General features: G+C 33.4%; 13 protein-coding genes, 1 long non-coding RNA gene and 1 other non-coding gene across 23 annotated transcripts; 5 read left to right on the top strand and 10 right to left on the bottom strand.

Moving 5' to 3' along the window:
* Positions 1 to 12997: 12997 nt before the first annotated feature.
* Positions 12998 to 14266, bottom strand: LOC133673018 (uncharacterized). Its single transcript, XM_062093611.1, has one exon. The coding sequence runs from the start codon at positions 13561 to 13563 to the stop codon at positions 13240 to 13242; it is 324 nt and encodes a 107-aa protein (XP_061949595.1). The 5' UTR covers positions 13564 to 14266; the 3' UTR covers positions 12998 to 13239.
* A 767-nt stretch (positions 14267 to 15033) lies between these two features.
* LOC133672950 (pentatricopeptide repeat-containing protein At5g66500, mitochondrial) lies at positions 15034 to 18116 on the bottom strand. The gene has a single exon (XM_062093523.1). It carries the CDS (start codon positions 17719 to 17721, stop codon positions 16099 to 16101), a length of 1623 nt encoding a protein of 540 aa, XP_061949507.1. The 5' UTR covers positions 17722 to 18116; the 3' UTR covers positions 15034 to 16098.
* Positions 18117 to 19398: 1282 nt separating this feature from the next.
* TRNAL-CAA (transfer RNA leucine (anticodon CAA)) lies at positions 19399 to 19482 on the top strand. The gene has a single exon. It is a non-coding gene; the product is annotated as a tRNA-Leu (tRNA).
* A 1048-nt stretch (positions 19483 to 20530) lies between these two features.
* Positions 20531 to 27183, bottom strand: LOC133673474 (auxilin-like protein 1). Of its 2 annotated transcripts, XM_062094312.1 has the most exons (8): positions 26644 to 27183; positions 24826 to 25867; positions 22284 to 24762; positions 22078 to 22175; positions 21928 to 21993; positions 21752 to 21841; positions 21223 to 21399; positions 20531 to 20769 (listed from the first exon to the last, which is right to left on the bottom strand). In XM_062094312.1, the coding sequence occupies exons 1-8, from the start codon at positions 27027 to 27029 to the stop codon at positions 20734 to 20736; spliced, it is 4374 nt and encodes a 1457-aa protein (XP_061950296.1). In that variant the 5' UTR covers positions 27030 to 27183; the 3' UTR covers positions 20531 to 20733. The 2 variants fall into 2 exon arrangements, with proteins under 2 accessions (XP_061950296.1, XP_061950295.1); XM_062094311.1 differs by having other exon boundaries at positions 22284 to 25867; positions 26644 to 27182.
* Positions 27184 to 33865: 6682 nt separating this feature from the next.
* On the bottom strand, positions 33866 to 37613 carry LOC133673436 (soluble inorganic pyrophosphatase PPA1-like). Its single transcript, XM_062094235.1, has 9 exons — positions 37452 to 37613; positions 36449 to 36588; positions 36280 to 36308; positions 35880 to 35945; positions 35212 to 35319; positions 35042 to 35107; positions 34510 to 34630; positions 34243 to 34324; positions 33866 to 34122 (listed from the first exon to the last, which is right to left on the bottom strand). Exons 2-9 carry the CDS (start codon positions 36573 to 36575, stop codon positions 34080 to 34082), a joined length of 642 nt encoding a protein of 213 aa, XP_061950219.1. The 5' UTR covers positions 36576 to 36588; positions 37452 to 37613; the 3' UTR covers positions 33866 to 34079.
* Positions 37614 to 44161: 6548 nt separating this feature from the next.
* Positions 44162 to 48941, bottom strand: LOC133672568 (uncharacterized). The gene is made up of 12 exons (XM_062093015.1): positions 48617 to 48941; positions 47943 to 48226; positions 46899 to 47651; positions 46604 to 46714; positions 46101 to 46281; positions 45828 to 46009; positions 45440 to 45576; positions 45232 to 45327; positions 45066 to 45135; positions 44870 to 44944; positions 44674 to 44719; positions 44162 to 44495 (listed from the first exon to the last, which is right to left on the bottom strand). The coding sequence occupies exons 1-12, from the start codon at positions 48939 to 48941 to the stop codon at positions 44434 to 44436; spliced, it is 2322 nt and encodes a 773-aa protein (XP_061948999.1). The 3' UTR covers positions 44162 to 44433.
* Positions 48942 to 52657: 3716 nt separating this feature from the next.
* On the top strand, positions 52658 to 55476 carry LOC133673530 (uncharacterized). Of its 2 annotated transcripts, none has more exons than XM_062094388.1 (4): positions 52658 to 53181; positions 53490 to 53592; positions 54612 to 54817; positions 54960 to 55476. In XM_062094388.1, the coding sequence occupies exons 1-4, from the start codon at positions 52742 to 52744 to the stop codon at positions 55222 to 55224; spliced, it is 1014 nt and encodes a 337-aa protein (XP_061950372.1). In that variant the 5' UTR covers positions 52658 to 52741; the 3' UTR covers positions 55225 to 55476. The 2 variants fall into 2 exon arrangements, with proteins under 2 accessions (XP_061950372.1, XP_061950371.1); XM_062094387.1 differs by having other exon boundaries at positions 52658 to 53391.
* A 3180-nt stretch (positions 55477 to 58656) lies between these two features.
* LOC133672254 (syntaxin-112-like) lies at positions 58657 to 60823 on the top strand. 2 transcript variants are annotated; one of them, XM_062092618.1, is made up of 3 exons: positions 58658 to 58941; positions 59458 to 59532; positions 59623 to 60823. In XM_062092618.1, exon 3 carries the CDS (start codon positions 59649 to 59651, stop codon positions 60543 to 60545), a length of 897 nt encoding a protein of 298 aa, XP_061948602.1. In that variant the 5' UTR covers positions 58658 to 58941; positions 59458 to 59532; positions 59623 to 59648; the 3' UTR covers positions 60546 to 60823. The 2 variants fall into 2 exon arrangements, with proteins under 2 accessions (XP_061948603.1, XP_061948602.1); XM_062092619.1 differs by lacking the exon at positions 59458 to 59532 and having other exon boundaries at positions 58657 to 58941.
* Positions 60824 to 62140: 1317 nt separating this feature from the next.
* On the bottom strand, positions 62141 to 65069 carry LOC133672690 (putative glucose-6-phosphate 1-epimerase). The gene is made up of 10 exons (XM_062093180.1): positions 64818 to 65069; positions 64508 to 64624; positions 64297 to 64410; positions 64154 to 64205; positions 63914 to 64051; positions 63599 to 63697; positions 63180 to 63277; positions 62891 to 62998; positions 62700 to 62781; positions 62141 to 62461 (listed from the first exon to the last, which is right to left on the bottom strand). The coding sequence occupies exons 1-10, from the start codon at positions 64874 to 64876 to the stop codon at positions 62396 to 62398; spliced, it is 933 nt and encodes a 310-aa protein (XP_061949164.1). The 5' UTR covers positions 64877 to 65069; the 3' UTR covers positions 62141 to 62395.
* Positions 65070 to 67493: 2424 nt separating this feature from the next.
* Positions 67494 to 70061, bottom strand: LOC133672796 (laccase-11-like). Its single transcript, XM_062093327.1, has 6 exons — positions 69847 to 70061; positions 69598 to 69749; positions 69252 to 69496; positions 69012 to 69140; positions 67949 to 68872; positions 67494 to 67838 (listed from the first exon to the last, which is right to left on the bottom strand). Exons 1-6 carry the CDS (start codon positions 69952 to 69954, stop codon positions 67708 to 67710), a joined length of 1689 nt encoding a protein of 562 aa, XP_061949311.1. The 5' UTR covers positions 69955 to 70061; the 3' UTR covers positions 67494 to 67707.
* Positions 70062 to 75708: 5647 nt separating this feature from the next.
* On the top strand, positions 75709 to 79395 carry LOC133673029 (uncharacterized). The gene is made up of 2 exons (XR_009834941.1): positions 75709 to 76304; positions 77084 to 79395. It is a non-coding gene; the product is annotated as an uncharacterized LOC133673029 (long non-coding RNA).
* Positions 79396 to 81606: 2211 nt separating this feature from the next.
* Positions 81607 to 84662, top strand: LOC133673138 (tubby-like F-box protein 5). 2 transcript variants are annotated; one of them, XM_062093801.1, is made up of 5 exons: positions 81607 to 81832; positions 82428 to 82825; positions 82919 to 83006; positions 83411 to 83540; positions 83632 to 84662. In XM_062093801.1, exons 2-5 carry the CDS (start codon positions 82472 to 82474, stop codon positions 84308 to 84310), a joined length of 1251 nt encoding a protein of 416 aa, XP_061949785.1. In that variant the 5' UTR covers positions 81607 to 81832; positions 82428 to 82471; the 3' UTR covers positions 84311 to 84662. The 2 variants fall into 2 exon arrangements, with proteins under 2 accessions (XP_061949785.1, XP_061949786.1); XM_062093802.1 differs by having other exon boundaries at positions 81607 to 81946.
* An 853-nt stretch (positions 84663 to 85515) lies between these two features.
* LOC133672597 (anaphase-promoting complex subunit 10-like) lies at positions 85516 to 88266 on the bottom strand. 4 transcript variants are annotated; one of them, XM_062093049.1, is made up of 6 exons: positions 87911 to 88266; positions 87703 to 87763; positions 87522 to 87614; positions 87356 to 87426; positions 86103 to 86207; positions 85516 to 85981 (listed from the first exon to the last, which is right to left on the bottom strand). In XM_062093049.1, exons 1-6 carry the CDS (start codon positions 88087 to 88089, stop codon positions 85912 to 85914), a joined length of 579 nt encoding a protein of 192 aa, XP_061949033.1. In that variant the 5' UTR covers positions 88090 to 88266; the 3' UTR covers positions 85516 to 85911. The 4 variants fall into 4 exon arrangements, with proteins under 4 accessions (XP_061949033.1, XP_061949034.1, XP_061949036.1 ...); XM_062093050.1 differs by having other exon boundaries at positions 87522 to 87587; XM_062093052.1 differs by having other exon boundaries at positions 87703 to 87758.
* A 1359-nt stretch (positions 88267 to 89625) lies between these two features.
* On the bottom strand, positions 89626 to 92842 carry LOC133673370 (transcription factor HBI1-like). 2 transcript variants are annotated; one of them, XM_062094118.1, is made up of 7 exons: positions 91857 to 92836; positions 91202 to 91399; positions 90954 to 91088; positions 90811 to 90876; positions 90506 to 90709; positions 90308 to 90405; positions 89626 to 90220 (listed from the first exon to the last, which is right to left on the bottom strand). In XM_062094118.1, the coding sequence occupies exons 1-6, from the start codon at positions 92358 to 92360 to the stop codon at positions 90346 to 90348; spliced, it is 1167 nt and encodes a 388-aa protein (XP_061950102.1). In that variant the 5' UTR covers positions 92361 to 92836; the 3' UTR covers positions 89626 to 90220; positions 90308 to 90345. The 2 variants fall into 2 exon arrangements, 1 of the variants encoding a protein (XP_061950102.1); XR_009834970.1 differs by lacking the exon at positions 89626 to 90220 and having other exon boundaries at positions 90371 to 90405; positions 90506 to 90678; positions 91857 to 92842.
* A 4163-nt stretch (positions 92843 to 97005) lies between these two features.
* LOC133673141 (U-box domain-containing protein 5-like) lies at positions 97006 to 103079 on the bottom strand. The gene is made up of 6 exons (XM_062093809.1): positions 102411 to 103079; positions 101576 to 101652; positions 100909 to 101094; positions 100406 to 100513; positions 98577 to 99724; positions 97006 to 98157 (listed from the first exon to the last, which is right to left on the bottom strand). Exons 2-6 carry the CDS (start codon positions 101630 to 101632, stop codon positions 97338 to 97340), a joined length of 2319 nt encoding a protein of 772 aa, XP_061949793.1. The 5' UTR covers positions 101633 to 101652; positions 102411 to 103079; the 3' UTR covers positions 97006 to 97337.
* Between the last annotated feature and the right edge of the window lie 4948 nt (positions 103080 to 108027).

Here is a 108027-nt window from a genome sequence, read left to right as displayed (position 1 = left end):
TTTTTTTTCAAATATCCAATGCTTAAAAAATATTATAATTTTAGATTTAATGATATGTATGTATATATATCAAAATAGTATTATTATTTAATTTAACTAGTAAAATAAGAAGTTAAGTGATTATTAATTAAGGGTTTAAAAAACTTCCATGACAAAATTGGGTTTACTGCATAAATTATAAAATCATAAAGCGAATCATCATCTTAATTAAACCATAATTAATTTTAATGGGGTCTTTTTATTTAAATTTTCACTAATATTTAGTGAAAAAATCCTGGCTTCTTATGAAATTGCGTTGTCTTTTAAGCATAATAAACCCATTGCAGATATGGATGGAAGAATCAACCGATAAGTTTATGAACTCTTAGGGATTTAATTGGGATTAAAAATAATCTGAAGGCTCAATTGGAATTTATCATATAGTAGGAGGACTAATTTGGAGAGAGCTTTTTGTTGCGTTGTTGACTTGTTATTGATAGAATAAAAATTCAAAGTCCTTTTTTTTTGGGTACTGACTGCTGGTAGAAACGGTCAAATTTAGAGTGTTTGACTTGACAACGGAGACAATGTTTGGTGTCTGAGATAAATGTTCGACCAGCTGGTCCCTGACTCCTGAGTATTTGGAGATGTCGTATTAGGGTTATGATTCGAGAAGTTGATGTCGTTTTTGGATCATGGATTGCTTAAATTTCGCTTTGTTCGTTTTACTACGGATTCCCACCACGCAGAAGTTCCTTTTGTTTTGTTAAAATTAATTTGAGGGGACTGGAAAGGACAAGGGGCATGTAACAAAGTTATAACACTAGACTTGTAATTATAGGATCAAATATAGTTTGTGGATTAGGTGAGTTAATCTCAATGAAATTAAATTTTAATTTTTTTTTAAAATCATAAAATAATATTTTTTTAAAAAAATAAAACATATATTTTTATTTATAAACTGTAAGATCAACAGGTCATTTAATTTACTAACTAAGTTGAATTTTATAACAGAAAGTATACACTTAACTTTAAAAAAAATTAGTTTATTTTTTAAAATTTATTTTTCATATTAACATATTAAAACGATTTAAAAATACAAAATTAGTAGCGTTCTCAAACACTTTTTAAAAATTTAATTTTTAAGCTAGAGCTAGAGTGATAAAAATAAAACTGTTCTAACTCTTTTAATATGAATCTTGAAGATAAAATTCATCTACATACACGAAATCTAATCAAAAAAAATGTTAACAAAAAAAAATATTCAATCATCACTACTTACCCGCTTTTTGTCTCTTTTTAATTTAATAAAAAATATGCAAATGAGACTTTAATTGATGTGGGATAAATAAAATTTTTAACATGCTTGAGTTTTGCTTAAAATATAATAACTCATGAGTCATGAATATCAATGTTCGTAAAAAAAATTAATAATAACATATTGCACTTAAAATACTAAATATTATTTTTAAAAAATAATCTAAAAAATTGACAAGCCAAGCATTTTTTCACAAATTAAATTGCAAAGAATCTCATTCCAAGAGAAACACAAGCCAACTTCCAAATTGGTGAAATATTTGTGTGCAACTATGAATGTAAATATTTTAGTCATGCATGGATGTATATTTTACTTGAGTGAAGCCTTAATTTTTCATTAAAAAATAATAATTATATATCGTATTGACTATGTTTAATTTTGGATTTTCTTGTTAAATACAATGTCTTCTTATCTCTTCTCGACAATCTTTCTATTTTATATATCTTTTTATTTCTTAAAACAAAATAAAAAAAATTGAAAATGTAAACATCGGCAATTTGTATGGATGGTGATAACTTGGGAGCTCTCTCATCCAGTTGCCTTTGCTTTTGGGCCACAGCTATATCAATCACGTATTGTTTCTCCATGTCAGCATGTCCGAACACCGAAGGAATGGCTATGAAAGATTACTGGTCCACATCATGGGAACAAAGCCAACTACGAAGATTCCGAATCTAAGGAAAGGAAATTGCCATGCCTCATAAACACTATATAATTTTAAATTTCCAGAAGCACACGTTTTGGATTGGGGTTTCACGCCCTCTGTCCTTTCCTTTCTGGTGAATTTTCCTTTTCTCTATGTTCATAAAGATTAGTGGTTGATACCCACCAGTCTTGATTCTTGTCGTCGTCGTTGTTCTTTATGGTTAGACGAAGTTTCCATCAGCTGGAGATGACAACAATGTTATCGGTGGTGTTGTAATTAAAACTTTGATATGTCTTCAATGTATTTTAGATAAAAAAAAATAAAAAATCACATAATAAAAAACAATATAAGATTATATAAAAAAAATAGAAAGATTGTTATCATGACACATATAAAAACAATATAAGAGAAACAATAAGCACACAATTCGTTTTTTGTTTTAATTAATATGAGCGTCGGGGCTAGCTTGCTTGCACCTCGATTAATCTCATAAGTCCTGAAATTAATGATTATGTAAATTTCTAGTGACCCTAAAGTTTGTGGGACTCGAACTAGTAATTTTCAAGGAATAAATTTAGAACTGAATAGTTGAGCTATATCTTTTATGATTGAATTTAGTCAAATTTAAATGAGAATCAAGTGGGTTAATTACAATAAATTTTTTGTAAATAAAACAAAATAATTAACCCAGTAAATGTAACCCGTTAAAACTTAGGTCGGTTGTAATACAATTTATATATAGGTTTAATTTGTTACTTTCTAGCAATTACATGATTTCAGTTCTAATTTCGAAGATGAGAAATTGTGTAAAATGTTTATAACTTAAGTCTTTTTGTTAATTTCTCATGTCAATTTAATTCAAGTTCTTTGAATATCCTTCATTTTTAGCCTATTTTTTTCAACATTACGTACTAAAGGAAATAAAAAAAATGCATTTAAAAGAGAAATTAAAAAAAAATAACAGTCAATTCCTAACATATGATCCTCGTGACAGGCCCTCCAATACCATATAAAACGCAGGGGCTAAAATTATCCAAAAAAATAATTCCACTAGCAATATTGCTTTACCCAAGACACATATTACTATTTATTATAATACTATAATTATTACTTTACTCCTCGGTCATTTTATCTTTATTTTTTATTTTGAAGCTAAGGTGGTCTTTCACCATCACATAAATATATTTTAAGGACTGTGAAGGGTTATTCAGGTAAATATATTTTATAATGCACAATAAAATTACTATTATAATGTTTTAATAAAATAATGTAATGTCTATTACACAAGGATATTTTTGTATTTTTATGTTTTATAGAACAATTGAATTACTACATTACTCTTATCATTTAAATTTTTTAACCTTGACTTTAAATGTCTAGTTGTAATTTCACTTATAGTTTGTTTGTTAGTATTATTTAGTCCTAAAGATATTTTTCAATTTTTACATGAAAAAATGAAAAAGCTGTTGGTGTATGCCTCGCATGCATCAACTATAATCTGACAGCTCGTGCAACTCACTTTGATTATTGTAGTTGTGATTCTGTTGTATCATTTGATTCGTTTTGGTGTCCTCTTCATTTTCAAGTAGCGCGTGTATGGTGATCCAACATGGTTTGACCTAAAATGACTTTTCTTTCTTTCTTTTTTTTCCTTCTCTTTCTTTCCTGGATTGCGTTAAAAATTCATATCAATCCTTCAATTTATTTTTTCTTTTAATTTCATCCCTCTTCCCTTATCTGCAATTGTTTTATTTACATTGTTTGTTTCTAATTAGATTTTATTTTTATTTTCATCCCTAGTCATTTGATTTTTTAAATTTGTTTTCAAATTTTATCCTCATTTTCTTGATTGATTTGTATTTTTTTTTCAATTCCACTCCTAGGCCTTTATTTTAATTGCTATTTTTTAATCATTTTCTTAACGGATTTGTTTCTTACAATTCCATCCCTAAACATTTAATTTCACTTGATTTTTTCCAAAACATTTAATTTCATTTAATTTTTATGTTGAATTTAGTCCTAATTCTATTAATTTTTTTTCATTTAATTTTTAATTTCATCCTTGATTTTTTTTTTATGTTTGACTCTATTTTTTCCAGTTTTTCTTTAGGTTAACATTTGTTTGATAATTCAAATAGGCTTGGGTGTGGTTTTTCTTCTTCTTTTTTTGTTGTGTTTTTATCAATTTATTTACTGTTATTAGTGTTTTCTGTAAATATTTAAATTGTCAATTTAACCAATAACTTGAGACTTAAATCTTTTTAACATATCACTTTTTTTACATTAAAAAAATTATTTGACCGCAGTAACACACAAATAACATATCTTATTTATTATAAAAAATTTCAGTTTTTATTTTGGAAGTGATTTGCGAAACCAAACTCATTGGTCATTTGAAACATATAGTATCATGAAAGTGAAAGCACTGTGAAAAACTTATTCACCCAAAATCTTTGAATGGAGACTAGTTAACTTAATTGTCTCATTAAGCCAACACAGTGGATGTATTTAAACATTGATTATTTTCCTGTTTAAGTGTGTTTTAAAAATATATTTGGCTTGAAAAATATTAAATTAATATTTTTTAATGTTTTTCAAGGATCTTAATGCACTGATGTAAAATATAAAATAAATATAAAAAATATTTAATATATTTTTAAGTAAAAAATATCTTTACTTAGTCTAGGCATTATCTTGCCAATTATTATTATAAAATTAATTTAATTTAAAAGTTTAAACCGTTATGTAAAGTATTTTATAAAATAATTTATATTATTGATTTATCTCAGCTATATAGACAGAAATTAACGGTTACAAAGTTGACATTCATACAAGTTAATTTTTAATTATATTGCTGGCTCCTATCAATAATCATATGAGCATCCAATCCCTTTCAATTGAAGTCGACATACAAAGATTCTGCTATGCATCCATGTTATGCTCTGCTCATATCTCGTCAAATTTTTTCCACCACCCTTTAAAAGTTCTATAACATTAATTAATCTGCTAATTCTTGCCCTTTATTGATCATTAATCATCACCATCAATTTAGTAATCAAGACTTTTAATCTTCAAGAAATTAATCTTAAGATGATAAGAGAATTAGGGAAGAACTGGAAATCTGATTCCATTGAATAAACTTGGTCGACATTTGTCCTGGGTTTGTTTTTGTACCAAACAGAGCCTTTAAAAGAATTAAAAGCCTAAAACAAGAGTAAGAAAACTGAAGAAGTAATCCCTCTAGTTTTGAGAAATGAATTAATCGGTCCCCTTATTTCAAAAACTAGTTATTTTACCGTTTAATTTAATACTACTTTATTCTAAAAATTATCTTCTTTTCTCATCAATCTTTCAATAATATCTATTTATTTTTTCCTTTTTGTATGTTTTAAAAGCAAAAAAATGGAATAGGATGAACCGGAAATGAACATAAACTGAACAAGAAGATTAAGTAATTAGTTTTAAAATAAAAGGACTAATTAATTTCTTTATTAAAAACTAAAGGGACTAGTTTATAAGGGACTAGTTTATAAGTCACTTAAAACTAAAAGGGACACAATTAACAATTATACAAGCAGGTAAAGTAAGTGCAACATCTCCAAAAAATCCATTGAAATATGAAAAATATACTCCATAATACATTTTTATTTTGCATTAATTTGTAACATACCATATATATAGGGATATATGATTTATACCCATACCCCTCCTTCCTTCACATACTGTAAGTACCTAGCAAATTCTGGCCTCGCCGTAGGTTTCTTCTTTCTTCCTGCACCGTCAGAGAGACTGAACAATGGGTGGCTCTTACTATCCTTTCTTCTGCTGGGCTTCACCGAAGAAACATTCTGAGGGGCCAACTGATCTGGTCCTAGCGTGCTTAACTTCGGTGAACCAAAAACTTCTTGAGACGGCAAGCTTTCAGATGTCTCCAACTCTCCGGCCAACAGACTTGTGGTATCAGGCTCCTTGTCTAGCCTTCCATACCTGTTTGGATTTCTTTGTTTATTTAATGCCCTAAGCATGGCTTGAGGATGATGGTGGAAGTAATCTGACCTGCAGGATTTCTAGGAGATGTATATGGAAAACATGGCCACTTGTTATTACGTACCCAAGCTTGTCGGTTTTTTCAATCTTTTCTTTGTTTATTGTCGCAAAGACCTCGTCACTCGCCTCTCTTTATTGGACACGGCAAGTTTTAATTTTTTAATTAGTTGTTACTTGTAAGTATTTCTTACAAATCAAGCCGTCCTTTATCGGTTATTTATTTATATATACCATCATGGTTCTTTTTTAATTGGATTTAGGGCATATTTAAGATTATAGTTGCGGTTTAAAATGTTTTTAATTTAGAAATATATCAAGATAATTTTTAAAAAAAAAACATTTTTGATATTATCACATCAAAACGATTTAAAAACACTAAAAATAATTAATTTTAAAAAAAAATTAAATTTTTTAAAAACATGGGTTTGCTACATTTCCAAACAGGGCATTATTTGATTTCTCTAAATAAATTATGGGTTTTACTTGGGAATATTTTCAAGAAACTTAAAATATAACGGGAGAAGTAAACTTACTTATTCTTTTCATAAGATTTTAATTGAAAATATAACGTGAGAAGTAAACTTACTTATTTTCTTGAAACTATGCTTAAAATATTGCAAGGTCCAATATTTGACCAAGACAGTGGGATATATATTGCAGTGTTTGGCTTTTTGGATAGAGGAAGTGTTTTTTTTTCTTCTTTTTGGTAATAATAATATAGGAAGTGAAGTGTCTTAATCATATGTTGGCGTGGCTCCGTAGTGTTTCTCAAGAACAAAGGAGAGAGTGGAATGGGTCTTTCGATGGGTAGTTGAATTTTGATGTTAATGACGCTAGGTGACGTGATGTGATGAGAAAAAGTTAGAGCCTGTCAATCAGCAACTTTGCAAAAACTGGATTTAAAAATTAATTAATTAATAATGTTACTATTAAATTTAATTTGTTAGTTGAAATTTGAGCTGAACGTGTTATTAAGCTCTTTTTTTTCCAGAGTTGCTTAGATCATCACATTAAGAAATTTAGTTCTTGATTTAATTCGATTTTTTCTCTCTTACCCAGTTTACAATAAAATATAATGATAATTTTATTAAATTAGCAACAGTGATTTCTTTTTCGCATGCACTAAAAAGAAGATTGACCATGGATTCCTGTTTTTTAAGGACATCTAGCACCATGATTCACTGTCGGTAAGGATAGTGGCATAATTATAAGATTTAGTTTAAGATTTGGATTTTGAATTAGCTAGATCCAATTATTTTTTATTTATTAAAATGTTATTGTTTTGTTTTTTTAGTGAATATTATCAGTTTTGTTTTTTAAAATAAAAATAATATTTTTTTAATAAAAAACAATATATAGTTTAAAATAAAACTTGATTTTATTCAAGCTTTGAATTAATGAATTACTGAGTTGGCTCATCAAGTTGGATATTTATTGTAATTGATCGGAGATTTTATGCAAAGGATTCTTCGATTTATTTTGAAAGAGAAAAGGAGAATCAAGAACGAATAACAAGTGTTTTACTTATATATAGGCTTAAGAAACTCTTTTATATATATATAAAAAAAAAAACAAGTTAAACATTAGCCTTATTATATTAAAAAACATTAGAAAACTTTAAAAGAAGATCAGCAAAAAAAAAAAAAAAACAGCAACAAAAGAAGTGAATACAACATCATTTATTGAACATTCCAAACTTTTTTTCTTAATTATACTTGTAAACATAAATATATATATATAAAAAAACACCTTAAACAGACAACAAGAGCCTACTTTTAAATAGAAAAAATATATAAAATAACTATTTTTTTTTTATTTGGAAAGTTTTACCTCTTTCTAATTTACTGTCATTTCAAAACTTGAGAAATCTATGTGTTATACCCTTGAACTTTTACACTTAGGTTTATTATTAATATTTTTTTTTCCTCCCATCTCTTTTTTTTTTATTCTGATTTTTTTTTTAACGTGGGACTCTAAAAATAGATAATAATATATAGGGGAAGGGACTTCATTCCTAGTAGTTGAAAAAAATAAAAAAGAGAGAAAATAAATAGAAAATCCACACTCTCTCTCCATTTAAATTTAAGTTTTGTTGTTATAAAAAGAGATTTTGAGTAGGTTTTCTAGTTCACAGGCCTTACTTTACAGTGTTGTTGGGAAAATATGTTTAAAATATAGTTAGTTATAAGTATATTTAAGGTTAAATTGAATGTGGAATTCACTTATTTTTTGAGGTAAAATGACATTAAAATTTTATCTTTATTATAAACCTTTTAACATAAAATATTAACATGATTGAAATAAATTATGAATGAGAAATTAATCTTAAAAAATCTACATGTTTTAATTCTTATAATTATTCAGAATATATATGTATATTATATGACTAGGATGCATGTGCAGACCTTAATTTTTATATCAACTATAAGTTTAATATGTTTAGTATGCATGTTATATCTATAAATATATATAGTCTTAATTTTGACATGATAACAAACCGTGATCTAATTAATTGCATGATTATAACCTAAACAGTGGATGACTCTTGGAGCCTTTCTGCTGCTAGGCTTCGCAGGAGAAATATTTTGAAGGGCCAATTCTGGTCACAACTTTCATGACTTTGATGAACCAAAAACACTAGCTGGCAAGCCTTTAGCCCTCTTCAACCTCCCATCCAATATATAGACTTATGTTAACAGGCTCATCAAGTAACCTTCCATAATCGCTATGGTTTCTGCATCTGCTCAATGCTCTCAGCATGGCTTGATATGCTGATAGAAGTAATATGCTCAATGCCCAGAAAGATAACATGAACTTGGAGTACTGTACATATAGATGGAAGAAGGATGAAAATGAACCAGTCAGAAGCAATCAGCTACTAATTAAAGGTGTTTGGCAACGTGTTTAATTTGTTGCTTGATTAGCGACAAATGCTATGAACAATTGCTGATAAAGTTGATGTGGGTACGTAGATCATGTCCGTCCATATGGTGAGGTTTACATGAAATTAATGGATAAGATTTGCTAATGCATGCACGAGCGACTGTGCATGGCATTTTTAGTAAACTAGGTGGTCTTTTGTAAGTTCCGTGTATGGAAGGTTATAGATTGCAGATCGATCTGGCTTGTGAAGAAACGGCTCTCTGTCTTTCTAGGATTTTTTTAAGTGCAGGTCGTCTTCTTTCTAACCACCACCACGAAGAAAACTTCAAAGTTCATAGTTGAGATGGTGACCTCGTGCATGCAAAATAATCAATTGTTCTTTATAAGCAAAAGATTGTGTGGTTGGAGGTTTTGGAAATGTTGTTTTTTTAGAGAGATAGTACAGGTTCAAAAAGGAATACTGTCTTGTTTTTTTATATTTAAAATAAAATTATAAATTAGATAGTTGAATTTTTAACGGATTCTAGACTGCTCCACTAGGTCAAACATTGATACAATAATAAATAACGTGTTTGAGAGGGTATTAAATATTATTTATTTAAAAATAATATTTTTTTTATTTTTAATATTAATACATTAAAATAATTTAAAACTAAAAAAATTTCATAAAAACACAGCATGAATAAACACTAAGTACCTAAGTAAAAGGACATATAAGCAACAAGTCTGGATGGGCGAGTGGTCTGAGGCGCCGGGCTCGAGTTCTGGTCTTCGAGAGAGGGCGTGGATTTAAATCCCATTCTGACATTTTTGTATTACTCACATGACTACAAGCAGCTTTTCAGTGGTGAGAAATCGTATGAGCTCGGATGATTATAAAGCCAACTGCACCCACACTCACGCACAAGCTGTTTATCTAACCCCATTTTTTGTTGCCCATGGCGAGCAGTTCCCTGTAAAAGCTCTGCCCTTGTCTCGAGGGTAACTTCTGGACATCAAAAGATGCAACATATCAAGAATGATGGTGGGAGAAAGCAGAATTGATGTTAGCGTTATGGTACGTTTTTACCAATTCATCAATCATTACATGGAAGCAAACCTTCATCACTACTACACCCTTGCTGATCACTGAAATAGTTTTCCTCGAGATCCTCTTTTGCCATGCATGCCCCTGCTATCATTATGTTTCCCATCAAACTTGACATGGACACTCTCTTTTCAGTCATCGAACTATATGCTCTTATGTTCTTTTCTCAACTTTTATCCAATAATTAAGGTGGTTGCAGGAAATTAAACTCATTGAGAGTGATTGGGATGAACATCTTGAAGCCTTTTTTCCTAAACATTTAATTTTAATCAGTGAAGATTTTAAGAGATTGTAATTAGGTTCCGAACAGCTACCTGGTCTGGCCTGAAAACAACAATGATAAACCTCTCCCTCTGCTAATTTGTTCACCTCTGTGACTGTGGACATGTTACTATTAAATGGGGCCAAGCCTTCAAGGCTGTCTCCCTCGTATGCAATTAATCTTGTTACATCAACTGTGAATAAGTAATGGCACAGATATGATAAGCTCAGGCTACCGCTCTTCTGAGTTGGAACTTGTTCCAAGCCTCCTGAAAATAAACCAGAAATAAAATGATAAGAATACAGATATTAGCAAGAATCTCCATGGTCAAAGACTTTGCTGCCTCGGCCTGATGGCAGAACAAAACTATGGTTTGAATGGAATGCATACTGTATCTTTGACTCGTGAAAAAAGCTATCGACAGGTTTTTCAGCACTACAGGCTACAGAACACTGATGACCATTTAGTGAGTGTTGAAAGCAGCCTCAGCAGATGGGGATGAGTGAAGCAGAGTAATTCTAACCTAACGAGGAGTAAGTAAGAGTCTAGGCATAGAAAGCCTACACAGGGGTTCACATGAGAGATCTTTCTAGAAAAAGTAAAAAGTCAAAAGCTGCTTATCATATAATGATAATCAAATTCATTTTCTCTTGGGTCTTTATATACTAGTCAGTCAATTTCCGGAGAATTGTTATTTTAACATCGTATTTATATATTAAATTAATTAATCATTATTTGTTCTTTGTATCTTGTTAGATTTATTAATTCTGCAAATTCAATAAAATATTAAGAATTTGATTCTTATTAATCTTGAATTAATTATGTTATTTTGAATCTTCTGAGATTCATCGTTTTTGCAATTCAGATGGAGGGACTTCATTCTCAACAGTAGGGAAAAAAAAGAAATAGAAAATCCTTGCTCTCTCTACCTCTTTCTTATTTGCTCTTATGCTCTCCTTCTTCTAGCTTTAGGTTTCATTATGAGAAAATTTGGGCAATCCAATTCGTTGTCTTTATTCCAATCATACATGCATGGATCACAGGAGAGGAAATGGTATGGCAGTGAGTTTGATCCCTTCTCATTCATAATTTTCTTGAAGAAATTGCCTATTGTTGGCCAGTGGTTGTTGCTATAATTCCTTGTATTTGTTGTTCTGAGGTATTAGTCAAGTTTTTATCAGCAGGAGATTACATTATAAAACTACACCGCCCTCAGGTTTAATTTAACCTATTTGAAAAACGAGCTTCACCTGCCAAGAAGTTAAAGAAAGACTTTCGTGACTGTTTCTTGGGCACAATCGGTTGATTTTTTCCTTTCAGGTGATCCCAATTCCTCGATTAAAAGTTGAATATACATTTCGTTTTTTTTATTTCGAATTGATTTGCCAAACCCTCGAGCTGTTTTTCTTAGTGTGATGGATTCGAGCCTGTGGAGCTGCAGAAAAGAAATTTGTTGTGACTGTTCAATTCCTGGTGTGAGTAGCATGCATTCCTAAGACCTGGCAAGAAGTACTTGGTGAGTCTCGATGTAAAAAAGCATTTAGTGGTTTGCCGGCTGAAAGGAACTGACCATCAGAAAAAGCTACCTCTAATCACCGTACAAGGCTGATTTGTCCATTGTTTAATGGAATTGTTCCGCCTTGAGGCTGCAGCATCTTCCTTTTCTCACGACTTCTTTTAGAGGATGGAAAAGGCCTTAATGCAAATGGAAAACAAAGCACAAGAAGACTTTAAAGAAAGACAAAATGTTGCCGAAAAGAGTTATATTACCTCTAATTCGTATTTTATTTTTGAATATGTTTATCTAATCATATCTTATCTTATTTTCTCTTGTCTTTTTTTCAAGAAGCTTAAAACTCTTTAAATAAATAAAAATCAACCTTTATGGGATAGAAAAATAACACCAAGTCAAATAGAAAAGATTATATAAAATCCAAAATTAAACCAAAAATTTAAAACTAAAAAGAAAAAATAATGAAATTGAACCAGACTATATCTTTCAAAACTAATTCAAGGGCCTTCCAGACCTCGGTTGATTATAGTCAACGGATTCTTTTATAGAAAACTATGTCTATAAAATCATCCAGTAAAATCAAGTTTAATTCCATGGTTAGATCTCAAGTTATGGGGGCTCTTCTTATCAGATTATTTGTGTTGGAGCATGCCTTCTTTTGAGTCCAACTATGTCCCATCAGTTTATAAACGAGTATATTAAGCTTTTTGCATGATTTGTTAGTGAGAAATCTACAATTGACTTTTCCACATGATCTGCCGGCGGCGGATTCATAACTGATTGTTCAGAACTATCAATTCTTCCAACCCGCATACTACAAGCCTCCCATCTATTCTTGATTCCATGATTAGAATTTATCTCCCTCACTTGTTATGCATGGCTTGTCAGTTGTCACAAGACCGATGATCCCGAGCTGTTTTGATGGTTACATTTACAGTACTGTACATACACAAATTATGCACAGCACTGCAGCTAGCTTTTTTCAATATCTCCAGATTAACGGATAAGACAACTGAGCATCAAATCCTCATTCCATTGAAATCGTAGCTCCATAGATTCTTCTTTGATTTGAAGTTTGTTAGTCTAGATGTCCTGTTTATCGTGAAGGAATAAGAAGAACAAAAATACAAGGCCCTAGCACAATAACATAATTCATATAGCAGGTTGTAGTCGATAGTTTGAAGCTATACTCATAATTGATTCTCAACTCGCTTGCCAGAGACGAGAACGATTGGACCGCTAAAACAATATAGTAGATTCAATGAACACAAAGCAAGAACTTTCAATATTTCAATTCTAATTCTGTGAAATTAAATGGATCGTACAAAAAGTGAAAAGATTTGTCATATTTGGCATTGCCAAATTTCAGTTTGTCAAAAGCATTGTTTGCTTAGAATAATACACACTTCTTTGAGCTAAATAAAAGAAAGCTGATCGAACAGCACTGCCTTTTCTTGCTTCAATGTTGATGAATCTATGGCCATGCATATATATATTTGACAGATCAGAGCCATATCCCTCCTTCCTTCACATACTGCAAGTACCTAGCAAATTCTGGCCTAGCCGTAGGTTTCTTCTTTCTACGATTATTGAAGAGACTAAACAGTGGATGACTCTTGCTAACCTTTCTGCTGCTAGGCTTCGCCGGAAAAATATTTTGAAGGGCCAGTTCTGGTCCCAACTTTCGTGACTTTGATGAGCCAAAAACACTAGCTGGTACGCTTTTAGCCCTCTTCAACTTCCCATCCAATAGACTTCTGTTAACAGGCTCGTCAACTAACCTTTCATAACCCCCATGGTTCCTGCATGTGCTCAATGCTCTCAACATGGCTTGATGCTAATAAAAGTAATATGCTCAATGCTCTGGAAGATAACATGAACTTGGACTGTGTGTGTATATATGGAAGAATCGGTGTGGTTGGTGAGCACTTCTTTGTAGACGAAAATGAACAAGTCAAAAGCAATGACCTACTGATTAATTTAAGATATTTGGCCACGTGTTTGTTGCTTGATTAGTGAGAAATGCTATGAACAGTTGCTGATAAAGTTGTGGGAGGATCCTGTCCGTCCATATGGTGAGGTTTACACGAAATGAATAGACAGGATTTGCTGATGCATGCATGAGCGACCGTGCGTAGCATTTTTTAAACCAGTTGGTCTTTGTTTGGTGAGCTCTTTGTTCTTTTGTATGTTTTTGGTGTGTGAAAGGTTATCTCGCAGCTCTGACCAGTCAAGAAACGGCTGCTTGGCTCTGTCTTTCTGGACTTTTTCAAGTGCAACTCTCCATTCCAACCACAAGCAAGAAGAAAATTTCAAAGCTCACAGGTGAGATAGTGACCTCGTGCATCAAAAAATTCAACTCTTCTTTATGAGCAATAGATTATGTGGGTGGCGCATTTGGAAACGTTGTCAGTGATATTGGTGTTTTTAGCTCCAACATGCATGTAAGATGTGCGGTGTTCCAGGAAGGTTCGTAGAAAGCTCTCTAACAAGGAGGCGTCGAGGCCAATTGCAAGAAAAACCTTGTAAAAGAGCGTCGATGGACAAAGCAACCCAGACAGGGACAATGCAGAGTTTAAAAGGACAGCGGCAAGTTGCGGAAACTGGAAACAAAAGACAGTAATGATGAGCTAAACTAATTAAACAGATCCCAAAACTGGCGAAACAGTAGCATACTCAGAATCTTCTGAAGCATCTTTGAACCCTTGCGTCTTCTCTGCAAATCCTGAATGAAATTCTTCAAAAGAGAATCCATTTCTCCTCCTGCGGAGTTGCAGGCATTTTTCAGTGACACAAAACAATTTTCCTTTTTTCTTGTTAGTTTTCGTTTCTTTTTCTGGTTTTTCATCTCCGATAGAAAATATTAGAAAACATGTTCATTTCTTCAAATCTCAGGAAATCTTTCTAACACAATGTATTCATGTCATATTGTTTTCCATTTGGAGAAAAATGGCGAAATAGAAATCGTGTTTAAATTCAACATTTTTTCTATGATATTCTTTACATTTTGATATTTTTTTTCATTATTTTTAGAGGAGAGATATAAGATAAATATAATAAATGAAATTTTTTTCAGATTTTATTTTTATTTTTAACATTAACACATTAAAATCATAAAAATATACTATAAAAATCAATTCACTACTTTTTCAAGTCAAACACTTTTAAAATGCAATTTTAAACATAAAAACAGTCTCCAGGGTGAAATTTTTTGGAAAACAGATGTTTTCCAACTTCAGGCATTATAGTGGAAAAACCGAAATGTTTTTTCCTTTTTCTAACTTGTAAAAATAAATCATTTGAACACAAATTTCTTTTTCCATTTTTCGTTATCTATTTTTCTTGAAAATATGGAGTATTACTCCATTACTGAACACACCGATAAATTCTGTCATTCACGGCTTTCTGAACTAAGTACACAAATGAGTACCAAGCAATACACATAACCCTGGATTTATTTTTTTTCCCAGCAGAAACTCTTTACCCAATAGAACTTATCACCTTAGCTACCACCTTGCTTGTTAATGCCACGCAGCTTTATTGCAGAACATGTAAAGAATAGATCACCTCTGACCTCATTTTAGATTTCACATCATACAAGAAGTCTTAAACACCCTGCCCATCTTAACTTGCTTGCATTATTCTCCTTATTTCATATCCAAATTATAATTATTTCTTACATCATTTCGAACCAGACACCAAGACAATTAGGATTTTGAAATATTTGACGGAAAAGTCAAGTATTTCCTCTCAAGGCCAAATTTTTATCATTTTGCCGACCACTTATTAACAAACTTGGTACCCGGTCTCGTTAAAAGTTGTTAACACCTTCTCCTTTCATATAGTCAAATTAGAACAGTGTCAGTAGGAGCAAAAACAACCAACCTCGTTGCTAGGAATCTCTGTTTATGGAAAATGGATGACGAATGAGATCTGTGATATATTTGCCTTCAGAATGGTTCACAAGAAGCAAGAATTTGATAGGCCCCAATAAACTGTAATTAGCCCTGAGAGGAATTCGGCTCTACTTTGTGGATTCTAGTTAGCCAGGTGCTGAATAAGTCTGGAGACTACTTGTTTCAAAAATACTGTTTTGGAAATGAGAAACTAATTTTCCGAACCTGCACCGTTATCTCAAAACTCCAAAAACGAGACCAGTCAAGTAATTAACCAGATGCATCTGATCACTTCTATGAATTGCTTTAATGGAAATCTTCCACGTGGAAATAGAATAATGGAAAGGCCAGACCTGAGAGTGGTGCACTTTCTGAGTCTTCTTGATGAATAACAGTCTGCTCTTTGATCAAAATCAAGAAGTTCAAACCACCCCTTTTCTGCTCTAATTTGTAGTTAAGTGGCAATTTCATGCAACATCTAACCAGCTACTACCTAATACTTTAGTCAGTCCTCTCTTCCTCATATTGTTTCTCAAGCTCTCCACAACATCCCACCTATCAATGGATGCATAGAACTTTGAAACCAGCACGTGAATGCCATCATTATTTGGTTCTAATTCCAAGAGATGCTTTGCAGCAAACTCACCCCTGGATACATCCAGGTTAAGACAACAAGCATTCACTAGTGCTGCCCACACTGCAGCTGTAGGCCCTATACCATTTTTAACCATATCATGAAAAAGGCACCATGCATCTTCTATTTGGCCAGCACGGCCTAAGATATCTATGACGCAGGAATAATGCTCCTGACTTGGATCCAGACCATATTTCTCCCTTGCAGAATTAAAAAGTTCTTGGCCTTCTTTGACTAGTCCTGAATGCCCACAAGCTGATAGAACAGCAAGAAGTGTCAAAGAATTTGGCAAGACTCTACTTCCTTCTTGCCCCATCTCTTTAAACAGCTTGAGTGCTTCATCCCCATGACCATGCCTTCCATATGCATCTATCATGCTAGTCCAAGAAACAACAGTTTTATGACAGATCCCGTCAAATATTGATCTGGATTTCAAAATTCTCCCACATTTTGCATACATATCTAATAACACATTGCACACTTGAGTATTTGCAATAAATCCAAATCGCAGTGCCACGCAATGAATCTGCATCCCAATCCACAAATCTGAATTATCAGAGCAAGCAGCAAGAGCAGTAGTAAGTGCAACCGCATTTGGTCTCATAGTACTCATCACTAAAAACGCCTCCTCGTATCTCCTATGCTTGACACACCCAGCAATCAAAGAATTGCGCAAAACCTCATCTTTCCTGCAACTCAAACAAGAAAAAACTTTCATAGCTTCGCTAATATACCCCACATTAGAGTAAAAATCAATAAGAGCAGTGCCTAAAACCACCAAATCTCGACCCATCACAATGACCAAGCCATGAACTTGCTTACCTTGTCGAAAAGCCTTAATAAAGGCACAAGCCTTAAGCACAGAACACAGTGTAAACTCAGTTATCTCCACACTCTCCCTCCTCATTGCTCTAAAAACACCAAGCGCTTCCTTAGCAAGACCATGCCTTAAAAAACTCGAAACCAAAGCATTCCAAGTCACAACGTCCCGGAATTCCATTTCTTCAAAGACCTTAACTGACTCACCCAAGCACCCATATTTTGAATACATATCCATTACTGCAGTTTTTGCTATAGTTCCCAAATCCGTGCCTGTCTTAATCATTAAAGCATGGACTTGTCTGCCACACTTCGTGTCAGGCAAAGCCGAGCATGCACGGAGAACCGGCGTAAAGGTGTAAGCATCAAGGTCAGGAAATGCAGAATGAATGCGAGAGAAGAGATCCCATGTGGCAAGAAAGTTTCCATCGCGAGAATAGGAGGCGAGTTGAGAGTTGAGGGAGTAGAGGTCTCTGTGAGGCAATTCATCGAACAGGTTGCCGGTATGAACATAACGGTTCTGAAGGTAGATGGTTGCGGTTGCTTTCGAATAACCGTGAATGGATGTTCTGGCGGAGAAGTCAGGGTAACAAAAGAAACGGTAACAAATGGACAGCGAATGGGGTTTAGGAGTCATCAAATATGAAGAGGGAGTGATTATTTCTTTATTAACAAATGAGGGGAAGAAATGGCTTATGAAAGTGGACGGCGCCTATTAAATCAAAATTGTTTTGGAAAAAAAAAGAAAAAAAAGGGGTTAATTGGGTAAAATTCGATCAATTTCACACTAATTTAAGCTAAATTTAATAACTATAATCATGGTTGATAAGATTAAACAACTCCAAAACTAAAATTCACATAAACCAGCACTAAAATCTAAAATTGTGAGGATGAATGGATGATAAGGATTTGAACATGGGATGCCTCCATGTTAATAAGTTGAATAATAAATAATAGTTATGGAATAAATATCCATGTAGATAACTGAAAAATGATGAATAAAATATGAATATATAATTTTTTAAATTAATAGGGGTAATAGATAAGATAAGATAAGATATATATATATATATATATATATATATATATAACTGAGAATATCCCTGAATTAAGTTTTAATTTGACAGGGAAGGGCTGGAGGCTAATTATCAAAGTGAAAATACTCGGTAATGTTGTTAAAATCATGAATGAACTTGTAAAATCTAATAGTTTTATGAGTTAATATAAATTTATCGTATAAAATCGATTTAAAAAATAAAAAACGGAGACAAAATCCGACTAAAATCATCTTGACGTCCTCTCCACCAGCCACCGTGAGATCCAAACAACTTCAGCCCTCTACTGTAGATATGGGTACTAATTAACTGTTCTAGATAGAAGCTAGGAGGATTTCCCCCCTCTGTTTTGGGGTCATTGGGGAGTTTGAGGAAGGAACAAGGATGTCAATATAAGCACCTGCACCTGCACCTGGCCTTCCTTGGATCCATAAGCAGCTACTGAGACCGAGAAAGTTCTATTCTCATCCCTGTCAAAGATAGAGTCTGTTTGCTTGCTTAAAGGGGGTGGCTGGTTCTTGTTAGGTGGAAATCAATCGTCAAGTTTTACTATTTCTTATTGTATTCTGCAAATTAGCTCCCTTTTGATTCTTCCTCAATTCAAGAACAAGACTTGAAGTGCCACAGATATTGCATTGACAAAAAGAAAATGTGCTTGTTCTTGTCTCTCTCTCACACACTTTCTTTATTGGGTGTGGGGAGGAAAAATGAGGGAATTTACTTGTGCCATCTTTTATTTGCACTGTTATGCCATACATCCATGAATTTAACTCCCAGTTTATTGCTAATTGCTTTGGTTCAGCTGATGCCTTTTACTTTAATTCCTTTATTCCAGGACATGATTCTTAATGGCTTGAATTGGCAGCAGTCATTTGCTGCTGCAAGATTTTATTGATCAAGATTAATTTTGCTTCTGTTTTGTCAGTAAAGTACCGTTGAATATCAACACAAGGCCAGCTCAAATTCTCCATTTTTGTTCTGCAGATGCTTGTAACATCAAGTAATTTAGAGCAGACAATGATTCAATAAAGAATTCTCAAAAAGCAATTATGTAATCTAAGGTACTTGAACCATATATAAGAAAACATTTCTTATAATTTTACGATCTGTTTTTACTCTCCAGGTTTACATTACCATTTCTGCGTTTTTGACAACTTCACAGTTCACTCCCAGGTTCTTAACGCGGGATATGCAGGTTCCATGATGAAAATAAAGTCTAATTAATACAAGGATTAAATAGAACCACAGAGAAGCATCACGTCAGGATGGCCGAGTGGTCTAAGGCGCCAGACTCAAGTTCTGGTCTTCGAGAGAGGGCGTGGGTTCAAATCCCACTTCTGACATTTTTCTACTTTCATATTATTATTCAGTAGTGAGAAATTGTATGAGCTCAGCTCAGTGATCAGTTCCGTGGAAAAATAGTGTTTTTAAACTTTTTCAACGTAACTCACCGATCTAGGATTTATCCTTTGCTGAGTTTATGTCAACTGACTAAAAATTTATCGAATTAATCAAATACTCGGTAAAAACTAACTAAGACTTGTTTTTTTTTTACAAAATAAAACATAATTTTAATTTTTTTAAAAAAAAATCTTAAAATATTATGAATTAATCTGAGTTTATCTATCTAATTTATTTATTTATTTATAATTTGGTGATGAGGTTGGATCTATACTTAAAAAGAAAGTCACTAACTTCTTGACCCTCGTATTAGTATGTGTTTAGTTTAAAGATATAGTTGGTTTTTTTAAAAAATATTGATAATATAAACCACACCTCAAAAAAATAAAAAATATTTTTTTTTTATATGAATTCTTCAAAAATAAATCATCACATCTCCAAGCCCAACATAGAAAAAGCAGAAATGCAGTTAGTGTTATGATGCGATTTTACCAACTCTTGTTAAAGGCCCGATTCATTAATAATTACATGGAAGCAACCTTGATCACTACTGCACGTTTGCTGATCACTGAAATTGTTTTCCTCAAGATCCTCAGTTGCCATGCATGCCACTATCATCATGTTTTCCATCAAACATAACATGCTTGCTCTCTTTTTAGTCATCGACGCCTGATCTTATGCTCCTTTTCTCAACTTTTATCCAATTACTATTAAAGTGGTTGCAGGAAATGAAATTCATTTAGAGTGATCGAGATGAGCATCTTGAAGCCTTTTTTTCGTAAACATTTTAATCAGAGAAGAATATAAGAGATTGTAATTAGGATCCGACCAACTACCTGGTCTGGCCCGAAAATAACAACGATAAACCTCTCCCTCTGCTAATTTGTTCACTTCTGTGACTGGACATGTTAATATTAAATAGGGCCAAGCCTTCAAGGCTGTCTCCTTCGTATGCAATCTTGTTGCATGGAAACTTGATTGGATTGCAGGTTTGAAATACAAATTGGCCACTTTGCATTGAATTATATTTGTTTCTTACCTATTTCCCTTTGAGCATAAATTACATTCTCAAACTGCAAATAGATAATGAAGTGTCTGATGGACTCAACGATATTTACCTACAAGACGAATGTATTTACAGAATGAGCTGTCAATTGCGAACAAGTAAATGGCACAGATATGATAAGCTCAGGCTACCGCTCTTCTGAGTTGAACTTGTTCCAAGCCTCCTGAAAATAAACCAGCAATAAAATGATAAGAATACAGATATTAGCGAGAATCTCCATGGTCAGACTTTGCTGCCTCGGCCTGATGGCAGAACAAAACTATGGTTTGGATGGAATACATACTGTAACTTTGACTCGTGAAAAATAGAAAAGCTATCGAGAGGTTTTTAAGCACTACAGAAAACTGAACACTGATGACCATTTAGTGAGAGAGCTGAATGCAGCCCCAACAGATGGGGATGAGTGAAGCACAGTAATTCTAACCTAATGAGAAGAGTCTAGGCATAGAACTAGAGATCTTTCCGTGAAGGTTTTTCCATATGTGTACCAAAGGCTATTTTCCAACAATAAAAATACAAGAGATGTTGTCTGAAAAATGATTTTGTGATCTTGTCAAGCATATTTTCTAGTTTCAATAATCACTGAAGTTGTTGGAAGTAACGTGCAAAACAGTACCTTCAGAAGATCAAAGACCTTCTCACATATGTACTTCTGCTGAATACTTGCACCCCGTTGTTGTAATTTGTCAGGATGAACACAAAGCGTGGCTTTCCTGTAAGCTTTCTTTACAGCTGCTGAAGTTATTACTTCAGTCAATGGAATTGGCTGCCAGCCGCTGTCAGACCCAAGGATCTGCCACAAAAAAATATTTCAAGTAACATTGTACAGGCCAGATTGAATGAAAACTGAAGAAAGGAGGCCAGAAATCTAAACATCAAGAAAACCTAAAAAAGGAAATGAAGTGAACTAGCTGGTGGAGAGTTTTAAACAAGAGAAACTCCACCCAGACACCTTAACAACACAAAAGAGATGCACCTTCTCGTAGTAATTTGGCTATATAAAATATTCATTCAAGTTTTATCTTTATATATTATCCAAAAAAGGGTGTAGCAGCAAAAACTTAAATTAATTACAGTTTATAAGCATTAAAGGAAACCAGAAGACTTCATCATTCCTAAAATGATGCAAACAGAATACAACATACGTATTGTAAAGTTGACAGCAATGCACGCAAGTTTCCTTCTTTCCCGCTGGACCACCTCTTGACATCAGCATCCAGAGTTTCTGCTAATCTCTGCAAGAAAAATTAGATTGGAATTATATGTGAGATATGCAGAGCAAGTTCGAAAGTTCAAAACATTCTTCGTGAAAAATCATTACATTTCTCTCTGCTTGTTCTCTCTGAGCAAGAAGATCCCGCATATTTTTCTCCGCTAGAGCTTTTGCCTGCCATAAAGCCAAAACATTACAGACGAACTCCTTTGATGTAAGCAATTGATTGCTATATACTCTGTAGGAAGAAATTCATACCGCACGTTCAGCTGTTCGCCTATGCCTTTCTAACCTTGCTTTACACCTTTGAGGTGACTCACCTTCCACCCCTTCAGATCTCTCCATATAGTAGGAACCTTTTTGTACAGGGATACATGGTTCAGAAGCAATAAAGGATAAAACAAATGTGTGCAAAGGTGTGTAAGAAGTTTTGTATAAAATTCCAGTTTAAACAGTGTACATACCATTATATACTGAGGGTGAAGAACTAGGTCCCATTCCACCATTCCTGGAAGAAGCAGAGAATTTATCTGAGACAGATCTTTCTACTCGTTCTCTTGCCTCAAAAGCAGTCCTTTCAGACATTACTTTTCCAAAAGCACGCTCGCGTGCCTCTGCAGCAGCTCTCTCTACTGCAGCACGTTCCCTGAGCCTGGCCTCTAAAGATCTGTTATCGGTTAATGACTTCTCCCTAGCCTCTGCACAGGCCTTCTCTAGCCTTTCACGGGCCTCAGTTATTGCTCTTTCCACAGCAGCCCGTTCTGCCCTATCACGAGCTTCGAAATGTACCCTTTCACGAGCATCAAGCGCTGCTCTGTCAACAGCCATTCTGTCCTTTTCTCTTTCTTTTTCCCTCTCCCTCTCTTCTTCTAGCTTTCTAAGACGTTCCATTTCCAGCTCCTTTTCTCTTCTCATCCTCTCAACTTCTTTTTCCTCTGATGATAGGGTCTTATTGAGATTCTTCACTTTTCTTTCACTTGTATTAAGCTGCTGAGTTGATCCCGGGGTACTTCCTTTTGCTTCTAAATTAGCTGGCTGAGCAGCTTCTATTTTCCTTCCAGTCTCAACTGATTTTTTCACTGCTCCAGTTGACATGAAATTTTCCTTTCTGTCTTCATGATTCATAGCAACTGCCTGGGAGATATTCTTTCTTCTGTCGGTCCTGTCCTGACCAAATTCCTTCCCTTGATTTGCGATATCAGATTCTACTTGCGAGGCTTTCTTAGTTTTCTCTATGCTCTTTCGTCCAGTGCCATTTCCAGCTTCCCCTGCTTTCCTCGTCCTTTCATCACCATAAACTGACACAGCATCATCTTCCACTACATTATTTTCATGTTCTAAGTTGCCTTGAGCCAAACCAGACACTTTTGTTTTTCCACCAGCCTGTGTGCTCACGGTTTCAACTGCTTCTTCCTTGTCACTGATTTTCAGCTCTGGAGGTACCTTGCCAATTTCTTCATGAGCAATCTCCTCAGTCACTTCTTGTTTTCCATTCTTCCCCTCATGTTTGCCAGCTAATCTAGTTGATCCAAGGTTCCTATTGACTTCCGTCTTACATGCCTGCTTCACTACCCTGCAGTTCTCACCCATCTCATTTAGTATCCCTGGTTTATCATTCTCAGAGCCATCCTTCAGCTTCACCTCAGTGTTTTCCAAGTTGCAGGTCTCTTTGGATGCATCCCCCATTTCTTCTGATGTGCATGTTCCTAGTTCACTTACTTCTCCCTCTGGAGTCTCTCTTAACTTGCCACTTTCATCTTGCTCATTTGTCTCTTCTAGTTGCTTTTCAGTTGTTTCCTGTTCTAGAGTGTCTCCAATCCCTTCATTTTCAAAAACCTCTTTACATTTCTTCTCATTTCCTTCTTTTTCATTAGCCTCTCTCTGTTTTTTCTTATTTTCATGCTCAATAGCTTCTTTTAATCTTTTCTCATTCTCTTCTCTTTGACGAGCTTCTTTTAATCTTTTCTCTTTCTCTTCTCTTTGATGAGCTTCTCTCAGCCTCCCCTCATTCTCTCGTATTCTCCTCTCATTCTCTTCCTTCTCAAGAGCTTTGTTTAATCTCTTCTCATTTTCTTCTCTTTCACGAATCCTTCTTTGTCTCCTCTCATTCTCCTCTCTATCAGCAGCCTCTCTTAGTCTCCTCTCATACTCTTCCTTCTCATGAATCTCTTTCAGTCTCCTCTCATTCTCCTCCTTCACCAAAGCCTCTTTCAATCTCCTCTCATTTTCTTCCTGCTCAAGAGCTGCTCTTAATCTCTTCTCCTCTTCTTGTGTTTCATAAGCCTCTCTCTGCTTCTTCTCAGTTTCTTCCCTCACACGAGCCTCCTTTATCCTCTTCTCCTTTTCTTTCTGCTCCAATTCCTTCTTCAGCCTTCTCTCATTTTCCAATTGTTCAAGAGCTGCTTTAAGCTTCTTTTCATTTTCTTCCTTCTCAAAAGTGCTCCTTTGTCTCCTTTCACCACCTTCCTTTTTACGAATGAATATTTTCTCATTCTCCACACTTCTAACAGCCTCTTTCAGCCAAGGCTCTTTCTCCTTGTCCTCTGCAGTCTGCTTAGCTTCATGTTTACTTTGTGCTCGTGGAACCTCTCCCATGAGCTCATGTTTTTGTGACCCGTCAGCTCTAGTTCGTCTCTTATCAGTTTCCAAAGACTGCTTGTCCATTCTAAGTTTCTCCTCATCCTCCACTCTAAGAAACTCTTGAGCTACTTGTACCTTCTTCTCAAGCCCTTTCTCTCTGTGTGCCACTTTAGCAGCTTCTGATCTCCCATTGCTCCCCCCCAGGTCACGAGCTGGTTTTGATACTTTAGTGTTCTTGGCATATTCCTCCAGTTCATGATCTGCTGTAACTGCTTGTACTTTCTTGCCATTTTCTAGCTGCTGCTGCGATGCTTCCATGGCCACCTTTTTCACCTTCTGCCTTTGTTCATGGATATTTGTGTTCTGCAGAAAAATGTTATCATTATTTGACAAGTCAATGACTTTTCTGGGTACATTTGTTCTCACCAGTTCAAAAAATTGAGTAGCTTCTTTCCATTCACTAGCTTCATCAATTTTATCGGATCCTTGAGATGACAAGGATTCCCTTCCAAGCTTCTCATCAGAAGACATTTTTGCTGCGTTTTGATGCCTTTTCCCTTCTAAAGAATCTGGAATTTTAACCTTTTGCCTGTCATCCATTCCGTTCTCTTCACTTTCACAAGTGCCTTGCACCCCTTCATATTTTGTACTACCAGACACATCAACAATCTTAACCACCCTACCTTCTCTATCCTTTCTGTCATTTTTTGAACCCAATTTTGTATGGTTTTGAAAACCACCCCTCTTCCTGTCCATCAAATCTTTTGCACTTTTCAGCTTGACTTGAGCTTTCTCCATAGCTTCTTTTATAGCAGCAGCAGAGGCAGCAGCAGAGGAACTTGCATCTACCTCTACATCAAAGTAAGGTGGAGAACTGTCACCAGCACTCCCTGAGGAAGCAGCGCTTTGACAGTTTGAAGTTGATTTACAAGAATCTCTCTTTTTGACATCTAATGCAGGCGGTGGTCTAGAAGGTGGTGGCAATTGAGAGGGGTGAGTTTTAAGGCTGACATGAGAAATAGTTACAAACGTCTCATTAGGAAGAGAGCCATTGCGGACATATTCCTTATGAGGTCTAACTTCATTTCCAAAAACTAGATCATCAGCGCTACCATTAGCCGGATGTGACATGGTCTTCCTAAGCTTCTTTGCCCCCAACATTTCCCCAGTGAAATCAATATTGAGATGGCCATCATCACTCACCTGCAGAGGTGGGTGCTCGTCATCTGACTTTGGCAAAGACATGGTTTTATCAACCATAAAAGCATATCCAGGAACATCAAGTGGCTGAGTCACATATGTAATTCCATTTGGCATATCTTTGTTGCTGCTTTGAGTAGCTTTATGATATGATATGTTAAATTCCATGATCCCATCAATGGACTCGTGAGAGTCACCATTCGACAAGCATTGGTTCTTTGTATAATTATCTGAGTCTTCTGATAGATATTCAGGGTCTTCTGGTGTCCTATGAATGAGTAAAAAGAAAAACCAAATTCTACTATCAGATTTTATCTTGCTGGGGGATATACCAAATAAGATGCCATCACTTTTTACTCGATGGAAACAAACATACAGAACCCACAAAACAATTCAAGAAATCAAATAAAATAAACAGCCAGCAACCACATCAGCTTGCAACCAAAGCATCAAGATTTTCATGACTAACTAATCATTTTCAAAATAAACACAACTCCTAATTTTCAAAGGGCACAATCTCCTTGAAGAAGCTTCTAGCTATGCTTGCATACACTAAAAGTAATGCTCAATTCCATGGGAAAAAAAAACCTCGTATTTTTCAGAAAATAACACAAATTTCTCCTCAGAGCATCTGATCATCCAGCCTTGAACTTCACAAAGCACCAACATATGCATGATCACACCACGATCCATGATCACTGAAGCTAAAATTTCAAAATTAAACCTCATATAGTTTACCTCATGCTAACTTCCCATATACCGTAATCTCCAATATTACATTTTAAATCGGCACAGGCACGCGCACGCGCACGCGCGCGCACAATATATATATATATATATATATATATATATATATATATATATATATATATATATATATCAACTTAGCTTTGAAAAGGCTGAAAAATACTAAAAAAAAACAGAATTTACACTAGGAATAAGACACCTAAAAACAAAGAAAAACAATGACATTATTTTTACATGAAAACAAAAACCCCAGAAAAACTTTAAAAAGCTAACTTTAAGAGCACAAAATAACCATACCAAGCTTCATCAGAGGAAAAGTCGCGGCCGTCAGATTGCTTCATCATCAACTCCTCGAAGGAAGCAGCAAAGTCAGAGCCATTAAACCCACCAAAAACCTCATTATAATCAAACCCAGAACAGCTTCTAACATCAAAGAAAACATCTTCGGCTGCTTCATTATCCACCAATGGGAGATCAAGCACTGGAATCGAAGAGGAAGCTCCACGTGGCGCGTGAAAGCCACCGAATATCTCGCTGTAGTCTTCCACTCGAGGAGACAGGGTAGGGGCTCCTCCAAAACGAGTAGGGCCGCCAAATACGTCGTCGTAGACAGTTTTGCTGGGGTTCGTGAAGAGTTTCTTCGAGAGCATGTTTGGGTGCTGAGAATGTGGGAGGTTTTCCATGAAAGTGAAGGGAGGAGAGAGATTGTTTTAGGGTTTTTGAAGAGTGTTTATGGGGTTTGCTTTTTATTGTTTTTTTTTTTTTTTTGTTCTGTTGCAGTTTCTTGCTCTTTTCTGTGCATAGCATACTGTCAGAGCAGCAAAGCTGACAGAGGAAAGTGAAATCAAAATGAAAAATAACATCGAGAATAGAAAAGCTAGTTTTGAAATTACCAAATTGGACACCGGACATTATTCTGTAATAAAGTTAAGGAAGGATAGGGTACTAGTATCTTCTTCCTCCTATCGTTATCACGCCTAGTTTAAGGCCTGACCTGTGATTCTTTCTATGATACGTGTCATGAGTTTATTAGATAAAATCCTAAATTATTAACTTTGACCTAATAAGATTTTAAATTTTTAGAAAATATCATTCTAATTTAATTACCAAAATGTTCTCAAGACTAGGTACGCATGAATATCAGCTATTGAAATCATTAAACCTGGTAAGGTAAAGTTTTGGGTTATATGGATTTAAATTAATCCAAGTCCATAAAAATAAGTTTTATTAATTAAAAAATAACTAAAACAATGTTATTTTATATTTTAAAATAAATTAAATCAGATTTTAATTAATCATAACTAAATTGCTAGTTGACACTTTATATAATTCAAGTTTAACCATATTAATTCTTATATAATATTTTTAAAACCCAACTCGAGACGGCTGAGTTAAAATCTAGCTAACCAATCCAAGTTTAAAAACACGGTGAAATACTACTATATTGTTTATATATATGACAAATAGATTGTTGGTGGTAACATGTGAATCAATAAAAATTTATTTAAGAAAAATATATATATTTAGTTTGTTTTATGTTTTAAAAGTATATTTTTTTTAAAAATATTTTTATATTTTTTTATCATTTTGATGTGCTGATATAAAAAATAATTAAAAATATATATTATTCAAATGTATTTTAAAATAAAAAATATTTTGAAAATCAATCATTACAACACTTTTAAAAACCTTACGGTAATGCATTGGTATCAGGAAAATCCGGATGCATTCTAATCAATTTTCTGGGCTTGGCTTGATCAATGGTTTTGGAGAAATTGTTTTTCATAAATGTTTGACATATAATTCAAAGATTAATTTAATTACACTGTATAAAATGATGGGGGAGTATGCTAAGTAATAAGACAAAAAGGAAAAGAAAAAAGAAAAAAGAAAAAGAAAAGGAGTAGTGTATTTTCTCGTCACTACAAGGCAAGCAATGTCGAATCCGTGCCATATCCTGCAGAATCTGGTGTGTGTTCACTTGACATGGATTGCTACGACCAATTCGCATGTTATATCCGTGTCCGATGGGATCACAGTATCGTTTGTACAGGTGAGTGAGTTTCACTTGCTTGTAACTGCGGTAATTTTAGCTTTTTGTTACGTGTGAAATTTGATTGGACCATGCATACATACGTGTATATATAAATACATACATGCATGCATGCATGCATGCATGCATGTATATACGTGAGATTGGATGGTCTTAATCATTAAAGCGATGGGGAGGCAATAGAATCAAGAGGATGAGTGGTTGTTGAATCAAAATGCATGATTTTTCTTTGCAGGCAATTATTAAATTAGCCCTCCCTACCTTGAGAAAAAAGTCTTATAATTAGTTTTAAAGTATTGAATCGCAATCCACAAGCATGTGATAGATGGTGTATTTTTCTGACATCGAGGGCCATCTTGGAATATTTTTTTGTCTTGTTGATTCATAATTGAGATGATAAATTCATAAATACCTTTTTATTTTCTTTTTCACATTTACTTTAATTAAAATCCGATATGAAAAGGACAGGGAGAAAAAAAATCCCATCTAGCACGTCACCAGCATTTTCAAGTGATGTATAAATAGCAGTTGTGGTGTTTTCACTGGATATTATCTTCACTGTTCATCCCTTTTATTTTATGGTGGATGGGGTGTGTAAAATTTTGTATTTTTCAATTTAGTCCTCATATGATTTTTTAAGCGATTTAATCTTAATTAAAAAATATTTGATTTTAAATTTTTACGAAAGGATAAGGTTAGAAGAGGGGGGATTAAAATGAAAAATACGGTACACATGAGTGGCAAGATATAAGTTTTGAAAAAGATACATTTTAGTCCTCCAACTTAAACAATCACGCAAATTATTCAATTTCAATCCCTTAACATTTTTCCAATTTTATTTTGATATAAAAGTTTGTTTTGTTATTTTTTTATTTCCTGATTGAGAGAGGAGAGAGAGATCGCTGAATTCCATGAACTATATTTTTGAAAATAAAAAAAATTATTTTCAGAAGATATTTATAATAAATATAGGCTTGCATGTCATTCTTGTTTTCCTTTTATTTTATTCAATCAATTTAATATATTTGTCTATTTCTATTATCGTTTAATTAAATAAAAAAATATTTTAACGAACAAAAATTTGCAACACATAATCGGGTAAATGTTCTATCTTACGATATTAAATATCTTGATCTACATCTATCTATTTCTTAGTTTTTCAAGTTTTATTTTTATATGTCATTAATGATCTTTTATTTATTTATTATCACACATAGTTCTTTGTTTTATTTGATTACATGTGTGTATAAATTTTTTAATTTGCACTTAAATTTTTTGAATTACAAAAATACATTAAAAAAAACCTATATATATAATTTTTTTTATAAAAAATAAAAATATTTAACCCGCCGTCTACCACAGGTAACATGACAAGGATTAAACAAAATGATGTCTCTATCCCTCCATCTCTATCTTGATGTTTGAAGGGTTTGATTATTTTGCTCAACAAACACACTATGAGGTTGTTAGGAGGAGCAAGAAAGATTAGGTGATTGCATTAAAAATTCAAGAAACTATAATAATGGGCTAGACAGTCCATGTTCACAACGTGCACTGGCTCTCAATACCATGCATGCCATGCCTTCTCTGTGCATTTCCTGAGAAGGTTTTGATGGCGACACTTGATTATACCGTCCTGGAAATCCCTAACTGTCCCCAGTGGTGGCGAACTACGGTGGCCACAGCCGCCCACCATCTTATTACCACACATAGTGCTATGATTTGGACAAAAATTAATACACGCCATGGCCATGGCCATGGCCCTGCCCTGAATAAAAACAATATTTTGAGTTCAGGTTCTGGTCGACCCGCTATAATGGCGAACAAAAAAGATATACCCGAAACCTTGTTCTCGCATGTGCTTATGTTTTTCAGACAATAACTGTGGCACAAGTGCAAGGAGGATATATGCCATGGAGTTATCAATGTCATGCAAGCTGTTCATGATGTTACTTATGATCAAAATCTGGTTCCTAAACAACCAACTTTTTATGAAGACAATAATGGTTGTTTTTTAATTACTTATAAATATATTGAATGTCTGTTTGGATGTGTGGTTGTGGTTGTTTTTAAAATGTTTTTTGTGCTGAAATGCATCAAAATGATATTTTTTTTATTTTAAAAAAATTATTTTTAAAATCAGCGCATCAAAACAATTTAAAATATAAAAAAATTAAATTTTAATAAAAAAAATTAAAATTTTTATGAAACATGGTCCAAACAGTATCCACTATACGTGGAGATGTGACGCGACATGCTTTATCAGGGATCGATTCACAGATTATTCTAAATTCCTGATAAAGAAACGTCCTAGTATGAACTCTTGATAAAGAATGTCAAGGTGAAATAATGATAATCTCTTTATTTTTTATTCTCGATAAATAAAGTGTTCTTTTGTTTTAAAATATATTAAAGTAATTTTGTTTTATTAATCAATATTTTAAACCGCGTTCCCTACAAGCTAATTAATTGCTACACTGCTGCTATCGTTAATCATCACTGATTAAGCATTTAAGGTCCAAAAGGTACAGTTCCAGTTTTAATTAAAAAAACGCGACCATAATGGCGAAGAACGACAACGTCTAGCTGGCCTCCGTCTTTTTGCAAGCACCAGACCTCGAAGACAACTAGAACAGCACACAGAGTGCATTTATTCAAGCTTGACCTGCGCTTTCCGAGAGATCAAAGTAAGATAAAGGATTATATAATATGATTGAATATTAAAAAACTTGTCTGCAAAACAGATCCATGAATCAGGAAATCATGCTTGCCTTGTTTTGGAAGGTTTACTGCGAATAATCTTGTCCTTCTTGGATACCCTTTTCCCTCTCACGCACAGACAAGATAATAAAAAGGATAAAATCAAGTTCCTGGAATCAGAATGTAATTTTGGCCTAACAATGTCAGCATCTTCTCTTTAGTTTATTACTCCGGCAGCTGTCCCCAATCTAGCCCACAGCGGGCGTTTCTTTTTGGAGTAGAGAACCTCAGAGCCATGTTCTGGCCAGAGAAACTACGTAATGATAAACAAATTAGTAAAAGCTACCTTAAATTCCAGTGTGAACTCGTATATAAACACAAGGAAATCCTTAAAAGTAAAGAGAGATTCAAGATGCGTTCTCTTTTCAGGTGGTCCAGCTTTTTTAGTCTCTTGGTTCTGGTGGTATCCGGTGACCAATCACAGGCCACAACACCATAGCCTTGCTAGCTGCTGCATGTACATCATGGTAATATTTGATTACTATCTCACTACAGTACCGTATCAGACAGAGTATAGTAACTTTTGTTTCCAGATATTTTTAAAAAATATATTTATTTTAAAAAGATATAATATTAGTGTTTTTATTATTTTTATTTATTGATATTAAAAATAAAAAATAATTATTATTTTAAAATATTTTTAAACAAAAAATACTTTTAAAAAATATTATATACCACAAGGGGGGCGGGGAATTTTGAGTGTTAAATGGAGAAAAGCAAAGAAAAGAAGAAAAAATAAAAGTGAATAATTGAAATCATAGATGGGGCCCATTCTAATAAGAGCCTGAAACCAATTACCAATGCCAGAAGAAGAGCAGAGAGGGGAGCCATTCTGGGCCCCAAGTGTTCGCCACTTTATCAAAAAAGTCATCATTCCTGGACATAATTTTTCATAATCAATATGTTTGTTGAATAATTAAATACATTTTCTCTGGGTATGATAATGAATGCATACCCTTACTGTATTAGTAAAGCTAGCTAGGTCTTCAAGGTTTGAAAATCTTCATAAAATGGGTTACTAAAGGACGTGATTCACACTTCTGCAGGATTTTGATCTTATATTATAGTATTAATATGATATAATATGATGATTCTTGCTCTGTACAATGTGCTAATGGTCAGCATGCTTAGTGGGGGGCACAACACAGCATGTACTTGGACATTGAGGCTGATTTAATCATAAAAAACACCAGACTTGTATTATATTAGCACCACAGTGTCGTGGAATTTAGTAAAGAATTGGGTGGCCATGAACAAGTGGGTGTACGTTCATGTACAACTGGGCCTGCAATTTTGTGAGCGGGAGAGCATATTCAGGCTGGATGTTTCAAACCTGTGGGCACCGAGTTTCTAGTGTGTTTGAAAACGTGGTTTGTATTGTGTTTTTAAAAATTTTAATTTTTTTTATTTAAAATTAAATTTATTTTATATTTTAAAATTATTTTAATGTGTTGATATTAAAAATTATTTTTAAAAAATAAAAAAACTTTATTTTTATGAATTTCTAAGCGAAAAAACACTTTGAACCGCCACTACTACCACAATCCCAAACATGCTCGTGTTTGAAACCAAACCCCGACAACAACCATGGTTATAAAACCGGCTCGGCCCGTCACTCAATTTAAGGCTCGAGTCATATGTTGGATGAGTTAAATCGAGTTAACCAAAATTAATTTTAAAAGGATGTTGTTTCAATATCTATAAAAAAAAATTAAAACAATACCGTTTTTTTTTAAAATATTTTTTTAAATTAAACCGGGTTTTAACTGAATCAATCAGGCCGCGTGACTTACCATATCAATCAGGTTTGATTGGTTCAACAAAACTTAGTTCGAGTTGGGTGGATTTGCAGGCTGTGCCGGTTTTAATAACAATATTCCAATTTGCAGGGGTAACTATTGACTTGCTTTTAGTTTTTTCATTTTTTGAACTGGCTAAGGTGAGCCAATCGTGATCCAATATCTAAGACACTAGCCCAACTGCGTTTGTGAGCTGAACCTGGGGTGACCCAACAGATAGAAACACCCACCCTTAGGCTGTCATGCCACTGTCAACCTGGGAAATCATAGTCTGACTTGTACATTGATGATAAATTATTCTCACTTGAATTTTAATAAATTATCTATCATCTAGACTCCAACAAAATACATTAATGATCTATTTTTTTTTCTCCCTGGCCCCTTTCTTTGGTTCCAGCTCTGAGCACAACCAAAATATTGTACTAATCAAGCTAGGTAGAAGTTAGAACACAGGCGATTTGAACTGGTGAAGGGCTTCACTACTTTGGTGCTAGGACATTACTTTTTTAGCAGGGGAGAACAAAATAATGGGAATGAATCCACATGCAAACGCAATATTGTAAAGAAGTAGAAAACAAGTTCGTCCCACCATCTGCAGGTGTTGTTTTATGACCACCACTACACGTTTGCTTGCTCGTTTCAGTACCGTATGAATTAATCAAAGAATTACGGCAATCGTTCGATTAGCTAGCACTTGTGTTCATATACTGCAACAGAAACTATAATTCTTTCCATTCTAGTAGGAAAATCTCTTTGATTTGCCCCTGCAAACTGTTTAATTCCACAGCACATTCATCTCCGTTGTCAGTCACTACAAATACGAATGCTTGGTTGAATCATTAGCTATATAAAGTATTCCTAAAATAGAAAATGAGAAAAAAATCACTCTACGAACCAAGACCCTCTATTGAAATGATATATATTTTGTTCCAGAAGCTGCAACGAGCATCTGGTATTTCTATTGATTAGATATAAGCATAATATCAAACACAAGCATGGGTGAACCATGAACTCGAATATTAGAAGCATTGCAAACAGGCATTTATCAAGAAGTCTAGCCTTTGCATGATTGACACTAAAGGGTGCCTCAGCTATCAGCCATTCACCTAACTAATCTTCAGTCACTGCCTCAGACCTTCAACAATGTAAGATGCATACAGATCCCTGGAAAAGAATACAAATATCACAAGTAAGAATACTCTATTATACAAACCAGAAATCCATCATAGACTTTAAGTCTGACAAAAAACACACCACAAATTTTTACAGAAGGAAAGAACTCACATGGAATACTTGATGGCATCAATTGCAGAGGCAGCTGGCAAGAAGTCTTCAACATCAACTTTCTTGTTCTCATTCTTCTTATCTATTATTCATCATAAGTAAAGGATATACAGTATTGCAGTGGAGATGTTGTAAATGGATAATTCGTGTACATGCTATATAGTGGATTCAATAAGTTTTGCCCGCTTATTCAATGGAGGAAAAATTACTCTTTCTAACTTATGACTACAAGTAAACCAAATTAAGAACTTGTATGAATATGGATACAGTCCTCGAAAAAGCGGCGAATTTCAGCCAGGCGATGCGGAGGAAGTTCCTTGATGTCCTTGTAATGGACGAACTCAGGGTCATCAGCACACACTGCAATGATTTTGTCATCCTTTTCACCCTGCAATGCAATTCTAGTTAGTGATTGCTAATCCCTATCCAGCGCTTGAACCAGGTACAGATGAGGAGAAAAAATATGCAGTAAATTTCATGTAATCAAATTTCTTGTAGAATATCAGGGAGTAGCGAACAAAATTCCTTTGTTTTTTACATAACCAACTGCCAATGCACCACTTAAAAATATGGCTGCATATCTATACAGTGATGCCAGGATGATGCATAATATGAATATAGTTTTGTATACCAGTTTCTGTTCAGACTCAATAGAGATAGCCAGAATATTCAATAATCTAATGCAATATGAGAAAAAGGTGGAATCATTAGACAGCCCTTTCTTTTGTATCCCCAATGGCCCCAAAATCTGTTATAGTAAGAAGACAGGAGCAATTATGGGAAAAATTAAAAGTTGCACCTGATCAATCATGGGCATTAAACCAATTGCACGAGCACGAAGGAAAGAACCGGGTAGCACAGGCTCCTATGGCAAGGAATAATCAAACAACTTGTTAAAGTAGTTGAGCTTTGAAATTTAAGTCAATATTTTTTAATGGACAAAATTTTTTAAGGCCAAAAGGACACTACCTGCATCAGTACCAGAACATCCATAGGATCACTGTCCTCACAGAGAGTTCGTGGGATGAAACCATAGTTGTGTGGGTAAACAACTGATGAGTAGAGAACACGATCAACCTGTTCTTAAGATGAGGAATAAGTTTTTTCTTCATGTAACATAACAGGGAGTAAAACCATACTTATGGCAAAGTAGTAGCGCATGTTCGTCTTAATAAAGGACATAAAACAAAGGAAAACATGACACAAGCAGAAGTTGACTTTGCAGTATTAATTGCACTTAAAGAATTCACCATAATGCAACCTAAGAGGTGAATCCCAGAATTTTAGACCCTTGCGGAAGACCTATAGTTTACAGGTTCATCTTTCTCTCTGTGTTTTCTTTGTCTAACAGGACAACATATTCAATGTACATGACATTATTCAGTTGGATTTCTAGTCTATTCCCCATTAGGCATGACAACATGCAGAATGGAAGGATGAAAGAGTAAAACCACATGGTTCTTGTTTTTCACTACCAATGTATTAACAATCCTACTTTCTATCATGAACAACAAGGTTAAAAAAAACATCAGAAAGAATACATTTAAAGTTACATTTCCTGTTAAAGAAAAAAACATAGATTAATTATCTAAAAGGGTAAAAAAATAATAACAGAAAAAATGAGAACAAGATCATACCTTTATAAGGCCACTTGCCTTGTCGAGCTCATACTTAACCTTGCTGCCCTTGCTGATCTCAATCACCTGTCATGCAAATCCACTATAAGATCTAATTCAAAGTATCTTAATGTAACAAGAGCAATAAACTATAAGTCCGGACTTCATGGTCAAGAATCCTGTTTCGATTAGCATCGGGGGATAACAATCCATAAATGCAACTATGTACCAATTTTCTGCATCATCTCATGAGGTATATATTTCTTGAATGTCCTTCCTTATCCAATGCACCCATTGCCAAACATAGAGTCTCAAACCTCACTAAATCTCTTGAATGAAGATGAGAGTTACCCATGAAGATAAGAGATAAAGGCGTGCATTCTCCATGACCATGCAACAAAATGAGAGAAAAAGAACTTACACAATTGAAAACACTTGGAGCACCAGGTCCTGCATAAATTGAAACATATAGCATGATCAATGGAAAATGTAAGAAATGCAATAACACAATGGGACCATGCCAAGAGAGAAGTGTCTGTATAAACATACTCTACTAATACAACTGTGGCATGTTAAGCAACGAGAGTTACCAATCTCCAAGTCATGCCAGGGATGCGCAGCAATAGATCTCCGGGACATTGAAGAAAGGATCCTTTCATTGAGAACAGGAGGCCATCCTGCACGTTTCCCGGTCACTTCCCCATCGTTGTTAGCCATGTTTTCAGTGTTGCTGCGTAAAACAAAACACAACCATAATCATAACACAACCGTAATCATCCGCCATAAAACACAGTCATTTTGATTAGGAGGAGCTAGGGAAGACAAACAAAGGCATAAATACAATTACTCAATTAAGAAAAATAAATTTTTCATAATGAATGAAATGAATAAATAAACAGGTCAAATAAGATTCAGCAAGATGTTGACTAGGACAAATTGTACACACACATACATAACAAAGTTCAAAATGATACGAATTCAAACACCAAATATTAAAGCAAACCCAGAAATCACAGAAGAGAGACGGAGCATTTTCTTTTTCAGAGGAAAAGAAAACCTAGTACAAAAAAACTTTTTTTTTTTGCTCTATTTTTCAGCTACATAACTCTGAATCATGCAAAAAATCACAACAAATAAAGAAGCCACAAAACAAATTAGTTTATAATCACCAGATGATTAAAGCAAATCACTCGACAAAAAAAAAATTCAAAATCAGTAAAAACGAACAAAAACACAAAACAAAACCTCAGTCTACATGCGCAAAAATCAAACAAAGAACCAAGAAAAACACAAAATATAGTTCTTGCAAACTCAAAAAGAAAACAAAAGAGAAAGAGACAACACACACGCAAGACTAGAATGATCAAACAAAACCCTGAAACCACATGCAGCGGACACTAAAATATAAATGCTAAAAAAAACCCATTTGAAAATCTAACAAATACCCTTTATTTTTTAGCACAAAAAAATCCAGATTCCATTAAAAAAAGCATCAACAAAATAAAACCAGCTATTCAAACCAAACTTGAAATAAAAGAAAAAAAAACGGAATGTTTAAAACCATTAAAAGAAGAGAAAAAGATAGAGGCTTACAGAGAGATAGAAGAACTGACGTTACACTCTGAAAAGCTTGAAATCAAGAGAGCATATAATACCGCGTACGTTAATGCGTGTGTGTATATAAATGCAGAGAGAGAGAGAGAGAGAGAGCTTGGCTTTATTGAAGGAAGGTGAAAGAAGACGCTACTATGACTGTCACTACCCTTTTTTCAACAGCCAGTCTACGGTGAATCTGGACCGTTCGATATTGCATCAATATAATCTTACGCTTATGGATCATGGGAGGCGTCAGTGCTTGATTTTCTACTTCTCTGATTAATCTCCCTTGACATTAGCATTCTCACGAGAAAGGGAAGTGTGAAGGTAATAATAAATGAGTAATTGAGCAGTTAATTAAATTAAATCACGGATTATAGGGTTAAACTCCCAATATTAATGCCACACGTAGTTAGATAACATGATTGTCTTAAATGTAAAGATGTTTAGTATTATTAATTATAGTTTGGACGGTGTGATGTTAGAAAATCTTCCATGATCAAAACGCATCCCACGTGTCTCGAGATCGTTGGATGAGTTGATTTGATTGAGCTTAATTTTAAGTTTTAAATTTAAATAAAAAAATAAAACGATTTAATTTTGATAAAACAAGAAATATTACATTCTTTTACTAACTTTATCTTGAATTGACAGTTCACTGTATCGAATATTATTATAGCATTATATAACATTGTCCGAGTTTAGATTTGAATTCTTGTTGTCTTTTCTGAGAAAATGATTAGTGGTGTTTTGATTTTCTTGAAATTTGATGATTTAAATTCGGGAAAAGAAATAAAATAATAAATATAAAATTATTTTTATTTTTATTTTTATCTCGCACTGAATTATTTCATTTAAATTCAATAGCTTATATTATATTCAGTAAATATAAGATTTTAATCCATTATATGCTGTTAGTTTTTTTATATATATAACATGGGATGTTTGGGCAGTTTATATATATTATAATTAATTTTTAGATTTTCTGAATATTTTATAGGTTCAATAATTAAATAAAATATTGTGAAGATAATAAACATGGATACTAAAATTCAAACCTAGAATATAGAGGTAATAAATTTCCTAGCAGGATCGGTAGGCCACGGTTGGTTTTTGTATGTACAAGTCGTAATTTATAATAATAATAATAAAGAAAATAAAATCATACGTGGTGTATTACGTAGTTGAGCTTGCCACGTTATCCGAGGACTCTCCTTTATGTGTAATTTACTGAAGGGATATGCTCTCAGCTTGTGCTAGATTCTTTTTTCTTCTTTCGATAAAAAGAAAACTGTTCTCAACCTTTATTTCAAGCCTTTATTTCAAGATTCTTCCCAAATTTTCTTCTTAGATATATCCTTCTGGGTTCTATTTGTATGATTTGTAAATTTCATATTTATAATCTTCCATGAGAAATTCTACTGAAATCAGTATTGATCATCTCATGTGCATATGTCGCATGGAAATTGTAAGGCTATTGGCATGTTTTGGAACGCTGTCCAACCCGTGATTCTATTTTTTAAAAAAAATTAATATTTTTTAAATATTTTTAAATAGTTTTGATATGTTTTTATCAAAATAAATTTAAAAAAATATTATTTTGATGTATTTCTAAGCGAAATAATTTTAAACTATAATCGCTATTATAACTTGGCTTTCTATTGCTATCTCTAGCTTTTTATGTGGTAGTGTATTTGCATCTTTAATGTCATTAACGTGAAAAATAATGCCTGCTCTATATAGAAAAAATTATCATAGCTTCTTGAAATTAAAAAAAAAATATACATTAAAGGACATGCCAAAGCAGGATTGAATGGACCGAGATAAATGTCGAGCTGAAATTCTAGCTGAGTGGGTCTGGACAAATGGCTGGTGGTTGAATTTTTGTTTCTGAAATATGTGTATTATTACAGTGAGAAAAGTATTGCATAAATTTCATCTCACTTATTTGTTAATATCTATATCACCATATATAAATATAATTATGAAGAATATATATTAATTATATCTATATCGCCACAAATATAATTATGAAGAATATTAATTATATCGTATATATGATTAAGAGTTGAGATTATTTTTTAATTTTATGGTATCTAAAAAGTGAGAGTTGAAATAGCTTAATTATAAGCTAAAATTATAATTATTCTTTCAGAAAATATATTTCTGGGTTCGACACCTCGGAGTTTAAATATAGGGTAGTTCGAGACAAAATTTTGGAAATGTGAAATTGATGAGTTAAGAACCAACCTGCATACATTATTTGATATAAGGGCCGTACGTTTGCGTAAATATTATAATTTTTTTTTAATTATTAATATTAGTGTTAATACGTGAATCTCAATTAATTTTATAAATTTTAAAATTAATGATTATATAAGTATACAATAACTCTAAAAAAACTTGAACTTGTAATCATTAAAAAAACAAATTTAAAATCTAATAAGTTAAGTTAATCTTCAAAGTTTAATATTGTAGTTTTTGTTATAGCTGTAGCCGTAACTATGACTACTGTTATAATTATAAAAAAAAAAATTAGCTTGTGAAATTAATTATATATATATAGTTTCCATTTGCATGTAGAAAGTGATTGCATCAGTCAATTTTATCTTTCGTTTTTAGGGTTTTTTAACGTAAGATATTCTCACACTAGTTCAATCAAGACTGGACGACTGTTTTTGGTCGAAAATGTGGTAGATTGGTGCTCCGGCGCATAAAAAAACAAGAAAAGGGGCAATTTGCCAAAGTCAGTATCGATTCAGCCCCGAAAGTATCGAACTTCCATTGATGGAAATAGCCAATCCTCGTCAACCCTCTACCCACACCAATGTGAATGTGTTCCTCGTCCTCCTCCACCTTCATATTGAGTGGCCACCACAACTCCATGAAAGGAAATGCATCCTGTGGAATTACACCAGTATTAATGTTTTGCACTTGGAAACCAAGCTGGCAGATTCTACATGGAGCAAAACACTTTGGCTGGCTTATTTTGGTTCTGCTACAATCCATTTGGCCATTATGACTTGAAGATCACATTTGAGCGGTCATCGATCCCTTGTGAACAATGACCTGTGGATGGAATTCATTTACACAGAAACATCGCCATCTTGCACTTGTCGAAAGGCCCATATAAGCTTCGCCACTGTGCGTTGACTGGTGGTTTGTGCATGCATTGGCTAGCTAGTTAGAGTGCAAGGACGCTGTCCTTGGAAGGCATCTGTATGAACAATTACTTCTTATAGCTTAGTTACTTACAACAGGGTCCAGAAATTGGGTGCCTGTCAATGTCACTGTCTGCGAAGCATCTAATTTGGTTCAATGAATTTAAGACTCTATCAAATATGGGAGCACTACTGTTGCAAAAGAGAAGGATGGGAGTCTCGGATCGATTCTCCATTCTAGAGGAAAGGGAATCGCATTCTCTTGAAAAATGATTGAGAATGTTCAGATTCATGACGATCTGGCATTTCCTTAGAAATTAAGTTGGAATTTGAGACCCAAATTTTCCATGGTAATTAATCTTAAGTTTTCTATAACAAATACCTCCTGATTTTGCAATCGAGTTTTGCTTAGTGACTGCTTGGCTAAGCCCTCGAAACTGTGTTTCCACCAATGAAAAATATTGAATGAATGCTTGCTTTTCATGCAGTTGAAACGGACATGGCCAAACAAAGCTTACTCTCTAATGGTTTAAGAGTACGTAACGTGAGTGGCAGGAATTATTGGAGAATAAAATAATGTGGAAAGTTATTCTTTTTCTCTGCCTTTTCTTGGAAAAGACAAGCAAATAAAGAAGTATTGGTTTATATTAGATTGACGGTGACGCTATTCCGTGGCCAGATTAATTATTTTCAATTTAAACAAAAAATATTTAAATAATGCAATTATATTTTTAAAAAACATAAAAAAAATTAAGATTCAGTCCATTAATTCGGGTCTGATAAGTTCAACTAATTCAATAATATAAATATAAATATAACAATAATAAATAAATGAAAGGAAAGACAATGATCAATTAAAAACAATAAAATATAAGCATGCATGTTACATGAGTGGGAAAAATTATTGGAGAATAAAATAACATGAAAAGTAGAAGAATTTTAATTTTTTGGCTTTTTCTTGGAAGAGACACATAAATAAAGAAATCTTGGTATATACTAGATTGGTGGCCACCTAAGATGTGAGTCAAATTAAATTCTTTCCAATATTAAAAAGATATCTAGATATTATAATCATTTTGAAAGAAGCAAAAATGATTGGGTCTTGAGTCATTAACTCGATCGAGTTCAATAAATTTAATTAATTTAATAATATAAATAAAAAATACAACAGTAATAAATAAACAAAACAAAAAAAATAATGGAGATAAATTAAAAAAATAAACATATGCTAATACCATAGAAAATTATCCTTCAAATATTTTTAAAAGATCTCAATGACTGTATTTAATAATGAAGCAAAAATTAAATGAGAACATAACTCTGTAGAAAACAAAATGAAAAAAAACCTCAAAGTTCAATTCCTGAAAAATAAAATGTTTAAAGATAAAATTTAAAAAAATAACATAATTAAGTAAAGGTAAAAAAGCTCTACTTGAGCCTACTTGAGCTAGGATGTTATATTCGCGACTTGGTCATTAAACTAGGATAATCATGTAGAAAACAAATCGAATAAAATTATCAAGCTTGATTATCAACCAACTTAATGTTGAAGCCGAAACTTAAAAAAATCAATTTAAAAAAAGTAACGAGAAAAAGACTCGGGTTAACTCAGGTTAACATATTAAACTTGTGCCCCGGGATATGAGATTGAGATAATTCCATAAAAAAAGTGAAAAAAGCATGAAGAATGATCCCTAACTAACTTTATGTAAATGATAAAATTGAGAAAAAAAATCAATTTAAAAAGAGAATCTAAAAAAAGACCGACAACAACTCGGGTTTAACTTCAAATTATTCTTCATGAGGATCATCATCTAGATTACCCAACAAGCTTTTTACTTGTTTTTTTAGTCATAATCAACATGACGTTAAGTATTCGAACACATTCCTTTCTTTTTCATTGTCATACCCATCCATTTTTTTTTATCAATTAGTATTGATAACTATCTATTTAGCTATTGTTATTACAATATACTAAGAATCAAAACATCTTTTGAGTCTGTCAATATTATCGACCAATATTGATGATCATTTTTTTAGCTATATCATCATGACATACTATGTATCGAGCATCCTTCTAGTCCATCAACATTATTGACCAACATTGATAATTATTTTTTTAGCTACCGTTGCCATGGCATATTAAGCATCGGACATCCTTCAAGTCCATCAACATTATCAACCAACATTGATAATCATTTTCTTAGCTACCGTTGTCATGGCATACTAAGCATCAAACATCCTTTGAGTCCATCAACATTATTGATTAACATTAATAATCATTTTCTTAGTTATTATCATCACGACATACTAAGTATCAGATATCATTTGAGTCCGTCAACATTGATAATTATTTCCTTAGCTACCGTCATCACGGCATACTAAATATCAAACATCCTTTGAGTATGTTAATATTTTAAATAAGATCATACAATATTCCTCGAGTTGATTCATGACATTTTTATTTTCAAAGCTATTTTCACTATTGTACATTAAGGAAAATAAGATAAAACTAGTGACAATTCTGAAATTTTAAATGGGATAAGGTGAATGGTACCCACCTCATCTTCTAATAGTTCTCGCTCTTTTTGCTGATTGACCTACTTTTAATGTTGCTCTTGATTTCAACAAGGCGATTGAACATTTATTAAAAATACAAAAACACCCGAAGTTAAGTTGAAATTAAATACAAGGAGATCAAAAGGTCTCAAAACCCCATTGCGTAAGGGGTTTTAAGATCTTTCAAATGACATCGTGGAAGGTGGTGTTTGGTGATCGAATAGCCTCTTACTCGCCGCTAACCTTCTGGCTCGTGCCATAAGGTTTTTTTTTAATATTTAACAATTATTAAAAATATAAAAATACCCTATATTAAGTTGAAATAAATTAAAAAAAAACCTATGGTGAAAAGAAAAGAAAAACCCTAGATAATAGTTTTGTTAATTTTGAAACTAGGGGCAATTAAAATAATTTAACTTTAACAAAAAAAAATTAAAAAGATATAATAGCCCCTTTATGTAAAACATCTTTTCTTTGTTTTCAGGGCATTTAAATAATTTAACTGTTCTAAAAGATGAAAAAAACTAATCAACCATCAAACAATTTAAAAATGACATTGTAACATGGTCAGAAAACCATTCCCCCCCTAACTCCTACTTCAATTGTTATATGCCCCAGGGACAAATTCATCGTAATGCTACTCTAATCACTAGTGTTACTTGTCCTGGGGTAAAGTAACTTCCCTTCCTTCCTTATTATTATTATTATTTTGTTAATGTTAATAATTAATGCTCATTGATCCAAGATATGCCTGGCTCACCCTTTCAAGATATGGCTGGATGACATCGGTCATATAACCGGAGGAATCGCCGTCCTTCCACGGGACCCTTTTCACCGCAATAGGATAAATGGAATGGAAAGAAGAAGAAGAGGAGATTTTGGCAGAAAACATTCTACTTTTGTTGTGGGTTTTTATATTAGATTTAATGTGTGTGTACATGTTTTAACACTTGAAAAATTATTGAACATGAAAAATATATCTCCAACTATGACATGAAAAATGCAGAAGAATATATGTTTCTTTTAAGGTTAATAAGTCTAGGGATGATTGCTGCATGATTATCAAGCAGTTCTTCTGGATCATCTTTCGTCAAACCAACACACACAACAGCACATTATGTACAGAATTTTGCCTTCTTTCATGTTATAATCAAGCAAAACAAATCTGAAGTACTTCGAGTAGCTTTAGCATCCATAGAAGCAACACCTTAGTGTGGACATACAAGTATGTGGCTAAGGGCTTATAAAGACCAGCTCCACTATACATACTGACGAGTGCCAGAACTCTTCCTGTACATGCTCATGAATTTGGCCACAAATTCTGCAGAATAAGTGCATGATTTAGGCTATGAACTGTCCAAGTGCTTAAAACAAAAATTTCCATTTGGATATTGAGTTATATATATGATGCTAAACATTGTTGCTTCAATGAATTGCAGAATCTTTATGTGTGTGTAAACTATAAATGATTATCCTGTTAGAGTGTTTATCCATTTTACCTTCTAATTTGAGTAGAGCAGTTGTTCCTGTTGGGAGCCTCTTATCCTGTAAACAAAAACCTCGTTTATTTTCAGTTTGTTGACAAGTCGGCATTACAACTTGGATTTGGTCTTGCAGCACCGAAGCTAGCCTGAAGACACCTCTTGGCCGGAAAACCAAAAGAAAAGGACCAACAAAATGGTAAAGAGAACTTACATAATAAGCATGCCAATAATAAAGCTCCCTTCTTGAATTAGCCTCTACTCCCTTCAGGAATTGCTCCACCAATTTCTGTTGGAGATGCAGCTCTATCAGAAATGTATATTTCTAGTAGTTACATAAAAAAAAAAGAAAACTATTGGTAGTGATAGTGAATTGAATTATTTCAGGCTAGAGATATCAAATGCATCACCAGGAGAATCAGTTTGGGGTTAACAAAATCCACAAGAAGCCTTTTCAACTTTTCCCGTGCAGAAAACAATCTGCGAAATCCATAGAAGCAGAAAAGGATAGTTAGCATTCATCAGGAAAACCGAGTATGGTAAATTCTGATTGCTACCCAGTTGGATAAATTATACTTATTAGGTGATGGATCAATCAGGATTTCTGTTGCAAGTTCTACCAAAACCTCTTCCCATCCAAATGGAATTGGCTGATCATCGGAAAAAGGATAGCTGCAGAAGAAGATTGCCACAAACATTATTTATTGGTGTTACTAATTATCATTGCCCTTTTTTTATACAGATTTATTGGAAGTTGATTATGTTCATTAGTTCAAGTCCTTACTTGTGTGCTTTGCAGGCTTCAAGAGCCATGATTGCTTTTCTCAGGTTCTGCTTCGATTTGGCAGCGATCTTAGCTGCAAAGTTCATCGGTAGATCAAACTCTTCTTTCCTTGCTATCTGAATGAGAACCTCCATGATCTGGGAATGAGGTTGAATCAAGAAATGAGAGTTAAGACAGATTTTTTTTTGCAAGGTCTAATTTGAGCAAGACTAATTCAGTAGGACAAAGGTATTCAAGTATTGATGAGGGTCATGATTAAGGGGCTTGGAAATCTTAATTTTGGACTTTGTACTGAACAACTGGATAAAGTAGACCAGAAAAACTGTCATTATATATCATCAGTTCATTCAAGCAGTGACTACACTGATTTTAATTGGAACATTCTTACCTCATGGGTCACAGGAGCATCAACTTTTAAAACTTTGCACCGATTTTTTACGGTTTCCAGAATGTCTGAATCATCTTCACAGCAGAGAATGAGTTTACAAGCATCTGTGTAACAGTCCATGATCCATTTTATCAAGGGCTGGATGTTCTCTGGTGCTTTGTCAACCTCATAAAGAACTAATACTGAAATAAAGAAGACAAAAGAGTTAGCTTCAAGTGGACGAATGAAACTGTTGAGCAGGAAGGCAATCTTGCTCATGTTTAAAGAGTTCACCTTTATAATCTGGCTTAAAATTGACGTTGCTAACATCAGGGGTAATAGCATAAGTGTTACTTATTTCCTTCACTAAACCCATTAATGCAGTTTTAGCATTTGGCTCCGAATTTACATTGATCTCTGCATGATGAGCACTGGATGTTATTGGAACCACTACCTGTGCTGCTCCCCTTTGTTCCTGTCCACAAGAAAGTATAAAACACTGAAACCCTAAGTTCTCCAGAAGATTAAAAACGAGTTAAATGTAATTGATGAATCTTCAACTTTCCACCAACTTCATTTTAAAATATAAATAATAAAGAGATATCGAGCTTTTAAAAACTTCAGTTCTGTTGATACAAGATGACAAATCTATAAGAGTGCTCATATAACCGAACCTGGAAATATCTTAAATCATGTGTTTTCTGCAAGAAAAACAGTGAATTAAGTTAAGCATCCGAAAATACTGTTTAAGAGAGAAAGATCTTTAATGTTATTGTGTCTGATAACCAAGGACATACATGCCAAAATGCATCACCAAATATATCGCCTATCAGAGCCATTGCTAGCGCTTTTTTGCCAGAACCGGATGGTCCCTTCAGCAAAATGTGAGGAATGCTGTCATGTGATACCTATGGTAATACATAAAATGAGTTAACAAAGCCTGCTGGTAAAACAGACTAGCAACGGTGAACGACATGACTTAGTTAATAAAGCAGTTTGCAGAAGCCTGAATGCAAGTGATCCTCAAAACATATTCATCTTGTGCTAAGCAGATAAAAGGAAAAACAATAATTCAATCCTGAAATAACTTACAAGTTGACCGAGAATTTGAGCTTCATGTTTGTGGCATGTAAATCCATTCAATGAACCGGGTTGATGCTTATCAGCCCAAAACTGTCTCAAGCTTTCAACCACAAATGCCTTCTCGATGAATGATGTTTCATCAGAACCTTTTTTTCCAGGTGATTTTGAGGTCTTGCAAGGTCCCTTCTTCAAACAAGAAAACCAAGCTTCTGTTTGTTTTTTCTTCCGGTTTTCGGTGAACTTCTTCAAGCTCCCACTTGTTCTACCACTTGCATCACTTATCTTGCTACTGTCACTGCCAAGTTTGCTACTGCTCTGCCTACTTGCAGCAGAGGCTGACGTCATGGTCATTCGTGAACCAGAACTTGTTGTCGAAGTTCTTTGAGAGTTATGATCGATATTACCATTTACTTTATTACGCTGAAGAAGAACAGAATCCATATGAGGAAACGATGCGGGTTTCAGGTACAAATTGGTTACATTGTTGTCCTTTAATATGCCATTCTTCTGCATCCCCAAAGCTGTCTGGTCAACAGAAAAGAAGATATCACCAGGAGAAATAGATTCCGTGCTTTCAAAATTTGGAACATCAAGCATAGAATCTTTAGAAAGCTTAATGTTAGCAACAGTCTCATTCAGTTCACCAACAGAAGCTGCTTTTGCATGAGAAACTTCTCTTTCCCTTTGTCTACGGCTCATGCTCCTTGACAAAGGTGATGGGCTTCTTCCCCCCTTTTGCTCTTTATGATCATGACTGTTTACCTGTTCCTTGTCCCAGGCCCTTTGTTTTGGCGCCGCTGCCATTCTACGACTAGCATTCTGTCTCTCACTCAATCTACTGTCTTCGTCAAATTGTAATTGAGTGCTCCTTTCTTCTCTAGTAGGCATAGAATCTTTAGAAAGCTTAATGTTAGCAACAGTCTCATTCAGTTCACCAACAGAAGCTGCTTTTGCATGAGAAACTTCTCTTTCCCTTTGTCTACGGCTCATGCTCCTTGACAAAGGTGATGGGCTTCTTCCCCCCTTTTGCTCTTTATGATCATGACTGTTTACCTGTTCCTTGTCCCAGGCCCTTTGTTTTGGCGCCGCTGCCATTCTACGACTAGCATTCTGTCTCTCACTCAATCTACTGTCTTCGTCAAATTGTAATTGAGTGCTCCTTTCTTCTCTAGTAGGCATCCTTTGATTTTTCCTTCTGTTGGAGCTTACAATCTCACCCTCTTCATGCATACCATGCTCCTTTCTCCCAGATTTAAAAGGAGAAATTTGTCTTCCCTTGTCTGGCTTTGACAAGGGACTAACGTTTCTCTGCCTGGGTTTAGGTGAAACAGCACCACCTCCTCTTTGTGCCTTGTAAGGAGAAACTTGTCTTCTCTGGTCTGGTTTTGACAAGGGACTTACATTTCTCTGGCTCGATTCAGGTGAAACAGCACCACCTTCTTCTCTTTGTGCCTTGTAGGGAGAAACTTGTCTTCTCTGGTCTGGTTTTGACAAGGAACTTACATTTGCCTGGCTTGATTCAGGTGAAACAGCACAACCTTCTTCTCTTTGTGCCTTGTAAGGAGAAAGTTGTCTTCCTGACTCGGATTTTAACAAGTTATCAAGATTTCTCCGACTTGATGTAGGTGAAACAGAACCACCTTCATCTCTCTGTGCCTTATATGGGGAAATTTGTCTTCTTAACAAGGGATCGACATTTCTCTGATTTGGGATAGGTTCAGCACTACGATTATCTCTTTGTGGCTTGTAGGGCGACTTGCTGCTGTGCCTCCTTCGAGGAGGACTGGAAACAGAGTCCTTCTTTGGAGAGTAATCATCAAATCTTGAAGAAAATCTCCTGCTGTTTTTCAAAGGGCTGACATTTCTTGGTAAATCTAACTGAATTGGACTCTCGGGACCAAAAGCTCCATTTTTCTGATCACGCCTAGGACTATCTTGCCAATCAGTTTCTGTATCTGATGGCTCATACCCACTTCGCCTTTGCTTCAGGACATTAACAAGGTGAGGATGAGGACCTCTATATCTAGTCGAACCATTCTCCTTTGTGCTCATTGTTTGCGAGCAAGAATTCAGGAACTTTCAGTTTGAAAAAAAAATGTCTCTCTTCCAAATAGCCTTGGAAAGTGTAGGAATCAAGAAAGAACAACGCGAGAGTCCTAAGAACACGAAGGATTTCGATGCTGAGACAGATAAAAAAGTATGGAATCTAAGGAGGAGACTGACACTAAGGAATGCAGAAAGGTGCTTAAATTTAAGATTCGATGATTACAAAGCTGGAACATCGGTAAGGACAATGCTTAGAGGCGTTCTGTTTCAGGTTTTAGACAGCAAATTTACAACCTAGGATTTTTTTTGTTTCCTGTAAAATCTAAGCTTTACAACCAGAATATTTTGCCCTTTTGTCCTCTCATCATTTGTCTTTTCCTCTCTGGCTGGCTGCTGGACGAAAAGAATTTTGGATATCTGGAAGGAGTGTTGGCTTTAGTTGCTGAAATAGCAAAAATTTCCATGTTTAGGACAGGAAACAAAATTCAAATCCATTTCAATCCTGTAATCTCACCATTTGCTTTGTAGCATTAACTACCATTGGATTTCATCTCTATCATATTCTTTGAGGATTTCCTTTAGATTGTAACATCATATTCTTTGTCAAGCATATTCTGTGATTTCTACTGAATTTCCATTATGTTAATTTTGCTTAGATTATTTGATGAATGCGATGGCGCAGCTATGCCAAAAAAATAAAAGGTGAGACTATCTTTGGTTTTATCTGCACAAACTTAACCTATTATTATCACATCAATTTGGATCATTCACCTAATGCATGAACTGCCTGTCAAAGTTCTGGCACAGGGAAACTGTACAAGGCACTTCACTATCCGATGCAGTAACCCAAACGTGTTTTTATTATATATCTTCACTCGAGAAACCAGGTAACAAAAAAGTGTAATTCTGCTTCATCCCTCAAATTGCCAGAGCATACACTGTTGTAGCTGGTGAGAAATGGAAACCCAATGTTTCTGGCTTTTGCTACAACATAATTCCTGTGTGATGTTTGAGCATAATTTGAATTCTCAAAGATTTTTAGTAGGCCTTCGAAGGACCTACCCATGGATCCAAGTCACCCCCAGAGTAACCAAGAACTACACGCTGTAAAACTTCTTCAGAGGCTTCAGTACAACTTCCTGCAAGATTGATTCTTCAGACTCATTCGTTTTTTCATTTGGATTTCCAGACTGACAAGCAGAATTTAGCAGTGCAAGTCCAACAACTTGCTCAGGAAAACCCACTGCCGCAGACAAAGCAGTAAGGCTTCCGAGGCTGAAAAATTACCATGATTCATATAACTCCATAAGCAAAGAGAAATCATAAATATTCTTCAAACAATGATCGCCTTATTATCGATATTCAAACGCCATGTTTAAAACCTTGCAATGATTCCTCATTCTTTACCCCTTCTCATGAAACATTGCCTGTCATTCCTCTTCGCCGCTCACCAGAGCATCCAAAACAGTCGTCGCCTACCTTTGTTAGTGCTCTTATTCAATGCCATCTCTTGCTGAATCAACACATTTCATCATTGAATCATCAAACGAACTTGCATCGGTGCTGTTTATTTGCAATGAATCATTTCTACATCATGTTTTTAAAAAGCCATCATTTCTACACCAGAGTTAATATTATTGATATGTTTTCTAGCATTATAAAATTTATGCAATTGAAGAATAGAAAAATGATGTCTGCGTTTAAGATAATAAATTGAAAAAATATATAAAATGATAAATCTTAAAAACAATTATGAATATTAATTAAAGACTAAAATAGGAAATTAATCTTTATAATAAAAAATAAAAGGTAGATGTACATACAGATATTTTACCTTGATTGTTCTTTTTATTTTATATATATTTTATTTAGGTTGGAGGTTTATTGTGGTTGTTAAATACATATGATTGTTGTTCTTATAAATACATCATACAAATATAACTCATCCATTTAAAACTTAAGAGAAAGAAACTTTAAACATAAATTATAATAATCTCTTTGATATGTTATAAAATTTTTAAAACCATAAATAAAAATAATTGCTCTTAAAAAAATATCAAGCCGAACAGTTTAAGAATGAAAAATGATATTAATTAAAATTATAAAAAAAACAGGTGTTGCTGAGCTTAGAAGAACAAGCTTGCATGCCTAACCTAAAATGAAAAAGTTCATGTACGTCCTCGCTTGGAAGCCTACGTCTACATGCTTGGGTTTTTTTAAAATAAATATATATAAAAAATAGCGAATGACATATCTTTTACTAAATATTTTTTTCAAAATAAAAACAACATATTATCCGATGTGACGTCCTCTAATTTATTTTCAACTTATTTCAAGATAAAACAACCCAAAACATCCTATGAATTCCATAGACTCATTTTCTACATCAAAATACCCTAAAGTCATTTTAAAAAATAAAAATCAAATCAATAAAAAATAACTTTACAAGCTCCAAACTCTTTCTTTTTGCTTGATTAAAAAATAAAATTATCTCAATTAAACTCTTTTATTTAAGACGAACCAATTGATATCAAGATTTGATTTTTTATCATTAATAAAACACCGTCTCTTTCACATTCATTTTTCGATAACAATCTCTCCCCTCTCTCAACATGTAAGGATTAAAATGATATAAAATGAAATTTAGAATTATAATGTAAAAACCTAAAACAATAAGGATCAAATATAAAAAAACTAAAAATTAAAGAACTAAACCAACCTTTTTTGTTCCCTTTGATCAATAAAAATGAAAACAATTATATTTTTGTTGTGTCAATCTTATTCCTTATTGTTTTATTTTTTTAACTATGTCTAGAAATTCTATAATAGAACATACAGATTGAAACATCCCAAAACATACAAAAATAAAAATATGATTTTGAAGAATGAAATTAAAAAAAATTAAAATAATCAAAGTGCAAAACATAGAAATTTTATGGTTTTTAAGGAAAAAATTGACTATAAACAGTGGCATGAACAATGAATTCAGTACAAATAAATAATGTAGCTGCACTAGAACACCCATGTGTTTTGGATTATTTTGTAATTAAATTGTAATTGTAATTGTAATTATAATTATAATTATAATGAATAATTAAAAGCTCGTTTGGGTCCATGTGTTCCGTCAGGTTAAAAGCTTGACTAATTCAACTACTTGACTGGAATTGTGTATCAAATTCTATTTTTTTCAAATCAATCCACAAAGCACGGGGTTTAATAGGTAGTTTGTTTATTTTAAAAATATATTAATTTGATGTTATTTTTAGTATTTTTTAATTATTTTAATGTTTTGATATTAAAAATAAAAAATTTTAATTTTTTTTAAAACATTATCAAATAAAAAATATTTTTCATAATAATATCAATCAAATACCAGTAATTTAGATGTTGTTGGGAACACAATCAAATAATGTTTTATAAAAATTTAAATATTTTTTTAAATTATGTTTTATGTATTTAAATTATTTTAATATACTAATATTAATAATAAATTTTTTAAAAATAAAAAAATATTATTTTATTATTCAAAATAAAAAAAATATTTTAAAATCAGAATTTAAATATGTAGAGGAGATTTAAGAGTATAATTATAGTTATTTTTTTATTTAAAAATACATTAAAATATATAAAAATATTAATTTAAAATAAAAAAAATAACAAATTTTTTCAGCAACGATTTAAGAGACATCTAAAATGTTCCGTACAAATAAATGTCTTTAACAGTTTGACAAATAAACGGGAAAACAAAGACAAAGCCCCCATTCTTTTTCAAAAATCCACCCCTCACCCGCACCAGATTTTCCGCCATGGAAGCTCCTGTAAGGGTCATCAATCGCAGTCTCTTCACTAAACCAACATCAACGACTTCAAATTTTCTAAAACCCATTTCAATAATCCATCGATCGATACCCTCACAACGACAAAATCTCCAGACCCACATCGTATCAACACCCAAATTGTCTCATTCTCGCATTCACTCTTCATTTTCACCGTTCTCTCACTCACCCGTTACTCCTAATCCAAACCCCATTAAATTCCTCCTCTCGCTTTCCTCTTCTCATCTCTCAAACCCCACCAAGAACTCTGATTTTAACTTCAAATCTCATCAAAATGAGAGGCCTTTTACGTGGAACAAAGCACCAGAGAGTGTTGTTAGCGGTAAAGGTAGTGTCTTTAGTGATAAAAACCCAGTTGCGACTGTGGTTCTGCTTGGCTGGCTTGGAGCTAGAGAGAAACATCTCAGAAAGTACGTGGAATGGTATAATTCAAGAGGGATTCATGCTGTTACGTTTGTCGTTGATATGAGAGAGTTGCTTTGTTTTGATTTTGGGAAGAGAGTGGAGAAGAGGATCACTGAATTGGCTAATGAGCTTGTTTCGTGGGTTTCTGAGAGAGAAGATGATGGTAGAGAGAGATGTTTGTTTTTTCACACCTTTAGTAACACTGGTTGGCTTGTGTAGGTTGATTGATTGCAATTTTTTTTTGTGTAATTTGTTGTGCCTTTTTGGGTTTGTAACTGGATTGGTAATTGTTGTGGTGTGTTGTTGTTTACAGGTATGGTTATATCCTTGGGGTTATGCAAGAGAGGGAGGGACTAATTGAGAAGATTAAAGGGTGTGTTTCTGATTCTGGAGGTGGCAATCAGTTAAATCCTAAGGTTTGTTGAGTTATGGTCTTTTTGAAGTCATTGATTGTTGTGATAAATTTGTGCACATTTTTTTTATTTGGTGTGGAAGTTTATGAATGTTGCTGAATGAATTAGTGAATGCGTAGTGGTGCAAATTCTTGTTTTCCCATAATGAATGTCTTAGTTGATGATAAATTGTTTTTCTTAGCTTTGGTCTTTCAGGAGAAATTAAATGTTAGCTTTTGACATCTATGGATCATGATTGGCTATGTCTCGAATGGAACCATTTTCATGCTTTAATTGAGTTGCAGTCTTCCTAGTTGTTCTACTCTGCCAGACTTCCCTATCTTCTTATTTCATGTTAAAGCTGATTCAACTGGGTCAGATACTCCAAGGTTGATAACATGGATCATACATGAGCTAGATGTTGTGTGAAGAGCTCAGTGTGAACCTAGGCTTTGCAGAATAATATACAATTTGAATTAACATAGTAACCTCATTGTGTAGTTGCATTAAAACTGCAATTTATGTTACATTTTGTTTAATTTATTATGGCCTCATTGCTTCTCAGACAACCATTATAGTCACTAGAAGCAATGAAAACAAAGTTAAATTTCGGAAGGATGCTTAGCTTTATGAACCTAACCATGAATGGACTTGAACTGGTTGTGGAATAAGTTTCTCAGTTTCAAAACAGAAATAAGGAAGTGCTTATCTGTGGCGTGGTATGAACAGGGTGACTGATGGAAAGTTTTGAGCATGTTGCTATTAAACTTTTCTTAATTATTTGCTCATTTATGGTGGAATTCTGCAGTAGTGTAGAACAGTGATTCTTGTAAGGTTTCAAATAGGCATATAATCATGGTTTGGAGTGCTAATGTCATCTTGAATTGAAGATTCTGCTCTAATTGGCATCTGGCTGTTATTGATGTTTGTTGTCAATTTTTAGATATTTTTTTGTATATATATCTAGTGGTGCTTGTGTATCTGTTTGAAATGCTGCTCGTTCTGAAGGGGTGCTAATGGCTGATTTTCTTCCATTTTGGCAGGTCTGGGCTGGTGGGTTCTCCGCTGCCTTGCTGAAGAAACGCAGCTCTTCTGTGCAAGTTATTGAGACTAAAGAAATAAATGGATTAGAAAATCCAGCCAGTGAATCAAAAGAGCAAGAAAATGAACCTTCAATGATCGAAGCCATGGTGCTATATGTATTTGAGATGCTATTCTCTGTAGTTCTAAAGTTGCCAGAAGTGGATCAGTAAGTGCTCTTTTTGTGTCTTGCTCTGTCGAATGTTATATTACACCTTGGTGGGAACTAATTTTCTGTTCTAAATAATGGTCAGCACATGTATCAGCTGTAAAAAATTTATCCATGATAGTGCTTCTTGCTATGTTTGCAGGAAGTTAACGGAAATTGTGTCCACACTCTCAAAAAAGCAGCCTTCCTGTCCCCACCTTTTTCTATATAGCACAGCAGATAAACTTGTTCCATTTCAATTAATAGAGTTGGAGATCCAGGATCAGAGGAGAATGGGGAGAAGGGTAATGTCCTATAATTTTGAGTCATCCCCCCATGTGGACCACTTCAGAACTTTCCCCGATATGTATTCGTTACTGCTTCATAATATCTTGAAGGAGTGTTTTCCAGTAGCTAAACAGATTTGAATTCTGAAAATGCATGTTATTTCCATCAAAAAGTCACGTGTTCCTTAGCCACCATTGATGTTGTTGTACTGGAAGCTTATTGATTGATAAATAAAAATCATAAGGGAGGGTGTCTCTCTAATAGACAACAAAAATGCATGTTATTTCTTTCAAACAGTCGTGTGCTCCTTAGCCACCATTGATGTTGTTGTACTGGAAGCTTATTGATAAATAAAAATCATAAGAGAGGGTGTCTCCTCATTAGACAACAAACTTCAATTTTGTGATTTTTCTTCAAGGTTCAGAATTCCAAGTATGTTTTCTTTGATGAAAAGAGATGACTAGTGCATATATTCTGAAGCTCAATATATTTATTCTTTTCTTGCCGAACCTGTTTGGTGAAGGAATGCTGTTGAGGGCCCTTATTTTTTTCGAGCAACAGGAATTTTTCGGTATTTGATGATGCTTGGATATGTATCCTTGTTTGTATTAGCATGAAGTAGTTTTGACAGGAAGGCAGGATTTTGCTTGTGATGGAATCCTTTGAAATTGGTTCACGTATTTTTTTTATTGTTCCAAAGTTATAAATTAGCTTTACAAGGAATGGACTGCTGAATGCTGATGCTGTTAATGTTCTTAATTGTTAGGCCAACCCATGAGACTGGTTGTTAGGTATTTTAAATATAGAAAACAACTACTCAGTAGCTCAGTAGGTCAAGGATTCCCTCTGGTTTGGTGAGTAGGCATTTAAAAGAATTTATATTTTTAAATGTTTCTTTAAAAAATTTAATTTTCGATACTTGAGATTAGTTCTCTATTGAATCAATGGAATCAAAAGTAGTGGATATTTTTGTATTGATTGCCTATTATACTGGGATTATTTAATGTGATTAGTTAAACTAGACTAGGTAACTGTGCCTAACTGTGGGGCTGAATTTATATATATATATATTAAAAAACTGATGTTCAAATACTAGAATTATTTAAAAAAAAAATTATATGCAATTCGAGTTATAAATTTAATTGGGTTGAATAAGTTGAAAGTTGATTTTAATTCAATTAAATAAAAAAAATAGATCAAATTTAAAAAGAAATGTGATTTAGAATAATTTAATGAAATTTTTTTTTTCAAGGGAACAAATGGAGTATTTTAATTTACAGCGAAAGAATAAAATGAGGTATAAAAATTTGTCATTATTAATTCAAGTTAGCATGACAAGTTTGTGATATTAGAAATCAGAGATAAGTTAACTTGAAATATCTTGCTAAACCTGTAGTCTAAATCATGATATTAGAATAACTTGATAAAAAAATAAAAAAAATTATAAAGTGTTAAAAAAAACATGTTAATTTTTTAAATTCATGACTTTGGTTATTAGACCTGGAGCATTATATTTGAAAAATCATGAAGTTTAATTTTTAATCAATGAAATATTGAATGATAAAACTAAAAAAAAAGTTTAATTATACAAAAGATTTAAAAAAAACAATTAAAAAATAAGGATCAAAATTTAATTATCAAAAAAAATTTATATTTGATTGAATGAAGAAATTAAAAAGAAAAATTAATTTAGTAAAATGATAAAAAAATCAAAAGAATAAGAATAAAAACAGTCATGAAAAATAAAAACAAATTTATGATTGAAGGGTGAAATTGAAAAGAATAATAATTTTTCCAAAAAGATTTAAAAAAAAAAATCAGAAATGAAAACAATTAGGATCAAATTAGAAAACATAATACCATTAATTTGAATTGAATGATAAAATTAAAAACAAATAAAACTTTTATAAAACATTTAAGGAAAAAGAATTAGAAATCAAGAGAATGAGAACCAAACTAAAAAATATAATATTTGTAAATTGAGATGAAATGATAAAATTGAAAACAAATAAATCTTCTACAAAAGAGTTAAGAACAAGAATTAAAAATCAACATAATAAGAATTGAGGTTGAAATACCAACAATAAAAGGAGTCAAGCTGTGATTTTTAGGGAAAGTGGGGGAAAAGAAAAGAAAAGAAAAATCTCTTGGCGAACAAACTGGATCGCCAATGCCAACATGTGCCACTTCAAATGAAAAAGGACACGATGATACTTCCAATAACATGATAGAAAGACATTTTTAGAAGGCTTCGCATATGCAGCTTGAAGTGCGAGGCCGCCTCTCACGCTCCTCCCAGTGTCGTAGACTCACACCTACCTTTTTTATATTATTTAGCCAAATGCAAAATTACCCATGAACTGACTTAATAATAAAGGAAAAATCATTTTGAAAAGATAAAAATACTCATTGACTCCGGTTTTAATTTTTTTTATTAAAAGTATTTTGGTCATTTCACTGTGTATTTTAACAGTTTATATTTTATATTTGAGCAAATATCAAATTGTTTTTTAGCTGATATTATAGTAACAAAAAAAATCATTGTGAAAATATAAAAATATCCCTTAATGATAGGTCTAGATTTTTTTATTTTAATGATATTTTGGTTATTTCACTCTATAATTAATATAAAAAAATTATTTTTTAGTTTTTAATTTGACAATGAGAAACAAATCATGTGTAAAATCTTCAATAACCTTAATAATTAATGATAATTTTTTTCTGATTGAATAAATAAAATTAAAATTACAGTAAATAATATTTTTAAATGCGAGAGTAGGGTGATTTTTCCAAGGAGTCATAGCTTCTTAATTGGTTTGCGGTGGTAGTTACCATCGATGTAGTTGACATGGAGGATAACATGGATTGATTGGGGAAAATTATTATGTAATTAGATTGTCAATAGTACAATCGAAGTCTTGTTTCAAGATCCTACAAAATAAAAAAAAAACAATTTAAACTTTTTTAAAAAATCAAGATAATCTTTTAAAAAATAAATAAAAAATTATAAAATCTAATTTATAAGTCAATTCAAGTTAATTATTTTTATTTGACTGATATTATTTTATATAAAAAAAATTACAAAACTCAACTTCTAATTAATCCAAAACAAAGGATTAAAGTTTTCTGAAAAGAAACTTAACTGGATTGTCATCATCAGTCTAAGTGGTCGAGTAGCAAAGCTATGGACCGTGAGCAATGCAAATCTAAATAAAGTCATGGTTCCTGATCTTGTGGGACGTCCTGAAATTAATGGCTTTGAGCTGTGACTCTGGGAGGCTCAAGAAACAACAGGTTTCATGGAAGACTGTTTGGAAGATACAGGATAAAAGACAGAGACTGGCTGTAAAAATGATGTGATTTGATCGATACTGTTTGTCTCCAAAATGTTCATAAAATTGATGTCTTACACAGACGCTAAAACAATCTAAATGATAATAGACACACGATCATTTTGCCGTTGCACCATGGCAAGATGTTTGCCTGAACGTGTTTCCACAGATTTAGCCTTTTGAATGTAGTCGGTTTGATTATTCAACTGCCATTTCATGACCTTAGGAAGGAATTGCACCGTCTCAGCAATATTAACGGCTACTATTTCCATTCAACTAATTTTTGAAAATTTTGTAACCGTGTAAAGAGGAGTTATAAAATTGAAAGATCACAATCCCCCCTCTTCTCTATCTCCCTCATTATCTTTACAAAACAAAAAAAAAAACTATTTCAAGTGTTTCTTGATCTTCACTTCACAACTCTAAGAAACACGTATCAGAAGTGAAAGAGCGATAGAAGGAGATAGAGAAAGGATGCATTGGTCTCTTTTGTAGAAAGCAGAGAGAGCCATACATTTCTCCAAGGTTTTAACCAGACCCCACTTTTGTTTTCTTTCTATTCTTCTTGATTCTCGTGGTTTCTTTTAGTTTTAGTAGAACTTTTGGGGGATTCTTGAATTGCCTTGACTTCCCAAACCATTTCTTTAGGTTAGTTTTTTGTTTTCTTTTCAAAAACGCTTTTTGTTAAAATCGGAGAATTTTCACTGCTTTGTAGAATTTGATAACCGTTGTTTAACTTTTATGTGCTGTTCATGATGGGTTTGACATGAACTGTTGAGGGTTTCTTTGCCATGATTTCTCAAAATTGTTTCTTTAATGGTTTCTTCAAGATTATTTCTTTTCTCCTTTCCAGAAAACCCTTTTCTGAAGTCAGTGAATTTTCTTAGTTTTGTAGAATGTCATACCCATGAATATCTTGTGTACTGTTCTTGATGGGTTTACTTTTTGCGCGCGTCTGTCACTGTCATTATCTATATCTTTAGATTTCTTGGAGAACAGGATAAATTTATCTAAAAATAGTTAATTTTCTGTGTCATTTAGATCTCTTGGAGGAAGAATTCTTCAGAATCTCAAGATTTTTTAAGTGCTTAATCGAATATTGAATCCATTTAGGAGGTATACAGCGTTTTCTTTTGCCATTCTTGATCAGTAGATATTCAGATTCCCGCATTACTTATATTTGTCTAAAAAATAAGTTTATTGCAGGTGGTTTTTGCAAAATTCTTGCAAATATGAATGATCTAATGACAAGATCGTTCTTAAGTTATGTGGAACTGAAGAAACAATCCCAAAAAGACCTTAAAGCCGAACTCGACATCGAATCAGGCCAGCTAAACCCCACAGATGAACCAAACCTCTCTCAGTTCTTCCGTGAAGTCAATGAAATCAAGATCGAAATGGAAGAGATTACCAATCTCTTGTTTGATCTTCAAACCCTTAATGAAGAGTCAAAGTCTACTCACAGTGCCAAAGTTCTTCGTGGCGTAAGAGACAGAATGGAATCAGACATAGTTGCAGTTCTTAGAAAGGCCAAGATTGTGAAGGCAAGACTAGAATCACTAGACAGTTCCAATATATCGAATTGCAAAGTCTCAGAATTGTATAGAGAAGGGAGTCCTGTTGATAGGACAAGGATATCAGTCACCAATGGCTTGAGAGTTAAACTTAGGGCGATTATGAATGAGTTTCAGATCCTGAGAGAGAAAATTTTTTCAGATTACAAAGATGATCTGAAAAGAAGATACTACACTGCAGCTGGAGAGGAACCAAGTGCAGAGGTGATCGAAAAGATTATTTCAGGAGGAGGGGGAGTTCAGATGTTTGAAGGGAAAGGAGTGATGGACTTGAAGAGTACAGAGAAACATGAGGCTGTAATGGATATACAGAGAAGCTTGAAAAGGCTGCATCAGGTGTTTCTTGATATGGCTGTTCTTATTGAAACTCAGGGAGAGAAGATGGACGATATTGAAGAGAATGTCGCCAAAGCAAGTAATTTTGTAAGTGGTGGAACAAACAGTCTTTACTATGCCAATCAGATGAAGAAGAAAAGGAAGACATGGTGTTTATGGGTTTTGGCTGTGGTGGTGATCATAATTTTGGTTTGCATTATATCTACGTTGGCTACTTGAGAGAGCAGGGAGGGGAACTATTTGAGTACTGTCAAGTGATAGTTGTTTTTGTTTCTAGTTGCTTGCCTGTAAATTCATGTCTAGTAGATTTTTTAATAGTTCAGAAGGGATCTCTGACTACTTTACAGCTTTAGATGGCTTTTTGAGTAGTTGAATCGTGAATGTGGTTGTCATTTAGCTAGATAGATTTTGAGGTTCCGTTAATTTGTCACCAATGTTTCATAAGCAAAATTTAGGAGAAACATTTTATGAATGGCGTGTCTACTTATTCCTGTGTTGTTCTTCCCTTGATTGTTGATTTAGGCATTTCTGTATCAAATTCCTCATTCTAATCTACCTTAGAGTGCTTTGAGCGATGAGCAATGGATTCTGAACTTATTTCTTGAGAAATGCTGAATTTAGCATCTCATGAATGGAACAGATCAATGCTTCTGATGCTTTTTAGCCTTCTAAATCAAATTCTTTCGGCAGGCTGTGATACTAATCCAGACGGATCACATTTACTTTTTAGCCTTTTGAATCAATCTCTTCCTGTGTGTTACAGTTTGGCAAAGATTTTCTGCAGAGATTCAAATTGTTACACGGATGGTACGTTGGACTGACGGTTGTTTTCACCGTTATTCCGGGCCTTTTAAACTTAAGAGTTCCTTGAACTCCAACTTTGATCTCATAACCTCAGTTGTTTAGTCATTTTATGCCTCTAGACGAGTCTGGACTCTTTTAAATGGTAAAAACTAAGGTTAACAGCAAGCAATGAATGGAGAGCAAACCTGAAGAATATTATACCAGTACCTACCATATGTAACGATCAAGAACAAAATTATTAGCCATATGTTACTGTTGAGCAGCGAGATCTTCATCTGAAAATTATGCTTGGTTGTATTTATAGTAAAAGCCATAAAAGTTGCTAGTTAAATGCATGTTTGACAACAACAGCTCCTGAACGGGCTGAAAACTTGATTTTGATGAAATAGCTAGGTAAAATTGATAATCAAAGTGGCAACCAGCCAAAAGTATGACATCCAATGGAGGCACATAAACAAATCTTTCCATCTTGCGTTTACAACCTTGTCAAGATTGTTAGAAGACAATCTAGAGCTAAGCAATACAAGAAATATCATCGCTGGAAAGTTCATCAGCTTTCTATAACTAGGAAAGCAATTCAATGGCTTCTTGCTTGCTTTAGCATACCAATTCATTCAGAGTCAAATGTGGCAAAAACTATCTCTGCAGAGTACATGTTCAAGCATGGAATAAATTAAGTAAATCCAAGCCTAAATGTCAAGCATGCCTCGTGCTAGATACCATCCCAGAGATCAGGCTCCTAGCTTCCTCTTGCTCTCCAAATTATAGCAACATAACTAAATGCCTCTGTGGTTCTGACAAAATAAGCTGACTGCACAAGAACATTATCACAGGATATGCTAATGGAAGTGATCAATGGAATTCCCACATCATGTACCAGGCATTTAGTTATGTTGCAATAATTTGGAGAGCAAGAGGAAGCCAGGAGCATTATCACAGGATATGCTAATGGAAGTGAACAATGGAATGCCCACATCGTGTGCCATTGCATTAGGATGTGCTGCTATTCATTTCAACAAAATGCTAACGCCCTTCATTGATGTATGTATTACTCATAAGGAAAGAGTGAGGGACAATGACTACAACAGCCGCTGCGTTTAGGCCTTTCATTTACATAACCTTATAAATGACATTGCGGAGAAAATTAAACACCGTTATTGCTTTATAATGGAAAGTTTGGCAAAACTGGAAACAGGAATCAAATGAAAAAAAAGTAGGACGATGGTATTATTCTACAAAAGCTGAAAACAAAAGGCAGCTATCCTTCAGTCAATGCTAAGATGCTGCTTAGCTGTCCAGGACTGCTGAGGCTCTAGCTGGACATTTCCAATCTGCAGTTTACAATTGAAAAACACAATCCCCTTTTTAGAAAATTCACCACACCACACAAGTATTCATCAGGAAAGGCAACTAGAAGTTGTTTGGTATATCGCATTGCTAGATAGAGGAATTTAGTACGCAATCATAGCTGCCAAGAACTAGGAATCAGAAAGATAAAACTCAACTTTCATGATGCTTGGCAATTATGGAAGTTGGCAATTATATTACAAGAAGGTAATATTTCAATACCTGTGCATTTTCAACACAAACAAAATCTTTGTAGCATGCTTCCATCTGCAGATGCGGGTTCCACAAAACAGTATCTGACCAACTGCAGGGGTCAAAAGGACAGCAATGTAAAATATATGAGTACGCAAGTGAAACAAGAGAAATCATGGGGATAGCAAAACAAGAAAATCAAATGAACTTCCAATTCATACTTTGTATTCTTGATAGTTATTACATCGCCCAAGCCATTATCTAGCTGCAACTCACTTGGAGCATCAAGATAAACTCGGTCTACAAATCCAGGGAAAATCACCACATCCCTGCATTATTTACAGGACAATTAGAAAGTGCAGATATATCTCCTTATATTGAACAAATCACAGAAGAGGAGCCACTCACCTCCAACAGCCCAAAGACAACCATACGTTATTTTCAAAGAGAAACCAAAATCAATTTGATATAGGTTTTCTGTATGAAAGGTGTGCATAGAATGTTACTGACCTTTCTTCCTTGCCCTCCACTGGATTGGTAGGATCCAGCTCTTTGTCCAGGGTTTTGCAACCTTTCAAACCTTTCACAGATGCTCCTGTTACAGATGCCTGCATGATATCATCTTATCATTTACAATAAAGTCCTGTATAGTTCACCAGGCCATCGGCTTTTGCATAATTTTCGGTTTACAAGCATCTTTCTCTCATTGAACAACCAATAATCTCCTTCCGACAACACATAAAACTAACAATACTTAATCATAGAATGCCTGCTCCATTCCTCCAAATTCAAGGAGTTTTCCAAATCATTCCCTCGTATCAATAACTCCTATTCAGAGTCCCACATTTTCATTATGAGAAATGAAATTTACTAATTTGGTCAGACCAGCAGAATAGCAGTTTGCTAAGCATGGAAAAAAGGACACTTACACTGAAGTATGTGTGCAAAGCACTAGTGAATGAAAATGGCTTGTTATCGGTATTTGTGATTGTCAGTTCTGTGGAAATGCTCTTTGAATTTAGAATGACCTGAAAAAAATTAAATGAAAAGTAGATGTTCAGTTGCAAATACATAAACCATAATTATTTTACATGACGCTGTCCAAAAGCTTATTAGAATAGCTGGACAACACCAAATGCCTGCTAGCACTGCATATACTTGAATATATCTGTTATATTTGAGGTACATGAATCAGGAACAATTTATGTATTTGCTGTAGCCAAGCTTATTAATGTTTACACTACCTTGTATAGAGCTTGAAAACCGAAGTCCCACATGGAACGACTATAAGGACCATCCTTGAGCAAAAGGGTTACCACCGGATTGCCATCGGCATTATCAGAATCAACAACTGACCAATCCAAATTCCTAGCAAATCCATGCTATTAAGCACAGGCAACACATCCCCAAAGTTCAACAATATAGTTAAAGAACATAAACATAAAGTTAGACACATGAATTTCAGAAAACAAAGGGCATCGTACCTGCTGAATAGCACCGGGGCCAAACTGTGGGAAACAATGTGGCACACCTCCACTGACCCAATTGCAAAGTAACAGTCAATACATATTGAATGTAAAGCCAACTGGGTCCTTTAAATGCTTAAAAAGAATACAGAATTATGAACCTGATTGGTTTTTTCTTGTTAAACACAGCATCCGGCCTAACAAAAAGGAGGTCTTTTCCATTGGGAACTTTCCAAGATGTAAGGCAACCTCCAAATAGATATATCTCTGCCTCACTAAAATAACCCAATAAACAAAAACAATAAATTCACAAACTTTATAACACAAATTCACAATATGTATTGAGAATGGTGTGTAGCTATATGTACTTACCTACCATGAGGAGAAGTGAGGACAACCTTGGGCAAGTTACCTTCACCTTCTGTGACTCTCACACCCACAGTTGTACTAGTTTCTTTATTTACACTTGCAAGTGCCATTCCAGAGTATCTGTGTCACATGAATTTAACAAAAAACCCATCAGAACTTGATTAATAAATCAAACAAATAAACACAAAAATCAAGAAAATTAAGCTACCCTTCAAGTATAAAGCCAAAGTGGATTAATTAATTTTGCAAGAAGTGAAAAGAGTGATGAGAGATTTAAGGAGAAGAGGGAGGAATGGAGGGAGGAATTTCTCACCGGTTGACTCGGCGTAGGTTAAGGTTAGGAAGAGAAAATGACATAGAGACCATCGCCATTGTTTCTTTTTTCTTAACCAGTTAAAACTGTGATGCAATGCAGTGCTACCACTTGAAACTTTTAGCCACACAGATAGGAAACAGAACAGTGTCAGTTACTGGCTGTCTCTTCAACTGTCGAAGGAGTTATGTTTGGCTCAGCAATTATCAGCATGCGTCATGTGATCGTTTATGCCGTCATCCGTGCTCTTCTTCTACATTCGGATATTCCCTTTTCATTTTCATTTTCATTTTCATTTTTACATTCGGATATTCCCTTTTCATTTTCATTTTCATTTTCATTTTTACATTCGGATATTCCTTTTATCATAATATTGGTGGTATTTAATTATTTTATTTTATTTTGCCAATTTCTAGCGATACGTTGATATTTTAGGCTAATTCGTACAAATATCCACTTGAATCAGAAGCGATTTTGATTGACCCCCAGAAATTATTGTTGTTTTTTTATTTTTTAAATATAAAGTTTTTTGATTGATACCTATTCTTTTATATTTCATTAATTTTCTTTTTTTAATAATTTAGGAGTTACTCCTGCCTTTTCTTATAAAATATCAGAAAATTAAAAAATGATATTTGAAAAACCAACCTACATCAGTTATAAAATAATAAAAAGGTCAAATTACTATTGATATGAATTGTAAACCATCTCAAATTTTTATTTTTATTCACATATTTTTTTTTATTAGTTTTTTTATTCGTATTAATTTTTTTTATTGAGTCATTTTGCTTTATATTTAATAATTATAGTTTAATTTTGTAAAATTTACGCTAAAAGTTTGGATTATAAACAGTAAATCATTTTAATTATTTTTTTTACATTCTTTTTTTTATTAGGGTATTATTTTCTTTCACATTTTTTTTATTAAGACCTTTTATTTTTCATTTAACAATTATAGTTTGATTTTACAAATTGTTGTTTAGTAAACCATGAAATAGTGTTTGAAATCATGAAAATAAAAAGTAATGCAAGATGAAAGAAATATTAAAAAAATAATGAAAATGCAACACAAGATAATGACACAATTCATTGTGGGTTGGGTTGGGTTGAAATAATTACTCACAATATTTTTTTTATCTTTTTATAAATTTTTATCACTTGACTTTTTTTATTTTCAATTTAATCATTTCATATTAAAAGCTCGTTTGTTTTTTGCGTTTTAAAAGTGTTTTTGAAAAAAATTATTTATTATTTATCTTTTCTTTGCTTCAAATTATTGTTTTTTAGTTTTTTCATATCGTTTTAATTTGTTAATATAAAAAATAATTTTTTAAAAATAAAATACATTATTTTGATATATTTTCAAGTGAAAAGTACTTTGAAAAACAACCGTTACCACGATACCAAATTTGCTCTCAGTTGATTTAGGATTAAGTTTGATGTTTTGTTTTTGTTGATTTTATATCGGGCTCTGGTGGTGTTAAAAATAAATTTTATCATTAAGTTAATGCTTGATTTGACCAAATAAAACTCAATTTTACTAATTCAAATTAATAAATTCAAATTAATTTATTAATTAATTTTATTAATTTAATTAAAACTCAATTTCAAGGTCAAGCATGTATTCAATGTTTTTTTTCTAAAAAATAACATCTTTATCTTTATTTTCTAACTCAATATTTAATTGGAATCAATACATTTATTATTATTTCTTAGTACATATAATTTTTAATTTATTTTATTAAATATATATATATATATATATATATATATTTTAATTTATAATAAAAAAAATCATTAACAACATCATACTATTTTTTTCTTTGAAAAAAAAGCCTTCATTCTAGAATCAAAATAGTACTGTGGTAAAAACTTTATTTGTGATAAGACGAAGCAATTGTATAAAAAATTTAACCCTTAATAGTTGTGATTTTTTAATGATATTTTAGTAGTTTTTTTTTTAAAGAAAAACATGTGAGACTTGCATTTGAATCGATCAAAATGGCGTATAATTTAATGGTGTTGTTTGTACGTTTTAGTCGATATTTTATATATATAAAAATTGTACTACTCACATATTATTTAACAGAAAATTAGATAAAATATAATAAAAGAATGTTTAAAAATAAAAATAATAAAAAAAAATCACAAGGAGTAAATGAAAATGATTTATATCTTAGAAGGCGAGTACAAATTGGGCATTGAATTCATGACTTCCATTAAAGGTGCATGAAGTTCAATGGCTTGATTTTAGAAGGTTCTCTGACTGAGTAGATGGGAGTATACAGTAATTATTTAGAAGTATGGTTGTGATTATTTTTTAAAATATTTTATATATTAAAATATATTAAAATAATATTTTTATGTTTTAAAAATTATTTCTGAGATTAATATATTAAAATAATCAAAAAATAAAATAAAAATTAATTTTTTAAAAAATATAAATTGGCCCGTATTTCTGAACATTAGTGTAGTCCTTCCATGAAGAGGTCTCTAATGTAAATTTAATTTTCACTTTGATAAATTAATTCTATCAACTTCCCCCAAGAACATGACGAGCTAGACAAAAGAAAGGCACAGATGGTTTCTTCAACTTTGAAGTGAAATTAAGAACATTACAAATAGCATATAGAACATTTACTATTAATAATGAGACAAGAGAGCGTGCAAGATTGATAAGAGTTTAAAGAATATTGGGATTTCCCAGATATCATACATTTGTGGAATTTCTTACAATTACATAAATTTGAGTCTCAAATAGATCAGATCTTACATTTATTAGTCAATCTTTGTCCTCAAGAAACATCCTGCAGCTTTTGCAGGAAGCAGCATAAGGGGATTAATTACATCTTCAACTGGCTTGTCAGATTTTACTGTAGCTTCAAAATGTCTAGCAAGGTGGAAGATCCTTAGGAGGAGGCAGAATAGATTGATCAGATCCAGGCCCTTCTTCTACCACAAATGCTGTTTTTAATCCCCACCCAGTATGCAGCTCCAAATGACAATGCATAAACCAAACACCTACGTACACACAATCAAACATTAAAAAAGAAGAAGAAGAAGCATCAGTTAACGCTATAATGTAAACTATATTCTACTTTATGCATTTTGCTTAAGATGTTAGATCATACCTGGATTATCTGCTCTAAACCGAATAGCAGTCCAGCCCCCAGTAGGGACGCCAACTGTATTTCTCTCCACGGGATCAACCAGATTATATTTAGCTGGATCTTTAGCAGGATCGAAGTTTCCGATTCCTGTGCCAACAACAAAGAAGTTATAGCCGTGAAGATGGAATGGATGCGACTCAACTGTTAGCAAGTTGGTGTCTTGAAGAACAAGTTCCACAGTAGAATTAAATGCAATCTTGCTAAGCCTTGTCCCATGGACTGTTCCAAGACTTGCTGTAAGTGGTGCGCCAGTGTAGTTGAAAGGGGTGGGAGGCTTGTCGGGAAAATTGGTCTTAAATACTCCACTAATGTTGAAGTAATGAGCTTGAAGAAGTCCAATTTGAGGCATAACAAAAGAGATATTGTTCAAGGAAGCTAGGAGTCGTGTTCCGTTTACGCATGTGGGGCATGAATCTTTTCCGAAACCAACCGTGTAGAAGAGATTTCTGTCAACTTTAAGGGGTACATTTGCTGGAAACTGTGGAGTGTTCAAGCTTCTAAGCTTTCGGTTGTAGCCTAACGCGAATTCTGTATCATTAGATGCAGGCAATTGAGGGAAGGACGGGAGGACAGTGTTCGGGATTCCTTGGTATTGCATAATTGCCGTGGCTGTTTTATTGTCTACAGGGAGTGGAACATCCAAGAAAGCCCTAGTAGCCATGAAATATCTGCCTGGAACTTGGTTGGCTAGGACCAGAACATTTGTGGTCTGGCCAGGTGCGATTAGTATAGTTTGAGTGGTGAATGGCTTCGTATAAACTGCATCAACCTCCACTACTGTCATGTTGTGACCAGCTATGCCAAAGAAAAGCTCGTCGTTGAGGGCAGCATTGATGATTCTCAGGAGGTATGTCTTCCCTGATTCAATCTCCATTGCAAAAGTATCTAAAACAAGCATCAAATGAAATGAATGTCTTTTAATTAGCACTTCATGAATAGAAACCAACTTTGGCTTTAAGCATTCCCTAGTCATACTGTCATATTATACTATGGCTTTAAGCATTCTTTAGCTTATTTTGCTTACGTTTCTCAGAACACGGAAAGAGAGGTCCTGGCTTCCCGTTAATTGTGTGTGCATCTGACATATTTGGTGGCAAACCCATTTCAGCCCCTTGCTTTTCAACCTCTTCCACATCAGTGTTCCACCATTCCCCTAGAGCACACACCAGCAAAAACATTTGTAATCAAACGATGCGACTATACATTAATGGGAAGCATAAGGAAAATAATTTTGATACGAAATAAAGTGCACGTAGACTCCTACCTAAGAGAATAGGGACTTCCATATTTGGTTGTGGGAAAGGATATGGAGTTCCTTGTTTAGGCATAATGACAATTGCACCATAAACTGTAGCCCTTAACCAAAGAATATGTGCATGCCACCATAAGGTTCCTCTTTGTCCTGTTACATTGAAGTCATAAGTGTAGCTGCTTCTAGTTTGGATTGGACATTGTGTTATATAAGCTGGTCCATCTGCCCAGCCATTGCGATATTGCTTCAGTCCATGCCTACAATGACAACCAATCATAGTTATTCAACTGGGATTAATCCATAGAAATTTTCTCGTTAGTTCTGTACAGTTAACAGTATGGATATCAGCATGTCCTACCAGTGAATAGACATGTTATATTGTGCGTAATTAGTAACATTGACCATAACTCTATCTCCTTCTCTAACATAAATAGTTGGCCCTGGAAACCTCCCATTTACAGTTACAATAGGTTTTGCATGGCACAATCTGCTCACATTCTTCACTTGAATCTGAGGGGGAAAAAACATCAAATTGTATAAAAGTCGAATTTAGTTATCATCCAAAGAAGTGTATATATGTGCATGTGCATAATCTAATTTAACTCACATCAAACTGATATTTCTTTATAGCAGCTTCTGCTGGAAAAGGAATGAATCCTAGAATTCCAATGAAAAGAAAGATTAACCATGACAGGAAACCTCGACTGCTAGCCATTTTTTCCAGGATTTTTCTTGTATTCTTTCAAGGATGAGGCACACATAGAAGTGACAATATGAAGAGTTTATATCGACTCATGAAGGCAAGGAAATGGATTCGGTCTGTTAAAGAACAGGCTGTAGATCGATGAGTAGGTAGAAACTAAGAAGAGGTTGGACCCCAAAGCTTGTAAGCAAAATACTGAAAAAGACTTCAAGAGCCATTGACTGACGTAGAGGCTGGGATTCTTAACCCGTGTAGGAGATTATAGCAGAAGCATCAAATCAATGAGATTATTAATGCCTATATATTTTTCTTTTTAGTTTTTCTCTTTTCTTCTTAGTTCGTATAGCAATGGAGCTTGAGAGGTACATAAGGCCAACCGAATCCCAAAATGCGCTTATGCTTTAGAGTTAAGGGAAAGGAATAGCTTTCGTGGTGATGAGTTTGCCAGGAATTCCTTTTAGCATTCAACGATTTATTTACAAGGTGATTTTCTCCTATGGAAATACTCCATTATTATACTTCTTTTATGGAAGCAGGTCAGATATCATTCTCTACAGCCCCTAAGGTGCAGATATGATGTAGGTGGTTTTGCTCAGTCATATGCACGTGGATAGCTACCATAGCAACAATATTTATGGACCGATTTAAATCTGGGTTATGTAGAGTATTTAAACTATAGAAAAAGTCCATAACATTAAGTTCAATGATTGTATTGTGCTCAAATCTTGTATGGGGGCTTTACTGGTTCAATTTTAAAGGTGTTTTTTGGGATAGTTTTGTTGTTTTTTTTAATTATTTTCAGATTTTCTATTTTGTTTAGTATTTTTATTACCTTTTTTTTATTTTTAGATTTTCCATTTTATTTAGGTTAATTTAAAGAGTTCATAATAATTTTGAGATGCAAAGTACATGAAGAAAAAATATTTAATAATAAAATTTTAAATTAAAATTTTTGTATAGTGATTCTATTATGGAGAATTGTGTGCTTATAACCCTGAGGAATATAGTTCAACTGGTTAGACCTAAGATTTGCTCCCTACAGGTCACCAGTTCGAGTCTCACAAACATCAGGGCCACTAGAGGCTTACATGGTCGTTAACTTCAGGGCTCGTGGGATTAGTCGAGGTGTGCGCAAGCTGACCCGAACACCCACGTTAATAAAAAAAATAAAATTGTGTGCTTATTGTTTCTCTTATATTGTTTTTATATGTGTCATGATAACAATCTTTCTACTTTTTTGTATAATCTTATATTGTTCTCTATTATGTGATTTTCTACTTTTTTGTTTCTATCTGGAATACATTAAAGACACGTCAAAGCTCCGACTATGATATCACCAGTAACATTAGAAATATCTTAATAAAACGAATCCAACGACATTAAAAAATGCCACCAATAGTAACATAAGTGTGTTAGACTTACCACCCAAAAGTGGTGGGTGACTCACTAAATGTGACCAGCTTCATTTATTGTTGGTAACCTTTCTTGGTATCATTGTATTCATCTCGTCGAAATCTTTTCAATGGTATTGGTTGTGTCGCAATCATAGCTTTGATGTGCCTCTAGTGTTTTCTTTCTTTCTTTTTCTGTCTCCTCTCTCTTTATAAATAACTTAACCCTAATCGTAATTCAAACCTCAAACTCTAACCATGCCCCATCCTTAAGGTGCAAGTTACATAACCATTAAAAACTAACACTAATCCAAACACTAAATACTAACTCTAATCCAAACCGCAAACTCTAACCCTAACTAATCTCTAACCCCAAACCTTTAACCACAAAACTAACCATAATCCAAAACCCATAACCAAAGAAATAACCCTAACTAATCATAACTATAATCCAAACATCAAACATTAAACATTAACCTAAAATACAAACTCCAAATCCCTAACCCTAAAAATTAAACTAACATTAAATCCAAACTCCAAACCCTTAAGCCTAAAATATCAAATCTATTTGTCGATGTGAAATTAAGGATTGCTAACCCTGTTTAGGACAGCAGTTCAAGCACCTATCATCAAAATTTCTTTTTGATTTAGGGTGAAATACATAACAATTATAATCTATTTTATTTTTCTTTCTAATTTAGAATGAATTGCATAAAAACAACATTTCTTGCAATGTTTCTTTCTTATAATATATGTGGTTCTCAAGTAGCTTATAATCGAAATTTCTTTTGGATTTTTGATGAATTGTATAATAACTATAATTTTTGTTCCATTTTTATTTCCTATAATTATTTTTTTATCAAACATATTATAATCAAAGTTTCTTTTAAATTTAGAATTAGTTGCATAACAGCAACAATTTTTTGCCCTTTTTAATCTTCTTGCAATTTCTTTAGTTTATAACACCTGATTAAAAGTTATTGATTTAATAATACAACTAATCAATTCTCACTTCATTCACAGTAAATGCATATACTCAATAATATTCAAATTAAGACTAAACTCAATAAACAATCATTTTATCTTAATTTGTTCACGTTGTAATTTGTAAGATTTTGATTTTAAATTCTAGTACTTCAAATTAAGATTTGAAAAAAATATATATACAAGAACCTCAACTTAACCAACCCGAAAAAATACAAAAAAACAATATCACAAGTATACTAAAACACTTGTAAAATAAACTGCAAGCTCATAATTAATATAATAACACAACACAAAGTTCATCAATGTACAATTTCACCAAACATGAGAAGAGAGATGTCTTCAAAGCTTATGTGGTCACAATATCCAGGCTGGTTTTTTGCTTAATTCGGGACTGCCAAGACTAGATGCTTAGTAAAGAAACTTCATTTTGCTTCAAAGACAACCCCACCAATATTCATTTGGATAAAATAACGGCAGAGTATTTCAATCTTAAAGTAAAGAAATAAAGGGAGACCGAGGCATAAAGCTTAGTCTATGACCTTTGGTCCCTAACGTTTCTTATTTTCCAAATATTGGTTACACTGTTATAGAAACCCTCCCATATCTTAGCCTTCTCTCTCTCTCTCTCTCTCTCTCTCTCTCTCTCTCTCTCTCTCTCTACCAATAGTGAAAACAAAACAAACATAGAGGGTTGTAGTTCAATTGATCAGGTTTTATGTTTGCTCTCTAGAAGTCACCAGTTCGAGTCTCACAAATCTCAGAGCCACTGGAGACTTACATGTATAGTCGTTAACTTTAGAACTCGTAGGATTAGTCGAGGTGTGCACAAACTGGTCCAGATATTCATGTTAATAATAATTAAAAAAAACAAAACATAAGAAAATATAGCAAGCAAAAACGTTAGAATTGTTAGTGGAAAAGGAATATCACCTGCATAACAACCCTAATACGTATTTTATTTCTGAATATTTTTTTTTGTTTGATCGATAGGTTTATCGTTCTTTGCATGGTTGTCGGTTAACATCGTTGTTCTTCATTTGATTTTCATGCCTTAATTAAAGAGATTGAGAGGCTATGGAAGCAGCTGAGGCCCTCGCCATAGCAGAGGTGTAAATTAAAAACTTGAAGGGCCCTGGCCAATTGAGATCTGGCCCGGTAGTATCTGATCTTTTTTTTTTTTTTACGCCAGAAGAATAAGGAGCCTAGAAAAGATGCTTCCGAAAACAGAACTTTTTTCTTTAGGATAGTTTAATTTATTTGATAGATTCTTGATATTTTTTTACTCTTAAGAGATATTGATTATTTTTTCCTCGTAAGAGATAAGAATGTAAGGGGTGTTTAGCCTGCATTTCAATTGGAATTACACTACAATTTTAATTTTTTTTTACTTTAAAATAATTTTTTAATATTTTTAAATTATTTTGATGTGCTGATATTAAAATTAATTTTTTAAAAAATAAAATAAAAATATTATTTTAATATATTTTCAAATAATTTTTTATAAAAAAAACAATCTTTACCCATAAATACCTAAAATCTAAAACTCAAAGACATTTTTGGTCAATGCCCTCACTGTTGTGGGGGGAGATGATGGATCTATAATCTATCATGTCAGAATTTGTCCAAGAAGTTGAAGAAAAAAAACATTGCAATAGTATTAATGGTTCAATAAATTGATTGACGCAATAAATTATGTCATCATATATAATTTGTTTATTACATTAATCAATATTTTGATGTAATTTCTTTTTGTCATAGATAGAACTTCATTGTAGTGAGAATTTTAATAGAGTTATATAATAATTTCTAGAGTTCAATAAAAAATATTTGTCACTAAAGACAATGGCATATGAGTTTTTGTTTTGATTATTACTGAAAATATTAAACACATAGTTATAAAATTCAACTAAGCATGGTAACTCGTTAAATTAGAATATGATTTGTATCAAATTTTATTTTAAATCAATCCTTTATTATTTACTAAAATAATATTTTTTTTTAATATAGAATGTAGTATTTTCTATGGATTTATAGATGATTTCTTGGAATAAATCAACTTTGAAGATGTGTATTATAACTATTTTGTATTGCAACCTGCCAAAATCAATGATAACTTTTGATGAATAATGTCAACGAACTATCTCAATTCAATAGCTTAAACTGTTTAGTGAGATTTCAAGACATGACTTATATTATTCTCCAACACACCCCCTCAAGTAAAAGCCCTTTAAGCTTAAAATTTATATAGACCCACATTATCTTGTGCTTAATTTTTATCAAATAAATAGGGATGGTGAGATTCGAACTCGTGACTGTTTGGTCATCAAGGCTCTGATACCATGTCAAAGAACCATCTCAACCCAATAGCTTAAGCTGTTAGGTGAGGTTTTAAGATATGATTTATATTATTCTCTATCAAATGAGTCTGAGTAGCAAACGAATGAAAACAATGCACCAATGTCACGGTGCAAACCATGTTCCCTAAAAATTCAAAACAATGTTAAAAAATAATTTATTTTTTGTGTTTTGGATCGTTTTGATGCGCTGATCTCAAAAATGATTTTTAAAAATAAAAAAATATCATTTTAATGTATTTCAACATGAAAAATATTTTAAAAAATAACCATAATCATATTTTCAGAGAGGCTCGAAAGAAAATATAAAACCAATACTACGAATAAACCAAGAAAATGCGAACAAAAACTAAATTAGTTCAAAACAAAAATGTTTTACTTTTTTTCAATCACTCAGTCACTATTTATTCTTCGGCAGTAAAGTATTTTTATAAAAAAATAAAATTTTCAATCACTCAGGCCATAGCTAGTCTTGTACAAACAAACAAAAAAAAAATGCACACAAATAAGACGGCTATTGCCTGTTTTTCAAATGTGGCGACTCCATTGTCTATAAATTATTGAGAAATATAATAATATGAATTCCTTCGTTTTTCTTTAGAGAGACGAGTCTTTATTATTAAATAAATCCGTTACTAGCTAGATGATTAAGTTTTTAGCGTCAATGGCTTGAAAAAGGTAATTTTCTAATATGTTTTAAATGTCTAATATAGTCTACTTAATTTAGCATTGAATATATATTTTTAACAGGATTTTCAGAGAAGAAAACTATCGAAATTAGTTATATGATTACTTTTTTTATTTATAGAATTACCATGCAAGCTAGACAAATAAGAGGGTTTTACGTGCAAGTCATGTGATTAATCTTGATGGTTTAATTTAAAATCTTGCTAGAAAGGTAGATTAGAAACTTAACGTGCATTCAAAGACAAGATTTGCTCAATTAAAAATATAAATATATTATATCAACGCTAAGATTTGCTCAAAATAAATCTTGATGTATCCTTCTCAAGCCTGCACTAAGCGGCCAAAAAGATTTACACTTGAGAAGAGAGAGTGATGCTATAATAATGTCCTATCAGAACAGATAACAGGAGAGAAAAGGACCCGTGGGATGGGATTTTTCACAGAATCATGACTGCATAAAATGCACACAAGGGGTTTGGCAATGGTCACTCGAGGGGCCTCATGCCATCACTAGTCAGGGAAGCATATTGAGAGAAGGGCTAGCCCAATCTTATCAACAATGGCAGCCAAGTGTTTCATTTGCACACACAGAGAAAACTGAGAAGCCTTGAGTTGTCTCCATCCTCCAACTCAGACAAGTCTAAAAGGACTTGAACAAAATAAGAACACAAAATGTAGTGATGGGTTCCACAGCCAACCAGGCAAGTAGGCAAATAAGCGTGGCAGCTAATGATTCCTTAACATGCAACTAACCAGATTCAAGTGAATGGCATGGCATTTTGACAACCTTTTTCTTTTTTTTTTTCTTCTGTCCCTTCATCGCCTAAACTAAGCAAACGGAGGAAAGATCAGCATTATTGCCTTAGCTTCGCATGCACTTTAAATTATTAGTGTGCTCCAACGAGTGAGAGACGTCACCTAACATCAACAGCCCTGGGGGGAGGTAACCTAAAATTCTGCTTTTCATTATTAGTTGCTCTTTTTTATATCGCAACTCTCAGGCCGTGGAGCCTTGTGTGTTATCATATCCACCATCGGACCAAGTTGTGGATTACACTGTTTCAACAATTCAACCTTCCCCTCCGGTGAGATTTGAAGGGCTTGGTCGAGAGAACAGATTTTTCTGTTAATCCCAGGATTTTGATCCTCTGGCAGCGTTATTCTCACATCTGCATTTATTATTTCCACTTTATTGACTTTTTTAGCGGTTAATTAAGGTCTGTTTAGTCCTGCTGATTAATCGTTTGGGAACACGATGCAAACTGTGTTTTTAAAAAAATTATTTATTTTTATTAAAATTTAATATAGTTTATATATTTTGAATTATTTTAATATGCTAACTTATATCAAAAATAATTTTTAAAAATAAAAAAATATTATTAGTATATATTTTGACAAAAAAAATTATTTAAAAAGTAACCGCTATCACACTGTGAAACATAAAAAATGAAGTTCATTTTCGGGTCCAGCTTTTCTAAATTATCCCCTTGTATTTTTATAAACTTGGAGTAGTTGTGACTCAATTATACAACCTAAAAGAACAACGAAAGTATATGTACCTAATAGTAAATATGCTTTTTTTATCACATACCTAATAGCAAACTGAAAGGACAATAATTATTATATATATTGAGGAAATCATTAATTAGATTTGAGTTTTTTACAATTACGTCTTGAACTCAAGTATTTAGGCTTGAATGTGAGCTTTATTTATGTTTTCAGGCTTGATATTTTCTACCAGACAAGTTTTCTATCATAGGTAAGGATCTTCTTATGCTAAAATTGGTGAAGTAAAAAAGGGAAATAGTATATAGGAAAGAGAAGGAGAGTGAAGTACATATAGTTTTTCTATGAATTTATTTTTTTCTATATTTTATGAGGTATTTTTACATCTCCATTAGGTGAAATTACCTTGTGAAAAGTGAAATAATAAGAGAATAATTGATTTTCCTTTAAGATAACCTAAAAAGATGAGTGTTTGATTGTTGTGTTTTCCTATATCATTTGGAAGAAAGGTTGGTGCTCGCGAGTGATTAGCAAAAAATATTAGGATCCATTGAGAAGACAAGTTGGTGACAGATAATTATTGACGAGAAAGGTATGCACGCACTGAAGATTCATGCGTTAGCATTAGAGAGAGTAGCGTTGTGGGGGTATATAACTTTTTATAAAGTTTCTGATCCTCAAAGAACAAAATTAAAAGTAGAAGTTTTAAGAGTGTTTTTGTTGGTTATGCATAAAATTCAAAAGCTTATATGCTTGTGGATTTAAAAACTGATGTGATAGTTGAATTTGTATATATTGAATTTTAGATCCTATTTTAATAGTATTTAGTATATTCTATTACATAAAAAGAGGATGAGTGCATGCTCTTAATAGAATTTAAAATTCGTGTTTAATATAATAAAAACATGTATAATTTCACCTATATAAATATAGAAGTGATGTCATTTTCTTACAAGAGTTAGAGTCTACTCTTGTAAATATTCATGAAAATGAGATTTTAGCATATGATCATAATAAATATTAAACATTTGTAAATCTCTCTTAGGAGTTTGAAAAGTATTTTGTGTATAGCATCATCTTTGATTCTGCAACAAAAATTTTGATTGAATTCACAAACATCAATAATTTTAGTAGAATTCAAGTTCTAACACTAATTAGAGGTTTAAATTATAAATTTTTTTTTTGTAAGCATAATTATATCAAGTGAGAAAATAATAATTACAAACCAGTGAAGAATTATTGGTGTAGTTTATAAATAAATAAAGTATATAAAAGATATTTTATCCCACGTGGTAAAGAAATACTCTCTCCTAGGGAAATTTTATCCGTTGAGAACTCGGTTGAAATCCTGCAAGTATGATACTTATGACAGAAAAAATAATAGCAGCAAATCCTCTTATGAGATTTGAGGACTGAATATACACACGGAGGAGAGATAAAACTCCGTGCCCATATGCGGTCCACCTGGAACAAAATGTGGATAATGGCAGTATCCAGGTGGCCTGCATGTCATCCAGAAACCCTTGCAATCCACGTGCAGCTGTGATCCATGTCGCATGCTGGCACTAACATTACGTACAATCCCTATTTATTTTTATATTTTAAAAATATTTTTTATTTTTTTATTTTAAATTAATTTATTTTTTTAAAAGAAAAAGATTGTGGGTTAGTGTAATCACATGGGTGGCTAGTATTGCATGGTCCCTCGTGCTCGCCGTGTCTGTATGGAGAAGTAGACAGGACTGGTCCTTCATTGGTTTTTGTATTTAGCAGATGCACATGGAATATCATCTACGGGAAAGTAAGAGTGTATTGTGACCTGTGGTTTCCTTTGTTAATTTTGCTCCTTTTATGAGCTGAATTGTTATTTCACATCCTCCAACTCTTTATTTCTTTTCGATTGCATCCTAATCTTCTATTTCAAACAACACTCGACTGTGATGATTCTCAATGCTTCAACAAACACTTCTTGTAAATAACTTTATATACTTTTTTAAAAAAAATATTATATGTTTTTATTAATTTCATCTCTTTTATTTTGAGATCTATTTAAGTACCTTTACACACACACACACACTAATTAAGGGATGAGTTTACTCATTACATTATTATTTGGAATTCAAATTGAAAGGAAAACATAAAAATGGAATCTATGCAGAACCTGACAAGAAAAGAATTGAATTTGAATATGCTACAAAACCGATTCAATTTCCAAAAAAACCTGAAGTTTATTGTACGGAAGTCGAGCTCACGATCTGGGAGTCGTTCCTTCCTCTGTATTTGTAGGCTCCATCTCTAGTCAAAACAGAGATGACGAACATCGCTGATGGAAAGACAGGCAGCTAGTGGGAACTATGTTTGAGCCCACCAGCTCATCAGATTCATCAAAACTTCTTCCATTTTTTCAACTCCGTGGTGCTCTGCCTCGGAGCTCGTCGCTGCAAGCCAATTAGAAACGATTGTGTCATTCGGCTGTCACGAGAGCATATACATGAGAGAAATTTATTAATCTATGTTTTTTATTATTATTTTTATTTGCTTTCTTTTACCTTCCTAGTTTTTTACTTTCCTGTTATTTTATTTTTTTCACCTCTTCTTGTTTTGTTTGGCAGTAAATGAGAGAAATTTATCCTTTTAAAAAAAAATTAAATCTTAAGACACCAGTACTCTTTCTGGTTTTGTAAGGATGCTATATGTCTCTATTTTAGATTAAGTTTATAAGTGTAGTGTCTCCTTCAATTGAAAGGGGAAAAGAATATCGAACAAATAGGATAATTGGTTTTTAATTTAATTTAATTAATTCCTTAAACATAAGGATGATATGTTCAATTTATGTTATTTTTTCTTGCTTAAATATGATTTTATTTTGGATTTGTTTTAATTGTTTTTTCTTTTTATTTTTAACCTTTAATATTTGATTGATTAGAATTGGACTCGGGGTGAGCAAAAAAATCGAGAAACCGATTAAACCGAGAAAATAAAAAAAATAATCGAAAAACCGAACCGTAAAAAAAATCGATTAAAATATTGAAAAAATCGACCGGTTCGGTTTTAGTTTTATAAACCTGAAACTAAAAAAACCAAACCAAACCGAATCCAAGCCAAAAAAACCGAGTCAAACTGGAAAAAAAACTGAGATAAACCAAGACAAACCAAAAAACTAAATCAAACCGGTTTGAACTGGTTTTTGTTCTAAAAAAATTTCAATTTAGTTATTTTTTTTTATAAAAAACAAACCGAACAAAAAATGATCACCCATAATTGAACTCCTTATTTTGTTTCGATATGGGTTCATGGGGTATCACAATATCATACTCTAAATTATGGGTTTTGCAACCTAACCATGGTTAGCTTGGGTCGAGTCAATGGGTCGTTATCTAAATATTTTTTTAAAACTTTTTTAAAAAAGTATATCGTCCAATATGTCATCATTTTAATATTTTAAAATGACTTAAAATAAGCTATATTTAAGCAAATCAAAATATCATAAAGTGAGCAAAACATGCTTATATTTAAACAATTGATTTAATTTAATTCAAAACCAAAATTTATTTTAAAAAAGCTAAATTTGAAAAGGAGCAACAAAAAAAAGACCCTGGATAATCAAGGTTATTTTTAAAATTAGTGAAAAATCCTATAAAAAGCAAATAACAGTGAGCTCAAACTCCAATCAAATCAAATATTAAAAAAAAAGTTTGAAAAATGAAAAAAAAAACAAATGAATCCAAACGAATCTCTTAAACCTGTGTTAATATTCAAAATTCACAACACGTTAAATCATAAACCCTGGCTCAATCAAAAACTCAATTTGATGTTGAAAAATGAAATTATAAAAAAATTTAAAAGTTTTATCAAAGTAAAAAATAGCAATAAAAATAAAGGAGGTTAAAATTGTAAAAAAAATCATTTTTAAAAATAATCTCAAATAAAATAAATAGCAATAAAAAGAATTGTGATCAAATATAACATATTAGAAAATTAAAGAAGGATAAAATTGAAAATAAACCTTAAATCTATAAAATAATTCATATAAAATAATTAAATTTTAAAAAAAATAAATTAAAAGGTTGTTGTGAAGTTTTAAAAGGGAAGATTAAGAAGAGAAAAAAAAACATATTAGCACTAAATTAGAAGAAATTACATCACACATGCTGCCCGGTGAGTTTGGTCTCATTGTGATGAATGAAAAAACATCAAAGAAGATTATTATTAACCATTATAAATCACTGTTTAAATATTATAGTTTAAATATTATAGGATGGACGGTTTACTTACTAGCACGTTCTATATATAAACCAACAACTTTTTTTTTATGTATTAAACTATTAAATTGCCTCTCTTTAAAAAGGCCAAGATAAAATTACAAAAGAGCCCCGAGTGTCCAGTTAAAAAATTTTCACTTTTAAGAAAAAAATTATCGCTAATTATTTTTATAATAATAAATAAACCATGCAAAAAGACAGTTTTACTCCAAAGCAAATAAATTTTCCTGAGAAGGACAATCTAGTCAAACATGTTGTTTTAATGAATAGTGTTTTTTCCTGTGCTGTGCTGTGCTGTACTGTGCTGTGATATTTTTGCCACATAAATTAGTTTTTGTTAATATTGCTGTTAAATAAAAAAAAAATACTTGCTGAAAAGTTCTATCATCCATGACACGTGTGCAAAGTTTAAAGCATGGGCAGTTTATGAGTAAGCAGACAGTATATAATCCATATAATACTTTTATATTCCTTGTTTTTTTAACGGATTATTAATTATATCTTTTTTTTCTTTCTTTATTATTAAACCAAGCAAAAATGTGAAAACAAAAGGATGAGCTAGCTAGCTGGATCCGTGTTAAGGGAGCAAATTTCGGTGCTCTATTTTTAAACTTTGCTCTAAACCACCAAGCCGCTCTACCTGGTGGTGGTTGTGCCGGTGGCTCCCTCCTTCGACGGTGGCGGTGTTACTGCAAATGGCAAAGTAATCAAAACATGGTCTTTGTTGCTCATCTTGGATTTTGAAAGCTCAAAGTTTTGATTTTTATGAAATTTGAGCTTGGTTCATTTGAACCCATTTCTGGATTACCTGTTTAAGGTTTGTTGGTTGTCTTTTGGTATAGAAAATGTGGTTTTGATGAAATTTTGATGTCTTTTTGGATCTGAAAGTTGCCATTTTGCCTTCATTTGTTGTTGGATTCTCTTACTAGACGTTGTGATGTGGGTGTTTTGGTGAAAAAGTGAGGTCTTGGATGAATGCTTGATGCAAATCAAGAAAGTTATGATTTTTCTGTGTAATTGGGTCCTTTTGTGTTGCCATAACTTGTTATATCTTCCTTGATTTGGAGTTTCAGATGGCTTTGTGTATATTTGATTAGGACTCCTGTTAAGCATTATGGTTTTTAGGCCTGGGATAAAAGATTCCACTAATAACAGGCAAAAATTGGAACTGCAGTCTCAAATTTGCATACCCATTAAACAAGTTGGGTTATTTTGTTTTGTTTCGTCTTTGTTTATTTGAAGTGAAGGAATTATGTTTTGATTTTATTGATTTTTCCTTTGTTTTTATGTTGTTGTAGTTGAATATTGAATGAACGGATTGATGAACTTTTTGTAAGTTAAGATGTCCATCAAAAGCATCGTGCGTGAGTTGAAAGAGATGAAAGATGGGATTGGAAACATATCAAGGCGAGGACTTGAAGGGAAACATTGGCGTGGCAGGGCAAGGTCACATATTGCACCAGATGAAACACCAGCTGAAACTGATCAGATTGAGCAGGGTCAGTGGGCGAATCTACCGCCAGAATTGCTTTTGGATATCATTAGGAGGGTAGAAGAGAGTGAAACCTCATGGCCTGCTCGGGCAGTTGTTGTTCATTGTGCTTCAGTCTGTAGGTCATGGAGAGAAATTACTAAGGAGATTGTAAAAACTCCTGAGCAATGTGGGAGGCTGACATTTCCCATATCATTGAAGCAGGTACTGGTATTTTCCTTCTTTCTTCAAGTGCCTTTTGGTTTAGTTTTTATCCTGGATGCCTCTTCTTTACTGGTCTTTCTTGCCTGAAAATAGCCGGGTCATCGCGAGTCGCCCATACAGTGCTTTATTAAGAGGGATACTGCAACTTCTACATTTCTGTTGTACTATGGTCTGGTGCCTTGTAAGTCGTTTTCTTCTCTTGCTCTTACCTTGCTCTTAAAAAAGAAGACGTATTTACCTCTGTGGCTTGGGATGAAATGCTTAAGGAAATCTTCAGTAATTATTTCTCATTGCATCTGGACTAAGTCAGAAACCCCCGACCCCTCTTCATTGATCATAGTAAGAACGACATTGCAATGGTTGGAAATTTGGGAGCATAATGTAGCATTGCTTTTAATAGGAAGTAAAGTACTGAACTTTCCAATGATATAATTTTAAGCAACAAGCTGATTGAATTATACTGCTCCCAAATCTTTCTGGCCTGTAGAAATCTCAGCTTAGAGAGCTCCATGGAGGGCTTATTGACTTGAAATGTTGTTAGTTACTACATTTGTTTTTTTAATTTACATTACTATCAATTGACAGCTGAGGGTGAGAATGATAAGTTGCTTTTAGCGGCCAGAAAGATCAGAAGGGCAACATGCTCAGATTTCATAGTATCTTTGGTTTCAGATGATTTTTCTCGGGCCAGCAACACATATGTTGGTAAATTGAGGCAAGTCTTGGATGTGAGAAGTCTTTATTTAATTTTGCCTAAATTGTTTTCTGTTCTTGTTCCTAACAACTCATTGAACAATTTATGCCAGGTCCAACTTTTTGGGAACCAAGTTCACTATGTATGATTGTGAACCTACATTTGAAGTGCCAACGCAAACACAACATGCTAACCGGATAAGTCGCAGATTCCATTCTAGGCAGGTGTCTCCAAGATTACCTGCATGTAACTATAGCATAGGCACTATCACCTATGAGCTCAATGTTCTTCGCTCAAGAGGACCGAGGAGAATGCATTGCATGATGCACTCTATTCCAATGTCTTCCATTGAGGAGGGGGGCACTGTCCCAACACTAACTTCATTAACAGAGACATTTGGTGGCCAGTTTCCTCACCTGTCAACTTCAAAAGGGAAGGAATCAGTCTCAGATATTAGTTCCCCAAGCCCCTCTCAATCACCAGTACCAACCCAAGGTTCAGAAGAGCCCCTGGTTCTTAAAAACAAGGCCCCTAGATGGCATGAGCAGCTACAGTGCTGGTGCTTAAATTTCAGGGGTCGTGTCACTGTTGCTTCTGTTAAGAACTTCCAACTTGTCGCAGCTGTTGAATCGTTTCACAATGTGTCTTCTGCAGATCAAGAAAGGGTAATTTTACAATTTGGGAAAATTGGAAAAGACATCTTCACCATGGATTATCGCTATCCACTTTCAGCCTTCCAAGCTTTTGCAATCTGCCTGAGCAGCTTTGATACCAAACCAGCTTGTGAATGACAACTATGGCGCTTGGAGATAGTTACTGTGTAATCTAAAATGTTTCCCCAAATTTGGAAGCGTATCTTCACTACATACCGAGCTCATCATGCAAGGCCATCACAGCTGATCTTCTTGGTGCAATCAGTGCCGTTTTGTGATCATGGAATTTGACTCGTTTCTTGTTATATCATCCCAACACCATGGAAGTATGAGAAGTTCAGTGCATTGTATCTAAACAGCTCTGTAGTAATCCCTTGAACAATTGTGTAATTGGCGAGAGCCTGCTTTTTAATTCTAACTGTTAGAACCACTTGTTTAGCTGTTAAAATTGCCATCTAGTGTGATCTTTAGGCTTATATGCCTGATATCATTATCTGGTCCAGCAAGTTCCATGGTTGCACTGCAGTTTGCCTTCGGGATTTTACTTGTTTGGGTCATCTCTGCTACATAATAGGTTCCCCACCTGCCATAATATATACGATGTCTTACGGTCTTCCCTGGATTACATTTGCCGGATAACAAGATTACCTTTTGTCTATGCATGTCTTGAACTAGTATTCCTTCACTTGAAATTTGAAACTGATTCTCTCATAGCTTGCCTAAGGTCTTTTTACCTGTTCTTACAAGTTTGATGTTCCTAGTTTCGGCTGCCACGAGGTGGGTCGTCGCGCTTCTTGTTACCCTTTTACCTTTTTCCTTGTTGGTTGAGCAAGAAATCCTCGAAATTGGCTGTTTCTTTGGGAGTATAGATTGCTGCATTTAGGCTTGTGCTTGCTTAAGGTGAAGAAGATTGTCGCCCTAACCAGCAATGGGACCACCAAAAAGGGTACAAGGATACAGTAAATTGTGAGCGTAGAAGATACGGTTACTTTATAGTATAAACTACTCTTGATATCTGAAATTATTCTCAAGAGATTTCAGGTCCAAGAATCTAATTTAATATACAAGATACAGCATCAACTAAAAGATTTGGATGTTTATTTGCAAGAAAGAAATATGCTAGGCACGCACTTCAGGCGGCATAAAGTGCTTTTAGAAAAGCAATGTGATTCCAGCCCATTTTTTAGGTGTGGCATCTTATATCAATAATTTTTGTCCAAGTCAGGTTCCATTAGGGTTACCAACTTTGGGGAATAAACTGAATTTTAGTTGCCAAATATTTGCAAACTCTAGCTCTGTTTCCACCTGCTCTTCTATTCCTGAAAAATGATTGAAATCCAACATTTCCAAGGATGAGGTCGCCTGGATTTTTAAGGAAAGCAGAGTAACTACATTTTGTAACCATGAGATCCTCAAAATGTCAAAATCCTCATTAGGCTTACAGAACATCATCTAAGATATGACCCCCTATTTCTAGCTGCCTTGGATCAATACTCGCAAGACAATATGAGACCGGATACTTCTGATCACTAGAAAACCAATTAGTGACATGATCTTAATACCTATGTATCTACTTTCTTCAACAACTGTTGATATATGAACACCATAGTTAACAGGCAATGGTTACGAGGATAAAAACTCTTCATCGTTTTTTGATGATCTGGCTACTTCCAGCTACATGCTTCACCGCTCTGCTTGAGATAGTTTCGAAATTCCTCTTTTTTTGGTGGTCATGTTTCTCATCTCACAGAAGAGTATGTAATGAATTCCCTTGAAGTAAATTGAAAAGGCTGATGTGGAAAAGGGTTCCTGAATTGATCATTTACAGGGAAGGCAAAAAGAAAAGAAAAGAAAAGCTTCAATCAGAATACTTGTAATTGGAGACTGGTGAACAAAAGATAATGCAAAAGGGTTGAAGTAGAAGACGCACAGCTGAGGTCCATAAACTTTGATCTGGCGTACATGAGTATCCCTTCCATTAAGGTGATTTGATAGCACTGCAATTTGCAACATAAATGTATTGACAAATGTTTCCCTGCAAAAGATAACGGTTCCAAAATTAGGAAATCAAATGTTGTTCAAAAAATATTTGGAAATCAAACTGGTAGTTTCATACAATATCAGACAAGACCAACACATTAATTCAGTCTCCTCCAGCTGGAACAAATCAATTCAGTCTCCTCTAGCTGAATATTACATCAATGTTTAGTAAACATGAGAACAAAACAATCTCAAGGCTCAATCACATGAAAAAAATTATCTTACAACTTTATATCAACAAATTCCAACAGAAGTATCCATACAAAGAATCAAAATACCAAACATGTTCATGCTTCTCTTTTGTCCAGCACACTTGAACCAAGCCCCAAGTTCAGAAATGAATACAGAACTTAGTCCTATAAGATTGAGGACTATCTGCTATTTCCAAATTAGACATAGGATCATTCAATCATGGCTGTGCCACCAGAGGTTCTGAATTCTAAGTAAAAATAGGAGAGCACTATAAATTTTGGCAGCAGGTTGAATAGATGTAGTTGGACTTAAAACTCAGACCCTTAACTTACTTTAGAACAATTAACATCATGTCCAGCTACTAGAAAAAACAATAATGCGATATAACTGACACATTTTCATGTTGCATAAGGTTCTCAACATAGTATGATAGGAAGACAATTCCAATGACCCAATACTATCAATCAAGGTTTACCCTCTATTTGAATTGAACCCATAATCTCAGTTGGACAAAACTGGAAAACCTTTCCAACTCAGTTGCACTTCAAAATTCCTCAAAACACTTGATGCCTTGACATCAAGAAGATAAACCAGTAAATAAAAGTTGAAAGAAAATAGTAGTAAAATAAATATTTTATCCTCTGCCTTTCATATCCCATAAGGAAAAGAAGAGACTCCATCTTTGATTCTTGATTTCTAGTGCTAATAATTACTAACATATATCGATGATCATGGTCAACACATCAGGTACAACAGGCTACGAGCTATGAATTTCACGATGATAGTACCTCAATTGTGGAGTAACAATCTAAGTTTCATCTTCACAAGTATTAGATCTGAACAGGAGCGCAATGAAATGATGATGGATTCAGATAATGCCTATTATGCACAATTAAGCAAAGAGAATGAGCACAATCATCACATAGGCAGAAATATAATAGCAGTGCTTACCTGGGATCATTTCCAGATAAGGAAAGATAAACCCACCCAGTTGGCTTCACAAGTTCCATAGTCTTAATCTCCTAAAACACAATTTTGACCAAACAAAAATGAGTCACCATGAAAAGGATTGTCAATTACAAAAACAAAACAAAGTAAACAGAATTCAACAAAATACCTTCAAATTATGAAACCCATCACCAGCACGAATCGAAATCTTACTAGGTGTATAACTCTCATCAAGCTTAAAATCCACATAAAGAACAACTAACTTCAAAAACACAAAAGTACCACAAATTAATCCTAATACACAGAAACAATTAAATAAAAAATAAAAAATTTCAACAGAAGTTACATACTTGCAGCTTCACTTTCTTCTGAAATTGAATATTAACCAAATGGGGCTGTGCTCCATCTGATCTACGACAACAAACAAATGAAAGTGATTCACACTTCATATTCCAATCAATGAAAAGATTAAAATTCAAACTTTCATTCTTTTTTCAAAAAAAGATTCAAACTTTAACAGATAAACAGAGAGATGGAGGAAAGGGTATGTTTGCTAACTGCCAATAAGTGTCAAGATTGTCATCTCTAAGAGAAGAGACCCCGTTTCCAGGTTTGCAAGAACTAACACTCCAAGCAGCTTTTTTTCCCATTTCTCTAAGATCATCTTCTATAACCAAGAGCTTGTTTCCTCCTGTGATCTTCCCTTCTTCTTCTCCTTCTGATGATTCTGTCGCCATTTTTTGTTTACAAGTATACTACACCACCCAAATGTAGCTTAAAGGTCAGTAACTTGGTTCAATTTTGACCAAACAAAAACCCTAATTTTGAGTGAATAACTATCATGCTGTAGGAAAAGTAAGCTTTATGTCAAACCAGAATTTGAAAACTTGGTTTTGGTGAAAATTGAAAAGTTTTTGAACTTGTTAACAACGTGTCGTTTATTTTATAGACGACATTCGCTGTCAAGTATCTTGACATTGCTAAACTACTTGCAGTTGACATTTGTAGATGACTTGTCGTTTCCGACATGTGATTGTATCAACTTGTGTATGGGTTTCTTTTTGGTGCTATGATACATTTAGAAAAAAATAATAAATTATTTTATATAATTATATTGGTTACTGCTTAGATAAGAAAAGTAATGAAAATCGATAAATGACAAGTTTAAATTTAAAAAATCAAGAAAATGAATAAAGTTTTTTTTAGCCATGGAACAATTCATTAAACTTTTTAAACAATTCTCTAATCTTAATGCATGCAAAGTCATGAATACAAATAAAATGAATTAAAAAAAACCACTCAAATAAGCTTATAAAACTCTCATGGGCTCGAGCACATACTCTGAGCCTAACTTTTGCCAAGAAATTTTTTAAAACTCCATGTGAGTCCTTTAATGTTTTATATTAATAAAATATGTATTATTTTGAGTAGAATACAACTCGAAATATAACAAAGGTGAAATTACACTTTAATCATTTTTCTCCATAAAAGAACAAAATTCATGAGTTATAAATATATTATGAATCCTTCAAGACAAAAGTTCATAATTTTTTCATTTTTAACATTTTCAGCATATATATTTTCAGAGTTTATCTCTCTAAAATATCATTGCACTTTCTCTCTCTATAAAGTTAATGACTTTACCATCGAAGAGTCCTCACGTCCATCAAATGGGATCTTTTGTAGGTGCTAGTTACCAGTCCATTGGCTTATTAGGCACCACCTGCTACTGCCACAGCTACCGATCACCTGACTTACCAGCACCATTTGCTACTATCAAAGTTATTGTCGCCTTGATTTACCAGACACTATCTGTTAATACCACAACTACCGATTACCTTGGCTAACCAAGTATAATCTGCTACCAATTACCAACTCTTTGAGTTTTTCATATCAACTCACTAAATATCTTAACTAAAAAAAATAAATCAGATTATTTAAACTAAAAAATAGATCAATTATCTAATAAATTAACCTTATTCCTTATCATCTTGAATTTTAAAACTCATCTAAATAATCCAAAACTTGGCATCTCCTAGAAATATAGCTTTTTAAAAGATTACACCCATTTACTTGGATTAATCATGTCTTGCTATTGATCTCAAGTGATAAACAAGTTTAACTAGATCAAGGGTGAAACATGTATTAATGGCCTCAACCCATAAAAAAAAAAAAGATTTCCAGATTTTTTATGTGGAAATCATTCAGGACCATTACTGTAATGTGATAGTACCAGCAGTATAAACAAAAGAATCTAACGTACGATAGTGATGTTTTGCCACAAAAGAAGACTTTATTATAACAGCATCTACCAAATGGTCATCAAGAATCTCAGCTACGTACAGAGTACAGACACATTCTCAAGCCAGTGGTTTGTGGTCCTATAATCAAATGGCTTCCTTTTGCTTTCTTCTGCTAAGCAGGCTAGCTCATCCAACCCAACAACAAGCTCCTTCCGTTTTCTTTCACCTTTCCTTGCCCCTACTTTGCTTCAATTATCCAACCATGGGGTCCTTCTCTGTCATTTTCAATTCCTATCAGCCTTTCTTTTAGTACCAATCATGGGGTCCTCTTTTTCTCTCGACATACAAAGGCACAAAAAGCATATCTGCAGACATCACCAAGTGCATAGGTACAGACATAAAGGATATCTTTAGTCTTGCAATGCAAGAAATTTGATTGTTTGATTGGTAAGAATTAATGATGGTTTTTGCAACATCCATCTATACATGTGGAAGCAAATATTTACAGTGCTCGAAATTATTAGAATTGCTGAATTATTGAAAGTGGATTCTTGGGATGGTGATTAGTTCCCTAAATTATATCTCTGATCTGATACTGGTAGATTCCTCGGAGGATACTAATTGCCTGCAAAAACCATGAATGAAATATGTGAAAGTAGTATAATTGGGAAATGGTAATTAAGTAAATATAGGGAGAAGCATATTGATCTACCTTCAGTTATCGATGAAGAAAAGAAAAGTTGATCAGCTTTAATGGAATCCCAAATTTTGAAGGTTTTGTGAGTCAGCATCCCAAAAAGGTTGGACTTGCTGCAATTCATTTATTATATGTTAGGATCAATGCAATGGCATGATATAATTGCCAAGAAAGCAGTAAATTGTAGAAACCACCGAGTATAGAAGCAATTACAGCTAGTGAATGATGAAGGCATAGGTCATTGATCAATGCTGAGGAGCTTGTAGCTTTTTCAGGCACAAGTTGAAAAGTATCTGTCAAAGCTTTCGGTCTACTGCTTGTTGCCTGTTGTTGCACTAGATTCAGTTGAAGGTGGGGCAAATTGGCAATTGTTGATGACATAGTGGCTGCTGGAAAACTTGCGATGTAAGCAGGTGACTTCATCGCATAATTATTTAAAAGAACAAGTCAGTTCTAGAAAGAAATCTAACAATCTGAATTCCGATTTATAACATTACAAAAATTTGCTGAAACCTTACCTCTTTACCGGAAACGTTGTCGGTATCTGGTCTTCGATTTACAGCAGCAAGTTTCATGGATATGAACTGTAAGTAAATTAAAACTTGATTATTTGAATGTTACAAATAAAAATCTGATATAACAGATTAACTAGGATGGTTACCTCTACTTGTCTTTGAAGAGATTGGACATAATTGATGATTTCGTCAAGCATTCCGGCCCTGCCTGTTATCTTGTTGCATCCAGGGACTAGATCTTGCAGGTATTTCATTTTCTTACTAATCTTTTCCCTCCTGGCCTAATATATATCAAGGACATATAACAAAACTCAGTGGAGGTTACAATATTAATTTTGATGTATAACTAAATATAACTTGTATGAATTATATGATGAAATATTCTCCTGCTTACTCTTTCTGCTAAGCTGTGACTGTCAGTAGCCTGGCCGCGACGTGCCCGCACATGAATGTAGTCTGTCTTAGGCAAGGCTGAAGTCTTCTGATTTTCCTTCGAAGAATCTGCTGAAATTTCTGGACTGCCTTTCTCTTTAACCTTGGGCTCATCTTCTTCTAATTTAATCTTATCGTCCCTCTCTTCTGCTGCAATAAACTGAACATACATACAAGAAAAATGCAGAGAAGTTGAAATTTGTCAATGATCATGACTTAGCTGACCAAGTTCATCAACCTGATGAAGTAAAGATTATGTTTAAAAGATAAACCACTCTGATTACTCAAAGGCCTTCAAGTACAGGATTGACATTTTTTTCCCAGAAGCACGAAGGAAAGCTTATTCTCTCTTGAATTACAATAACTGAAGATCCATTTTGTACTCCTATTCTTATACTAATAAGCTCAGATACTATTCCTGAGAAGATTTGATTTCTTATTGAGGTCATAATCATAAAATATTCCTGAGAAAACCCCACTTCCCTATAATACTAGCCAATTCGACTTTACTTCTTTTTTGTTGCAGTGCTTAATTTTTTTGTATGGAATGTGTGAAGTCATGCATCAAATTTGAGAATTGAATTGAATGGACTTGGAGTGAAGGTAAACAAACATACCTCTGCTTTCCTCTTATTTGAATTGTCTCTCCTACCATGGTTGGATTGCTTATTCTCCATCAAGGTCACATCTTCACCTGCCACATTTACTGCTACCACCTCCTCTATTTTTGCAGCCTCCACGACCCCAATTTGGCAACTAGAAGTCCTTGAAAGACAATGATCAATCTCGAGAGACCGTGCCGTTACCTCTGCTTCTCCAAAATCCATCTTATTATTAGCTACGAACTCTGTGCCATTCAATGAAAAACCACCATATTTTGGCAAATCATTGTTCCCCAGATAGATTTCGGGCTGCTCCTTCCAATCAATCCTATCTCCATTCATTGACTCATGATCAAAGAAGCCATGAAACAGATCAGGAGGCATTGAACAGGATTCAATGGAATTGTATTGGTTTACGTAGTTGTTCTCCTGCTGCAGTAGCAGCAGCCACTTGAACCTCGCTTGCTGTCTTTCTAACACACTCATATCCATGCAAAAGATGTGTTTTTCAGACAGCATAAGTTTAAGGTGATGCTATCAAATGATTTCCCAACTCCTACAAGCTAAAAAACCTTGGCACAAAAAATCTCAACTACTCCCCCATGTTACTAGCCTTAAAGAATAGATGCTAGCAATGCAATGGTGGGTATATTTTGGTATTTGTGATAGAATTGGCTAATCAGCTTAAAAGGGAGATGAAATGTTATGTCTCAATCAAAAATAAATGTGGAGACATAGAAGAGGATATATATAGGGAATGGAAAGATAAGAGAAATGAAGCCGAGAAAGAAGAGAGATAGCTCTCAAAGGAATGGACACCATAAACAAGAGCAGTGGGCTACGGTCCCCTAGTGACATACAACCACCATGTGGGGATGTCTGCTGAACAGGAAACGGGGGTGGCTTGAACGGGGTTTTTGTTGAGATTTTGGCCTTTCAATCCTTGGTGAGGGGATCTTTGTGAGGTATTGCAGTTGATAAACAAAGAAAATTGTCAGGCCTTCCAATTCTCAAGTATATGCCTTAGCTTCTAGCGAAGGACCACAATCTTTAATCAATGGAGATTCACTCATTGTATGCTAGTTTGATACGAGGAGCATTTTTAGGATATCTTTGGAATAGATTTCATGCATCGAGATTAAATTCGTCTCCTGTGGATCTTAGGTAGATCATTCACACCAAAATTAATATATTCATGAGATGCTTTTTACTCAAATACAAAATGATAAACATGATGAGTAAATCCATTTACTATCCCCAAAAGAGCCTACGTTTTAAGGATTATAAATCGAAAAATATATTTAAAAATTTCTGTTCTTAAAAAACATGACTTATATGTCGTCATGTAAATTTTAAATTAAGTAACATTAAAGCTCAGAAATCATTGGAATCCAGTAGGGGGTCAAATACATCTATGATATTCACAGCTTTGCTATTGACCACAAACATAAACTGATTTGATGAATGCTCATTACTAATGTTGTAAATTTAAGTTTCTTTCGCTAATTGTCAGCTAAGTTCACTGAAAGACATAAATTATGTGGAGACAGGAGAATCAATCAAGCCCTTTAAAAAACACATAGTTTAATATCATTGCCATGCATTATATAGAAAAACCCTCCTCTGCTATTGGAAACGACAAAAGGCCATTTCAATAATTAGTTGTTTAATGTGTATTAATGGTAATGAGACACTAAGAGAAACAATTAGGAAGAGAGAAAAAATTGCTCCTTAGGGAGGAACAGTCCATTATACTTAACTAGGGAAATGAAGATCTCCCATGAATTTCATTAAAAACAAATCCAGACCAACCCAACAAATTGAACTGGGTTCGGCTCAGGCCAGGCTTTATAATTAATAGAAAAAGTTGATTGATGTAATCCAATCCATTCAGTCAAGAACTTGTTAGTTTTTTTTTTAAGTAATAATAATTCAAAAACATCATCATTTTAACTTGGAAGAAATTGGTTTAACCTGTTGATTGGTGACCCGAGCCTTGTCTCCTGTGGAGGTGTAATAATTATGTTAACAACCCATCATTTGAAAATGCATCTTGATCATCAAAACAGAACATTGGCCTAGAACATCGTGGAGGATAAGGACTAAGGAGAGACATGAATCACAAAGGATATTTGTTTTCCATAATAAAGATACGTGCATGGATAAGATTATGAGAAAATTATAGGTTGACCCACCGACAACATGTGCCAAACTAGGCCAGCACAAAACAAACCAGCAACTCAAGTCACCCTGTCCAGAGATGACAGCATGGCTTGGAGAAAATGTTACTACCAAGTATCAGCACAAAAAGCTTACAAATTTCTTGCAGATTGTTCCATGTCAAACATATAGGAGCAGGTGATAGTCACGTATAGGTGATAGTCACAAGGAGAGCACCATGCTAGAATATGCAGGCAGGTGCGATCAGTTTAGTTATTCAAACCATTTGACATCGTATGAAAAGACTTGGAGCTAAATCCAACTCACATCTGTATAACAGGAGGTTAAAGAAAGGTAATCTTGAGGGTTGGCCTAGTTGGCAGGAGTTTCTTCCTGGTTCCTGTTATGTAGAATTCAAAATGTTAGGAAAAAATATAGTGGACGATGACAAAAGAAGACCGCATTAGTTGCATGTGGAAGATGAAAGTTAGCCATTGTCATACAGCTTTCCTGTTGGCCTAGAGGAAATTGTTTAAACCAAGTTGGTGATAAGCGAAGTCATTAAAATATATCTCACAAGACAAGATCACATTATCTTGATGGAGAAACATATGCAATGAGATCTACGGCCCCAGTATGCAATTCATATTATTGTGATAAATATAACTTGAGGCATCTTTAAAATGGTGGGTATCGAGATAAGTGATAGGGGGTTGGGAGACCAAGGGCTGGCAAAGCGTTGCTCTCTTTGAGGAGCCCCACCCAACTTCATATGCTTGTGTCTCCAATGGCTTTGGCTATCAAAGCTGCTCATATTCCAAATGTTCAAATCAAATTCAAGCCTGAGCTCGAATCCCAGGTTCAAATTTAAGATTTAGCACAGTACTCCAAATTATTATAGATTTCCCTTTCCTGGCTTAGCTTTAGGATTTAACCATATCAGTTTGGCCGGAAAAATAAAAACAAGTCCATCACTGATGCACTACCATCAGCTAGACACCACGGCAAACTCATTAATCTTACCAATGCAGGACGCAAATGGAAAATAATGTTTGCAATTCAGATCCCAAATTTCAACTGACTTCAGCTTTTTGTCACTCCTAATAATTCCATCATAGGTCGATCGCCTTCAAAAAAGACAGCAACAGACCTACCAATTAACTCTATTTAGTATTTAGATTCATACCTGTTTATTTGCTAGAAATTTTTTAAAAAAAAATGAATTCCGGAGAAGTGAATTCCGAGAAAGTAAATTACTTTCTGATATTTGGTAGTGTAATGAAAAATAAATTGAAAAACAGTTTTCAGTATTTGGTTATGTCATGGAAAATGAGCTAGAAAATAAGTTATTAATATTTTATTTTTCTCAAGTTTATTAAAATAATAAAGAACAAATATTACAAATTAAATAGTTGAATGAAAATAAAATTGAAAAAAAATATAATTTCATAAATTATCTCAAATAAAATAAATAATAATTAAAATAATAGAGATCAAATCTAAAAATTAAAAAAAAATGAAAAATAAAGAAATTAAAATAATAATAATCAACATTTTATAAATTATTTTAAATGAAATAAGTAACAATCAAAATAATAGAGATCAAATTTGATAGATATATAAAAAATTTCAATAAAAAAAGGATAAGGAAAAGCAAATAGCAATTATAAAAATAAGGATCAAAGTTAATATAAAAATTAAATTTTAAGAGATGAAATTGAAAAATAAATATTCAAAACAAAATATATATAGCAATCAAAAGTTTAAGGATCAAATTTGATATAATCAGCAAATAATGACATTTCTAAATTTTTCATAACTTCCGGAAAGTGTTTTCCATCCAAATTTTTCAGGAAAACACTTTCTTGAAAACTAAGCTAAATTTTCCTTTGACTGGAAAGTGTTTTTCGTTGACCAACTTTTCTAACGGAAAACAAACATAGAAAAGTTTGGAAAGTGATTTCCCGGAAACACAGCCAAAAAGAAAAACACTTTTCTGAAAACCAAGTCAAATTTTTTTTTGACTGAAAAGTGTTTTCCGTTGATCGAAAAGTGTTTTCCGTTGACCAACTTTTCTAATGGCAAACAAACACGGGAAAATTTAAAAAGTAGTTTCCCGAAAACTACTTTCCGAGAAACAATCATGACCTGGTCACTGCAGAAAGCATAGAAATGAAGGCAGCGAACGGGCATGATATGACAGGAACAAAGATTCATGAAGTGAATTTATAGCAATATTTGCAGAGGCATGAAGAGAACTGGAAAAACAAAACATAATGCTGTCATTAGAAGTGGAAAAAATACAATTTCAAACCAACAATTGTTGAAAAATAAATCTGTTTGCAGTAAGATAGCAGCAAGAAGCCCCTGACCAAAGAGAAAGCAAATAACTTGCAGGGACAATAACAAGAAGCAGCGGCTTAACACAACCTCTCGGACATACAAAGCTAGTGGCTGTAATGTACAGCATGCATGCACTGACAGGCATGAAACTGTGTGCATTCTGTTGGAATTTGCAGCTTTAGGATATTGAATGGGATATATTAGCATTAAAGCCAGAGCCCAAACTAATTGTGCAGCACTAACAATCACGTTAGTAGCTATTGTAATGATCAACAGATATTTCAAATGCAATCAAGAAACTAATAAAAATTCTTCCGATTTAAAGTTGCTCTAATAAAAACACCAGTTTCTTTTGATTTTTACAGCTATTTGTTTGCGCAAGATAATGCTAATGATGGATCAAAACAAGAAGAACAAAACATGAATGAAATGCAGTCTGCTAATAATTATTGGGATACGGTCATGTTGGACTGAAATTAAGACAAAACTTCATGAAATTGTTGAATAGAAAGAAAAGCATATATGCAGTATGCAAGAATAACCATTATCGTACATGGATAAATGCAGCTTAACTTTCAGACAATCAAAATCAACTTCCAAACAACATATCAATCAAGACTAAAGAATAAGCATCACAATACATGGATAATTGCAGCCTAAATTCCACACAATCAAAATCGATTTCCTGACAACATATCAAGCAGAACTATACACTGTTACTAAATATACAGGTGGAACATGGCAGCAGCTACATCATAAGAAATCAAACCTAAAAAATTCTATATGTTGGGGATTAGTGTTAGAGAGAAACAAAACCCTTACCAATTAAACAATATTTAGCTATAGTTTGATGATATCGCTGCCCTATTCCTGACAAGAAAGGGTAGCTCCCCAACGTAGGAGAAACAGATAACTGCCAACCTGATTCTATATTTTATACATGAAAAAAGGTTCTGAGTCACCAAAGGTTGAAAAAGAGAGCAGATTGAAGTGTCATCTCTTATTTTTTGATGCAACAGAACTGCGTCTAGAGAACACTGATAAATTCTTGAAAACTCCATATGTCTTGGGGGATGATTTCTTTTTTATTGTTTCGTGGCTGGCATCTCTATCAGCATCAACAACAGATTTCTTTTCTATTGTTTGGTGGCTGGCATCTCTATCAGCATCAATATCAGAAACAAAACATTCATGCTCATTATCATATTCAGTTATGTCTCTTAACTGCCGGAGCAATTCCAAAGCAATCGCTCTCCCTTTGTCAGTTCCATTGATAGATATATCAACAAGGGAAGGGATAACACCTTCTTCCATGACCAGCTGACAATAATGAAGACGCTGAGAGCACAAGGAAAGCAGAATAGCTGCTGCATGTTCTTGTTCCTCACGACTGCCACTCTCAAGTAGCTCAGCAATGGAGGCAATGCATCCATTTGTTTCAGCAACAGAAACCCTAGCCTCTTCAATATCACACAAATTTCTTAGTAGAACTACAGAATAACTTGAAAGATTGCCATTCTTAAGCAAAGGAACCAATTTTGGGATGCACTCCATCAATACAATTTGGGAACAAATATCATTGTTTGAGGACAAATTATGCAGAATTTTAATGGCTTGTTTCTGGAATTCTGTGCTGTGGGAGTCAAGGATCTTTCGGATAGAAACAAGAGCACCAGATGCAGTGATTTTAGATTGGCAATATGGGTGTCCAGACAGCACTTCAAATATGGCAAGAACCTCTTCAATTACTTCAGAATCAGGGAACGATGACAACAGAACATAAAAGTCTTCATGTAAGTATGATATTCCACTTCTGCAATAAACAGCACCTAGAAATGAAACTGCTAGCCATAGATCCACATATAAGAGAAACAACAACTAAACTTTTATCAACTAACAGAAGTAGAAGGAACAATCATAGGGTTTAGCTTGTCAAATTTCATGCAATACTTTGGTGGAAACAACTATCGATTTTATGCGCATGAGCAAAGGGCCCAATTTAAAATGAAGTTTTCAAATGCACCCTAGAGCAGATAATTTGTAAATTCAGCTGAAACATAGGATAAAATAGACCAAGAAGTGACTCTTTTCAGCAATTGTCCTGCCATCCCTCAGCTAAGGCTTGGGACATTATAGAGCACCACTTACACAGTGTAAAGGTAGACATCATATAAATAGGCAAAACACTGTAGGCAATTGAAGTATTCCTATAAATTAGAGAAAACATATTACCTGTTTTTGCTGGCAAATGAAAGCAACAATTGATATCCAAATCTCTGAGCTCCTATATCTTGTTGGTCATGTGCATCCCTCAAGAATCTAAATAGAGGTTCAACAAAATTCTCAGATGATAAAGAATGACAAAGTTGATCATTACACTGCAAACAACTCTTGACATCTTCAACCATCTTGCATTGAGATTCCCAGGGAAGCTCAGCAAGTCCAGACAGAAACTTCAAGTCTTGCTGATTGATATTTACATATGAGTGATGTCTATAGGAATCATCATTATTCTGTATCGGCATCAAATTTGACTTAGATTGTGCAGACTCTGAACTGTAACTACCATCTATAGACCCAAATGATATATTACTAATATCCAGTGGAAGGTGTAGATCACTCATGAAACTGCCTAAACTTGCAATGGAATTAACAGAGATGTCCAATAACTTCGATGCTTGAATACATGGATCAGGAATGGTAATTCCATACTTCACACACCACTTTGATATCAGGTCTTTCATGCATGTGTTTGGAGTCAATGCACGATGAGTCAGTTTCACTTTGGTTTTTGGGCATGTATCATTACCCTCATCAAACCACTTCTGTATCCACATCCTTTCAAATGTTTGTCCAGAAGCAATGACAACAGGATCATACATCACTCTCATAGATATAGGACACTTAAATTCTTCAGGGGGTGTAGCTCTGCTAAACAATTCAGTTTGAGTCTCAGACTTCCCACATCCTATACCAGCTACTTGATTGTATTGCCTATGAAGAGAAGTATCATTAGGGTTCTTAAGCGAAAAGAATCCTTCATGCTGAGATTTGGGAGTCTCTCCTTGCTCTTCAATGAGTAAGTCTCCGTGCTTCTTCAAGAGAAGCATAAGGTAATTCAAGATACTCTTTTTTCTGGGATCGTTGCCACCAACTTTATCTAGCTGATTCTTAATAGATCTTTTTTCTATCAGTATGGCCTTTCGGGATGTAATATGCAGCCTCGAAGCTGCAAGTTGAATAGCTTTGATTTCAGAATTTACCACTGAATCTGATTCTCTGCTCTGCTGAAGCAATTCACGAATGGCTTTACCAGCCTCTTCTTCAGAGGATTCCAGCATAAACATTGCAGCCCTAAGGTCATCAACAACATGAGATATCTGCAAATGGCAACCACTTATCAACCCCAAAGAAGAGCTAAAAGATGAGGAAGAACAAGATTAAAAAATAATGATGAAAATAGAAAATGACAGAAACGAACGAAGGTGGCCTAAAACAGATTTAGGCCCAAGGCAGTTTTAAATATTAATAGTCTGTTTTAAACAAGATACTGGTAGAATCATAGGGGAACTGGTAACAAATGAATTCTGAAAATGCAACATGAAATGACCAGGACTCACAATTGTTCACCAGACTATTTGATAATTAATAACTAGATGAAAGCAGGTGACATGGAAATAAATTATTGAATTCTTCATCAAGCACTTGCATCTTGAGATTTGAGCAATCACCAGTCAGATCATGCCAAATCACTTTTAAGGAAAAATTGCATCCATGCTTCCAGAGAGCCACTAATACCAAATAATCAAGTGACCAACTTAGTTATTGACTTGGCATTAATATTGAACAGGAGAGAAAAAAACAACAGCGAAAGAAAGGAGACAGCAGCATCAGGGAAACAAGAATAATTACATATTACAGCCAGTATAGCTAAAGAATTGCAGAAGTTTTATATGCTTTTCATGGATCATGTTCATCATCCACATCACCATCTAGTGGAGACAGCAGCAAAAAAAAAGGAAAAAGAGAAGGAAAGCTCTAGAGCCTGTAATGTGACAAACCTCAGCAGCCAATATTACTGGAACCATTGTTTGAATCTGGCCTAAACTCTGTTCCATCAAGTTCCTTGATCTTTGACATCTTGAGACAACCACATCCCCTGTTATTGCCTGAAAGTAATGCAAACCAGAAATAAATCTAAATGGATTGTTTTTTTTCTGAGGTCTTTCTCTAAATGTATTGTTAATTTAACAGAACTGAACACAGAAAGATTGATAAATTCAGCAACTAGAAAATGAAACTGTTAATGATGAGCTCATCGACAGTAACATTTTCATAACATGGATAATTCAAGTAAAATTTTCAACAAAAAAAAAAGATTCATGCCTTTATATACAAAGATTAAAGCTCACAAGGATATAACAAAATACTGAGACAACCAATCACCAGATACAAAGGATCCTAGACCAAACAGTATGCGTGGAAGTGTATGTGTTTGCATTATCGTTGATGATATTCTTATTACATCCACTTTCTTGATTTGAAACCGATAAAGGATACAAACCAAATATAGTTTGCTAGAGTCGCAACAGTACTGAAGATGGTGCTTGGCTTTCTCAAGTGCATTGTTTAACGAGCATAGTGCCTGTATTCCCAATGAGCAACAAGGTCGAGCTGCTTCGATTTTTGGAAATATTTTAGAAACTTTATCAACCAACTTCAGCAACTCTGTACACATAGAGTGATGCACCTGTTAACATAAAACACATTGAGTTATCTTGGAAATGATGGAGTTGAATAGTGGAAAAATAAAAAATAACTTAAAAATATAGAAAGACAACATCAACACAACAAGGACTTCTTTGCTAGAACATTAGGATTTTACTAACCAGTGTTGATTATTCTCTTAATAATCACAAAGGCTATTTTTGTATACCTCTCAACTCAATTTAATGAGATTTACCCGCTCAAATCACAATGAAAAAGCAATATTGTACTTTCACCACAGAGATGGTGCAAGTGAACTGGCTGTATACATGGTCTAACTTGTGCAATGGAACATGGATGCACATATTTTACATCCTAATTTGTTTATCAGTACATAATTACATGCTAAATATATGAAAAGGCAGGAGCGAAGCTGTATGTGGGATATTCAATACAATTTAACTGTGTAATTGAAGCAAAATATTCCAACGGTAGCAGAAAACAAGGCCTAGGCTCATACGTACCTTGAAGGAATAAGGACACGGAAGTGTCTCCACTGCTTCAGCAGCATCAGTCCCCATGCAAAGGGAGTATGCAGGATCTGCACAAAGCAGCATACGAGCTTAAGGATCAATTCTACGATGCATGAAAGGTTAAGTATAAATTCTATATGCATAACCAAAAAAATTAGATATTTACAATATCAAGAAACAGCATGTAATCAGCTAAACTATAAAAAACAAATATCAACAGCATAAGCCTAGCATTTACAATCAAGGTTCTGGGAAGTAAATAATAGGATGTCATTGGTTACTCTCTTGGCACCATAAAATTTCTCAAGTTAAGACTGCTTGCAACAGAATAGAATTCTCACATCGCATATGAGTTATGTGATGTCTAGGTTCTAGATTTCTATTTCCACCCCAAAGCTTCATGGGTCAAATTTAGTGAATAAAATATCTGAACCGTCTCATAACTGGAATTGTAACATGTCTATCATCTTCTAGACTCCCCCTTTCTTCCAGAATTTCTGGGAGTTCCAATCACACAAACCCCCACCCCTAATAAATATCACTTTTCATAAACCATGTCTTAGGAGTTATTTTTATATCTTGGGTGGGCACGACTCTATCTCAATAGGTTTTGGTTAGTTATAAGGCTATGAGACACACTTTTCCAACCAACAAGCATCCATTAATCAAATAGTATGCTTGTCCATAGCAAAAAATTCATCATTAGAATTATAGTTGAATCATGCGTTGTTGTTCTCCTAGGCATACAATTTTGAAGAAAATGGAAGATTTTGTTTAATCTATCATCTTAGCACCACAATAACAATAAACAAAGAGCGAGACTCACCTAGTGATGTGGAAACCACAGCAGAGATAAGAAGCTCCTTCCTTTGCTGAAAAGGAAGCAATTGAACCACCAGAGATTCCCGATAAGTAAAATGGCCAGAACCCAATTCTACTAAACCCCAAAACTCTCCTCCAATCAACTTGTCTTGACAACATACACAATTCTCACTGTATCTTTACAACAACTCAAATTGCAAGCAGAACTCAAGTAGCCAAAGTAAGCTCCTTGAAGCCCTGGAGTAGATAAGCAAAGTAAAAGGAAAGCTATGGTTTAAAAGCAGCACACATCTAGAATACTAATCTTCTTTTTCATCAAAACCCACTTCCTTGATAACTACTAGTAATTAAATAAAAACTCAACCCCACAATGTTTCCTCGATCAATATATCAGAGACAACAACATAACTCAGAATTGAAATTCCCTTCAAGAAGCGAAGAAGATAGCAATTCAGTTTTAAAGTTTTAAACTTTAGCTTCAAAAAAAGAAGATAGTACAAAAACAAAGAGAACCCCGCAAAGAAAGACAATATAATTACCGGTGAAGAAAGAAAAAGAAAGCTTTTCAACCTTGAGGGGTTATAAATAGTTAGATTCTCGGGGCTACCCAGTATTTGCCACAAGATAAAGATATGAAAGCTTTTCCATAGTGACTTCTTTATAGAGACAGAGTGAGACGTGTCAATTACCACTATTTGCAGGGAAATTTACTACCAACTACTGCTACAAGGACAATACTAGAAGCATTAAGTTTTCTTTCCGTGAAGGGAATTCAAAATGTAAGCAGCACATTTGATCCCTCTATTCTTCTTTTTTCTCATTTTTATCCCTTGAGCTTTATTTATTATCATATTGATCTCCAACTAAGTGATCATTTTCAGTTCGGTTCGATTTTTATAAAAAAAAATAACCATACTGAAATTTAAAAAAAAAAAACCGAAATCGATTCAAACCGACCGGTTTTGGTTCTGTTAGGTTTTTTAGGACAAAAACCGGTTCAAACCGGTTTGGGTCGGTTTTTTCCTGTTTGGCTCTATTTTTTCTGGTTTGGGTTCGGTTCGGTTTTTTTTTTGTTTCATGCTTATAAAACTGAAACCGAACCGAACCGATCGGTTTTTTTAATTTTAATCAGTTTTTTTTACAGTTCAATTTTTTTTATTTTTTTTCTGATTTTCTCAGTTTAATCGGTATTTTGGTTTTTTTACTCACCCCTGTCTCTATCTAGTTGTTACAAAAGGCAAAAACACTAGTCTCCCTCACATTTTCCTATTCACTATTAAGCGTGGTGATTTTTTTGTTTTTCTTGAGAAAAATTGTTTGCCTTTAAACAAAGGATATTTTTGTTTTTCCATATGGTACATTAATCATTATGAATTTGTTTAGAGGTATTTTTATTTATTCAACATATTTATAAACAATAAAAGAATTAAAAATACTATTGGGATAAAAAAAAAAACTGACATTGTAAGGCAAAGATGTTACTGTCTTTTTCTTTTTAAAAATACTATAAGATTTCGTATATGACATTAAGAACAAAAAAATTAAGCCATAAAATGGGGGTATTAACATCTTTTTCTCATGTTTTTTTTTGTAATTATTAGTTTGATTGAGAGTTGTAATGTAATTTACCATTTAATTTATTGTTTTTAAATGCAAAAGGCTACTAGCACTTGTCTAGCACACACCGACACATGGAAGACACCGCGCACCTTGAGCGGTATGTGTGGCATCTACCTTCTATTGTCTTATTTGATTCTCCTTCGTGTTCTTTTTTTTTATTGGTGACATGTGACACATAAAGGTAGTCGGTTTGTTACTAATAATCCTTCCTCTTTTCTCCCCTTCATTTCTCTCTTACCTCTAAAAATTAACCGTGATTCTTATTTTTATTAGTGTTTCAGATTCAGTTCTTCTAGTTTTTATTTTTGTCATTTTCTCTTTTGTTAAAGTTTTATTTGTTTTCAATTCTAATTTGTAAATGTAAGTTTTTCAATTCGATCCTTCTACCTTTGGTTCCTTGATTTTTTTTTTCTTTCCTCTTTTATCAAAGTTTTTATGGTTTTCAATTTTATCCCTTGTATTGGGTTTTTGATTTTTTCAATAAGAATAATACTAATTTTAATTTGATCCCTTCTCTTTTAATTTTTTTTCCTTTGCATTTTGTCAAAGTTCTCATCGTCTTTAATTTTATCCTTTAAGTTAAATTTATATTTTTTTGTTATTTTAATAATAATAGTAATAGTAATAATAGTAGTAGTAGTAGTAATGGTAAATCATTCTAAATTCTAATTTAGAATAATAAATTCTAAGAAACTCTAAATTACATTTTTAATAAATTCTAAATGAATATAAATTTGAATTCTATTTAAATAAAATGGAATATAAAATATAAAATATAAAAAGATTATATAAATTAAATGTATTATATAAATCTAAATGTATTAGATGTAATCTATTAATTAAATATAATAGAAATATATTAGATAGGTAATAGGGATATAATAGGAAAGGTCATGAAAAGAATAACTGAAATATAATATAATTAAATGTTATATTAGCCTTAATTAGCATTGTTATATATTTATTTTGACCGGTTTTCCATGTCATTTTTTAACCCCATTTCAATATTTAAATATCATTTTTTATATAAAAAAATAATCTGGCCCCGTGGAGAAGTGCGGGTACCAAGACTAGTTTCATAACTATTTGAAATAGGGTTCATTTATTTCCCGTAAATTATTTTATAGAAAAATATTTTCTAAATTTTTGTGTGTTTGTTTCTGAAAAATATTTTCCCGTATCTGTTTCCCATGAATAAGTTTAGGAAAATTGATCATTATAAAACATTTTATAATCAACCTTCAAACTTAATTTATTTATTAAAAAATATTCTCAACTCATGAAGTTCTGCAAAATATTTTATAAATAGTAATTCATCATTCTATTATTCCAATCATCATTGCTATCTCACAACAACCACCATCACCACCTCTTCTTGCATCATCATCATCTCACCACCATCATTTTTATCTTTTTTTTTTCAAGCTAAAAATTAAAAAATATTTCACATGTAAAACATTTTATAAAAAAACAATTTACAAGAAATCTCATCAGCCAAATGTTTCGCATGAAACAAACAGATCCTTTATTAACTTCATCCATTTATTTTGTTTTTCTCTTTAGCTTTATTTATTATAATATTGACCTCCAAATGCTTATTTTGCAACTATTTGAAACAATTAATGCAACATAAAATTAAATTTTAACGTAGCGATTGATTATTATTTTAAAGTTAAAAGCTCTACACCTCCTGTTCTAGGTTTAGAAGGACAAAATTTTACTCCATAAACGTCATAAGAACATATTTGTTTAATGGACGGTGCTAATGGAAGGACCAGATGATAACAAAGAAGAGAGTAGGTGATGATATCAGGATGAATAAGAGTTAAGGGACCAAAATAATATAAAATTTAAATTAGAGGGACCAGATGGGCACCATTAAACCAAAAGAGAAGGTACCAGGTAAAAGAAAACATGGAGGGATTTGTACTTTAGTCTCTGTCTCTTTCTAGCACAGTACGTGAGAAAACTACGTCGACAATATTAACAGAAACTGTAGCTTCAACACAGGTCTGCGATGATTCCTGACCATCTGATATAATGATAAGTAATTGTACGATGGCCCCACTTTATAACCTTTGGTGATTAAAGGGGGTTTGTGATGGTGCAAGGAAATTAAAGGGCTCGAGATTCTGGTTCCACGCGCAGACTCTCTTGAAAATTGAATGTTATATGCTAGAGTACAATGATTAGTCAAAACACATCTAATTTATTATTTTATTTTTTATTTTTTTAGATTTAATTATTTATTTTTTTATTTGAGATAATTTATAAAATTTTATTTTTATCAATTTTATTTTTATTCAATTTTTAAATTGTAAGATTTATTTCTTATTATTTTAATAAACTTTAAAAAAATATTAATAAGTTATTTTCCAACTCATTTTTAATAATATAACTAAATACCGAAAAGTATTTTTCAATTTATTTTATATGATACCATCAAACATCAGAAAATAATTTACTTTTCAGTAAACAAACAGAATTATAATCAGTTTAAAAAAAATAAAAGTGAGTGTGTAACGTTATTAATTTGCATTAATTGTAATAAAAAAACTTCACTGGCTCCTTCCAATTATTTCAACAAATGTTTTGTATTTTTTTTGAAAAACAATTTCAGAACTTATTTGGTATAGTCGTCAGTTTTTTTTTCTAGTTTTTTATGTATAGTATCTTTTAATAATATTTTTTATTTAAAAATATATCAAAAAAATATTTTATTATTATTTTCACATCAATATATTAAAATCATAGTATTCAATTTAATATTTTTTCAAACTAAAATATTCTTAGACTCTCATCTTTCCAAAAAAAAAAAACAAATAAATTACTCACCATAATAAGTTCTATTATTTTTTAATGTCTTTTATTGTTAGTTTTTCTGTCATTATTCTTTATTTTTTAAAGTTTTTTTCACGGATTTAAAAATAAAAAAGGTACAAACCCATCCTTAGTTAATGGATATGTTTATTAAGGTACGTGAGATGAATCACTTGTCATCTTCAAAAAACAATGGAGGCTAAACGCACAATTAAATTAAATAAGATTAGGTGAAACCATATCAAACTCTAATTATAAAACCCCATCTGATTAGGTTAATTTAAATGGTCGTTGGCTTGAGACCGGATTGGTTGAAAAATTTGATATATTTTTATCTAAAAAAAAAAAAAGAAGCTTGGGCTCAACTAAATTAACCCTATGTATGACCCAGATACCGTACCGAGTCAATCCCGTGATGAAGTCTTATATAACTAATATTGTGTCAAATTCAAGACAAGGGATGCCCATCAAGCGAGTGACGTCATGGCTCGCCCGCGCCTTGAATAGTTTCATGGTAGATACAGAGAACAAGCGCCAGCCAATCACGACTTCATCACGATCTCCTGATGGACGCGTCGGAAACACCGATGACAGCCCCCGCGTTTTCAGGATTTTGAATATAATTGTCTATTAAAATAATATATATGTTTTATTTTTAAATTTTTTTTATAAAAATATTAAAAAAATAAATAAATTTTTCTTGATCCCATGCTATCTCATACAGCCCAAAGTGGTGAAACAAACAGATTGACCATAAGACTTTGAATTCAACTGAAATAAATTCTAGCTTGTTTCTGTTGTAAGAAATAAAAAACGTCTATATTGATTTTGAATTTTCAAGAGGTCCCCTGAAGGTCCTTGTGATGCATTGAACAGTTTGACCCTGAGCCCTAAACTAGTCAACTCGATACCCAATTACATCAGTGAACTATTTTCTCCCTCTCTAGTTTTAGCATTAATTTTACCATTTTTTTTTCTAAAATCAACTACAATATTAATATTAATGTGGGGCAATGCCCAGCACGTTTAGTTTTATAAATTTGTGTTTGATATTATGATATAAAGTATTTTTAAAATAATATTTATTATTAGAAAATATATTAAAATTATTTTTTTTATTTCAGCACATCAAAATCATTAAAATACATATACTTTTAAAAAGTATTCAAAAGCGAAAGTTA

This window comes from Populus nigra, chromosome 14, assembly GCF_951802175.1.
Source record: "Populus nigra chromosome 14, ddPopNigr1.1, whole genome shotgun sequence".
Classification (NCBI taxonomy): Eukaryota; Viridiplantae; Streptophyta; class Magnoliopsida; order Malpighiales; family Salicaceae; genus Populus; species Populus nigra.
This window is presented reverse-complemented; position numbering and strand designations above follow the sequence as displayed.

What these genes read in the sequence shown, in the direction of transcription:
- LOC133673018 (XM_062093611.1), bottom strand. Translation starts at nt 13,563, where the DNA reads ATGTTGAGAGCATTGAGCACATGCAGGAACCATGGGGGTTATGAAAGG.
- LOC133672950 (XM_062093523.1), bottom strand. Translation starts at nt 17,721, where the DNA reads ATGACTCCTAAACCCCATTCGCTGTCCATTTGTTACCGTTTCTTTTGT.
- LOC133673474 (XM_062094311.1), bottom strand. Translation starts at nt 27,029, where the DNA reads ATGGAAAACCTCCCACATTCTCAGCACCCAAACATGCTCTCGAAGAAA. An exon ending in TTCACCCTCAGTATATAATG is followed by an intron (nt 22,176 to 22,283) that starts GTATGTACACTG and finishes CTGTACAAAAAG; the next exon opens with GTTCCTACTATATGGAGAGA. An exon ending in GGCGAACAGCTGAACGTGCG is followed by an intron (nt 21,994 to 22,077) that starts GTATGAATTTCT and finishes GCTTTATGGCAG; the next exon opens with GCAAAAGCTCTAGCGGAGAA.
- LOC133673436 (XM_062094235.1), bottom strand. Translation starts at nt 36,575, where the DNA reads ATGGCTAACAACGATGGGGAAGTGACCGGGAAACGTGCAGGATGGCCT. An exon ending in CTGGCATGACTTGGAGATTG is followed by an intron (nt 36,309 to 36,448) that starts GTAACTCTCGTT and finishes CAATTTATGCAG; the next exon opens with GACCTGGTGCTCCAAGTGTT. An exon ending in TCGCCGCTTTTTCGAGGACT is followed by an intron (nt 34,325 to 34,509) that starts GTATCCATATTC and finishes GATGAATAATAG; the next exon opens with ATAAGAAGAATGAGAACAAG.
- LOC133672568 (XM_062093015.1), bottom strand. Translation starts at nt 48,941, where the DNA reads ATGAGCACAAAGGAGAATGGTTCGACTAGATATAGAGGTCCTCATCCT. An exon ending in ATGCTCCTGTGACCCATGAG is followed by an intron (nt 45,577 to 45,827) that starts GTAAGAATGTTC and finishes CCTCATTCCCAG; the next exon opens with ATCATGGAGGTTCTCATTCA. An exon ending in ATTGATCCATCACCTAATAA is followed by an intron (nt 45,136 to 45,231) that starts GTATAATTTATC and finishes TGGATTTCGCAG; the next exon opens with ATTGTTTTCTGCACGGGAAA.
- LOC133673530 (XM_062094387.1), top strand. Translation starts at nt 52,742, where the DNA reads ATGGAAGCTCCTGTAAGGGTCATCAATCGCAGTCTCTTCACTAAACCA. An exon ending in AGTAACACTGGTTGGCTTGT is followed by an intron (nt 53,392 to 53,489) that starts GTAGGTTGATTG and finishes TGTTGTTTACAG; the next exon opens with GTATGGTTATATCCTTGGGG. An exon ending in GCAATCAGTTAAATCCTAAG is followed by an intron (nt 53,593 to 54,611) that starts GTTTGTTGAGTT and finishes CCATTTTGGCAG; the next exon opens with GTCTGGGCTGGTGGGTTCTC.
- LOC133672254 (XM_062092619.1), top strand. Translation starts at nt 59,649, where the DNA reads ATGAATGATCTAATGACAAGATCGTTCTTAAGTTATGTGGAACTGAAG.
- LOC133672690 (XM_062093180.1), bottom strand. Translation starts at nt 64,876, where the DNA reads ATGGCGATGGTCTCTATGTCATTTTCTCTTCCTAACCTTAACCTACGC. An exon ending in CTCACTTCTCCTCATGGTAG is followed by an intron (nt 64,411 to 64,507) that starts GTAAGTACATAT and finishes GGGTTATTTTAG; the next exon opens with TGAGGCAGAGATATATCTAT. An exon ending in TTTGTGTTGAAAATGCACAG is followed by an intron (nt 62,462 to 62,699) that starts GTATTGAAATAT and finishes TGTAAACTGCAG; the next exon opens with ATTGGAAATGTCCAGCTAGA.
- LOC133672796 (XM_062093327.1), bottom strand. Translation starts at nt 69,954, where the DNA reads ATGGCTAGCAGTCGAGGTTTCCTGTCATGGTTAATCTTTCTTTTCATT. An exon ending in TAAAGAAATATCAGTTTGAT is followed by an intron (nt 69,750 to 69,846) that starts GTGAGTTAAATT and finishes TTTCCCCCTCAG; the next exon opens with ATTCAAGTGAAGAATGTGAG. An exon ending in CTTTCCGTGTTCTGAGAAAC is followed by an intron (nt 68,873 to 69,011) that starts GTAAGCAAAATA and finishes TGCTTGTTTTAG; the next exon opens with ATACTTTTGCAATGGAGATT.
- LOC133673138 (XM_062093801.1), top strand. Translation starts at nt 82,472, where the DNA reads ATGTCCATCAAAAGCATCGTGCGTGAGTTGAAAGAGATGAAAGATGGG. An exon ending in GTACTATGGTCTGGTGCCTT is followed by an intron (nt 83,007 to 83,410) that starts GTAAGTCGTTTT and finishes ATCAATTGACAG; the next exon opens with CTGAGGGTGAGAATGATAAG. An exon ending in ACATATGTTGGTAAATTGAG is followed by an intron (nt 83,541 to 83,631) that starts GCAAGTCTTGGA and finishes AATTTATGCCAG; the next exon opens with GTCCAACTTTTTGGGAACCA.
- LOC133672597 (XM_062093049.1), bottom strand. Translation starts at nt 88,089, where the DNA reads ATGGCGACAGAATCATCAGAAGGAGAAGAAGAAGGGAAGATCACAGGA. An exon ending in AGAAGAAAGTGAAGCTGCAA is followed by an intron (nt 87,615 to 87,702) that starts GTATGTAACTTC and finishes GTGTTTTTGAAG; the next exon opens with TTAGTTGTTCTTTATGTGGA. An exon ending in AAAGTTTATGGACCTCAGCT is followed by an intron (nt 85,982 to 86,102) that starts GTGCGTCTTCTA and finishes TGATCAATTCAG; the next exon opens with GAACCCTTTTCCACATCAGC.
- LOC133673370 (XM_062094118.1), bottom strand. Translation starts at nt 92,360, where the DNA reads ATGCTGTCTGAAAAACACATCTTTTGCATGGATATGAGTGTGTTAGAA. An exon ending in CAAATAAGAGGAAAGCAGAG is followed by an intron (nt 91,400 to 91,856) that starts GTATGTTTGTTT and finishes ATGTATGTTCAG; the next exon opens with TTTATTGCAGCAGAAGAGAG. An exon ending in GTCACAGCTTAGCAGAAAGA is followed by an intron (nt 91,089 to 91,201) that starts GTAAGCAGGAGA and finishes GATATATATTAG; the next exon opens with GCCAGGAGGGAAAAGATTAG.
- LOC133673141 (XM_062093809.1), bottom strand. Translation starts at nt 101,632, where the DNA reads ATGGGGACTGATGCTGCTGAAGCAGTGGAGACACTTCCGTGTCCTTAT. An exon ending in ACTCTAGCAAACTATATTTG is followed by an intron (nt 100,514 to 100,908) that starts GTTTGTATCCTT and finishes CATTACTTTCAG; the next exon opens with GCAATAACAGGGGATGTGGT. An exon ending in CAGTAATATTGGCTGCTGAG is followed by an intron (nt 99,725 to 100,405) that starts GTTTGTCACATT and finishes TGCCATTTGCAG; the next exon opens with ATATCTCATGTTGTTGATGA.